General features: G+C 42.8%; 2 protein-coding genes and 1 long non-coding RNA gene across 7 annotated transcripts in view; 1 reads left to right on the forward strand and 2 right to left on the reverse strand.

The window, feature by feature from the left end:
• TLR5 (toll like receptor 5) overlaps nt 1-17368 on the reverse strand; it is a 20051-nt gene extending 2683 nt beyond the window's left edge. Inside the window, exons 1-2 of one of the 2 annotated variants that reach the window (XM_079969206.1) lie at nt 16344-17368; nt 1-2148 (exon numbers count right to left, since the gene is read on the reverse strand). The exon at nt 1-2148 is cut by the window's left edge and continues 2683 nt beyond it. In XM_079969206.1, coding sequence (XP_079825332.1) covers nt 1-2136 — 2136 coding nt within the window. In that variant the 5' untranslated portion in view covers nt 2137-2148; nt 16344-17368. Of the gene's footprint in view, nt 2149-9323; nt 9467-16343 lie in introns of those variants that run through there. The other variant, XM_079969207.1, reaches the window with a different exon arrangement.
• A 22696-nt stretch (nt 17369-40064) lies between these two features.
• On the reverse strand, nt 40065-121269 carry SUSD4 (sushi domain containing 4). 4 transcript variants are annotated; one of them, XM_079969275.1, is made up of 9 exons: nt 120839-121269; nt 119905-120132; nt 78739-78951; nt 63762-63941; nt 60507-60695; nt 44520-44711; nt 43507-43651; nt 42162-42544; nt 40065-40790 (listed from the first exon to the last, which is right to left on the reverse strand). In XM_079969275.1, exons 2-9 carry the CDS (start codon nt 120095-120097, stop codon nt 40762-40764), a joined length of 1524 nt encoding a protein of 507 aa, XP_079825401.1. In that variant the 5' UTR covers nt 120098-120132; nt 120839-121269; the 3' UTR covers nt 40065-40761. The 4 variants fall into 4 exon arrangements, with proteins under 4 accessions (XP_079825401.1, XP_079825402.1, XP_079825403.1 ...); XM_079969276.1 differs by lacking the exon at nt 120839-121269 and adding an exon at nt 120506-120770; XM_079969277.1 differs by lacking the exon at nt 60507-60695 and having other exon boundaries at nt 120839-121268.
• LOC307213114 lies at nt 57062-58239 on the forward strand. The gene is made up of 2 exons (XR_013837397.1): nt 57062-57424; nt 58121-58239. It is a non-coding gene; the product is annotated as an uncharacterized lncRNA (long non-coding RNA).
• Nucleotides 121270-122456: the final 1187 nt, after the last annotated feature.

The following is a 122456-nucleotide window of genomic DNA, read 5'->3' on the forward strand; positions in this document are numbered from 1 at the left end:
GACCCACTCAAAATCCTTGCTGCTGTAGCACATGTAGGCATCGTATCTATAGGTCTCTTCCTCCAACGCTGGCTGTTGCTCCTTCAAGAATACTCTTACCACGGTCTTATACCAAATGAAGCAGGTTCCTCTAAAGCGAGCAAAAACAATCACCACCGTTAGGAACATTGTCACAGCAACGGTGGTAAAAATGAAGAGCGACAACTGCAGAGGCTCCAATATCTTGTCTTCATTGCAATCATCAACATTAAACTCATGAAGGCTTTTGCCAGCAAGATCAGGGGGTCCAAAACAAAACCTTTCATCTGGTGACCCAGCTAAGGTGACATTGGTTTGGTTCAGCCACACAATTAGGTCACTTAAGAGGCAATTACAGTAAAATCTGTTATAGGTGATATCCAGATTGTCCAGAGTTGCAAAGAGCTGAGGATCTGGATAAAGCAGCTGGTTCGAGGATAAGTCAAGTTTCCTGAGGCTCACAGGAAAAGCACTGTGAGAAATGTAAGTTAAGAGGTTTGAAGCCAAGTTAAGCCTAACCAGTGATACCAGGCCATCAAAGATGCCCTCTGGAAGGAAACTAAGGTAGTTATTATTGAGATGCAGGACCTGAAGCTTGGACAACGCCTTGAACACATCCAAGCACAAACTTCTCTCCCACACAAGCTTCAACATATTGTCTCCAAGATCCAAGTAGAGCAACTGGTTGTCTTCTGCTATATTGTTGTACCTGTAGCAGTAGGAGAAGCGATTATTTCTTAACAAAATATACTGGATATCTGGATATTGGAGAAGTTCATAGAGGTCTCCCAGATTGTCCATCCTGTTTCCTCCCATGTCAACATATGTTGAATTTATAGCCACTATTTTGCTGTGGTCTCCAGACTGTATCCGGTTGCTACCTAAAAAAGCATAGCTGAGACTTGGGAGTGTTAAGATTACTTTTAGAGCATTGTCACTGAGGTCCACAGTGTGAAGGTTTGGCAAGCCTTTAAATGGAGCCCTATCAATCACCCCAATATGATTGTGTTGCAGAGCTATAACACGCACATTTAGAAGACCTTCAAAAGTGTAATCCAAGAGTTCTCCCAGCAGATTGTACGACAGGTCTAGGTGTTGTAGGTTCCAGAGACCAAAGAATACTTCTTTTTGAATTTTATTTATGTTATTTGAGTTGAGATCCAGCAATTCCAGATCACCAAGATATTGAAATACACGTGGGTTAAGAGAAAAGATAAAGCCATGTGAAATATTAAGCAGGCGAAGGCCACTCTGGGCCAGACCTGCAAATGTATTGTTGTTTGGGTCTGGCATGTTATTAAAGCCAAATGATGAGCCCATGGTGTGAGGCGATATCTTCAAACCCGTAAGTGGTGTTCCCTGAATAGCTGCACAAAATTGCTGGGTTGTTCTTATACCCCAGCCATTGCTACCAACATCCAGCGTATCGAAGACAATGTTTTTGAAAGGATTGCCACAAGTTGCCCAGTCTTGAGAATCTTCTTTAAACAAACCATTAGAATTAAGATTCAACAATGTGAAAGCTTTTCCTTGAAAGCTGTAGAGATCTCCCTCACATATGGTTTCAATGCGGTTTAATTTCAAGTTCAGAAGTGTTAACTTTTGCATGTTGCGCAATGAAGGGTGAGGGTGAAGCCTAGTGATCTTATTGAATGCAAGCTCCAGATATTCCAGAGAGACCAAATCTTTAAAGTAATCCTTTTCCAGAATGGATTCGTTAAGATCATTATAGTATAGCAGAAGGTTACTTAACTTCCCCAGCCCCCTGAAAGCCTGTGGATCCAGCACAATCATTTTATTGTAAGCTAAATCCAGTTGATGAAGATTTGGCAAATTCCTAAAAGCATTTTCTCCTACTGTGACAGGAGAGACCAGCTGGCTTCCAAGTGAGAGAACCGTCAATGTCTCCAGCAGTGGGAAGGATGTGGCATTCACTTGCTGGATGAAATTGAAATTTAGGGAGAGTAAAACAATGCCTTCAGGCAGAGGGGGAACCTGTGTGAAGTTGCACCACTCGTAGTTCACAAGCCTGCCTGTGACGGCACACCGAGGATCTGCATTTATTTCTCTGTATGCAAATGTCAGTCCAATGAGAAATAGTAGGTGACCATGAAGCATTGTGCTCTTGTCCTAGAGGAGAGAAAAACAGCATTGTAATTCACACAGGACTACAGAAGGCTGGGCTAAACAGCACACAGAGTTTGCTTTACCAGAACTAACCAAAGGCTCTTCTAGCTCAAAAGCCTATTTCCAACAGAGGCCACCCACATGCCCCTGAGCTCATTATTTAATTTAAAGGGATTTGTACAGTTCTTGCTCATCAAAGCCCCTGTGCAATTTAAACAGAATAATCAGGGTATAAAGTTTATAGAGCACTCTCTGCTGTTGATGATCGGAGGGATGAGATCTCAAGATGGGAGCTTCTATTTAGTCACTATAGCCAATAACTCAGGCGCTGGGGGAACCAATGGCTTTCAAGATATTGTTGGACTCCCAACTCCTAGCCAGCAAAGGCAGTGGTCTGAGATGATGGAGCTGGGGGTCCATCAACAGCTGGAGACCACCTGTCCAATATATCAGGGATGGGGAACCTCAGGCCAGGTTCCAAATGCAGATCTCCAGGCCTATCCAACTGGTTTCCCCCACCCCCCACATGCCCCAGCCCAGCCACGCCACCCTTTTGCCTGGCTGGAATGCATTTTTTAGCTTAGGACCTGCAAGGACTCTGTTCCTTGACCATGAGTAGCAAGTAACTTCTTTCTACCAGTTTCAGTTGTAGCAATACAGTGGTACCTCACGTTACAGATGCTTCAGGTTACAGACGCTTCAGGTTACAGATTCCGCTAACCCAGAAATAGTACCTTGGGTTAAGAACTTTGCTTCAAGATGAGAACAGAAATCGCATGGTGGTGGCATGGAGGCAGCGGGAGGCCCCATTAGCTAAAGTGGTACCTCAGGTTAAGAACGGTTTCAGGTTAAGAACAGACCTCCAGAACGAATTAAGTTCTTAACCCGAGTACCACCGTAGTTTGTTGCACAGTAGCTGGGCTGAGGGGAAGAACACAACAAAGAGGCTGAAGGACTCAATGTCTTCCTGATAAGGAAGGGTTGGTTGGGATCCTGGGCGTCCCACACCCATGATAGTTGTTATCTCTTTTCAGTTCATTATGAGTTGTTTGCACAAGCTTCTCACCTGCACAAGCTACATGTTTATGGCAGGGTATAAATCCAGCAACAGATAATATAGAGCTGAATAATTAAACGGGACTGAAAATAATTAGCACTGCTACCACACAATGTTACAGGCTCCTTTCCTTTGCTATTAAGGTTGCCCTTTTTACTGTGCAAAGATGGATTTAACAATGTACTACCCTAATCTGCTGGGAGAAATTATTCTTTTCATGTTTCCTATCCCTGTGATACTGCCTGGGCCAGAAGAAGCCCAATATATATTAAGTGGAATATTAATAAAAAAAATGAAGGATGAGTAAATGAATCATTGGCAGCTATGGCCACATTCACACCAAATACCCTTAAAGTATCATGGAAGCACTTTAAATTGCCACGGAGAAATGATCCTGCAACACTTCTGGAGTGCTTAAAGCAGCCTTGCCCAACCTTGTGCACTCCAGAGATCCTGGACCTTGTATGTTAGTACACTGGTACCTCGGGTTACATACACTTCAGGTTACAGACTCCGCTAACCCAGAAATAGTGCTTCAGGTTAAGAACTTTGCTTCAGGATGAGAACAGAAATCGTGCGGCTGCGGCGGCAGGAGGCCTCATTAGCTAAAGTGGTGCTTCAGGTTAAGAACAGTTTCAGGTTAAGAACGGACCTCCGGAACAAATTAAGTTCTTAACCCGAGGTACCACTGTACCAACACCTTGAACTTGTCCCAGTAGCAGTTTGGTAGCCAGTGCAAATCATGCAAGCGGGATGTTTATATGCTGGTGTTAGTTTGTCCCAACAAGCAACCTAGTCATGTTCTGCACCAGCTGCAAAACTCCTGACCAACCCTCAAGGGTAGCCCCACACTGAATGCATTGCAATAATCCAACCATGAGGTCACCAATGCATGAACAACTGTGCTCAAGCTATCTTGGACGACACTGCTTTCAGCATTCCAGCAGTGCTCAAGATGACCCTTTGGGCTAGTGGTTTGAAGGCTAAGAGGACCCTGCTACTGAAACAAGCTTCCCACCAAGGATGTGAATTGTGGAAGAAACACCACTGTGGTTGATCCCGTGTATATGGATGTGGGCCTTTCAACCAAGGATAGCAAACGTAGTGCCCTCCAGATGTTGCAGTCTACAAACTCCCACCAGCCTTCTCAATGGTGAGAACATAAGAGAAGCCATCCTGGTTCCTGTAGTCCAGCGCTATGTTCTCACAATAGCCAATCAGATGCCTATGCCCAAAGCAGGATCTGAGCATAGGTGGGTGATTGGGGTTGTCCTTCACAACATCAGGAGGACACCACGGCAACAACCTCTGCTTTAAACATTAAAGCCATCATCATGGGTTGAACCTACAGAAAGAGGCTCCTCATAACATGTAAATGGGCATGTTAAGTTTGTGCAGAACACTGTCGTTTGCCAGCACGGGAAGAGCCAGTTTTGTTTTTTAAGAGTTTACTGAGATTATAGCTGGAATAATTTTTTTGTCCCCTTCAGCATTATTGTGTTCAAAGTTAATAAGCATAAACTGCTGTGGAACCGAAATCCCTGCAAGCCATCCCATAAATGTATGCTTTTAGGGGGAGCAGGGAGGAGAACTGGGCCATGGGCCAGTAATTAACAAATAGGCCAGTGCCATGAATTATTGATACAGAATTAACTGAACTGCTGCATTCACAGAATGGGCTGCCAGCATCTTGCACAGACTGCATTTGTAACTGGATTTGTAACTGGCTGACTGACCGAACCCAAAGGGTGCTCATCAATGGTTCCTCTTCATCCTGGAGAAGGGTGACTAGTGGGGTGCCACAGGGTTCTGTCTTGGGCCCGGTCTTATTCAACATCTTTATCAACGACTTGGATGATGGACTCAAGGGCATCCTGATCAAATTTGCAGATGACACCAAACTGGGAGGGGTGGCTAACACCCCAGAGGACAGGATCACACTTCAAAACGACCTTGACAGATTAGAGAACTGGGCCAAAACAAACAAGATGAATTTTAACAGGGAGAAATGTAAAGTATTGCACTTGGGCAAAAAAAATGAGAGGCACAAATACAAGATGGGTGACACCTGGCTTGAAAGCAGTACATGTGAAAAGGATCTAGGAGTCTTGGTTGACCACAAACTTGACATGAGCCAACAGTGTGATGCGGCAGCTAAAAAAGCCAATGCAATTCTGGGCTGCATCAATAGGACTATAGCATCTAGATCAAGGGAAGTAATAGTGCCACTGTATTCTGCTCTGGTCAGACCTCACCTGGAGTACTGTGTCCAGTTCTGGGCACCACAGTTCAAGAAGAACACTGACAAACTGAAACGTGTCCAGAGGAGGGCAACCAAAATGGTCAAAGGCCTGGAAACGATGCCTTATGAGGAACGGCTAAGGGAGCTGGGAATGTTTAGCCTGGAGAAGAGGAGGTTAAGGGGTGATATGATAGCCATGTTCAAATATATAAAAGGATGTCACATAGAGGAGGGAGAAAGGTTGTTTTCTGCTTCTCCAGAGAAGCGGACATGGAGCAATGGTTCCAAACTACAAGAAAGAAGATTCCACCTAAACATTAGGAAGAACTTCCTGACAGTAAGAGCTGTTCGACAGTGGAATTTGCTGCCAAGGCGTGTGGTGGAGTCTCCTTCTTTGGAGGTCTTTCAGCAGAGGCTTGACAACCATATGTCAGGAGTGCTCTGATGGTGTATCCTGCTTGGCAGGGGGTTGGACTCGATGGCCCTTGTGGTCTCTTCCAACTCTATGATTCTATGATTCTATTCTATGCTTTTTGCAAAAGGTTTTCTGCTGGGCAAATGCTTGTGTTGTTGTAGTTTAATTACTAGAAATGTTTGCAGTCTTTAGAAGCGGTACAGATATCACTTAAGAGTTTATATTTGTGACAAAATAAAGAGCAACCTGCCTTTTTTACTGCTAATCTGGATGACATATTTGGAATGGCTCTAACCCCAGATCAGGTTTAATCTAAAGCCACCAGCAGCACAGAGAAGGGTTTTGGGGAATGTGTGGGCAAACCAATTGCACACCAGTCACTTCATTGTCCATTTTGGCTATTAAAAACCTGACAGCAGAACTTCCCTCTCCTTTTATTTATTTTTTACAGGGACTTCCATTTCTCCAATGCGCAAATTCCATTCATCCCCAGTCAACATGCCAATGCAGTGATGATGGAAAATGTAACCCAGATGGCACCTGAAAGGCTACATTTCCTCCTTATAAGCTGCAAAATAAAAGGAGGATATCCCAACAGCCTAAAAAGCATAAATTGTCAACCTCATCATATTAAAAAAACCCAAGAGTTTACTGCCCCAAGCTCATTTTAAAAAGAAACTATGGACAAGGTGATTCGCTGACAACTGCAATTTCTGGATGCATATCAGATGGGTTAATGGAGGTTGAACACATGAACTCAGTAAAGGCTGTTATTCTTCCACCCTGACTGGAAGATGATGGTGACTCAGGAACTATTAGTTAATAAGGAAGACAGACTACTGCAACACACTGAACAAGGGGCTGCTCACAATGACTGTTCAGAAGCCTCAGCCAGTGCAGAATGCAGTAGCAAACACAGTGGGGAAGGCTGTGACAAATATATTATATTGTCGCGTCAAATCTGCATTGGCTGCCAGTGTGCATCCAATTACAATTCAAGATGCTGGTTGTTAGCTAATATTATGCATAGCCCAATGATAGCACTACCTGTGTTTGGTTTTCTTTGGATGGAGGTCATTGGTGCTTTGCAATATTTGTGTTTATTTACAAATATACAAGTTACAAATATATATGGTGGTCTCACCCACATGGCTTCTTCTTGTGCAAGCAGGAGGCCTCCACCTACAGATTCAGCAGTCTCTGTGTGAAATGAGGCTGCCCATCAACACTCACTCACCTTTGATGTACATCCTTAATGTACATGCTGTTCTTGGCAAGGCTTCCATACCAGACTTGAAATACAAGATTCCTTGTCCCCCAGTGAAAATATTATTAATGGAAGTACAGCCTCAAAGAACAAAGAGAGCCAACAGTGCCCTCCAGATGTTGATGGATTACAATTCCCATCATCCCTGATGGTCAACAACATTGGTGGTGGTGGTGGGATTATCACCTTGGCTCAAAAGCATCAAGCTGAAGAGCTAGATGTGGTCGAAAGCATTTCTACAGTGCCATAAATTAGCGACACTGAACAAACCACAGATGCACACAAAGAGGAACTTGGGCATACTGCTGAGCTTGTAAAAACTGACCTGCACTGCTTGCACAACACACAACCAGAATCAAGCTGTTCTAAGCCAACAGTGACTTCAGCTTTACCCCCTCCCTGCCCCCACCGGAGAGCTGGGAAGCATGTGTAACTGGGTGTCTGCCCAGTTCCTTCCCTTTCACCAACTCTATCTTCCATGGCTTAAGCAACAGCAGGAATCAAACATGTCCTTTTTGCACGGGCATTTTGAATGGGGATGGGTAAAAAAAGAAAAGAAAAGCAGCCTCAGGAGGTTGGGTTTTGAACAAAGGAGTGGCAGCATAGTGTGGGGATGTGTGCATGTGCACCCACCAAGACTTATCCTGACAGCTCTTCTGCTCAAAATAGTTCCCTACCCAGCTGGTTCCCCTGCAGATCTGAGATGTGTAGAGGTGCCTCCCTATTTGTGCATGATCGATATGTGTATGATGTTTTCAGCACCGCAAGGGGACGGGGCAGGGGCAGAACGAGGTGGGGTGGGCTTACGCACATCCTGCTAATGCACCCTGTGCCTCGGAATGTAATCGCTGCGTAAATAGGAAGTTGCCTGTATTACACTTGTAAATGTGCATCTGGAAAAGAAGCTGCAGGGAATTTTGAGCAGAAAAGCAGCTAGTAGGGAAAGGGTTAAGCATTCCTCCTCTCCTTCTCCTTAACCCACTGTCATTACTCTCTTCAAAATCTTTGCATTCCAGCATGCTTTTCAGTTAAAAAAACAAAAACATCATCATCATCATCATTATTATTATTATTAGAATTTATATACCGCCCTGTACCCAGAGGTCTCAGGGTGGTTCAGACTAGTAATTACTTGTCCCTGATTCTTAAAACAGTCTCACCACAGACTATAGCAAATACAGAATACTGTTTGCAACCAAAAGACAATATTATAACCAAACCAATATATTGATGCCATCCTTTCCGATATCAAAGATGTAATGAGACTTAACATTATATATATTCTTGGTGCCTCGGACTGAGTTAGACTGTTTCCATTCCAAAAAGAAAATAAACATGGGGTGGGGAAGGGAATTTATTTTTCCCCACCCCGTAAGATTCAAAGTGGTTTACCAAAAAGAAAATACAAAAAAAATACCAGCAAGAAAAATTAACAACAATTTAAAACCATTTTGCCTAATTACTACTTGATCTTGTTACTAAAATTGGTCTGGGTTCTGGACATGCCCGTGATCTTGCTCAGTGACTTGCAAATGCAGAGACAGAAAAAGGGGAGGAGGGAGAGGTAGAGAAATTAAATGCCATATTCAAACACACCAGTTTGTGTTATTGTATCTGATTAACATTTAGTCCCCATCCTTCCTAATATAGCTTCATACAAATCATGAGCAAATTGAGCAATTAAATGAGCTATGTAACTTGTACTATTTTCTGAAACAGTAAAGCTGTCATATAGTATTTAAGAATTTATACAGTTATATAGCTCATATTCTTAAGTAGTGGAAAGGTTCCGTTTAGCTATATCACAGCATGTTTTATGGTGATAACTTTAACCTTAGGCAAGCACCCTTGCAATCCTGTTTTAGATGCCTGCTGAAACTTTTCCAGGCACATAATTTAGCTACATATACTTGTTTTTAATGGTTGCTGGTCTATGTAACTGATTTTTCTCCCTCCCTCTCTCTCTCTCTTTCTACGCCACTTAGCAGTTGTTTGATTCAGGTGTTTATAAATGAATCTCAAACAAAGAACAAGTAAATTAGCGCGCACTTTTGCTGAAGAGAAATAGCCAGTGTAGAAGTCAGAAACCTGATCTCAAAGATCCACTGAGAGCAACCTTTTAATTGTCCAGAAATATAGTCCAGCCTGATCTAAAGGCTTAAGGAGTGTGGTAAATATCAACCCCTACTAATCTTACCCATCTGTACAACAATCCTATGCTGTAGTTCAAAGTGGGGAATCCCAGGCTTGTGACATGATTGTGGCCCTCTGTGCCTCTCAATCTGGCCCTTCAGACTCTCTCCAGCCACACTACCTCCCCCAGTTGCACCCCTCAGCAGCTCTGCTTCACAATTTTGCCTGACTGGAGAAGAGAGGTGTATTTTTTTGCTCGCTTTTGCCTGTGGCCCTGCCCACTACTGATTTGTGGCCTATGGAAAAGTTGCCCAGAAGAGGAATGCAGTACTTAAACCAAGAAAGATTACTCACCCCGATGTTGATCCACTGCTGCTCCTGTTTCCATACAGGGAATCGGCTACTACTGCTTTGGGTGGGGCTAAGGTTCCCCCAGTTAATAGGTGACCTTTCAGCCAGTGGATTGTATCTGCCCCTAGCAAACAGGAGGACCATTTGCCCTGCTCCCACAAATACTGGCAAGAATACACAGCTCACATTGCAACAGTCAAGGTCCAGCCAGGCCCTACGTTCTCATTCCCCACTAAAGAGAAAAGTATTAAAGCAGGCATAGGCAAACTCCAGCCCTCCAGATGTTTGGGACTACAATTCCCATCAACCCTGACCACTGGTCCTGTTAGCTAGGGATGATGAGAATTGCAGTCCCAAACATCTGGAGGGCTGGAGTTTGCCTATGCCTGTATTAAAGGCACCTTATCATCCTTCTGAGATTAAAAAAAATAAAATCCAGTGTGACTCAGAGAACAGTTTCCTTTTTTTAACAGGAATGTGACATGTTTAAAAGGGATCTATCAATGGGGACACTTTATGCACACAATATGAGTCAAATGGGTTTCCTATCTAAAATATTCCAGAGATTTAGCAAACTTCAAGCTGATGATTTGATTTGGGAGTGAGGGTGGTTTGAATTGGAAAGGACTGGATCCTACACTATTAGTAAAGGCATGTCAAAATTGCATTAAAGGGAAATGCAATACATTGTAAGGGAAACTTCAGTTTCTACACTTGATTAATAAATTTGGTTTGAAGGACATAGGGTCAGAATGCATCCAGCACACCACAGTTTTACTCCCCCCCCCCCAGTACATACAAGTCATTCAAGGCTGGATAGTGTACGGCTCTGGAACTGATTTTGAGAGTTCACCAGAACATAGGGGGGCTGCAAGGGAGAAGAGAGGAGGAAAAAGTTCTGTTCTGCTAGTGCACATCTCTTGCATTGGATAACATCCCATATTTGGGGCTTTAAATACTTAAAGTCCAAACATGCCCCGTCTCTGTGTGCAGGTGTGATTTGAGCTCCAAGCCTTAAATTAAACATTTTAAAGAAATCAGATAGTTGCTATGCCTTCAAGAGCTAAGAATACAGCACGTTTTTGTCTAGCTTTGCAAAAGAAAATATTTATATTATGCAAGGAAGATGATCCAGGATTAGCGGCACCAAAGGTAATAGCTGACGAGATTAAAAACACTCACACAACAATGAACACTCATGGTACTCTAGCTATTCCAGATTACATGTATTTTATACTTAGGGGCTGTCACCCAATTACAGTAATTGTGGTCAACCAAACAACAAGATGGGATACAAAATATCCAGTTATTTTTTCATATGAGTAAAACACTAGTTTTCAAGTGAAAAACATTCAAATTGTTGCAAACCACCCTAAGTGGTGTATGAAAATAAGAAGGGCTGGGGGAAATGTTACAAATAGTAATAAAATTGTTCTATTTTAAAGGAGCAACATTGCAGTCATTAAGATTGAGAAAATATGCTTGAAAATGAGTCAGCAATGAACTTCCAAGTGCTAGGGTTGAGTAAAATTCCAAGGCTTCACCAAAATCCTTTCTCTTCCCTTGACTAACAAACACAGAAGTGATTTGAAAGCATGAGAAAATTCTGACCGATTGATAATGCAATAAAAATTGCCTGACACTGATACCTATCTGGAATGGTTTACTCAGACACTGAATTTGTATTGTTCCTTGTTCTCACTGACAAACCCATCTGAACACTTCCCCTTTAATAAACATGTTGAACAATACTAGGAAGTTGTCTTAAGGATGTAATATGGAACACCCAAAAGAAACAAGTTACTGTCTTTCTTTTTCATCAGCTGCAAAGGTGTTACCCGTATTATTGTAACTTGTTGAAATTCTGGTTAGTAAGTTCGTTCTGTACATTACTCAATTACAGTTTCCTCTGTAACGGAAGCAGAATGAACAACAGCTGCTCCTTGCCCAAGTGTTCCCCTTAAGCTAAATTCATTGGCAAAGCACATCAATACAAGGTAAGCTAAGGTATAACTTTAGGACACAAACCAAGGAAACATGAGATCAAGGGAAGGATTCACATAAGGACTCCTGTCAGCATAGGAAAAGACTTCTGCTACAGGGCTTTTCCACGCTCCTCCCCAGCACACACCTGGTGCACCCTAAAATAGGATTCAAGGAAGTTAGGTGAACCCCCAGAACAGCATGCAGAGGAGAGACGGTCATTCCACCTGGAAAGCTGCAAGGATGAGACATTCACCATAGCACAAAGTTAAATTTCACCCTGAGTGAATCTTACCATCTGTGATGGAAATATCCTATAACTGACTGTAGAGATGTCTACAGAGATGTCTGTAGACAATCCTATAATGGTACTCATTACTTGGACACTACTCATCTCTCCTGAGCTTTCTAAAGCCATGTATGCACACTGGGATTTAGAAAAAGAAAGCAGTAGTACCCACCCTAATCTAGCTAAAAGATACATACATGAATTGCACGCATTTGAAAATCATTCGTAACATCAAAAAGCTGGTGGGGCTGATACAGCATTACTGCTGATCATTAATTGATGAGATTAGGCATGCACAGCCTCAGCCACTGAACATCTGCACCACTGGATTGGGGGTCCTAGCTAAGACTGAAATCTGGATGCAAGGCTGGTACATTTATTTCTGTAGTGGGGAACTTCAGGCCCAGGGGTCTTAGCTATATCCTGGCTGGACTACTCTACATGGGACTGCCTGAACACTTTTAAATGTTCAGACGCTTCAGCTGGTCCAGACTGCTGCAGTTGGACTGATGACTCGGGCCACTTACAGGGAGCATATTTCTCCCTTGTTAACTTAACTGGCTACTGGTCTGTTTCTGGGCACAATTCAAAGTGCTGGTCATGACCTATGAAGGCCCATATGGCTTGGGCCCAGGCTGCCTGAAAGGCTATATCTCCCTGCCTGGGTGCTAAGATCCTCAGGTGAGCACCTTCTCTTGGATCCATAGGCATCAAAAGCACAGTTGGTGGTGAAACGAGAGAGAGCCTTTTCTGTGGCTGTTCCCATTTAGTGGAATTCCCACCCAAGAGAGGCTGGATTGGCTCTGTCTTTGCTGTCCTTCTGCCAGCAGGCTAGCAACTTCCTATTCAGACAAGACTTTGATAATTCAGGAGCAGATAATGCCACTCACTGGGCTGCTGTTAGGGCAAACTGCATTTTAACTGCTAGCATTTTAACGTGTTTTGGTGTGCTTTAATTATTGCTTTTCAGTAGTGTGTTTTTATTAACTTTGTATTTTACAACGTTGTTCTTAAATGTGGTGAGCTGCCTTGGATTCCCATGTGGGAGAAAGGTGGGATATAAATATATTAGATGAATAAATATAAATAATAAATAAATATCTGTCTGGTCCTCAGAACTCTTTGCAGGCCACACTCCTCACTGACCCACTTTGCACCCTGGTCTTTTTGTCTGGATGGAATGTGTCCTTGAACTCTGATCATGCCTAGTTTGGATGGCGGACAGAGAGGAGTCTGTAGAAACTAGTACACTGTACAAAGGTAGTGTTTTCATGCCCCCATCCACATTTGACTCTGGCCTCACCCACCTCTGTCAAGTGCCTCTCAGGTGGCTGTCCATAAGAGAAGGTGGCTCAGGAGTCTGAACCCTGCTTAACCTCTTGAACTTGTGCTAGTAACTTAGGTCCTCAGCATAAGAGAAGAGAAGGCTAATATTTTCCTATTTTAGGGGACATGAAGAACCACTGGTCAAAAGCTTGAATAATGGGTTTAAACAAAATCTACTGGATGTCAGAGTCTACAGTAGAGATGCTGGGGTTGCACATATTAACGCCCTGCTCCCAATCTCCAAAAAGGTTTGAAAGATGACCTTTCAGTATCAAGCTGCATCTACAGAAGAACATTCAGTTCTCTAGCCATTCGTATGCATTCTTCCACACTCCCAAAGGCTGCATAAATCATCCTTCTCTTAGAAGCCAGCAAGAAAGAACAATCCAGCAACTTTAACTTCTGCAATTCTCAGTTTACTGTGATGAGCCAGCAAGATAAGATTTGCTTCCCTTTCATGTTTTGATCAGAAACTTCCATATAGCAGAGGTAGGGAACCTGTGGCCTTCCAGTTGTTGTTGGACTTCAGATGTTGTCTCATCAAACCCAGCCAGCATGACCAAGGGCCAGGGATGGTGGGAATTAGGCTCCAACGACATATGGAGAGACATAGGTTTCTCAATCTTGAAAGCCAATATTACCACCCTCCCCTGTGTGGGAACAGATATTGCATGCAATGGAAAAAAAGATGAAAAAGTAAAACCAGACAAATAATTACAAAATGCTAAGACCTACAGAACTATGAAAAAACAAACAGCTTAAAGTAAACACAAGAATAGATTAAACGGTTTCCAATATTTACATGCACATGAATTATTGTCGACCAGTGTAATAGCCTCTACCAATAACATTATATAAACAAATGCAACAGACAACCACCAAAAAGACCAGACTCTGCCTTGTGCCTTGCTTACTCTAACACACCTTTCTTTCTTTCTTTCTTTCTTTCTTTCTTTCTTTCTTTCTTTCTCTTTTTGTCCCAAACAGCTGCAGGGTCTGCGATCTGCTTCAGTGGGAAACTGGCATCAGGTGAGCAGGGAGCAGCTTCTTGCATCTGACATTTTCTCTCACTAAACACCACCACCCTCCCCGCCTTTTCCCTCATGCAGAAAAAAGATAACAGGTCTTTGCATCACTTTCCTCATGGGGAAAGATTCAGGTAGGTAGCCACGTTGGTCTGACGCAGTCAATATATATATAAAAATAAAATTGTCCAGCAGCACCTTAGAGACCAACTGAATTTCTTCTTGGTATAAGCTTTCATGTGCATGCACACTTCTTCAGATACACTGAAACAGAAGTCATCAGACCCTTATATATAGTGGGAGGGTGGGGTGGGGTTTTTCTAAGGAGGGTAGTAGGAATCAATGGGTGATTGACTCAATGGGGAAAAAGAGCAGCTTGGGGTAGTGACAGTCGATTTTAAAGGGAAGTCTGTTAAGAAATCTCTCTACTTCAGCAGCTGTCCACACCTTTTGCAGCTGATGTAGGTAAAAAAATAAAAATAAATCACCAGTAACTTAAACAACTAGTGGTGTTTGGCCTGAAGTCCATCCAGCAACCCAGGTTGGTCGATATGTATGGTATTGTTTAAGATGGAGCAAAATTTGATATAAAAATAACAACTTTGAAGACACTGTTCCAACAGTCATGGAACACGAGGCAAGTCCTCTTGTGGATCAGGAATTGGTTAAGCAGCAGGAAAAACAAAGTAGGAATAAATGGACAGTTCTCTGAATGAAGAGACGTAGAAAGTGGAATCAACCAAGAATCAGTATTGGGACCTGTGCTTTTTAACTTATTGATAAACAAGTTAGGGGTGAGCAGTGAGGGTGGCCAAATTTGCTGATGATACTAAATTGCTCAGGGTTGTTAAAACAAAAAGAGATTGTGGAGAGCTCCAAAAGGACCTCTCCCAACTGAGTGAATGGATGGTAAAATGACAGGTTCAATTCAATGTAAACAAATGACCAGGAACAAGATATTGGGGTTGTAGTAGAGAGCTTGATGAAGAAGCTAACATGGCTGATGAGAAAATGACAAATACCATGCTACGAATCAGTAGCATAAAACTGTTGCTATCATAATGCTGCTATGCAAACCTATAGTGCAACCACATTTGGAATACTGTGTAGTGTGTGCATTTCTTTCCCCCTCACCTCAAAAAGGATATTGTAGAGTTAGAAAAGGTTCAGAAAAGGGCAATCCAAATGATCAAGAAGATGAAGTAACTTCCCCTGTGAGGAAAGGTTGCAGCGTTTGGGGCTTTTTAGAAAAGATCAGATAAAAGGTTAAGAGAAAAGAGCTTTCCAAATTATACATGGCATGGAGAAGGGGGATAGTAAAACTCTCTCTCGTATAACGCTAGAACTCGTGGCCATCCAATGAAGCTGAACGCTGGAAGATTCGAGTGTTACGAAATCCTTAAGTTTATATTTACCAATGGGCAACCAATTTTGCAATCTAAGGCAGAAGCGTTCTACTTAAATCATTGCGGCCATTTCCCTTCACAGTACGGTTACCAAATCTTGCTTAAAACAGCAGGCTGTTCTTAAACAGCATTTTACTACGCCCCCAACACCTCCATGTTCCTTCCCTAAACTAGGGGCACCAAAAGGTGAAGTATGGCTTAAGTGCTAAGGAAATATGCAGCATCTTGCTCCCATCCCAGATACGTAGCCCAGCACAGACAGATGGGGGGAGGGGATGAGCTCCAATTCAGGGGTGCTTTCTTCATTTCACTTCATGCATTCCTCTCAGAGTTAAGCTCTTTCGCTCTCCCGCCATGTGCTCTGAAGCACTTTTGGTGATGAAACTTCACATGGAAATACAGTGGTACCTCTGGTTAAGAACTTAATTTGTTCTGGTGGTCCGTTCTTAACCTGAAACTGTTCTTAACCTGAGTTACCACTTTAGCTACTGGGGCCTCCCGCTGCCGCCGCCGTGTGATTTCTGTTCTCATCCCGAAGCAAAGTTCTTAACCCGAGGTACTATTTCTGGGTCAGCGGAGTCTGTAACCTGAAGCGTCTGTAACCTGAGGTACCACTGTACACTTTAAACATGCTCAGAGGCCCTAGCTCATTTGGCCCTCCCGAGACTAAGGCTGTCTCTCAAGGAGGAGGAATAGCAGCTTACCTTGGGTTGCTTCCTATATTCCTTCCCGGGCTCTGCGTCCCATGACAGAAGGGAGAAAAGTGAAGAGGAGGTGACCACGGCCGCAAGCAGAGACTCTGTGGCAGAGGCGGGGAGAAGGCGTCCCTCCAAGCCAGACGTTTCCTAGCTTACGCCTCGCCCACCCACTGCCACCCGCACACCTTTCGAGGACCAGCGAGGAGTCCGACGGAACAGGTGCCTCGCGCTGCCCTACCTGGACGCACCTGGATGCAAAGCAGGCACCCGACGCGACCACTGAGCAAGGGGAGGGGCAGAAGCTGCCTAGGCAGAGACCCCTCCTCCCTAACGAACCATGCAGGGCTTCCTCCCACCCCCCACTGTCCCGTGGCCAACTAGTTCCGCCCAAGAGGGTGGCAAAAGCCGCGCGCCCCCTCAGAGAAGCGACCAAACGGTGCCTGTGCGCCTAACTCTCCAGGCATGGTCGCTCCTCCTCGACCCTCCTGAGGACTAGCTACGTGCGCTTGCTGCATTCAGCCCCCTCTTTCGTCACAGGGCCAGTGCAGGGCAGAGGCGCCGCCCTCTTCCTTGAATCTTCCCCTCGTTAATCCTTCCGCCGCTCAGCAAACTGGAAGTGTAGAAATAGGAAAGGCGCCTGTTTTTCGAGCCTGTAGGGGACTCTGTTTTTTTTTAGCAGAGAAGACGCTCTCTACGTGTCCGGGAGCCGCGTCGACTGCGCGGCCGCTTTCCGGGCCCATCCTCCCTGAGAGCTTATAGTTCGCGTCGCAGGAAAAGAAAGCCACCCTGGTGGGTTTGCACAAGGCAGGAAGGCTTAACACTGCCACAAAAGAACTGCCCCAACTTTTAAGGAAGGCGGTGGACCGGGTGAGCGGCCCACGCTTTCTCTGTATATCCACACTGCAGCGAGGATCCTCGCAATGGATCCTCTGCGCAGCCCTGACAGGAAATCGTGCGCTTCTCCAGGCAGTCAGGGAACAACAAATTCCAAAGGGCGAAATTCAGGTGCTGTTGGGGCTCCTGCAGAAAGTCGTCCTAAGGCCAGCTGAGGTGTCCTGGAGATCACTGAAATTGCCTATTCTCCCAGTATACCTTTGAAACACATTCCAAGCACATTCCTTTCCCCCCAAAGAATTCTGGGCACTGTAGTTTAAGGGTTGCTGGGAACTGTAATTGAGAGGTGTGAACTACTGTACATCGCTCAGAATTATTTGAGGAGAAAGATTGTGCTTCGAATATACAGTGATACCTCGGATTAAGTACTTAATTCGTTCTGGAGGTCCGTTCTTAACCTGAAACTGTTCTTAACCTGAAGCACCACTTTAGCTAATGGGGCCTCCAGCTGCCGCCGCACTGCCGAAGCACGATTTCTGTTCTCATCCTGAAGCAAAGTTCTTAACCCGAGGTACCGTTTCTGGGTTAGTGGAGTCTGTAACCTGAAGCGTATATAACCCGAGGTACCACTGTATTATTAGAAGTCCAGTGAGTATGCATCCAAAGGATTGCATGCTCTATAAAATCTCTAACATGTTCCCAGCATCTTCTTTCTTCTTTGGCGATCACTCATAGCCGAGAGATTGTCTTCCATAAACAAGGTTTTAACAATGAGTCCGTAGGTGACTGTGGAGGCCAATTCTGGACCTGATTATCATCTTCCAAAGCAACTACAGTACTCTAACTCCCAGCATAGGTTTCTACCAACAAGGGTGGATTATTTCACACACCTGCCAATATAAGGATTTGATTAGCTGTGATTCCTGCACTGGGGTGGGTTTTGATGGATTGGTTATTTAATTTTTATACTGCTTAATATATTTTTAAAAATCTGTAAGCATTGCACAGAAAAGTGAAGCAACAACAGACACCTTAAACAAAATAATACAAAAATGCACCGTTACTTATAAAAATGCACCCCATACATTTAAGAGCATGTTTAAAACTCTTTGTGTCCCCCAAAGAATCCTGACAGTTGTAGTCAGTTGGGAATTGTAGCCCTTTGAAGGGTAAACTACAGTTGCCAGGATTCTTGTGTGGAGTGCTTTACATTTATGGTATACACAACAGCATCAGCAAAGGCACAATATGGAAATTAAAAGACCCTAGACCTACTCAACAAGCTCAGCAGGAGGAAATGGGACTTTGACAACAATTCATGCATTAACCACCCAATTGGTTGTGATGTCCTTCTTCCTCCACAACTCTTTAAGAAAACATGGAGCAACATTGCTAGATTTAGACCCTAGATCTTATCTGCTGTCCTTTTAAAGCTGCACAATTAAAACAGCTACAATCCAGATTCATAAGAACAAGTAATGAAAAACAGCAGAATTTGTTTTAAGAGAGATGGCTTTTGTTGGGGATGTTCTGGGATATCAAGTTTTAAGGCAATACTCAACCTTATACTTTTTTTACTTATTAAATATGTCAAAATAAACTAAAATATGTATGATTCATTGTAAAGTAACTGAATGTTTAAAAAAGGATTCGTGTTTGACATCCGTAGAGAGGTTGGTGTATATGCATTTGCATCAAGCATGTTTAGGAACCTGTATAAAGGCTCCTACTAATGTGGATGAATTACCGGTTTTTCCTCAAAATCTAAGCATAAATATGGGGAAAGCAAACTACTTGGAAGAGGAGCTAATTCGTAGAAGGAGCTGGTTCTCCCTTTGAAATGCCAGCCTTTACAGTTGGCTTGGTCTTTACTCATCAGTCATCTTTATTATTATTTAATATGACATTAAGCAGTAAAATGCTCCTCTAAGTGGTATAGAAGAGCCAGTCCAATAATGCACACTCTACACATGAAAGGAAAAAAGGGGACAGAGTAGGGAAGACCAGGGCTGGCCTAAGCTATTTTGCTGCATGAGGCGAAGGTAAAGATGGCACCCCCATCCATTTCAAGATGGTGACCCCTACTTTTCCATATATGCCACACTTGAAGGCTGGGAAAGCTGAGTAGCACACACAGATATATCCTCCAACACCTTGCTGCCACTCACCTCTTACTCCAGCATCTGCTGCCTGAGCCAGTTGCCTCACTGTCTAACGGTAGGACTGGCCCTGAAGTAGTAGTAACCCACATTTCCGCCAACCAGCTTCCAGATAGAAACTAATTTAGTTCTTTAAAAGCTGGCTCTTGATAGGGGCTGACACGTATTGTCTTCTTCCAGGTCATATGCTGAGTGTCAGACTGATGTGGAAAGTCTGCAATCAGGCTTTCCTTCATTTTAAAGAAGGTACAGGGCTGGGGGGCCGGGCCTGGACCAGGGACTAGTGGTGTGGGAATCTACCCCATATTTTCCCTATACTGTTTTCCAGATTTAAAATTCCCACCCATCTCACAAAGCTGTTTGCCCTTTGAGAGGAAACATTCACTTACCATATAGGCCAGGGGTTCCCAAAGTGATGCCCTCGGTGATATTCAACTCCAACTCCCATGAGCCCTAGCAAGCACAGCCAGTGGTCATGGGTGTTGGGAGTTGTAGTGCAGCAATATCTGGAGGGCACCACATGGGTTACCGCTGATATAGGTAGAGAAGCTATATAAACCAGTGATTTTCAAAGAATGAGGCTGAGATTTTGGTGATTTGGTCAGAGTGGAGGGAACGCCTTTGGGAGGTTATGGACTCCTTCCTTGGAGGTTTTTAAGCAGAGTTTGGATAGCCATCTGTCATGCATGCTTTAGTTGAGATTCCCCCATTGCAGGGGCTTGGACTAGATGATCCCTGGGATCCCTTCCAACTCTTATGATTCTGTAATTATAAGCCTCACCTTCTGCAGTTAACAGTAGTGTAGTTTTTCTGAGACAGTATTCTAGCAGACCAAGAAAGGGGTGGCTGTAGCGTTTTCATAGATATTGAGCAATCTGATACAGAGTGTTATAAGAATTTTAAGGTCATATTTATACAGTGGTGCCTTGCAAGACGAAAAGAATCCGTTCCGCGAGTCTCTTCGTCTAGCGGTTTTTTCGTCTTGCGAAGCAACCGTATTAGCGGCTTAGCGCTATTAGCGGCTTAGCGGCTTAGAAATAAGGGGGGGGAGCGAAAAAAATCGCAAGACTCGCAAGACGTTTTCGTCTTGCGAAGCAAGCCCATAGGGAAATTCGTCTTGCGAAGCGCCTCAAAAACGGAAAACCCTTTCGTCTAGCGGGTTTTTCGTCTTGCGAGGCATTCGTCTTGCGGGGCACCACTGTATATAAAAAAATGTTCATAACTGTATATATAAACCACATGTCTGAAACCCCCCAGATTAGGTCCTGAACAAATTGACCTCAAATATTTCTCTGCAAGGTCAAAGTGGGAAACCTCCCCATTGTCTCTTTCCTCACAAATCCTGTCTTAAGGGCACATTCAAGATATGAACAGGGTGTGAGCCTATGACCTGTTACCTAGATTCAAGAATTAAGTAGTTATAATAAGAAAAGAGTGGCCAGAACCCAGATAATGCAATCAGGTAACTTGCCAAACAAGAGATAAACAGCGTACTCAGATGTCTGTTGTAGACCGCCTTTTCTGTGATGTAGGTATGATGTATCTGGGGGGTGGTCTTGGGCTACACCCCTTCTGTGATGTATGTATGATGTTTCTGGGGGTGGTCTTAGACTCCAGGGCGGGCAATTTAAAATGTCTATATAAGGGCAGGCACACCTTTGTTCTGGGTCCTCCTCCCTTCTCCTGTGTGTGGGGGAGCACCCTGTTGCAACAGTTAATAAAGATCTGCTTTGCTTCTCAATATTCTCTGGTTGGCCTCTGTTATTTCCTCCTACCGACAAAGAACCTAAAAAGAGGACTCTATACGGGCTCTTGGGTACCTCATAAGGGAAAAAGAGCAGTTTATTTTTCTTATAACAAGAGCTTTACTTCTGGAGGAATCCAAAAGAAGAAAAAGAGTTCTAAACTTGCCCTTTATCTCACTACTGAAGTTTATAAAAACACTGAAATTTGCATGCACTGTGGACTACGAAAGAAGAACTTGACACCTCTATATTCACCCTGACAACTCTATATTTACTTTATATCTAATTGCATTTACTTGTTGATAAGACATTTTGTTGGATGTTTTACAAAAAAGGATATTATTTCTTTGAGGGGTGTGCTTGGGTTAACCCTGTAAGAAAAAGCAAACACTGAATTATTTATCCAGCTTTGACTAAGCAGTACACCTTGCTCTAGGACTATTTCAAAGCAACACTTTTTGCAAATAATATTTTCAATCTCTCATTCCCAAAAAGCAGGTATAAAAACTGATCATTGATATTTTATTAACTGGATGTTAGTCCAATAAAGAGAAATCATTTGTAATAGATACTGAGTCTTTCTTTCTCCAGTACCAAAATAGCAACAACTCTAACCTCCAACGTAATTTTTGTCTACAAATAGCAAAGTCCACAAGGGCTTGAATGAATCTGGTCCGCAGTGATGTGTTTGTGCATAGTCATGCGTAACACACCCACCTTGTAATCCATTGGGCTGAACTATATGTTTTATTTGTGAGTGCATCTGCTCTCACACTTTGGGGTACCAGGCAAATGTAAATATCCTCAGTACGGTAATCTGAAGTCTGTGAGTGCGCGTTTTCCCCCCCAGAGGGTTCCCCAGTGTGTGTTTGTTTTTTGGCAACTGTCACATTAACAGGGAGGACCTCAGAGGGAGGTGATAGCCACAGCAAGTTGTTTGCACGCAGCAACTGATTTTCAGTCGCTGCCCTTTCAGCGCTCAGCCATTCCATTCCATTCCTCCTCCCCGATTTTCCGTTTTCACTGAAGAAGCATTCTATGGTCACGGAGGATTCTCCACATTGGGCTCTTTTGAGGTCCCTGCCTCTTGGTTATTTCTCTCCAAAGGGAAATAAGCTGATGCCTCTCTCATAGTAAATAGAAGGAACCCTGCCATCTCTGTCCATGGAGGTTCTGTTTCATAACCAAGGTTAAAGGTTATTCTCCACAAGCTTGTCTAGCCCTGTAAAACTATCAAAGCTAGCAAATCAATTTAAAATGTTAATGATGTATTTTGTAGGGAAGTACTTTTTGTTTGTCCTGCCTTAACTCAGATAGGTTTTATTGGGTGACACTCCCCAGAATCCTGGTATTATACGAGGGGGGAAATTCTGCCCATTCTGTTGTTAACTATTTCTACACCCTCATTTATTCCCCTAAGACAAACCCCCAGCCTCAGGTGCTCAACGTTTTGTGGAACTGGTTATCTTGTTACAAAATCCCCAAACTATTACTGAGGAAGTTATTTCCTCATATTTAGCTTGAAGCGTGCTGCTTTTCAGTTTGACCCTTGGTAAATTGTCATATAGTGGTACCTCGGGTTACAGACGCTTCAGGTTACAGACTCCGCTAACCCAGAAATAGTACCTCGCGTTAAGAACTTTGCTTCAGGATGAGAACAGAAATTGTGGCTGGCAGCAGCGGGAGGCCGCATTAGCTAAAGTGGTGCTTCAGGTTAAGAACAGTTTCAGGTTAAGAACGGACCTCCGGAACAAATTAAGTACTTAACCCAAGGGACCACTGTAATTTTCTTGGGCAAACTGTCACCTTTCTCTTTCCTCTAAACCAAGGTTTCCCAAACTTGGGTCTCTAGTTGCTGTTGGACTACAATTCCCATCATTCCTGACTACTGGTCCTGCTAGCTAGGGATGATGGGAGTTGTAGTCCAAAACCAGCTGGAGACCCAAGTTTGGGAAACCCTGCTCTAAACCAAGAGTGGGTTACCTCATGTCCTCCAGGCCTCCCTTTCTGCACCTTAGGACTCTTCCCCAGGCCACATCCTTCATGGGACTGCAAGCCCTCCAGGAGTGCATTGATCTGGCTGGAATGTGTCCTTAACTTGTGATAACATCTCTTGCTTGCCTGGATAGAGTGTGGTGTGTGTGTGTGTGTGTGTGTGTGTGTGTGTGTGTGTACAGGCGTGCAAAAGGCACCAGAGCTGGTGAACCAGCTGTAGCTGGAAAAGGTTGTTCTTAGCCATCCAGGCCACCTGAGCCCCCAGTGACAGTACTGAAATTGGGACTTGGGCATTTTCATCTCTTTTCCTTTCCTGACACCTTCAACATGAAACGGAAGATTCCTCAGGAAACACCATACATACAAACTCTAGCTCATTGTACTAGTTAAATATTAGCTAGGAAAAGGAGCCTTTCGACTTTTCACTTCAGATTACAAATACCTTTTTAAGGCCAGCACAGCAGGCCAGATCCACACAGCACAAGTCGTCTGAGGGACAGAAATTCCTTCAAGACTGAAGCAGACCACACTATCTTCCCCTGTTCCTGTTATACAGACAGTGACAGTAACACACACACACACACACATTTTTGTGTAACATTCTAACACAGCCAGCACAGTATTGGATCCCATTCCCATTACTGCTATCACATTAAGTGGCTCGAAACACAATGAGCTTGTTTCTCCCCACGCCATATCAAGTCAAATTGTTACATTGCTGTATATTCTGTGGGGTGCTGAGAATGTCTTCACCCAATGTGTTTTATCTGATTTGTTTACCTGCAACCCTCCCCCCCCCAGCTCCAATTCAATGGACAGCAGCTGTCTGAAGTGTACACAACTCAGGATAACCATGGCTTGCGTTGTCAAAGTAAATGGAAGCTGGCTTGAGGGAAAATACATGACATGGGAGTATATCTCAAGAAGCTACACAATACATATGGGTTTATGACTAGCATCATGTGTGTTGGGCTTCAAACACCAGTGGTGAGAGCACATTGGAGCCTGAGTAAATGGAAATGTGTGCACAGCCTCTCTCTCAAGCTGCTGCTTATTTTGTTCTCTCTCTCTCACCCCCATACCCATCAGTCAAGGAGGACTCACTTTCTCAAGCTGATGGATTTCACATTTCCAGCATGCCAGATCTCCACCTTGAAATAAACGCCTCTGGCCATATTAGCCCCCTGTAAAGAGTCCCTGTATCTCTGTAAAGGGATGTGGGTGGCGCTGTGGGTTAAACCACAGAGCCTAGGACTTGCCGATCAGAAGGTCAGCGGTTCGAATCCCCGCGACAGGGTGAGCTCCCGTTGCTCTGCCCACCTAGCAGTTTGAAAGCACGTCAAACTGCAAGTAGATAAATAGGTATAGCTATGGCGGGAAGGTAAACGGTGTTTCTGTGTGCTGCTCTGGTTCGCCAGAAGCGGCTTGGTCATGCTGGCCACATGACCCGGAAGCTGTACGCTGGCTCCCTTGGCCAATAAAGCAAGATGAGTGCTACAACCCCAGAGTCGGCCACGACTGGACCTAATGGTCAGGGGTCCCTTTACCCTTTACCTAAAGAGTCGTCACATTACCCGAACATCTAAGGTTGTTCCAAGCAATTTGCCAGGGAAGGGGAGGTATGGCTAGGTCAGCATTTAGAAGATCAGGCCAATAGCTGGATCAGGCCAATGGCCCATCTAGTCCTGCATCCTGTTCTCACAGTGGCTGACCAGATGCTTGTGGAAAGCCTGCAAACAGGACATGAGAACCACAGTTTTCTGCCCGCCTGCAATTTCCAGCAACTGGTATACTGAGATATGATGCATTCATAACAGGGGAGGGATAAACTAAAACACTCGAATACCACAGACATGCTTTAGGCATTGAGAGAGAGAGGGAGGGAGATAGGGGGAGAGAGAGAGAAATGATTTTACTCAGGATGCTAATGATACAAGGAGCTGCCTTATACTATGTCAGGGCAAAGTACTATCAGCAATAATTTGTAACAGCTTTCCTTGATCTCTGAAGCAAAGGTTTCCCCTGGTCCCAGGCTTTCATCCAACATATATCTGCTAACTAGATATGTGAGGGATTTTTACTTGAGGCTTCATGCATGCAAAATATGTTTCATGACTCAACCACAGCTCCCATCCTGCACTCTGTCCCCCATGACTTAAAATCTCCGACTGGTATTTTACTTCAGCTCTAGAACAGTGTTTACTCCTGTAAGTGCCCCATGTGACAGAAGAAAGGAAGGCAGATTTTCATAATTTATGGAATTAAATTATGTATTTAACCAGTGTAAAAATGTTTAATTAATGTCACAAACAATTAGGGGAAGTCTGACTCTCTGCCTCATATGAAGGATATATGGTGCTGTCATGCTGAAATCAGACCACCACTTCTAAATAATATTTATTTGCCTGGAAGGGGAAAAAAAAAACCTCACAGATCTTATCTCAGACTGAACAGACTGAAAGGATAGATGAATCACCAACTATGCTGTGCTGGCAGCAAATTAAAAATTTAGTGTTAGAACATAGTCCATAAGCGATAGACACAAGTGCTATAGTGGAACAAGCACTCAATATCTGCAAATCTATAGTTTTGAAGAATTTATAATGCTTCATTAAAAAAAAAAATAGAATGCAGCTGTTTAGATATTTAGGAGTTAGCCACCCAAAGTGGCTCCTTTCTTCTTCTTCTTGGCAGGGGGTTGGACTCGATGGCCCTTGTGGTCTCTTCCAGCTCTATGATTCTATGATTCTTCTTCTTCATCTTCTTCTTCTTCCTCATTTCATTTTTATACTGCTTTATATTTTTCAGAAAAAAATCAAAGCACTTCACAACCTACATTAAAATTAAAATATCCACTAAAACAATCCAGAATATAACCTTGCTAAAGAAAGTCAAATATAAAGTATACACCCAGAGCAACATAATTAACAGGAAACTGAAATATTAAAAGATTTCAAAACAGAACATTACAAAGGAGGTCAGCTACAGAATGCATGTTTAATGCAGCAAAATTAACAAACAAAATATTAATTAACTCATGGAGATGTTAGATGTAACAAGTGCAATCTAATATAATTCTGTTACCACCCTGGTATAACTGATGAGCTGCCTTGGTGATATTGTGAGTGATCCTGGTATTCTTGATGCAGAGTGGTACCGAAATGCTTTAAATAAAATTAACACAGGGACAGGAAATATTTGAGACTGCCAACACTCCTATATGGTGCTTTTGTGCAGTGTTCTGCTTAGTTGATAGATAAGCTGATGAACCTATCAGTCTGTTTGTCAAGACAATGCCACTGAGTTTACTGTTTTGGCAGTGAGACATGGAAGAAGGGCTGACATCCAAGAAGGGCTGCTTGCCACACACACCTTCCTACAAGCTGCTGTTAAACAGGCTAATGTTCATTTTTCCAGAGCACACCTTTGAATGGAGGAAGGAAACAGCTCTTTCTGAAGATTCTGAGGAAGGGAAGTGATCATGCTCAAACCAAGCAGGATTGGGTTGGCACTGGCAGGTGTTATGTGCAAAACATGCACCAGTGTAAGATATTAGTGCATACTGGTGCAAAATGCTACAGCCAGAGCCTATTGCTGCCAACGTTCTTCCCTAAAACATTCTCACCTACCTTCCATAGCATGAGCATACATGACGCCCCAGTTTGAACTGTATCCAATGGTCCAAGGTACGAGATTGGCTCCATTATTTTCAAATAATGGAGGCTTTCAAACAAGACAGGAAAATTGGTTTCCAGGTGGAGAAATCGAAATTAGAAACAGAATTGTTAGAACCCAATACTAAGAATTTATCAAGAATGTACAACTTGCTGTTGAAGTGGAATACATTAGATGAGACAGTGAAGTCTGCTATGGTTAAATGGGCACAGGACATAGGTCATGACATTATGTTTGCTGACTGGGAGCAGTTATGGACCACAGGTATTAAATTTACGGCATGTAATGCCTTACGAGAAAACATTATGAAAATGATTTACAGGTGGTACATGACCCCAGTCAAGCTTGCGAAGATTTATCATTTGCCCAATAACAAATGTTGGAAATGTAAAGAGACTGAAGGTACCTTTTTCCACCTTTGGTGGACCTGCCCAAAGATTAAGGCCTTCTGGGAAATGATTTATAATGAAATTAAGAAAGTGCTTAAGTGCACCTTTAACAAGAAACCAGAGGCATTTCTCTTGGGTATGGTCGGCCAGCTGGTGTCGAAGAAGGATAAGAATTTCTTTTTGTACGCTACTACGGCAGCAAGGATTCTTCTAGCAAAGTATTGGAAGACACAAGAGCTACCCACGCTGGAGGAATGGCAGGCGAAAGTGATTGACTTTATGGGACTGGCAGAAATGACCGGCAGAATCCGCGACCAAGAGAAAGAGACTGTGGAAGAAGATTGGAAGAAATTCAAGATGTATCTTAAGAATTATTATAAAATTGAGGAGTGTTAAAATGCTGAGGGAAAAGAAGATGTAGAATTGCAGCGGAAAATTGTGTTTAATTCTAGGGTGGAATAGAAAAAGAGAATGAACTTATATTTAATTGGTTAAGATGGGTTGCTGAATAATGGTACTAAATTAAGGATGCAAAAAGGGAAAGGTATGGGGAAGTCCGGGAAAAGAGGGTTATGAAAATAAGGTTAAGAAAATATGAGTTTTTGTGTTTGTTTTTATGTTGTTTTTTGTTTATGTTAAAAAATTGGAAATCAATAAAAATCTTTATAAAAAAAAAAAAAATGAACTGTATCCAATGGTTGTGTGAATGGGAGGCAGCCCACACAAGTGATCTTTCTAGTTTTCTCTTGCTCTTTACAGCCCAACAAAAAAAAGAAACAACCCCTTTTCAGAGAGATGGGGAGCCCTCCTGAACAGTATATACTGTATGGTAAGACTTACTCTCTCTCTGTGTGTGTGTGTGTGTGTGTGTGTGTTTTAGTGAGAGAGAGAGAGAGAGAGAGGAAAGAAAGAAAGAAAGAAAGAAAGAAAGAAAGAAAGAAAGAAAGAAATGCAGGCAGAGAAATCTTTTGCAAGCTACTTACTAGCAAATAGAGAAGCAGAAATATGTAATTTTATGTTATTCTTACTTTACTTGTTTTTTACCACTTTTAGGTTTGTGAGCCACTCACAAAATTGTTACTTGAAGGGCCTCAAAACAAAATATAACAATATAATAAATTCATAAATGATGCCTGTCTCTTAAGTTTTTGTTTGCTGATTTTAAATTCACAGGTTAAAGTTAAAAATGCAACAGGTCAAATGCCTACATGCAGCAATGGAAGGCTAAAAAGAGTGGGGTGTTTGGGTCAGCTAGACCTCTTTGGCCAGCGTGCTCTAGAGCGTTGATTGTGGCCACAGAAGGTCCTGGTTTAGCATCCCAGCCAAATCCAACTCAGATGATAGATGGTCTTTCCTGATCATTATCCCTTTCTGGGGAAATTCTCTCGAGGTCAAGTTGACCACAAAACAAACTGGTGTCATTACATTGCCAAGATTTCCCCACACCAGTCTAACGTGTGGGCATGTTTTGTTGATGACGCATGCAAGTCTGGTTGAGTAGGGTTTAAGCAGCTCAGTGCTCACTCTCACAAGTTCATGCTTTCAATAGCACCCGCAAGCAGCTGGGCGACACATAGGTGAAGCGGGCCCACTTTCCACAGTATGTTTCCAGTGCGGGAGTGATTTACAGGTGCCCTCCTCTAACTGGCATGCCTCATATAAGAAACAGCCTCCAGAGATAAGCAAATCCAAAGGATTCTCAGTTAGCTGCTGACAAAGGAATTGCTCCTGGCATCTGCTGCGAGGTTTCATCTATTCAGCACCAGGTGGAGACAAGTGCATCAAATCAGTCTACAGTTATCATTAATGCATTCCTAGCTGCTTTCCATGAAATGCAGATTATGAAGTGCAGGGTATAGTAGTGCTAAAGAAAGCTAATCACATTAACTGGCTTAGACTGCAGAAGATATCACACCAGCCATTTCTATTACAGTATTAAGCCAATGCAGAGGTCTCTCTCTCTCCCTCCCTCTCTCTCTCTCTCCAGAGTCTGACGCATTTGAGCCCCCAAGGGATCATATTTCCAAACCACTTTAATGTCCCATGTACAGACCTTGCAAACTGTTGAATGACAGCATGCCCATGTCAGCAGAGGGAAGATAAAAGCGTCACGGGGAACCTGTTTTTGCTTAACACCCCTGGTTGTCAGGCAGACAATGACAACACAGGCATAGAAAATGTAATTAGCAGGGGGAAATACAAGGCTTCAAATCACTGCAAGACAGTCACAATATTGTCATACTGGAGAGGACAAGAAATACATGAAAGCTGGAAGCATCCCAAAGACCATAATGAGAAAGAGAGAGAGAATGAGGATGAGAAACCACACAAAAATGTCAAACAGGGGCTTATGCACTTAGATAATTCAGAAGCAAGTGTGTGTGTGTGTGTGTGAGAGAGAGAGAGAGAGAGAGAGAGAGAGAGAGAGAGAGAGAGAGAGAGACTACGCAAAGGAACACACAAACATGGTATAGGGGGCCTTATATGCCTGGGTAGGTCAGAAACAGCAAAGCTTCAGCATAGAGGCAGCATCTTGCCCCCAATTCCAGGGCGGATGGCAGAGAGCACTCCAAAATGCATTTCGACAGATTTTGATGCATTAGCTTAATGTAGTTGGTTGTTGTTGAGCTGACAGTTCAGCAATAATTTTGCACACTGATAGACAAAATATTCATGCAGGTGCATCAAATAATGGAAAGTTACTTCTTTGAACAGGTCAGTAGTCGGTATAGCAAATGGAGTTTTCACATCAGAGAATGGTAAGCAAAGAAATGGAGCCAGTGTTATTCATAAAATGATCTGGACTCTTAATAATTTTTTTTAAAAAATGTTAGAGATGTTTAATTGCCTTGGCCATGCTGAAGAGGAGGAGGAGGAGGAGGAGGAGGAGGAGTTTGGACTTGATATGCCACCTTTCACGCCCCTTCAGGAGTCTCAAAGCGGCTAACAATCTCCTTTCCCTTCTCTTCCTCCCCCACAACAAACACTCTGTGAGGTGAGTGAGGCTGAGAGACTTCAGAGAATGTCACCCAGCAGCTCAAGGTCACCCAGCAGCTGCATGTGGAGGAGCGGGGAACCGAACCCGGTTCACCAGATTACGAGTCCACCGCTCTTAACCACTACACCATGCTGGCTGTACTCTGTAACCTGGGGATCTTTATTGTAGAGCCAGTCCATCAGTACAAGATCATAGAATTGTAGTCTTGGAAGGGATCCTGAGGATCATCTAGCCTACCCCCTTGCAATATAGGAATCTCAACTAGATCATACATGACAAATGGCCATTCAACCCTTGCTTAAAAACTTCTACCTCTCATGGAACAGCTCTTCCTGTCAGAAAGTTCTTCCTGACTCTCCTTTCCTGTAACTTGAAGACATTGGCTTGGGCCCTACCCCCTGGAGCAGGAGAAAACAAGCGTGCTCCATCTTCCATGTGACAGCCCTTTAGGTATTTGAAAGTGGCTATCGTATCTCCTCTCAGTCTCCTCTTTCCCAGGCCAAACAAACCCAGCTCCCTCAACCATTCATCATAAGGCTTGGTTTCCAGACCCTTTGATCATCTTGGTCACCCTCCTCTCCACACGTTCCAGCTTGTCAACATCCTTCTTAACTTGTGGTGCCCACAACTGGACACAGTTCTCCAGGTGTGCTCTGACCAAGGCAGAATAGAGTGGTACTATTACTTCCTTGGATTGGGACACTGTATGTCTGTTGATGCAGCCTATAATAGCGTTAACCTTTTTTGGGCTTTTATCACACTGTTGACTCATGTTAAACTTGTGGTCTACTAAGACCCCTAGGTATTTTTCACATATACTACTGGCAATCTGAGTGTCCCTCATCTTATATTTGTACAGCTGGTTCTTCCGGCCGAAGTGTAGAACCTAACATTTGTCCCTATTAAAATTTATTTTGTTGGTGTGAGCCCAGTTCTCCAAACTGTTAAGATCATCTTGAATCCCGAGTCTATGAGCACAATGTGAGTGTGGGGTTGCTAAGTAAAGCTTTTAAAAATATTTCCTAGAACCAGTTTTAGGAGTTCTCCATTACAAAATAGCTGTCTATAACATATATCATGCCCCAAAGCCTTTGTTCCCTTCCTGCAGTAGAGTTACATTTTTTAAAAGGTCAGTGTTTTAAGCATCAGAGGCGTCACTTGACTGTTTTATTGCAATACCTGAGGATCCAGTAACCACAAAATGAATCAGCAGGATAAGTTCAAAAGGGTAGCACATGTGGCCATTGAAGACTTTGATATCTACTTCTGTGCACTGCAGACTCTAGTTGCCTAAAATGGTGATGGTTTAATGGCTTAAGGAGATGTATTAAACAAAAAACAACTCTTACCTGATATTTTCCCACTTCACCTCAGGTGCTCTTCGCCAGCAGCCTGAGACAGATCTGATCCATTCAGTCATGAGACAGGTTCAGATGAACTATCTACAAACTGTTGTTGCTACATTTAAGAAACTATTTTATCTAAAATGTCCAATATCAGATTTGTAAACTCCCTTACTGGGAGTTAATTCTCATTAAACTCAGCAGGATTTACTCCTGATTAAACATGTATAGGATTGGACAATGAGTTGCGTAGAGACAATAACTTCCATGGACGAAATGCCGCCGCAAATACATTTACTTGAATTTATACCATATCTTTTGGATTTTTCTAGTTATAATTGGGAGGTGGGGCTTAAGTGCTGAACTTTCCTTAGCCTCAGGACCAGCAACAGAGGACCAAGTGGGGATGGATATAGCAAGAGTTCATGATGTAGCACAGGAGAGGGATGGCCCCATTAATTGGGAGCAATGCTTATGAATTATCCACCTGAAATGGGACTCTCATGAGGTTTTTATCTCCAACATTCCTCAAAATCAACAGACATGAAGGCAAAATAAATGGAAGATTTTTGATACATTACAGCAACACTTTTCTCTAAGTCCCACAATAAACTCTGGGAATATTTGGAAACCACTCAGCAGCCACAGAACATCGACAAAAATACATGCTGTTTGTTACATGACAGTTTCCCAAGGCTGTTTACACTGTTCAGTGCATGGTTCTTGAGCAGCCATTGCTTTCAGACAATTGCAATTGACTCAAATACCCCTGCTTGCAAATACATTTCCAGAATGCTTTGTCTTATTTCAAGCATTACTTATTTTCATTATCATGAGCCGTAAAATAAAAATATAAGGCACAATAGCTGCACTGCCAACCTACAGAATCCCTCCTTCCCATTTCCCTATAGTGTTCATCTTTTTTATCACTGCGTACCTACACAAGTGGACTCTTCAGAGCATTTTCATTGTGTATGTGGATGATTATACACTTAAGACTGAAAATAAGAAGTGGTTCAGGATCTTTAAGAGCATTTACAACGAGCTCTTTCTTCTACTATAGAAAAATGAACCATATATACCTGGACTGGTAGTAAAGGTGGTACTCCTCCTGGACTTTTTTTAAAGTCATGATTTAAAATCTAAAAGCAACCTAGCTGCATTTTCTCTGTGCTTTACTGTGAGGCTATATAATGGCAAGTTGTAGCTAGTATGTCAATAGCATTTGTAATCTGCAATGCTTGTACGGTTGGGAAAAGGTATTGTTTCCTAAACCAACCAGTATCAAGCTATCGAGAAAATTCTTCTCAGAAATTACATACACTAGAGAAGTAAAAAGTGCACACATTTGGGAAGCATCCAAAATTGACTTATTTAACTGTTTGTCTAGATATATACAAATTGTTATTGTCACAGGTCAAGATACAGGTGCACCATGCAAATATCTTCCTATCTGCACAAGCATTTTAGAAAGCAGAAAATCCAGAGCAAAAACCTATTTTTTTTGGGGGGGGGGTGCATTTTGTTCCATGTGGTTATTCATTTTAAGCTGTATTTATGTTGCAGTGCTGTGTGAATTAGTCACACTTTTGCATTCCATCGCAAGAATCTTTTGAAGAAGTGTGGTTAAGAGATATTTTAAATAAGTAAAATGAATGCCATTGTATTATGGAAGATAATTTTTGTACTTATCTTCAAATACTTGAGCATGTGGAGCTAGGAAACCTAAATGAGTTGGATTTAATAGTAGCTGAAGTAACAGCTTAGATGTATTGAGTGGGGAGGAGAAATCTGCCCTTTCCCTCCCTGAAATGATATCCATGCTTCCCTTTTGTGCCAAAAGAACAGCAACAACAATCAAGACCATGGAACAAAAGAAAAAGGTTAATCGACACAGTTGTGATCTGGATTGGGAGTGAGGAAGAAGTTGAAGAAAATTCCAGATACAGTGGTACCTCGGTTTACAAACTTGATTTGTTCCGGAAGTCCATTCTTAAACCGAGGCGCACTTTCCCTACCGAGGCCTCCCACCACTGGTGTCCTTCCACCGTTCTGATTCCGTTCGGCTTCCAGGGCAAAGTTCACTAACTGGAACACCTACTTCCGGTTTTGCAGAGTTTGTTCACCAAATAGTTCATTAACAGAGCTGTTCGTAGACCGAGGTACCACTGTATACAGTCTGGCATTTTGTGTTAATGAAAAAAAGGAAGAAAAATAGGAAGCTGTCTTATACCAAATCAGACAACTGATCCACCTAGCTCTAGAGTTTCACTTTCCCAACCCTTCTTTCTGCATGCAGAACATGTGCTCTGTCACTGAACTATAACCGTTCCTGATCATACCATGTGTAGTATAGATCTATAAAGTTCTTAGTACAAACCTCAGCTTAGGTGTGAAAGCACTAGTAACTAGTAATACTGATATCTCACAACAGAGCCAGCCTGGTCTTCCTCAAGGATGTTCCTCCTTGTAAGTAGCTCGAACAGGCCAATTAACCTCCCTTCCTCCCACCCACCTCACCAGTTTCCTCTTTTCCTTTTTCAGCAGAAATTCAACATCCCACGATAAGATGCCACTGAGCATGCTCATTCCTCACTGACCTATTTAAGCAGAGACTTCCTCTTTGAGTTGGGGTTCAACCAATACCATTGCCTTCCTCTTGTTTCTCAGTGGCCTCATTAAACATGGGTGCGAGACACTACTATTTCAACATTTGCCTAAGTGTGGTGTCAGGGAACTGACATCGGAGCCAGAAGTGGAGGCAGGGCTCCCAAGCGATGCCGGAGAAGGGCCAAGCAGGGAGAGAGGGAACTCATCGGCTGGGGAAGGAAATCAGCGTAACACCAGGGATAAAGGGGGGCGGTTGGGGGAATCGGAGAGGGGTCTCCAGGACTCTTCGCTGGAGACCAGCGGGGAGAGCACAGGTCCTCCTCTGCCCACACCCACCCTGCGCAGAAGACTTCTGCGCAGGGAAAGTAGGTGTAGACTTGGCGTCAAAGAGCTTTTGTGCTGGAAGAAGTTTAAGAAACGCCCACTGACGGATTCTGCTAGCGACTGAACAGCCACGAAGTGAAGGGCTGTCCAGTCAGGAAAGGTTTAACCAGGCTACCTAGCCAGGCATGGTGGCAACTTACGCATGAGCAACCCCATACATTCATTACAGCAATCCGTCAGTCTCTGACGTTGCTTGTGCACAGCGACAGGCAGGGCAGCACCATGAGTCAAACTGGAGGAGCCGGCGCCACGGAGCAAGCAGCTGGAGTGCAAAATCTGGTTGAGAGGAACCGGGGTTTGGAACAGCATGTGGCTCTGCTGACGGCACGGCTAGATGAAAGGCGGACTCAGGATGCACAGGTCAGACCCACCCCCGTCGCAAGGAAGGTACCGGGACTGGTACACAAGTTGGAGGGAAAGCCCCAGGACTATAACGCGTTCCGAACAGAAATAGAGTACGCTTTGGAACTGCAGCATAATGACTTTGCTGATGATGGGGAAAGGATAGCCTATATTATTGGGCATCTACAGGATGGGGCCCGGGAATGGGTCAGGCCCCTAATGGCGACGCAAAATGCTGCCTTGAAGGACCTTAGGAAATTTTTTAGCACAATGGACGCAATGTATTCCAGTCAAGTGGAGCAAGATGTGACTCGACGGCAATTGATGGGGTGCAAGCAGGGGAGCCAATCAGTTAGAGACTACTGGTCGCGCTTTGCCATGCTGATCCACCGGCTCGGGTGGGATCTGGATTCTGAGCCCATTAAAATGTTGTTTGAGGAGGGGTTGTCCCCAACGGTGAAGGACGAGCTTTCCCGCGCACCCCGCCCACAGTCGATGGATCAGCTGATCAAGGCTGTGCTTGCGATTGGAGTACAACAGGAAGCGCGGGCTCAGGAGAAGCGCGAAGGGAGAGGGGAACCTTGCCATGACTACCGCATTCCTGAAATGCCGAAGCAGCCTTCCCAGCCGGCTGAGCCAATGGAAATAGATGGTGCGCGCGCACGCACGCGCGCGCGAAGTTTCTAACTCCAGTGAAGGTCGCAAGACGGAGGGAAAGGATTGGAAAACGACCAAGAAGTGTTTCCTCTGCCAACGGCTAGGACATTTTGCCAGGGTCTGCCCTCAAAGAAAGGCATGGCAAGGGATGGTGGGAGCCGCTGGCTGTGAGGAGGAATCATAGAATCATAGAATCATAGAGTTGGAAGAGACCACAAGAGCCATCGAGTCCAACCCCCTGCCAAGCAGGAAACACCATCAGAGCACAGAGGAGGGGGAGAAGGGGGAGAAGGGGCAGGAGCAGGGAAACGCCAAAGCTTGGCTGCCATTCAGCGGGCACAGCAGCCAGGCCAGCAACCAATAGAAGTGCCCCAGCCAGGCCCCCCCAAGGCACCTATAGCCATAGAAGTGGTGCTAGAACTCCCGAATGGGCACCCAGTCAAGGTGAAGGGGCTACTGGATTCAGGCAGCTCCTGCAATTTCTTCAGCAAGGACTTCGCTCTGGAGCACCAACTCCACCTGCTGCCCCTAGATTTCCCCTTGCAAGTGACAACCATAGATGGCAGAGAACTTTTGGGAGGGGAAGTGACGTACCAGACCCCACCAATGAGAATGAGGGTTTCCAGGCATACGGAAACCATTGCCTTTCACGTAGCCTCACTGGCAGGACCCCCAATAATATTAGGGATGAGCTGGCTGGCACTAATTGATCCAGTAGTGGCATGGCATCAGCGGACAGTCACCTTTGGATCAGCTCACTGCTTGGAACACTGTCTGGGGGGGGGGAACCCAAGGATGACCGTGGCCAGGGTGGCTGGGATGGCGGTGGAGCCTAAAGGGGAGGTGCCACCACAATATGCTGACCTGCAGGAGGTCTTCAGTGAGAAGGAGGCGGATAGACTACCTCCCCATAGGCCCTTTGACTGCCAAATCAACTTACTCCCAGGGGCTCAGCTGCCGGTGGGTAAACTGTATGCCATGTCTGACCGGGAAATGCAGGAGTTGAGGGAATTTATTGACAAGAACCTGAAAAGAGGTTTCAGAAGAGAATCAAAGGCGGTGGGGGGCAGTCCGGTGTTCTTTGTGGACAAAAAGGACACTAATCAGCTCAGACTTGTAGTGGATTACAGGGCCGTCAACCTGGTGTCCAAACCCGTGACCTTCCCGATGCCCAGGATTGATGACATTTTAACATGGGTGAGGCAGGGGAAAATTTTCACCAAGCTGGACCTCAGGGGAGCGTACAATTTGATTAGAATGAGGGAGGGGGACGAATGGAAAACCACCATGTTCACCCCTCTGGGGGCCTTTGAGTACTTAGTTATGCCATTTGGATTATAGTCGGGCTCCGCCTGTTTTCAAGCTTTCATGCACCACGTGTTGGGGTCCCTGCTGTACAAGAATTGCGTAGCCTTTTTGGACGACGTCTTAATCTATTCGGACAATGAGAAGCAACATGTCAGAGACGTCAGGGAAGTGCTAAAGAGACTGCAGAAGCACCAGCTGTGGGTCAAGCTGGAAAAATGCCAATTTCACACCAGAGAAGTCGGGTTTCTGGGGTACAAGTTGTCAGACAAGGGCCTAGCTATGGACCCCAGCAAGGTGCAAGCGGTGCTGGAATGGAAGACCCCCAAAACCCGGAAGGACGTGCAGAGGTTCCTAGGGTTCAATAACTTCTACCGGAAGTTCATCAGGAACTTCGCCCACTTGACAGCGCCCATCACAGATTGTCTCAGTAGCAAAAAGAAGTTCGTCTGGACAGAAAGTGCCCAGCAATCCTTTGAAAGGCTGAAGAAGGCGTTCGCTTCGGAAGAGCAGCTCCTGCACGTGGATCTGCAGAAGCCAATGAGGCTGGAGACCGACGCGTCAGACCAGGCCATCGGGGTGGTACTGTTGCAGCCGGGGCCCCAGCAGAGCTGGAGGCCGTGCGCCTTTTTCTCGAGGAAGCTGAGCAAGTCGGAGCAAAACTACACGGTGTATGACCGCGAACTGCTTGCAATTTATGCAGCATTTCGACGATGGAGACATCTGCTAATAGGGGCACAGCACAAGATCCAGGTGTGTACGGTTCACAAGAACTTGGAATACTGGAGGACTGCGCAAGTACTCAACCAGAGACAGATTCGATGGGCACAGGAGTTCTCCAAGTTTTTCTTCGAGATCCAGTACGTGCCGGGAGAAGAGAACGTAAGAGCAGATGCTCTCTCCCGGAAGCCGGAGTACATGGAAGGAGAGGGCCCACCGGAAGTCAGACACGTGTTCTCCGAGGACCGATGGGTGTGTGGGGGAGTGTTGGTTGGTAGACGAGAACTAGCCAGGCTTACTAGAAACGATGAATTCGCTCAAACAAAAATCAGGGAACTCCGGGAGGGAAGGGAAAACCAGGGAGGGTTTGAGGAAAAGGAAGGGGTACTGTACTACAAGGGAGCGCTGTATGTACCGGGGGAGACCTTGAGGGGAAGGGTACTCAAACAACTCCACGACAACCCAACAGCGGGGCATTTTGGTCAACACAAAACCATGTTGCTGGTCACCAGGCAGTTCTGGTGGCCAAGGGTAAGGGAAGATGTACGGGAAGATGTACGGGGGTGCGACCGCTGCCAGAGGGCAAAGGGGGAGAGGGCTGCACCCGCAGGGTTACTGGAACCCTTACCCACACCGGGGAGACCCTGGGAGGTGGTATCCATAGATTTTATGACAATTTGCCCAAGTCAAGGGGGAAGACAGCAGTCATGGTAGTAGTCGATCTGCTAACAAAAATGTGCCATTTCATAGCTTGCTCACATGCGGTAACGGCGGAGGAAACTGCCAGGTTGTTTGTAGATCACATCTTCAGGCTGCATGGAGATCCCTCGAGGGTCATCTCGGATCGCGGGAAACAATTTACTTCCCGGTTCTGGAGGAAGCTAATGGGCTTGCTGCAGGTCGAGGTAGGCTTCTCGACGGCGAGACACCTGGAAACCAACGGGCAAGCAGAAAGAGCGAACAATATACTCCAGCAATACCTACGCTGCTACGTCAGCGAGAGACAGAACGATTGGGTAGAGAAACTAGCGCTGGCTGAATTTGCGTACAATAATGCTGAACATGTGTCCACGGAATGAGCCCGTTCATGGCCAATTATGGGTGTCACCCCAGGGCCTTCCCGGGGAAGGGGGAGGAAGGGTGGAGCGTACCTGCGGCAGAGCAGTTTGTGGAAGAAATGGAGGCCTTGCACCAGCAACTTAAGATGAACTTGGAAAGGGCCATGGAAATTTACAAGAGGCAGGCAGACAAGCACCGTTGGGAAGGGGAGACCATACGGGTGGGAGACCGGGTGTGGTTGTCAACCCAAGGGTTACCTTTTAAGGGAGGGTGCAAGAAGTTGCGGCCCAGGCGTTTGGGACCCTTTGAGGTAACACAGCAGGTGAACCCCGTGGCATTCAAGCTCAAGTGGCCTGACAGCATGAAAATACACCCGGTGTTCCATAGGTCCCTACTTTCACCGTACAGGGAGGGGCGGGAATTCCCTGGGCGAGGGGAAGAAGTCACCATGCACCCACAGGTAGAGGAGAGGGAACACCACAACCAAGCCACGGAAATACTCGATTCCAGGTCGCGAGGGCGCCAGGTGGAGTACTTGGTAGCCTGGGAGGGAGAACCCGAGTCAGAAAACACGTGGGTTCCAGCGGAGGCCATCAATGATGGGTATCTTGTGGAGGAGTTCCACCGCCTGTTCCCAGACAAACCTAAACCATTAGCGAGATTCTGGGAGGAGCAATTTGGAACCACGGAGGATGAAGAAGATTTTGTGGGTTTTCCTGTCTCCGAAGAGGAGGGAGGAGAGGTGTCAGAGGAAGAGGAATCGGACTGGGAGGGCCACCACACGGGAAGAAGTCGGAGCGGGTGGGAAGCGGAGTTTGAATCCTCAGGGGATGACGACAGCTCCTTCCGGGGATTCCCAGCATCCTCGGCTGAGGAAAGGGACGAAGTTGGGTCAAATGGGCGGGCCGGGGGTGGAGGGGGTCGTGGGGGGGAGGTGGATGTCAGGGAACTGACATCGGAGCCAGAAGTGGAGGCAGGGCTCCCAAGCGATGCCGGAGAAGGGCCAAGCAGGGGGAGAGGGAACTCATCGGCTGGGGAAGGAAATCAGCGTAACACCAGGGATAAAGGGGGGGGGTTGGGGGGAATCGGAGAGGGGTCTCCAGGACTCTTCGCTGGAGACCAGCGGGGAGAGCACAGGTCCTCCTCTGCCCACACCCACCCTGCGCAGAAGACTTCCGCGCAGGGAAAGTAGGCGTAGACTTGGCGTCAAAGAGCTTTTGTGCTGGAAGAAGTTTAAGAAACGCCCACTGACGGATTCTGCTAGTGACTGAACAGCCACGAAGTGAAGGGCTGTCCAGTCAGGAAAGGTTTAACCAGGCTACCTAGCCAGGCGTGGTGGCAACTTACGCACGAGCAACCCCATACATTCATTACATGTGGCTTTGCTACTTTTGTTTAGAACTTGGAACATTCATGAGAAAAAACAAGTCAAATGCAATGCAATTGTGATGATGTTTCATAAATACTTCTATTTTAGATCTTTCTTTTTAAACAAAAAACAAAACCTTTAGATCATGACTCAAGCCTCTTCTTTCCTTTTATTATACGTTTACCCAGAATAAGTTCTTTCTTGAACTCAGGTGTTTTGTTGCTGCAGCCGCCTCTTTAAATGACATCACCACAAGAGTTTCTCTCTACAAGCATGGTTAAAACAGACCATTCAGGAATGACCTTTTCCCAATTTTAATTTCAACACTGTTTATTTCTCCGCACCCCATAAATTAGGATTCCTTTGTAAATTGTGGTCCATCATAAATATTTAGCAGCTTCAATAAAGCAAAATTTACATCATCTGACATGCTTTCTTTAGGCAATTTGTACCTGTGCCACAAACCACTTTCACTGGTGTTTCTAAAGAGCAGTTAAGACTTCCTGCGATGCAGATACACTCATCACTATTCCATAAATCTATAGTTCTTTTGCAGTGACTAGTCTCATCAAATCCTCAGGATTCATTTTTGTAAAGCTGCCGTTGAATAGCTGATGCTCTCAACCCCCAAAGTTGATTAAGATATGTGCACAAAAAAATCTGGTGACATCATAATGTGGAAGATTTATAAAAACCGAAAATGCCCTCCCCCGATATTTAGTCAGTCTTTATATAGAGATTTATATAGATATATAGGTATGTTTGTATACATATGTGCATGATTCTTTTACGCCCCCCCCCCAAGAGGTGTGAGCAGGTAATGATCAAGATTTGTGCAGATTAAGGGTCTTCATCCATCAATGGAATTTCTAGAAAATAAAAGAAAGAGTTAATTGGGTTTTAATAGTGAACTCTGTGAAGGGAGGACCTGAAATGTTATTTTGCTATAACATGCCATTAACAGGGCCACTGTTGCTAAGAGGTTAAGGCACTTTATGCATGGAGTCAGACAACCCATTCTTTTCCTTTTACTTTACTACATAGCCACCTGGTGCAATCACAAAGTACGCTAAGTGGCTGCATACAAATCAGACTAATTGTTCAAAGCACTTTGCAGGTGGCTGTGCAGTAAAGTAGTCCTCTGATTATTCTTTCTTAGGCCAGGCTAGTTTTCAGAATGAGAATTAAATGAAGATTCAATTCCCCCCTACACCCTCCCCCGTTCAGCTTGTGTGCTTGAAGCCTGGCACACATTCATGACTAATTTGGAGTCATTTAATTAGTATGTTTCATGAAACAGTTCAACATGCAGAGGAATAAGAGGCCATGAAACCTTCAGCAAGCCAAATTTTAAAGATGGCCAAAAATCACATTGGCCGTGGAACCTATTCAATAATGTTGGATCCTAAGCATGATCTTACTAGCTGGGGAAACCCAGCCAGATGGGCAAGGTATAAATAATGAAATTATTATCATTACTATTATTATTTGCTCTCAGCATAAAAGATGACTTAGCGTATGTCTTCATTAGAGTAGGTGACCATGAAAATCTGCCGCTAACACCAGTTTGCCACTGACTCTGACTTTGAGCATTACACAAACCACAGTAAACTATACATAGCTCATTGAAATACACAGCTGGATGTTGAGAAAAATCAATATTACAACAAGGTAATTGGATTGGTCTTTCTGACAGAGTAACAAAAGACTAGGTAGATACCATGTTGAATTTTACTGTAATGTAGTGTGTGCGCTCATTACTAAAAAAAAAAAAAGAAACACCAAGAAAAAAATAACTAGGGCATAGGCTGATGAAACAGGGCATTTTTGGCTACTCTCATACTCCAGGCCCAGACTATAACTCCACATGTTTTTAAAGATGTGCCATGTACCCAAGAAAACTAGCTAAGCTGACCTCCATCAAATGTTCAGTCGTTTGCAGTGGGGGATGCGTTAACCCTCTCCTGCCAAAAAGGAATTTTTAGGCACAAATCCTTGGTAGAATCTGATGCAAGGTGGTGGTGAAACTTTGAGTTGTAAAGAATTTGCTGCTGCTGTTGTTGTGTTGTTGTTTTTTTTTTAAAAAGTCAGAAGCAAAAGAGACATAGGCTGGAACAGAAAGAAAGACCCAATATGCAGATAGGTTCCTTCTCCAAAGCACAATCTCATGGCTTCTTCATGGGGGGGGGGGACCTCTGACACTAAAACAAGCTCACATAATGTTCAAAAATCAAAATTACCATCTGCAATGTCAATGCTTGGGCTGGTTGATGCTACTTCCCCGGTGGTGCTATTGATAGCATCAGTTCTCTCTGAGATAGGATGTGCTCCCACTTGACACACAGAAGATGTGTACAAACTTTGAAGAAGTTCCGAAGAGCCTGAAATGCTGTCACAGGTATCAAATTCCGCTGGCAACCTGCCCAAGTCATCTGGCCCCGGATAAGCTGGAGGGTTCTGATCATCAGCCTGTAAAACATACCCCTGTCCAGCAGGGGACACACATCCAGGTGCCAAGGCATTCAATCCACTGCTCACAGCTTCATCGTAGGAAGGTAGCATCACAGGAACACCGTCCACCACCACGAAGTCAGGGCCACTGCTGCAATTCTCCTGAGCTCCTCTACATTGGAAGGAGAGAAAGAGTGTGCGTGAGTGTGTGTGAGAGAGAGTGTGAATGGCAGAATATCAGCTTCCAGCAACATATGAGGTTTGCCACTTAGAAAGTTTTTAATAACCTGAAATCGAGGCAATGCATCATTAATATTTACTTCAAATATGCCCAGGTATCTGTTCAGACCGATAGCCATGTGCAATTTGTCACAATAAGCTAAATAGCTCCAGCAAACCGGGGAAGAGGTGGGAGAAGGAAAGCAAGCAGCTGGGTGGCAAAGATAAGGAACTCTCTTATTCCTCATTCCGCACTGTGAACATCAGCCTACATTAAGATTCCCAGAATCACAAGTTAGGCTGGGAAATCCAAGGTTGGCAGTGAGAAAATCTCAGCTAACTTTCATGGCATACTGCATCTGTATTGTGCATTAAGGCGACGGACACATCAATTGCGAATAGCAACTTTATTTACTTTTATTAAATTTGTCAGTTGCTTTATTTTGCCCAGGGCAACCCAAAGCGACCTGCAACTAAACAAATAGACAACAAATCCCACATGAATACATTAAAACCAAGAGGAAAGAGAAATACTTTAAAAACATCCCACCCACTTCTAAAAGGTCACAGATAGTTAAAGGCCAAAGGCCTGGTTATAGATGAAGGTTTTTGCCTACAGATACATAATGATGGTGCCAGGAGAATTTCCCTGGGGAGAGCATTCCACAAACAGGGAGCCACCGCTGGCAGCCACCCTAGTTTAAGATAAGAGGGTTGAAAGGACATTATTGATTTGCTTGTTCATTCAGGGCTTTTGTTTACCACCCTTGATGATACATATAAGAGAGTGGTTCGCAATATTTATTTAAAAAGAATATAGTGCAGTAAAATCAAGTAAGGATTAAATACAGTACCACACTGCCAACTACTGGGAGAAGGGGAAGGAGGAGAACATAAGAGAAAAGCGTTACTAACCTTGGAAGAAAGCGTGCCTTAAATTTGGTCTGGAACATTCTGGCAAGGATAACTAACAGAAGCACCAGAAGAACACTGGTAGCAGTGAATGCCACAATCTTCCATGTTGTCAGGAGAGTTTCCTGTGTATTTGGCCAAGTTTGTTCTGTGGCACAAACGATAATGAAGAAGTGTCATGTTAGGTAATAATGGTTTAATACTTACTTTTCATTAGAGCCATAAAGGATCAGGGCCCAAATACTTTACAATCATGCAGATGACACAAAACTGGGAGGGGTAACTAATGCCTCAGAAAACAGAATCAGGATTGGAGAACTGGGCCCAAACTAACAAAATGAATTTCAATAGTGATAAATGTCAGGTTCTACATTCAGGCAGGAAGAACCAGCCCATATAAGATGGGGGACACTTGGATTGCCAGTGGAACATGTGAAAAGGGTCTAGGGGTCTTAGTTTATCACCAGCTTAACATGAGTCAACAGTGTGATGCAAGAGCAAAAAAATAAAATAAAAAAGGCAATGCTAATCTGGGTTGCATCAATAGAAGTATAGTGTGCCAATCAAGGGAAGTAATAGTTGTGTTCTATTCTGCCTTGGTCAGACCACACCTGGAGTACTGTGTATATATAATATGTCCTTTAAAAAAATTATCTGCATATAAACACATCAGCATAACAAGAACCAAAGCCAAAATAAATGTTACATTGGTAAGATTGTGCACTGTTAAATAGGGGACCCCACCTTTCCACTTCTATTTGCCTGAATGTTTACTGTCTAAACCAGGGGTTATCAACCTGGTCCCTACTGCCCACTAGTGGGTGTTTCAGGATTCTAGGTGGGCGGTAGGAGGTTCTGCGGCACAAGCTGAATCCTCCTTCCATCGAGCACTGGTGGGAGGTAAGGAAATTTTACCATCAAGAAAGATGCATTAGTGGGCGGTAGGTATAAAAAGGTTGACTACCCTGGTCTAAACTTTCATGTACAGGTCAGGTTCTCAAGTTGTTGTTTATTACCTGTTTTGACACAGTATACTTGATATGACGGAAACCATTCTCCATACTGGCAGGTGATATATTTGTAATCGTTGGTGAGAGTGTAGCCAGGATCACAATAGAACTCAACCACAGTCCCATGGTTGTAATGCTCGCAAGGCCGCGGGTGGCAAATGTAATCTCCATGAGTCACCATAGGAGGTAGTGGACAAACTTGGACACAAAAAGACCAAACATGAGTGAGGTACAACATTGCATGACCGACATCAATAAATATAAACTGAATGCAATGTTGGATGATAATCAGAATCAGAATTTATACCCCGCCCATCTGGCTGGGTTTCCCCAGCCACTCTGGACAGCTCCCAACCGAATATTAAAAACACAGTACAGCATTAAACATTAAAAACTTCCCTAAACAGGGCTGCCTTCAGATGTCTTTTAAAATTAAGATAGTTGCTTATTTCCTTGACATCTGATTGCATGCAATCTCAATACACAAACAAGCTTGTGCACATCCCTTTATTTATGCCATTTACAAACCAATATATTAGCAAACTACAAGCCTGAGCCCTGTGCATTGGCAATTATAATTTTCATACCAAGGCAATAAAACTAACAAGACACAACCCAGCAGACTACAGAGCAATTTCTACCTCTATTCTCCCAGTCATTATAGTGATTATTTTGAAATGGTTTTGTGGTATCTTGTGCTTTATTGCAGCTATGTATATGATTTGGCACAAGCTTGAAAATTTATATGAGTGGGCAGTCTATAAATATTTTCATAAATAAGTAAGTAAATAAAATGAGGGTGGTTTTTTTTTTTAATAGAAGAGGACTACCTAGGCATTCAAAATTCAGCCTTGACATCTCTAAAGTAGTTCAGGCAACAGAGGTTTATCACCTCCAGCTCTTAAAGACTACAGAAAGCTACAAGTACACAAATAATTACCGTATTTTTTGCTCTATAAGACTCACTTTTTCCCTCCTAAAAAGGAAGGAAAAATGTGTGTGCGTCTTGTGGGGCGAATGCAGGCTGCGCAGCTATCCCAGAAGCTAGAACAGCGAGAGGGATCGCTGCGCAGCGCTCCCTCTTGTTGTTCTAGCTTCTGGCTTAGCTGCACGAAGCCTCATCAGGGCAGGGGGAGCCTTCAACCCGCTGCCCTGAAGAGGCTTCTTGTGGCTATCCCAGAAGCCAGAACAGCGAGAGGGATCACTGTGCAGCGATCCCTCTTGCTGTTCTGGCTTCTGGGATTCAGAATATATTTTTTTCTTGTTTTCTTCCTCCAGTCTTATGGTCTGGTGCGTCTTATAGAACGAAAAATACGGTATTTCAGGTGGAGGAAGGGGAATAGTAGTTCAATTAGTTTATTGGTTTCGATAAATGTTTCTATCCCTACTGGAACTTGCTATTTGTCTGTGGTGCAGATATACATACACCAAACATTAAATGCTTCCTTGGAACCTCATAAAGAAAGAAAAGTTCAGAATACAGAAGCACTTCCTAATACCACCAGGAGGGGATGAATGCTGAGTACTATCCAGCACAAGGTAGGCATATGTAAAACTCATTGAAATTGATGAAATCAATGAAGTGCACAGCAAAATACTCATCCCACTGATTTCTGATTTGTTAAGGAAACCTAACTTTCAATGAATTGTACTATACACCTGCAACAGATGTTAAGGACTGACCAAAAAGGTACACATGAAAAGAAACATCAACAGTTTTATATTTCACCACAATTAAATGTGAAGGGATGGCCATCACCATTTACACATTGCTCCAATACATTAGCATTTCATTTATTTTATGAAGGTTGTTTTACAAAGAAAAGAAGCAAGCAACAGGTGTCTAAATTGGCATTTTGGTGTGCAGAGTATTATATAAACATTCACTAATACATCAAGTAAGGCAGGTAACTGGCATTCCTATTTTACAGATACAGTTATTTGAATTCATAGTATTTTTACTAAATATAGTTGTACATGCAACATTAGGAGCAGTTTTGCAGCTGTTTAGAAAGCACTGGATAATTTAGCTCCATACCATATCCACACAGACTCCAGAAACTCTCCATTTACTCATTGCTAAATAAAAGGTAACCACAACCACTCTCACTTAGATTAGGGCTTCCAGGCAAGAGGTTAAAACTAATGGGCTGAATTCAGCCCTGGCGCCTTTCCTTTTACAATTTAAGAATCACCTGTTGCCAATGTTATATGCTGCATTAACCATATAGGTAAAAGGTAAAGGTACCCCTGCCCGTACGGGCCAGTCTTGACAGACTCTAGGGTTGTGCACTCATCTCACTCTATAGGCCAGGAGCCAGCGCTGTCCGCAGACACTTCTGGGTCACGTGGCCAGCATGACAAGCTGCATCTGGCGAGCCAGCGCAGCACGCGGAACGCCGTTTACCTTCCCGCTGGTAAGCGGTCCCTATTTATCTACTTGCACTCGGGGGTGCTTTCGAACTGCTAGGTTGGCAGGCGCTGGGACCGAACAACGGGCCCGCCGCGGTGATTCGAACCGCCGACCATGCGATCAGCAAGTCCTAGGCGCTGAGGTTTTACCCACAGCGCCACCCGCGTCCCTCATTAACCATATACACAGACTCAAAAGAACTTTTTTTTTTTTGGTCTTAGCATCATTTGTGTAATGGATCTTTAGAGACTAGAAAGCAAATCCGCTACCTCAAGCCAAAATAGTTAACAGAACAACCCCCTTTGTGTCACAAGCTCTGCATGCTGAATTCCTGCTACCAGCATTTTCATTTCAATAGCTGAACTTGCAGAATATTAATTTATTATTAAACAGCAGCAGGTGCCTAGTGCACTGGAGATAGATTTGGGTTACCTAAAAATGGTCAGGCTCGGCTCCCTTCCAGGAAAGAGCAAATTTGTTCACTGTTTCCTTCCAACGGCTGCTGTGTTTGGATTTCATGCCTCTATTATGCAGTAAAGACCTACTGCATAGATATAAATAATGCACGCATCAATTCACAACAGTAGATTTCCCACAGAAATCACAATTCAGTAACTTCTCCCTATGCATCTACTTACATGAATAATGTATTTCAAAAGTAATTCCCTACCCCACCTACCCAAAAAAGCACAACAAGACATTAAACGAACCTTCAGAAGAGCCTGATTGTAATGTGCAACACTTTCTATTCTGCATGCCCTGGAGACATGGCTTTGTTTGCATTTTCACTAGGCAGAGCTTTATAAATTATAATATCTGGAAACCAGAGCACATAATTCACACAGAAAGCAATATTCTACATCTTTTCCAAGCTGGACTCAACCTAAGGGAATGCAAGATGATTCATTAGGAAGGTCTGAAACGCTTTCCTTGTTTGGCTTTAAACAAGGGCTCTAAATGGGAAGGAACCAAGGGAAAGAAACTGCTGATAAGCTCTCTCAACAAGCAAACCTCTCTGACAAGAATAATCTTAGCTGATTAGGGGACACTCTATTACCTGCTGTCCCTAGCCATTTCTCTGCTTCTCTATCTAAACATCTTTGCAATAGTGTTGATTTGCAAGGGTCTGGCATAGATAACAGGCTGTCAGAGATGTGTCAATACAGAGCAGTGATCCAATACCAAGCAACATGAAAAGATTTTCCACCAGAGAGATTAACTACTTTAAAGAAGCAAAATTTCAAGCCTGCAGCAATGCCACCTGCTGCCTCTTCTGACATTCAGAAAGGCCCAATGCATTACCCAAACTGCGAAAAAGACTCCATGAACTGAAAGTGAAGACACTAAACATACTTTTCCTTATTTTTTTGTTTTGTAACACAAGAAAATCTTTTTCAAAAAAAAAAAAACAAACTTAAAACAACCACAACAATATTAAGGAACCAAAAACAATAGAGTGGAAGTAAAACGAACAATGCCACACGGGCTCATTTGTCTATTAGGAATTACCATTTCCATATATTTGATTATAGAACAGCAGTGTGCAGGGATGAGCTCCCACAATCACCTCCCAATGAAGTCCTACTAGCACAGATCAACTGTCAAGCCAAATGTCTTCAGAAGACTACAAGAGGAGAGTCAAGGCACACACTAGAGTGGAAAGAACAATACTCTCTATCTGTGGTAATGAAAAGCAACAATTATGTTAGCTAGCGTGTTGTTATCTTTTGGAGAAAAGAGGATATGTGTGTATTTTGGACCTAGAATGCATTGGAAACAGACACAAATAACAATATATACATTTTAAACAGCTAAGGCAAATGCTATTTCTCTATTATTATTATTATTATTATTATTATTATTATTATTAAAAAAACAACAACAACCTCTTGCCTGCTGCTCCCCCCCCCCAAGTAAGGCCCACAGATGAAAGAATAATGGAGGAGGTTTGAAAATAACCAAGTTATCCTTGATTCAAATTGTACAGTGGTACCTCGCAAGACGAATGCCTCGAAAGACGAAAAACTCGCAAAACGAAAGAGTTTTTCGTTTTTTGAGTTGCTTCGCAAGACGGATTTCCCTTTGGGCTTGCTTCGCAAGATGAAAACGTCTTGCAAGTTTGTTTCCTTTGTCTTGCAAGTTTGTTTCCTTTTTCTTAAAACTGTGCATTCACTTCGAGGAGAAACTCATAGCACGCGGTATGGTAGCCTTTTTTGAGGTTTTTGAAGACTTTGGTGATTTTTGAAGCTTTTCCAAAGTCCGTGCTTCGCAAGACGAAAAAATCGCAAGACGAAGAAACTCGCGGAACGAATTAATTTCGTCTTGCGAGGCACCACTGTACTTCGTTCTTATTGTAGTTACACCCATGGGAATAAAGGCTTTCCATTCACTCAGTAATGAATTTTATGCTAATGCAGGCAAATTCAGTCTCTTGCTTTCCAAAAAATCTGTGTGTGCACTAAGAGACACATTGTTATATTTACGGTAAGCTCACAAACTGAGATACTGATATTTTAATTGATAACCTGCAGGCTCGCACAGGCCTTTTCAAAAGAAGTCATCATCTGTCAAAGCCACTAAAAACATTACTGCTTCATTCAACATTATTAGCGTTAAGACCAATCTTTTGCAGACTATTAATTCAGAATAGAAAGAGCCGGTTAGGCGATGCCTTTGAGATAGTCCTGTGCATTACAAAACTTCTAGCCTAACCAAATGAAGTGGGCCCTGCTGTGCAGAGTGCTTCTGCCCAGAGCTCTAGTCATCTATGCTTTCTTTCATAATACTTATTTCCACCCTCACTTGAGTCTTCTGATTCACCCTGACACTTTGTATTGTGTAACACTGAGCATGCTCAGTCACAAGAATGCAAGATGAGCCTACTGGATTGGGCCAATGGTCCTTCTAGACCAGCATCCTGTTGCCACAGCGGTAAGCCCTCCCATGATTCCCAGTGGAGATAGAATATAGCTATCTTCCATGAGTTGGTCTGAGCCTTCTAAGCCATCTAAGTTTGTGGCCATCACTGCTTCCTTGGGGAGTGAATCCTCCATTGGGCTGAGGTTTGTTGTTGTTGTTTTTTTGCAGCAGGGGGAGGGGGGCTGCCCCTTAGGCTGTATTCATAAGCATTTTTCAACTTCTACAAACCTAGCCCTGTTTTGGCTACATAACCTGCAAAAACCCTGAGCTCATTAGTAGCGTTTATTATTATACAGTGGTACCTCCGGTTTACCAACAAAGGTCCGTATAGTTAAAGCCATGGTTTTCCCAGTAGTGATGTATGGAAGTGAGAGCTGGACCATAAAGAAGGCTGACCGCCGAAGAATTGATGTTTTTGAATTATGGTGCTGGAGGAGACTCTTGAGAGTCCCATGGACTGCAAGAAGATCAAACCTCTCCATTCTGAAGGAAATCAGCCCTGAGTGCTCACTGGAAGGACAGATCGTGAAGCTGAGGCTCCAAGACTTTGGCCACCTCATGAGAAGAGAAGACTCCCTTGAAAAGACCCTGATGCTGGGAAACATGGAGGGCACAAGGAGAAGGGGACGACAGAGGACGAGATGGTTGGACAGTGTTCTCGAAGCTACCAGCATGAGTCTGACCAAACTGCAGGAGGCAGTGGAAGACAGGAGTGCCTGGTGTGCTCTAGTCCATGGGGTGACGAAGCGTCGGACATGACTAAACAACAACAACCACCTCGGGTTACATACGCTTCAGGTTACAGACTCCGCTAACCCAGAAATAGTACCTCAGGTTAAGAACTTTGCTTCAGGATGAGAACAGAAATCGTGTTCCGGCAGTGCGGCAGCAGCAGGAGGTCCCATTAGCTAAAGTGGTGCTTCAGGTTAAGAACAGTTTCAGGTTAAGAACGGACCTCCGGAACGAATTAAGTATTTAACCCGAGGTACCACTGTACATTGAAAGCTGCTGCCTGCTAGGGTTGGTGGGAGAAAGGACAGGACAGCTTACAGCAGGTGGCGCCAGCGGTAGGCAGAACACACTGGACAGAGTAGTTTAAGTGGTGGTGAGAAAGAGGTTGAGGAAGGGGAGGGAAAGAAGCAGCAGCTTTTAAGGGATGAGAGGGGGAAGGAAGTGCAAGACAAAGGGCTAGGAGGTGGCAGAAATTGGCTAAAAAGTGGTGCTGGGGACTTTTTTGTGCTGCATTGCAAGAAAGGAAGGTGCTGTCTTGCAGTGCAGCACTGAAACCAACATGATCTTGTCGTGGTTCCCCCCTGCTCCTGCTTTCAATGAATTCAACACCACCTGCCTCTCCGAAGTGGAGTGTTGGCTATCAGTTTCACAACTAAAATGCAGCAGTGATCGGTTGAGGCATCCTGCGTGAATTCTGATTTGGTCAGAGGCAGCAGTGCTTCTGAACACCAGTTGCTGGCAACCGCAGGAGAAAAGAGTGCTCTTGTGCTTGGGTCCTGCTTGTGGGGCTTCCTACAGGCATCTGGTTGGCCACAGTGAGAACAGGATGGTGGACTTATCAATGGGCCACTGGCCTGACCCAGCTGGCTCCTCTTAGGATTGGTCCAAGGCCACAATCAGAATAAGATAGGTGGACATATTTTTGAAGAGCTTCCTGTGGAACTGTTGTGGGAAGGAAATAACTGTGTCATCCTGACTGGCTCGGTGTTTCCAGCGTCAAGGAAAGAATCACAACGCTATTTTTTCTGAAATACAGTACATCCTTCCCTTTCCCTAGAGAGTAATGGGGCAGTGACAGGTCAAGCAACAGAGACTCCAAAGCAGAAAGACATGCAGAGAGTGATCATGACATGGAAGAAGGGGAGAGTTTAAGCTCTGGAGCAGGGGTAGGCAACCTAAGGCCTGTGGACCGGATATGGCCCAATTGCCTTCTCAATCTGGCCCACGGAGGGTCCGGGAATCAGCATGTTTTTAAATGAGTAGAATGTATGCTTTTATTTAAAATGCATCTCTGGGTCATTTGTGGGGCATAGGAATTTGTTCATTTCCCCCCAAAAAATATAGTCCGGCCCACCACATGGTCTGAGGGATGGTGGACCGGCCCATGGCTGAAAAAGGTTGCTGACCCCTCCTCTGGATGGAAGCGGGAGACTGATTGCTGCTGGTGAGCTAGTGCCCTTGTTGTTCTTATGAAAAAACCACCACTGATATTACTGTCTCACAGACTGTAGGGTACTTGCCTAATCTATTACCCATTAAAAAGGGATGCATATTTTTTATCTTCTTGAGAAGGTATCTAGGAGATAATGGGCCACTTTTGGTCTTCATTCTGAATTTACCAGGCATTGTGATCCAAAAGCATCTTTCCACTGTACAAAAGAAGCAGATGGCAGCAGAAAAGGCAATTCAAGTTCGGCAAGAGATCCGCCTGCATGGGTTTAGAACCAACCAGATAATCTGTTTTATTAACCGAAGAAATGCACAGGAGCCCTTGCTGCTTAAACCTTTGCTTCCTTTCGTGAGGTTTATCACCCTTCAAAAATGCTTTAGAGCCTTTGAATAAAAAGGCATTACAGTCCTCTCAAATCCAGATTAGCTGCTGTATTACAATGCACTGGAAAACTGCTGTTCAAAATACTCTGGAAATTATAGAATGCTTTTCAAAATAAGTCCTGCCTAACCTATTATCCCAAACAGAGGGAATCTTGCCTTCCTGACAGATGCATCCAGCAGTTAATACAGAATTTTATTCTTCATTCTGGTTTATCAAGTTTACAGTTCCATTCCTTTTGCCTCTAAGATTATAGTGCAAACACACTCACTATGACCAAACCTTGACAAATGCATTTTTCTCAATTGTTGTGATGCCATAGAATATTCATTACATATAATTGATAAAAACGAAGGTCGATTATGGGATATTACAGATTTAGAAAATGCAATGATAAAAAGACAGAGGTTAAGGTTATGGAGCAAAATGTATGGAATTATTAATTGCTGTGATATTTCCATTAATACATATCAAAACATGGGTTCAAAACATGAACCTTGTTATTTCAAATGATGTATGGAATTGGGGCTATGTACAAACTATATATTTAAAGCACATGACTTCCTCAAAGACTTTTGGGAACTGTAGTTTGTTAAGAGTGTTGGGAATTGTAGCTCTGTGGTGTGGTGGGTAAACTACAGGTTCCCATTATTCATGTGCTTTGTATATATGGTGTGTACACAGCCTGGGTGTGGCAAAATGTCCCACATCAAACACTAAGTTTTGTTGATGGTGGTACTTGACACCTGTCAGACTGAATCAAATATACTCAGGAGTGGATAACAAATGTAAAACATCAAATGATGTATTTTGATCATAATCTAAAATAATGGTTTTCTGGACAAAAAGCTTTACGCAGCAGAGCTTCATAATAAAATTAAATATATATTTGTCTCTAAAATAAAAAAGATTCATTTTTTAAAATGTAAGTACTGTATATAAAGTCAAAATGTGTTCTAATCAGTTTTTTCTATCCTTCTAAGCAGTGCAGAATGTTATTCATGCAAGCTGCTATTCATTAAGAAATAAAGCAGAACAATTAAAAAAAAAAATGTACATCTCTGTATTAAAAAGTGCTACCAGAGCCATGAAATGGGAATCTCAGTTTAAAATCTCAATTTATATTCCAAGCAACCTGGGTACAAGATTTGCATCTGAATGTGGGTTAAAGCCTCAGCGCCTAGGACTTGCCGATCGAAAGGTCGGCGGTTCGAATCCCTGCGGCGGGGTGCGCTCCCGCTGCTCGGTCCCAGCGCCTGCCAACCTAGCAGTTCGAAAGCACCTCCGAGTGCAAGTAGATAAATAGGGACCGCTTACCGGCGGGAAGGTAAACGGCGTTTCCGTGTGCGGCTCTGGCTCGCCAGAGCAGCGATGTCACGCTGGCCACGTGACCCGGAAGTGTCTCCGGACAGCGCTGGCCCCTGGCCTCTTAAGTGAGATGGGCGCACAACCCCAAAGTCTGTCAAGACTGGCCCGTACGGGCAGGGGTACCTTTACCTTTACCTTTACTCATTCAGGTGAGCCAAGGCAAGCTGGAATATCCTTGCATGTGAGACTGATGCTCTGAGTGGGAGAGAGATATTATTCCACAGACTGTCCTAAGAAATACAACATCCCTAATTAAAGAATTGATATGACTGCATTGCCATATTTAGTTGCCTCTAGCACAAACATAATAACAGTAGCAAAATCTAAACTACTGCCATGGTCTTTTCTGTTATTTGACGAAGTACTAACCAACTGTATAGAGGTATAAGAGTCTGTACTGGCTGTGTGTGAGCTGAATAAATAAGATGAATAAGACAGATTCAGTAATCTCTACCAAGTCTAAATGTGATGTCAGTACTCCCTACACACACACACACACACAGAGAGAGAGAGAGAGAGAGAGAGAGAGAGAGAGAGACTCGTTGCTATACTTGTATACTGTTGTGAATTTGTGGGTGACAGACCTTTTACCCTCTGGACCCAGAAATTTCCAAAGGACATCATTTATAACTCTGAGGAAGCCCCTGGACCCCCTGGAATCTCACCCTGCTATGGAGACTGGGGTGGCATGTAACAATAATTTTCCGTGCCATATAACTTTGTTTAATTAGGTATCTATGTTTCTCTAGGTCCATGGGCTTTGTAAGCAGCAGAGTGTTGAGGCTTTGGGAGTTAGAAGAAATGCAGATTCCTGTGTAGGCATTGAAACAACAATAATGTAATTTATCCAGTAATACCAAATAAAGTGGAACTTAATCCAATCTTCTAAAAATAAGCAAACATCCTGCAGCAAAAGATACAGTACTAAACTATTCTTTTACAGCAATGTTGTCAACATTTATGTGAGAAAAATCATAGCCCTGTTGAAATATAGACTAGATGGGGCTCACTATTTCTCTCAAAGAATGGGCACGAAGGGGAAAGGAAATAGAAAGGAAAGATATCGCCTCAAAGTTGATTAGGGGATCCATTGCTAATGTTGACAGACAAGTTATATAAGGACAGTAGACATTTCCCCTTCAGCTTTCCATAGAGATTTCAAAGTACCAAGATTAGTCTCTCAAACCTCTGACTGGGAGAAGGCTAATCTGACTAGATTTTGTGCCTTATTTACTGCTAGCATTTGCAACATTTAATATAATTAAGAACCAAACCACACACCTAAAACTACAGAGAAAGCTGTAAAATGGGGTTGGTGCAGGGAAGCTTGAGAACAATTATTTATCCAAGTGGGTGATTATGACAGGCACGCTCACCATCATAACCTCCAAACTGAGTGAATTCAGGCAACCACCACCTACTGTTAATTTTTATGTTCCATGGCTTGATGGCTCTTTTAATAGCTGTTTTTTTAAAAATGCTAATTATACAAATATCTGTAATGGCAGTTGGAGGTTTAAAAATGCTTTGGATTTATATATGATCACTTTTAGTTTGTTGCTTTATTTAACTGAACCAATTCTTATGTTTTCTGTTCTATGATATAAATTGCCTTCAGATCCCATAGTATAAGGCAATAAATAAAGTACAGTGGTATCTTGGGTTACATACACTTCAGGTTACAGACTCTGCTAATCCAGAAATAGTGCTTCTGTAGCACCCTGCTTGTGGTTAACGCTTAGCTGGAATGAAATATTCAACGCAGCAATAGAGAAATTAAAATAATAATTTATTTGTCAGACAAATAAATATGAGGCACAGTGGTATATGGTTACCAAGCTCTGGCCTGGCCTCCTGCCATTCTGGCCAGCACTTATATTTCCTTAATCCAGCCCCCTTGCTCCTCCTGTGGCTGCCTCTGTCCAATCAGCCTGGTTGAAATTCCTATTGGCTGTTTGCTAGAACCAATCACAAAAGATACACCCATTTCCTTCTGCCCTTTTATGGGAAACAAAAAGCTATATATTCTTCTATCTATAAATGACAAATAAGTAGTAATATATCTTACATGTGTCTCAACAAGGAACCTTAATTACCAGCTCACCTCGCCCTATTGCCCTCCAAAACAGATGGTTAATCTTAAATTTTTATCTTAAACAGATGTCAAGGATCATCATTGAAAGATCTCCTTCCTTTGGAGGTCTCTAAACAAAAGCTTGATAAATGCTCTAATGATGTTTCCTGCTTGGCAAGGGGGGCTGGGCTGGTGGCTGATGGCCCCTGTGATCTCTTCCAACTATATGAAATAAGAATCTAGCATAAGGATTTAACATTTCTTAGCTTCTAATTCCTTTGCATAATTACATTTAAGCCAATATATTTAATACATAACATAAATAACCTTTTAAAAGGAAAAGAAATCTTAAAAGGATCTCAGTTTAAGAAAGAAACAACTTTAGAAAAAGACTTCCTAAAATACTCTCTTCCTTTCTGCCAGCTAGATGCTTTTCCATTGCTCTTGACCTTTCAACCTTAGGAAAATATGGCTCAAGTTTAATGGGAGGCACATGGTTTTATTTTACTATTTACCCACTCTTAATTATGTTTATCTCTTTTTTTATCTTCTGTAATATGTAGGGTCAGTGTAACCTTGGCTGTCAGCCTGTAATTCCCTTTTTACGACTTTGAGAATTGTTTTCTGCTATAAATCAGGGGGCCCCCTTGTCTAGGAGGAAAAACATTTTGCCAAGGTTCTTAGGCAGCTGCTCTTCTGCCTGGCATGAAACATTTGAAGATCTTTAAGCTCATTTTAAGATACAGGCCCTGATCAAAATATAAGCTTGATAAAAATGCAGGCTTATGATTAGATGCCTCACTTCAGGTTAAGAACTTTGCTTCAGGATGAGAACAAAAATCATGTTCTAGCGGTGCAGCGGCAGCAGGAGGCCCCATTAGCTAAAGTGGTGCTTCAGGTTAAGAACAGTTTCAGGTTAAGAACGGACCTCTGGAATGAATTAAGTACTTAACCCGAGGTACCACTGTAGTAACAACAGCAGCAGCAGCAGTCTGGAAAATGAAATAATCTGAGTATCATTCAAAAGTAACTATAAACGGCATAATATTGACTTTTAAATCTCTGTGTTAGCTGAGTTTGAAGCTTTGACTGACAGTATAGCTTCTAATACAGGGGTCAGCAAACTTTTTCAAGAAGGGTCAGTCCACTGTCCCTCAGACCTTATGGACTATATTTTGAAAAAAGAATGAACGAATTCCTATGCCCCACAAATAACCCAGAGATACATTTTAAATAAAAGTACAAATTCTACTCATGTAAAAACACCAGGCAGGCCCCACAAATAACCCAGAGATGCATTTTAAATAAAAGGACACATTTTATTCATGTAAAAACACGTTGATTCCTAGACCGCCCGCGAGCTGGATTTAGAAGGCAATTGGACTGGATCCGGGCCCTGGGTCTTAGTTTGCCTACCCATGTTCTAATACGTACAAAACCTTTAGTGGGAATAAAGCAAAGAAGATTTATCCACTGACCTCGTGCTCAATCAATCAATATGGTCCAAGATACAAAACGGTAATACAGCTCTCCCTCCATGACAAAAAGCAAGCATGCTTATCCTTACATAAAATGTAAGTTCAATATTAAAAGGCAGGCCTCAGGGAGTAACCAGCTCTTCTCTCTTATTGCCTAACCCTTTAGCACAATTTGATAGTCCAGGGAGGAGGGGAAATGGATTTTTCAAAAGATATATGTTGCAACACTTTGGGGAAGAAAATGCAGCTTTAAAAAAAAAATAAAAGATGCTTAGAGATTTGATTAACTAGAAACTGTACCAAGGGGTTTCTACACAGAACACACAGGTGACAGTAGGAATAAAGTAGTGATTTAGTTTGACAACCCTATTATCAAACTGGAATAGAAGCCATAAAAAGGAGACGCAGATAACAAGCCAATATTTTGTTCTCTTAGCACTGTATTGTGTGCATGGCTTCAAGATTATAAACATTCAGCAATGGAGAGGTGGGGAGGGGGAGAAGGATATGCAACAGGAATGAGTCACTTTGCAGCCTCCGCCCCCTGCCTATACAAGCCTACAATGTCCACAGATGGGGGAAAAAATGTGTTTGCAAACTTACTACAGTATGGCATATTTCAAAACACTTCTATTATTTCAGCAGTAATATGCTTTCCAGGATGCCGTAATGGAGTGGAGGGGGGGGGCAACCAAATCGGGTGTTTATATGCACAGATATGACAGCCTTCAAAAATTGATAATATAATTTCATTTTATTCATGCGACACTAACACAGTATTATTTTATTTAGGTTTATTACCAGTTGAAATGCGAAAAACTGTCTCCGAAAGAAGAAAAACGCAAACCTTGCAAACGTGTTATTATAGAGTAAGAAAGAATTCTACATAAACTAGGCAGATTTTGAAAATTCTTCTTATCTCTAGTGTTTTTATTCCACATACAAAATACTTTGCACTTATCTGTTAATACTGAACATTTGTGTATGTATATACAAGCTACAAGCAACAATACAATACAGGTGTAATTCCATAAATATTTGCACCAGTGTTAATGCACAGATCAAGATAAAAATTGACACGGTAAAGGCCAACTAAACCAATTTTCCTGACCTTCAGCAATACCAATTATATCCAAATCATTCCTGACAGATCATCTAATTATCCTTTTTTAAAAGCCTCCAGTGTTGAAAATCTACATGTTCACATGAATATTTGTTACTCTGCCAAACCATTCTTTATAGACAATTCTTCCTGGTTATTAAAACCTTAATTGATCCATCTTCCAATTTAAACCTGCTGCCTGTATCCTCCCTTCTCACCACTAACCACAGGAAGCAACTTTCCCCCATCTGCCCATATTTAGGAACATAACAATGAAATAACAAATGTGATTTCTGGAGCCAGGGGCTCCAGGGGCCCCACCCCTCTATCACAGACGCACAATTCGTTTTTAGAAGCCAAGCAGGGCCACTGAACAAATTTCACAGGTGTGTTGTTTGTACAGCACACTAAACTGTAACTTAGTATTATGTGCACAAACAAGAATAAACTGCATGGGTATTAAGTTAGAAAGAAGTATCAATAGAGTTTTAATTTCCACACCCTGCTTGCTCAAATCTTTTGGCGAAGCTTGACAACTGGGACACAGAAAATCAGTCACAGGTACTCATTTTTCTATTCGACAATGCATAAGTTTAAGACAAGTTTTTTTTACTACTTGTATTATCATTATCTGTAGAACTCCAGAGTTGTTTATACTGTTTGCTTTTTGTAAACTCTCTGAAAACCAATAAAATACAGTTATGAAAGAAGAGGAAGGAAAGATGTGGAAGAATCAGTGGGGGCTTTGGACAACTGAAGGACAACAAACCAAGGAAAAGCAACACTGAAGACATATTGCCAAAATATTGCATTGTAAGACTGTCGTGCTCATTCTATAGGACTGAAGGTGATACAGTTCTACACAGTGCTAATGAACATGATCCCTCCATCTTCACACAAAAGTGAGCACCTACATAGGGCAATTCTTTTCAGTTGGTTAGTTGTGCTGAACACTATCACTAATAGAAGTTCCTGCAGAAAAAGGTTTCAGAGCAAATCAATAGGTCCAACAGCAATGATTCACCAGGATCAGATACTGTTTCATCCAGGGTTTTGAAGAAACTTAGATGTATGAAATTGTTGAATGATTGGAAGTGATATGCAATCTCTACACCCCCCCTCCCATTGGCCTATGTGCTGGAAGGTTAGGAAGTAGATAATGCACTACAAATTCTTGGAATAGGCTTGAGAAATGATCCTGGAAACCAGGAGTACTATTTCAGATGCCATGACTGAGGAGGACATATTCTCAGCAAAGTTTAAATGGAAGCATTCTTTTTTATACATTCACATTTAAATTTCAAAAAAAGCAGTGTATTTTAAGGGCATTTGTTTGTACCTCAGAATAAACTACATTAATGTTATTACTATTCAGACAAGGACTCATATTTGCTGGACTTGTCAAGAAATGCCAATTGGTGGAAAGACTGAAGGACAGAGGAAAAGCAGAAGCAGTCTGTTCTCATGGGCATGTTTTCAATGAGGCACTGCAAAGAATGTGAGAGGGCACACATTTTGATAAAAAAACAGGTGAGAACAAATGCGGGCAGGGTGGGGGGAATAGAGACAATAAATACATTCAGGATAGTTAACCCGGGGCGGGAGTCATATTCAGAAGAATCAATTGGTGTCTAGTCCCCTTGGAATTGTACCACTTCAGAATGAAAATACAGTGGTACCTTGGGTTAAGTACTTAATTCGTTCCGGAGGTCCGTTCTTAATCTGAAACTGTACTTAACCTGAAGCACCACTTTAGCTAATGGGGCCTCCTCCTGCTGCAAATAGAAGGCATGGGGGGCGGTGACCTGAATTGGCACTGCAGCAGCAGGGAGAGAGTTAAGGGGATTTTTTCCTCCCATGCCATGTCAGACTGGGCCCACTTTTGGATACCCCACCCCAACACCTGCAATTTATTTTTTTAAAAAACCTTCCACATAATAGTTAATTGTGTGAATAGAACATCTAAGTTTGGGTCTAGAGAAAGGTGAAGTGGAAAGTCATTAAATGAAGTAAAAAATATACCAGATATTATCTGACAAGTAATAAATATTTTAAAAAAGATATAAGATGTTTTACCTTCCACATCAAGGCACCTAGGTGGGCTATCTGACCAGATAAGGTTATACATGCACTCAAGGAACTCTGTCCCCTCTAGTTTATATCCAGGAAAGCACTGAAAATATATCATAGTTCCTACTGGGAAGGAGGACTCGAACTCAGATATGTTAATGTAACTATGAGGAAGAACCAATGGCCTCAGGCAACCTGCAAATTAAGAAGAAGGAGGTATCTTATTATGAGACGCTTATTTTTAAAACATCCCAATTACAGCTATCAGGCTAAAATATATATTCCCTTCTCTCCCCACAGCGAATGTTACTCCTGCTCATCTGATTCGACTCTCAGATTCACCCCGCAATGTGCCAGATCACTACTCCTAATTGTTTAGTGTACAGCTGTAGCAAATTATAATATACTGTCTGCAAAATCAGCATAGGATTAATTAAAAATGGCAGTATTTTCTATTTTTCTACATTCTGCCCCTCCCCTTCAGTTTATAGTTCAATAATTATTATTTTTCACATGGAATCCTTCATTTTTAGACCGCTACTTATCCAAACAATTGCTTGTTCACTTCAAAGGTGTGATACTCAGCATCTTATATATATTGTAATCGGTGCATGCAGTTAAGAAAGTAATATTGGCTAGTTCCAACTAGTTGCAATGGGTCTGAACATCCACACTAAGAAGCTTCCACAGTTACCCACTAGCTGCAAAAATATTTAGGCAAGCAAATGGATGCTGCTTGAAAGGAGAGCTTTGTAGTGGGCACCAAACTTTATTCTTACTTTCTCCATCAATCAAAACAGGCTCAAAGATTCGTAAAACGATCTCAGTGAGCACCACGTGCATTTTGTGGGCCTCCTATTCTGAGCTGCATTTAATATAATAAATTTAATGGACTCTTACAGCTATACACCAACATATTTTTAGCTGGCAACAAAGGATCCCTAATGAGGATATTTCAAATAGGAATGCACCCAGTGTTAGCCATCATAGTCAAAGTATTTCCATTGAAGTTAATAGACAAAACTAACTTCAGTCAATTCATTTCAGTGGATCTACTATGAGTAGAAATTAATCCAATACAACCCTATGTGAACATACCAAATAGGTACTTAATTCTGTGACTTTTGTGACTTTGCCATTAAACACACATAACACTATATTATCTGTTTTGAGAAGTACACTTGGTTTAAGTTTGCTTACAGTGTCAAAAGGCACTATGGCCTTGTCTATTATTTTGCATCTAGTCATAGTGCAATTTGTGCCCCCGCAGCCAAGCGTAGCCCATTTATTGTAATTTGCCCTGCTTGGAAACTTTAGCTAACAGGGCATGGCAGATCCCCACCTGACATGGACGGGAATGTCAGACATCTATCTGCACTGGCATCCAATTCCACAGAATGATACAAGCTCCAGATTTACCTCAGAAACCGCCTCTCCTCCTTATGCTACAAAATTTTCCTAGACACCAAGAATACATTCTTACCACCACCCTGAATGTGCAGATGCTTATAACTGACACTAAGGCATTCTTGCAGGCCGCTTCAGAAATATGCAACTTTCTTTTTCTGGACATTTAAAGTATACAGAAACTTAACTGCAAAGGAATGCTGCTACCTTGATGTTGGTGATCGGAGTATGTAAAACCTGTTCCTCACCAGCTTTGTGTTTCCAGGACCCACTGAAAGTGAAGGTTTTGACCTAAAGTACAATTGGGGACCAAGTTATTTGAAGGACTTACACCCAAATGGGTCTTTCCCAAGCATGAATATTTGCTCATCTTGCTTCCTTGGTCAGTGCCATGGGAGAGAAGGCCTTACTTGTGGTTGCCCCAGTTTATGGAGCACTCTTCCCGTGGAAATGGAGATTGCCTCAACTTCTCAAATTTATAGGAGGATTTATTTCAGGCAGCTTTCCCCCCTCTTTTAAGTCTTTATTTTATAAGCTTAAAATAGAAAGCTACTTTAAGAAGTATAGCTCTTTAGCAGCGAGAATCTGCACAGCTATTTATTTTTAGTCGACCTGTGTTTAAAAAAGTTTGTACAGTTGCCATTTTAATTATATAGTTGTGTTTTAAAACTGTATTGTGTTTTTATGATACATAGGGTGCCTTGAGTGGGCTATGCCTAAAAAGGCAGTCTATAAATAGATTTTATAAACAAAAATACAAACACCTCTCCCTTCTAGGAAAAGAACAAGAGGTTGCTTCCCTCACATTGAAGGAGAGAATGGGAGCATGCCTTAGGGCTCACTTTTTCCTTACCTGCTCCCCAAGACTTTAAAAATAAAATATATCTGCTCATTTTCACTTATGGCAGGAAGGCATAATAGGCACTGCATAACTCCACTAAGTAAAAACTGAAACCTTTTTAAAAAAGTTTAAAAACCTAAAATAAAGCAGTCCACACCTGAAAATAAAGTTTTCCCTGTCTAGCAACAGGGGCAACTAAAATGTAGCTAAAACTATTCTCTAAATATATATGCAGAAAAGTTATTCAGTATAAAGTAGGCATATGCAAACTTTATACAAATCTAACATCTTCCATCCACTCTTCAGGTGGGCATTTTATCTTCTGTGGTGATGTGCAAGTGGTCATCCTAAAATCTTTTCCCCATCTGTGGTTGGTGCCAGACATGAAAGAATAGCTGTCAACGTTTCCCCTTTTTTAAGGGAAATTCCTTTATTCTGAGTAGGATTCCTCGCAAGAAAAGGGAAAAGTTGACAGCTATGCATAAAAGTGGATGTGGCCAGAGACATAAATGGACAAAGTAATGGATGTTACTTTTCCTTTGTATAGTAAAGCTACATTTCAGCCACTCAAAAGCCAGAGGTTTCTATCCACACACTGCCCTGCTCCCTACATCCTCCATCCAGGCAAGCAGACACTGCTGCAGTTCAAGGACACTTTGCAGCCGGGCAAGAGTATTTGAGGAATGCCCAGTACAGTGTGTAGGGAGAGAGGTAGGGCCTTGGGACTGAGCATGGCCTGGGCAGAGTTCTGAAGACTGGGCAGAGTGGCCAGAGTGCTGGGCTGAGGTTCCCTACCTTTGTACTAAACCAAGTGGTATGCAAATATGTTTTTTGCCCATGTTCATTGAAAAAAAGTCATTTGGCAAAAGGTACTGTATTACTGTACTAAGAACTATAGGTAACCATTATCTCTTTCAGCAGTAAAAGAAAGTAGAAATAAGAAAGATAAATAGGCAAGTTACACCGAGACAAGGCGTAAGGTCTATAAAAGAGGATGTTCTGGTGTACTAAACCTTGACAAATGGGCAGATTATCCCATGTTCCATCGTCTTGACACACTGAAACCATGTTGTCTAAATCAGGGTAACGGATCTGGAATCCTTCATGACAGCTGATTATTAATTTATCTCCAGTCCCGTATGTCTTGTTATGAACCTCTGCATCTTCAACAACAGGTGCAAGGCAATCTGTGGCTTCATAAAGAAATTATATATTATTAACTTAAACGTCAAAAGTTGACCAGCTATGTGAAAACACTCTTACACAAAGTCAACCCACAATAGCAGTTATTCTTAGAAGAATCTGCAAACTTTTGTGCCTAAGCTGATTTAACACCACACTTCCATTAGCATCAAGACTGTTATAGGATATTATATCCTGTGCATTATAGACAAGTTCTCAACAATCTTTAAAATTGTATGTATAGTTGAACTACCTTTACAGCAAAATAAAAATACAACCACTCCATCAACAATATTACTATAAAGAGTAGAAAAACAACAACTGGAGGTATAATATGAAGAAGAGTTTGAAATCATATTATTAATTATTATTATTATTATTATTATTATTATTATTTACCGGGGGGAGCACTGGCAGCAATGGTGCCTACCTGAGAGGTGCTGGAACTGCACTCCGGCTGAAAAAAAGCACTGCTCACATACCAAACTTATCTGCTACAGTATTAGACTAACTGAAAGCTAGTAATATGTCTTCCCTTTTATGAAATGTGTTTTTAAATGATGTATAAATTTATAATGCGTCAGTCACATCCATCCCCATCCTCAGTCATCTTCAAACCTCAGAGCGCCTCCACAGCATCAGATTATTTACTTCTTTGCATCACAAGTGGCATTAAAAGGAGTGTTTGCATATTTATACTTTAGTTTCCTTCTGCTCCACATTACTATGGATTAGTTTACTCATTCCCTTTTCCCCCCTTCGTGATTTGCACAAGAGTCTATTACAAGCTGCAGCACAAAAGGACTTTTAAGGTCAGGAGCTCAACCCCCACCTCAGCTCTATATCTATCCTATAGATTAGTCATAAAGAGTGTATGTATCAGTTGATTAATAGCAGCAGAGGCTCCTGCATTCTTAGCTGGAAAAGGGGCGGAGGAGGGCAATTTTCACAGATTCCCATCTCAGCAGCAGCCCCCAGCACTGCATCCAACAGCACTCTGGTTAACCTCCTAATTCCCTTTTTAGGAAACCAAGGAAAATCTGTGATGTGCTGATGTTTGGTTTGTGCTGGGTGACGTGAGTGGTCTGCTGAAATAATCAGTTACAAATTTTATGGATTTATTAATTTATTTTGGTATTGTACTGAGTGCTGTTTGTACTGATTTGCATTTTATAGTTTCATTGATTTATTGCGAACTGCCTTGCAATCATAGTACAGAGCTGTCTATAAACGGAACAAATCAATACTAAATTGTGGGTGTGGGAATCCTGTTCCACTGTGCAGGTCAATGCTGAGGCTGAGTTTGGTTGGGATTCCCAGTTTAGAATCCCCCATACTTTTCAGGTGGCAAAAAAGTCAATTTATTTAAACTGCTCCCCCTCAGACTTCTTCCTAGGCCAAATCAAGCACACATAAGCCTCAGGTCCATTAACTTGCACGAGGGCTGGTCCTTTGAAATGTTCCATAACTCTTAAAAACAAATCAATTTTTTTTTCTTCAGAAAGAAAACCAAGGTAGAGCAAAGATATTTTCTGCTAACTTTTTTTCAACCTCCCTAGGCTCAGGTGACACATACACACCAGGAGTACACAGCAACATTTTGTTGCAGAGCCACACTTGCTTGTACTCTAATATTTTTAAATATTTTTAAATACAGTAGATAATAACACAACCACTTAAGAAGGGCTTGCAGCATGTCAAGTGTTATAAAGGATACTGGGTGTTCTATGTCGGCTCTTACTGAACTGTGCCTGTTTTTTTTATCAATTTCTTTTTATACGTTACATTTCTATTGCATTCCTTTCTCCAAATCAGCCTTTGAGAACTACAATAGTCAAGTAAGGTTATTTAGACTGAGAGGTAACACAATTTGCCCAAGGCCACTCAGCGGTCTTCTTAGGCAAGTGGAAACTGTGAAGCACAATTTCCTCACGCACAATGCCAGCACTCTACCCCACTGCATTAGGCAGCGTGGGGAGGATATAGGGCATGGACTCTATCCACAGCAAGCAGTGGGGAGGGGGCACAAGACCAAAGAAGCAAAACTAAGAGCGGAAGAAAGCACAGCATCTTTGATCTCAAGAGTGACATATACAGACCAACTGTGAGCAAAAACATCAATGAATACATCATTGACTTGTGGCTTGCTGTTGTCTTGGAGTCTTGCTGTTCCACAAATAGACACGGAACATAACTGAGGTGAAATATGAGATTTTCATTTTCAAAAGCAAGAAACATTGATCCTGTTATACAATGACTTCACTCTCATTTATTTCAGATGATGGCTTGTAGATTGCACCATTCTAATTGTGTGGATGCTGGCCAGAAACACTGCTTCTTTCACTGAGCTGTTAGTGGACTGCCATCCCTGCAAATAGCTTCTGCTATTAAACCAACTTCAAAGCTTCAGCCAGAGGAGACTTGTTCAAGGAGGAAAGTCTGCTGAACACTTATGTACAAAGGATGAAACTGTACAGTTTGTTTTTTACCCAAGACTCTAAAATATTTGGGGGGGAAACCCTGTAACTACTAGCTCCCACTTTAGCAACTGGGGTAAGTAAATACATATTCTATATGGAACAGCTCAAAGTTAAAACAGAAAATTTAAAACTCCTCATTTGCTGAAAAGATGCTTAGCCCCTCTATTTTCTCAGTAAACACACTGTTGAAAGCCCAAAACACAATCTCTAAGCGGCAATGGAAATGAATATTAACATGCTTTTCTCTAGACTATTTCTTTTAACTATGATATCTGTGCCTTAAGATATGCAAGAAGCAAAACAAAACAAACCCAGCTTTAGCAGATCAATGTGGTGCTTACCTTTTAACAAAGATAAACAGAAAAATGCAAGCTCTGAAATCCCCAAGTGTAATATTCTGTTATGACAGAAATATAACACTAAGACATCCAACATTAACGAGCCTGAGAGGTACTTTGCACATTACATTTTGCACATGACCTAGTCCACTGTGGCCATGGTGGCCATGCACAGAGCCCTGTTTGTCCCCCCCTTCTCCCACTTATGGACGTAAGTAACACAAGGGTTGTTAGGGAATAATAGGTCTGTGTGCATCATTCATATGCCCACTCAGCCATCCTCTGCTGCCTCATGCAAGTTACTTGTGTTCCATAACATGCATACACACAAAAAACAGAGAAGGGGGAGGAAGCAACAGCAAAGAGAGCATCACAATGTATAGGGCTAGTGAAGAGGAGAGGCATAAGCAAAGCCAAACATTCAAATTCTGCTCCCTCTAAATAATAAGTTGAGTCAGGACATGAGTGCTGCGAGAGTAGTAAGTGCAAATATATTGTGTGATCACACTTGAACTATTTACACAACACAGATGCTTGTACCTCCTATCCCCTCTACATTTGAAACTGCTCAGAAAGGTGTGCTTTTCTGTCAGTGAACAGAAGCAGTATAAACCCCCAGCTTCTTTTAGTCTAAACAGGAGCATAGCCAAGTTTGTGTCCTGAAAAGCAGTAGCATATGTTAGTTTGCTATGTTGTCAAATCACCTATTTGCCTGGTTTAGGCTCCAGTTTGTAATATGAAACAGCATAACAAACTGAGTTCCTTTTCTGGGAGTATTTTTCTCTGGCTAAGAACGTTAAAAAAACACAATGATTCTGAGCTTGTGCAGTGCAATTGTCTTCTAGAATGGGTTCCTTGTATACTGAAAGGATTGTAGCAGAGCTAATGTTGTCCCACCCAGTCTTGACATATCAAGTACCAGAACTGTTTCCACAATAGACATTTAGTGCACAGTTTCCACACTTTGTTCACTCACTTTTTACAGGGCATCTATATGACGTACTGATGTTTCCCCTATGCTCATTCCATACTCTGCCCCCACTCCCCGACAGAAGAAAATCCAACTTTTAAAAGAATAATGGAACAGTCACACAATCATCCCAAGGGTAGATTGACATGGGTTGGTCCAATACATTTTGGAGGCTGCATTTTCACATGCAGGGGAAAGTCCCTAACTCACCGAGGGTTTGAGACCCATAGGCTACCCTCACCTGGTTTAGCTGGCCAGTCAAAGCAATTTGCCAAAGTGTGGCTGGCTGCTGCATGCTGACAGCTTCTAAGAGCCACAGATGAGAACTGAGTGCAGGATGGGGACCAAAGGTGTACAAACTACCCCAGAAGAAGCACAATGTGACCCCCGCCAAAAGTAATGCCCCTCCCCTAACACCCAGACACCCTGAAAATGTACTGCAGGATTATTCCTAAAAGGAGGAGTTAAGCTCAGAAGTGTTTATTCCTGATATAACTGGTATAGATACCTTGGTTGATAGTTAGCGTTAAAATCTATTAGCAATCTATCAATGCAACTCAACTTGTTTTTTAGGTATTCTTCTACCAACAAACCCAGGATATGGTTTGATCAAAAATTTACAAACCAATATTAAGACCTTGTGACCTGTATGTGTTATCTAATCCAGACAACTACAACTAATCCAGAATGCAGCAGCTAGACTGGTGATTGGGAGTGTCCACTGAGACGACATAACACCAGTCTTGAAAGACCTACACTGGCTCCCAGTACGTTTCCGAGCACAATTCAAAGTGTTGGTGCTGACGTTTAAAGCCCTAAACGGCCTTGGTCCAGTATACCTGAAGGAGCGTCTCCACCCTCATCGTTCTGCCCAGACACTGAGGTCCAGTGCCAACGGCCTTCTGACGGTTCCCTCGCTGTGAGAAGCCAAGTTACAGGGAACCAGGCAGAGGGCCTTCCCAGTAGTGGCACCCGCCCTATGGAATGCCCTCCCACCAGATGTCAAAGAGAAAAACAACTACCAGACTTTTAGAAGACGTCTGAAGGCAGCCCTATTTAGGGAAGCTTTTAATGTTTAATAGACTATTGTATTTTAATATTCTGTTGAAAGCCACCCAGAGTGGCTGGGGAAACCCAGACAGATGGGTGGGGTATAAATATTATTATTATTATTATTATTATTATTATTATTATTATTATATCAGATTGTTTTAAAATGCTGCTGTGGGTTTTGCCACCAATATGATATACAAATCTGTCTTATCAGTCGGGGCAGAGGATGTGGTTCAGTCTTTTTGGCGCTGCAAATTAGCAAATGTTTACGTTTCCTCATTGACAGCGATTCCAGATCACATCAGAGCATTGGTGGGAGGCCAGGAGGGGGCAGCACATGCTCACACTGAGAGTAAGTGGGGCCACATCTAGGTGCCTAGAAGGCTGGAAGCAGGTTTTTTTTACTTGTTAAAAATAACGGGTAGATAATTACAAGGCTGTAATATGCACTCTCTGGGACGCAGGTGGCGCTGTGGGTTAAAGCCTCAGCGCCTAGGGCTTGCCGATCGAAAGGTCGGCGGTTCGAATCCCTGCGGCGGGGTGCGCTCCCGCTGCTCGGTCCCAGCGCCTGCCAACCTAGCAGTTCGAAAGCACCTCCGGGTGCAAGTAGATAAATAGGGACCGCTTACCAGCGGGAAGGTAAACGGCGTTTCCGTGTGTGGCTCTGGCTTGCCAGAGCAGCGATGTCACGCTGGCCACGTGACCCGGAAGTGTCTCCGGACAGCGCTGGCCCCTGGCCTCTTAAGTGAGATGGGCGCACAACCCCAGAGTCTGTCAATACTGGCCCGTACGGGCAAGGGTTACCTTTACCTTTACCTTTAATATGCACTCTTACATTGTGAATATGCGGATACATCATTTGCCGCCCCCGCCCCCAGCCATTTAGGGTTCTGCATGTACTGTATGTCGCTTCATCCTTCACCTTGATACTATATGACTTCCAGTGCCATTGTCTACAAAGGTGTGTGGGCATGGACGAAGAACAGTGCACAAGAGCAAAGCAAAACATAAATAAATACCTTTCATGAGATTACTACCACAGCATAAAATGCACAACCATCATCCTAAAGAAAAATTGTATTCTAGGCCTAAGAAAATTTGATTCTGTTGTCCCAGAGGCTTCAAATTTATACCTTTTTGTTTTGCCTTCAAGATGTAATAATGTGGAAAACAAACTTAGTATGCACACAAAGCTTGCTAACCTGAAGCAAGAAAGATAAAGTGTAAAGTGTGGCAAAGAATCTCAAATATAGTGTCACTGCCATGCAGCTAATGATCATGGCCCAAAGAAAATAGAACAACCTGCAATCCCAAAATCATTGGGTTCTACACATTATTCAGCTGATAGAAACTAGGAAGGCTTCTGATTCTGACTGACTTCTTTGAAGAGCTAGTGCTCCTCATGATTTCACTATTCTCATAATACACTATTGTTTGGGACTCCATGCTACTGATGACAGGACCTTGTCATTCCCCTCTTTTGAACCATCACAAATGTCCAAAATATCTATGCCAATTTTGCTTTATCCAATGGCAACTTATGAAATAAACATTTCACACCTCCAGTTGGGCCAATACCACCTTGTTGGCAGCTGCAACACAAGGAGGAGACTTAAAACATGACAATACTTGAAGTTTCACAGAGGAGGAAAAACAGGTTCCCCACCTCTTTGCCCCACGCCCACCCCCAATGTTCAGTTGATCTAATTTGCTGCAAATGCATGTACGGTGATGCCCCGCAAGACGAATGCCTCGCAAGACGAAAAACTCGCTAGACAAAAGAGTTTTCCGTTTTTTGAGGTGCTTCGCAAGACGAATTTCCCTATGGGCTTGCTTCGCAAGACGAAAACGTCTTGCAAGTTTGTTTCCTTTTTCTTAAAACCGTTAATACCCAGGGTGCATTGCTTGAAGAGGTGCAGTTGCGACTTGACTTCGAGGGGCAACTCATAGCACGCGGTTTGGTAGCCTTTTTTCAGGTTTTTGAGGACTTTGGTTATTTTTGAAGCTTTTCCAAAACTTCTTTTGCATCCATTTGGTAAGTTAAACTTTTAAAACTTTTTTGGGGGGTTTTGGATTTTGGGTTGGGGTGTTTGGAATTCAAGGACTTGGTGTTGGGGGGGGGTTGCAAGAATCTGGGAGCTTGTGTGATTTTTTTTTGAATTTTTATGATTTTCTGTGACCATTGGGCCATGTTGTTTGTTTTTTTTAAAAAAAAATCTGGGTTTGAATTTCTGTGTGGTGGGTGGCTGGGGGAACAGTTGGGGAGGGGTTTGCAACAGTTGGGGAGGGGTTTGCAATTTCTGTGTGGTGGGTGGGTGGCTGGGGGAACAGTTGAGGTTTTTGAAGACTTTGGTGATTTTTGAAGCTTTTCCAAAACTTCTTTTGCAGCCATTTGGTAAGTTAAACTTTTAAAACTTTTTTGGGGGGTTTTGGATTTTGGGTTGGGGTGTTTGGAATTCAAGGACTTGGTTCTGGGTTTGAATTTCTGTGTGGTGGGTGGCTGGGTGCTTTTGAATTTTTTGGATGTGAAGCACTGATTTATTTTTTTTTTGTGAGTTTACAAAGGTAGGAGCTGTGCTGCCATGGGACCCAAGAAGATTGCTGCTGCAGAGGCCGGCGAGAGGAAGAAGGAGAAGGTGACGCTGGAAATGAAGAAGGAGATCATCCGGAAGCACGATGGTGGAATGCGTGTGACAGACCTCGCCAGGGAGTACAGGAGGAATCCATCGACCATCGGGACCATCCTGAAGATGAGGGAGAAGATCCTTGCGACTGATGCAGCCAAGGGAGTCACCAGGATCGTGAAGAACTGCCCAGCTGTTCTGGAGGAGGTGGAGACGTTGCTGCTCATCTGGTTAGAAGAGAAGCAGCGTGCAGGGGACACAGTGACTGAGGCCGTCATTTGTGAGAAGGCCAAGGCCTTGCACGCAGACCTCGTCCGGGAACAGCCAGGAACCTCAGGCGAGCCAGAAGTCTTCAAGGCAAGCAGAGGTTGGTTTGACCAGTTCAAGGCAAGATCTGGAATCCACAGCGTGGTCAGGCATGGAGAGGCTGCCAGTTCTGATGTTCCTGCGGCTGAAGACTTTGCAGCGGAGTTCCTGGAGGTTGTGAAGATGGAGGGCTACGTTCCACAGCAGGTCTTCAACTGCGACGAGACTGGGCTGTTTTGGAAGAGGATGCTCAAAAGGACTTTCATCACACAGGAGGAGGCCAAGTTGCCTGGCCACAAGCCCATGAAGGACCGTCTGACCCTGCTCTTCTGTGCCAACGCAAGCGGCGACCTGAAGATCAAGCCCCTGCTGGTGTACCACTCGGAGAACCCACGGGCCTTCAAGAAACACAAGGTCGACAAGGAGCAGCTGAGTGTCATGTGGCGATCCAACAGTAAGGCTTGGGTCACACGTGTGCTGTTTGTGGACTGGGTCAATCTTGCTTTTGGCCCTGCTGTCAAACAGTACCTGCTGGACAACAACCTGCCACTGTGAGGAGATTTCACCCCTCCCATATCCAAGAATCTCCTGAGGAGCTGCTGACTCTCCAGAGAGGAGGAGGCGTGTCCTGCTATCTACTTATTCTGCCCAGCACCACATGTGTGAGTGAGTGAGTCAATTAGTCAGTCAGTGTGTCGGAGAGAGAGTGAGTGCTAGAGATCGTGTTTAGAGATAAGGTTGCTGCTAAGAGCAGCTGCAGGCACTCAGAGTAGCATTGATTTATGCTTAGAATATTTAGCTCTGTATATAGTTTTGTATCATAGTTGTAGTTATAGAATAAAAGGAAGATACTCCACAGAGCTGCTCTCTGAGTGGTTTATACTCTGCAAGACTCTGCAAAACGCTGCTGCGCAACGACTGTACTATTGTGCAAGTGAATCCGGTGCTCTCAGCTCTAAGCTGTGAGTCCACAGCACTGTGACCTGTTCCTGTGAGAAAGGTGGTCTCTGGCAGTGCTACCCAGCTTGCCTGGCCCAGTCGGGGTTGAAGTGCATGAGTCCAGTTGGTGCACTGGCTCAAGGGCGATGCTGACATCGGTTATGGGCCCAGTCGTCTGACCAGTCGTTGTTCCAGTCATCCCAGTCGCCCCAGTCGCCAGAGGTTTCTGTTGCTGATTGCTGGACGGCGGAACGGAGGCTGCATGCTGGACTGATTTGTGGTGCCTAGAAGCAGAGCTGTGTTGGAGCAGAGTGCTCAAGCTGCCGCTGTTGCTGTTGCTGCTGCTTGATTTATGGAGGTATGTTGCTGACTGCCAAAGAAAGAAGATAGTATCCCTGTTTGTCTGTTAATTGCGCTCTGAGTGGGAGAGAGAGTGGCTGAAGAAGTCCAAGGCTTTATCTGTGTTTGCACGAGGGAAGTGTCTTGCTCTAAGTAATAGCAGACATGGCCTGTGCACATTCTGGCCAGATGGCTCTGTCCTTTCCTCTCCTCACGCCTGAAAACTATGCAGTTTGGCAAGTTAAGATGAAAGCGCTTTTACAGAGGGAAAAGCTATTTCACACGATAGAAGATGACCCTCCAGATAAAGATGATGATGATTGGGCTGAGTGGCATGCTGCAGATATGAAAGCCCGAGGGACAATTGTTTTGAGTGTTTCAGACCACTTGCTGGTGAACTTAGAGGGTCAAGAGACTGCACAAGCTGTTTGGCATAAGTTGAGAGATATGCATCTGAGACAAAATGCTGGTTCCAGTGTGATTTTCTTCAAGAAGCTGTGCAGGTTACAGTTGGAGAAAGGTGGTGATTTGCCTAGCCATCTATCTCAGTTAAAGCGTCTCAGACAGGACCTTGTTCAGTGAGACCTGGCTATTTCAGAGGCTGTGTTTGCAATGCTGATGATAAATAGCCTAGATGATTCTTACGATGGAGTAGCTGCCCAGATTTCTACACTGCCTGCTGACCGGCTAACAGAAGATTATGTGTCTAGCGTGCCCTTGAATGAGTGGGATCGCAGACAGGCTGTTAGAGAAAGCTGGGACTGTGCTGTTAAAAATGTGCTTGAAAATGTGCCTGAGTCTTCAGCAGGGGAAATTGAAAGTGAAACTGCTGCTGTTAAAGCACTAAAGTTGAAGCGGTGCTTTTCGTGTGGAGCACAAGGCCATTTGAGTTTTCAGTGCTGCAAGAAATCTTCAAAGAAGAAGGGAAACTTCAGAGGCAGAGGGGGAGGAGGACGAAATCCCCAAGCACCTGCTACTTCAAAGGCTTTGATCTCTCGCTGCTCCAATCAACGTGGGTGGAGTTTCTTCGTGATTGACTCTGGCTGTTCCAACCACGTAGCCAAAGATAAGGATCTCTTTGTTCAGCTTGAGAAGCAAGAGAAAGAAATTCATCAAGCAGATGGGACAGTTCTCACCAGTTTGGCTAAGGGAACTGTGTTCTTAAAGAGCCTGAATGCAACTATTAAGAATGTCCTGTATGCGCCTGATATTCAGGACAATTTGTTGAGTGTTTCCCAGCTTGATCATCAGGGTTTTAAGGTGGTGTTTGCTAAATCTCACTGTGAAATTCATCAAGATGGCAAGCTCATTCTATATGCAAAATGTGTAAATGGTCTGTATCAATTGCCTTTTGTTTCAGGTACAGGTACTGCTGAAGCAACTGAGAAAGAGTGTTGCAATTTGTATGTTGATAAGAATGAAAAGTTGCATGAACAATGTATTCATTATTACCACCGTGTTTATGGTCATTTGAATTTCCAGGCTATGGCAAAAATGCCTGATATGGTTCAGGGTATGAAGCTGAAAGAATGTCCCTACCACATGAAATGTGTTTCTTGTGCTGAGAGTAAGGCAAAGCAAGCTCCCAAAGGTACAGAGTCTGGGAGAGAGGCCAAGAAACCATATGAAGTCATTCATGCAGACTTAGTGGGGCCTCTAGCGCCTTCTAGAGGCAATTCAAGGTTTTTCATGGTTCTGATAGACTCCTATTCGAAATATGTTTGGGTCTATATGCTGCAGAAAAAGTCTGAAGCCTTTATCAAGTTTCGTCAGTTTTGTAAATGGCTCAGGAATGTACATAATGAGAATGTACGTTGTATTTTCACTGACAGGGGTGGAGAGTTTTGTTCAGAGGAGTTTGAGGCTTTTCTTTCTGAACAGGGCATTGAGCATAGGACGGCCACGCCCAGATCGCCCTGGCAGAATGGTTTATGTGAGAGAATAAACCAGACCCTGCAGCAAGGAATCAGAACGCTGTTACATGATTCGGGGCTGCCCAATCCCTTTTGGGCCGAAGCTCTTTCGTTTTTCTGTTACGCGTATAACAGGAGGTACCAGTCTAGTGTAAATTGCACCCCATATGAGATGCTTCACGGAAGGAAGCCATGTGTGAAGCACTTTAAAATTTTTGGGTCGGAGGTTTGGGTGCACACCTCGCAGGGTGACAAACTGAGTAAGCGTGGAGAACATGGTGTTTTCCTAGGATATGAGAAAGGGTCTTATCGTGTCCTGATCACAGACACGAAAACCATAAGGCTGACCAGGAGTATTGACGACAACCCACAATGGGACAGAGTTGGCATTTTTCAGTGCCATCCCATTTGTGATGATGGTGCAAAAGGGGCAAAGAAAGTTAAGAGGGAGGCAAGTTCTGATGTGATTGATAATTCTGATGCCAATGTAGTTCCGGATGGTGGCACAGATTATCAGAGCCCAAAAGCCTCAGATGAGTCTGACGCTGATTCAGACTTAGCAGCTTCATATACTTTAGCTCCCCATTCTCCCGAAGAGGAGGAAGCACCAGAACAAGAGGATCAGAGAGTTTTGCGCATATCTGAGAGAACAACCAAGGGTGTACCACCGAAAAGGTTTTCTGAAGAGTTCGCTAAGGCTGCGGTCACATGCAACTCTGGTGGGGTTTTTAAAACTAGCATGAAGTGTGCTGAGAGCAGTAGCACAAAACGCTTCATTTATTTCCTTACCTGACATTTGAAGGATCAGGATTGAAGGAGCAAGCATGTGTTTAAAGTGGTTTGTTCAAATCTGCCTAATTAGAAATGTCAATTTGTATCTGAGAGGAAGAAATGTGTGTGAAGATTTTTCCAGAAGCTGCTTATTCATTTGTGTACTCACAATGTGTATTTTGTGTAAACTACAGGTTGAGATTTATGTTTTAACTCTTTCCCAATAGACACAGAGTGATTGCAGTAACTGTTTAATGATGTGATAAAGTGTCTTAGATAAGGGGGGAGAGAGATACCTGCAAATATGTTAACCAAGGTTGTAAGCAGAGAACAACTTTTGGAGTGTGTGTGCAAATTGCAGTTATGTTAAAGATTCTTCAAATGGTCGGATGAAATGGGGGAGGATGAGGAGATTTCACCCCTCCCATATCCAAGAATCTCCTGAGGAGCTGCTGACTCTCCAGAGAGGAGGAGGCGTGTCCTGCTATCTACTTATTCTGCCCAGCACCACATGTGTGAGTGAGTGAGTCAATTAGTCAGTGTGTCAGAGAGAGAGTGAGTGCTAGAGATCGTGTTTAGAGATAAGGTTGCTGCTAAGAGCAGCTGCAGGCACTCAGAGTAGCATTGATTTATGCTTAGAATATTTAGCTCTGTATATAGTTTTGTATCATAGTTGTAGTTATAGAATAAAAGGAAGATACTCCACAGAGCTGCTCTCTGAGTGGTTTATACTCTGCAAGACTCTGCAAAACGCTGCTGCGCAACGACTGTACTATTGTGCAAGTGAATCCGGTGCTCTCAGCTCTAAGCTGTGAGTCCACAGCACTGTGACCTGTTCCTGTGAGAAAGGTGGTCTCTGGCAGTGCTACCCAGCTCGCCTGGCCCAGTCGGGGTTGAAGTGCATGAGTCCAGTTGGTGCACTGGCTCAAGGGCGATGCTGACACACTGAAGGCTTTGCTTCTGATGGACAATGCTCCTGCTCATCCTAAAGGCCTTGAGTTGGACTTGTTGGAGGAGTTCAGCTTCATCAACATCATGTTCCTGCCACCTAACACCACGCCACTGCTCCAGCTGATGGATCAGCAGCTCATCGCCAATTTCAAAAAACTCTACACCAAGGAGCTTTTCAGGCGATGCTTCAACGTGACTGATTGCACCAACATCACCCTGCGGGAATTCTGGAAGGACCACTTCAACATCGTCACCTGCTTGAAGATGATCACCACGGCCTGGAACGGGATCAGCCAGAGAAATTTGAATTGCGCTTGGCGCAGCCTGTGGCCGGACTGTGTGGCACCAAGTGACTCTGATGCACCAGAGTCAACAGTGGTGCAGGACATTGTTGCCTTGGGGAGGACCATGGGCCTGGAGGTCACAGAGGAGGACGTCAGCGAGCTGGTGGAGGAGCACGACCACGAGCTGACCACCCAGGAGCTGGTCGAACTGTAGGCAGAGGCTGCGCAGGAGCAGGCCTCGCTGGAAGAGGAGGAAGTAACTGAGGAACGGCTGTCCTCCAAAGAACTGAGGGACATTTGCATGAAGTGGAAGGATGTGCAGGCTTTTGCACAGCGGCACCACCCTGACAAGCATGTGGCACATGACCTTGCGAACACTTTTGATACGAGGGTCATGTCGCCTTTCAGGGAGGTGCTGAAAAGGCAGATGAAGCAGCAGACCATGGACAGGTTCTTCAGCAAGAAGCAAAGAGTGGAAGAGGAACCTTCTTCGAGTGGTCCCCCAGAGTCTTAGAAAATGTACTGTACACTTGGTTGATTTTTAAATGTTTTTCTGTCATGTTTAGAAACTTAATTTATTGTTCCTTCAGTTTTTGAAATGCTCTTTACAGTATGTGTGACTTTAAAGAGCAGTTAATAAACTCTTTTTGTACCAAATTTGGCTTTGTTTGGACTTTTTTTGACCATAGGAACGCATTAATTGATTTTCAATGCATTCCTATGGGATTTCGTGCTTCGCAAGACGAAAAATTCGCTAGACGAAAAAACTCGCAGAACGAATTAATTTTGTCTTGCGAGGCACCACTGTATTGCTCATGACAAGTGCTTGATCAACACTATTAAAATACATAGCAAGCTGATTCTTCCAGCAAAATGGTATCTGAACATTTTTAGTGGTGTTTATCCATGTTTGCACATTCATGCACAAACACACTAAAGACAGCCCATATTTTATAATTTCTTGATCACAACATTATCACTGACAAGCACCCAATAAATCAAAGAGCTGGAGTTTTAGTGCATGTTGTTTAATAAATGGTGAAGCTTTTCCACGGAAAAGATTTTTTTCCAAAACTGCTGCTGGCAAGAGCCAGAGTTAGACCAGCAAAAATTGTCAAATATGTCTGAAACAGAAAATGAGCGTAAGAAAATTGAACTAATTACATACAAAAGAAAACAAGTTCTTTTATTCCCACAGATGTGTTCCTAAATATAGAAGCAAAATTGCATTATTACTGCATTTTATAATCTGGCTGCCATTCTTTTCTGAACCCAAATGAATAATTTACAACATCCCCCGCAATACATAACTGATTTAATACTCCATTTAACACATACCCTTATCATCATTATAAATTTAACCATAATGCCCAGTAAAGCATAACATTAAAATTTTACAAAGAGCATTCATTTGTCAGAATAGTAATTAAATACAACTAATAACATCAGATGAACTTTTCATCTGTTCATTAAGATGTATCAAGAGACTCCTGAATCTTCTGCCCCAATTCAGAGTCTACCAAACACACAGGGATAAGAATGTACCAAATTTGTCAGCACACAACATTCTTTATAAATATTTTAACTCTAATGATTGTTTGCTCAAGAGGAATTGAAGGTTTTGCCTGGGGAACCCAGGATAACCTGGAATACTACTGGTCAGAATGAAAATGATACTGCATTTAGTGCCTGGATTCAGCTAGGTCTCCAGTTTCCATTTGTTGTAAAAAGCCTTCTCAGAAAGAAAGAAAAAATGAGCATGATCCTGTGAGCTGGAAGCACAGATATGATAGAAATATGGAGTTTTCACAAGCGAAGTTTGTCGGCAGTATAGACTTACCTTCTTGGAGGCACACGGGTTTCTCGCTTGGCTTCCAGCTTAGGGAGCCGTTGAAATGTCTCTCACAAAGCTTTTTGGATGGGCCCTTAAGCCTATATCCTTCTTGGCAATGGAACCGGACTACTGAACTTTCAAAGAAAACACCTGCTCCAGGCATCTTATATCCATATTCAGGGAATCCAGGATCAGCACAGGCATGGAGCTCATCAAAACCTACGTCAACAAAGAGGCAAAATATTTGATGTTTGGTCAGAAATGTAGACAGTGTTCTTCCCATCTCCAACATCTGCCAAAGTGAGATTCCAAGGCAATATTACAGTCATATTAGTTTCATAAAGTGACAAGTGGGGTCTGCAATAAAATACCGCTGCTAATTCCCAGGTTACTCTATGTGTTAACTTTGTTTTGCCAATATACAATCCTCTCCACTGCCAGGCCATTTTAATCCCATTCCCAGCTTCCAGCCTTTGTTTGCTAAAATTACATCTTTTCAAAAATGGTATTCAAGGCAATCAACAGCAGTAAAATACAGATTAACAGGTGGGTTTTTTAAAGCAAATAAAATGCATCAATGAAACTAATGGAGACAACAGCCAGTTTAACAAATTGCAACACATTTACACTGGCTGTAACAAACTCAATCAAAGCCCTGTCTGACTAAGACTATCTCTCCCTGTTGGTGGAAGCTCATTAGAGAAGAGGTTAGGTGGGTCTTCTGTGGTAAGTTGCCTGTAGATGCAGCTACCAAAAAGGTATTTCTCTTGAGTTTCCAACAAATGAACCTCAGCTTTTGGTGGGAGAGAAAAAGGAGTGTCCCTCAATGATCTTAAAACACGAGCAGGCTGAGGCTCTTATGGAAAAATATGCTCTTTCACTGCAACAACTTTCCCTCTGATCCCTCTCTTTGCTGACTGCCTTTCAACGGCTTTTTCTCATCCACAGACATTGACCCCCTGACCTCAATAACCCCTCCCTTGAACTCTTTTCCAGGTTTTCAACTCCATGTTTCTACTGCCCTCACCCCCATTCTGACCTAATTTTTGTCTTCTGCCACATCACTTTTAACACCAAAGTTACATTTTAGGTCTCCCCACCTTTGCACACATGTACACCCCCCCCACACACACAGCAGAGGTAGCAATGTGCAATGCTTGTGGACTTCCCATGTACATCTGAGAGTAGCAGCAATTATCATCATATAGGATCCTGCAGACACTGTTACCTACATACTTATCTTGGTACCCTGATTTCAACCAAGTGTTTTGTTCTACAGTACAGTTTTGGTTTCCTGTCAACAGCAGATTTTTGCCTGACTTCTACCAAGCTGCAATGGAAGCTGGTCCATTAGGGCAAATGTGGCACCATCCTCAGCTCACCAGAGATCTCTCTGCTAAGCTGTCTCAGAGCCTAGTTTCTACAGCTACCTGAGCTTTATTTAAAACCTGGGCTGGAAATACTCCAGACTCTGGCAGGCTGAGTTTTTGAGGAAAGAAAAAGCAAACAACAAAAAATTGTATTTGTGAAACCTAATGTAATATTAGGAAAGTGAGAAAAACAACCATAAAAACAGTATGTTGACATGTTAAACTCTGGAGGTAAGGAACAACTATATCAAGGCAAGACAGCTGGAGTTACAGCAGCTTCTTAGAAGGCTTACAACCAACTGCATTTTTACTCTCAACCAGAGAAAAGAAGAGCCCTTCTCAAACTGATCTTTCTTACTGCTGCCCAGAAAAAGGAAAAGAAATCTCCTTTGTAGGAGGAAAAATCAGTTAAAGGCGCAGATAGGGCCAATTGACACAGCTACCAACATGTCTATTGTTAAACTGGCAATTCAATTGTTTAACTAAAAAGGTCAGAAGACCTGCATGTGGGCCCGTACTTCATGCACAAAATATAATGTTGTGACGGAGACGAAATCCCTGTGATTCTTGCACTTCAAAAAGGAGCTGATTGCAGCGCATTGTGTGATGCATGTGTTTTGCCTCTAAGATTGACCCATCAATGCCTGAAACTACATACCTCTGCAGTAGCCTCTCTGACCACTGCCTTTAAAGTTGACAATTCTATGATTCTATTATGATCTAGTTGAGATTCTTGCATTGCAGGGGGTTGGGCTAGATGACCCTCAGAGTCCCTTTCAACTCTATAATTCTAGATTCCATTAATATTCTGTGTGTGTGTGAAAATCCCAATGTGTCTATGCCCATATCAGATAGGAAATTCCCCGATTTAAGCTGGGAGAATGATCATGCTGCTCAGGTTTACATGCTGGATTTCATGCACATTCATATAACCTCTTTCCAAGTGTTACTCCTCTGCATGGGCATCAAGTGGCCTCAGAGATGAGGCAGCTGCACTACGTGTGAGAAGGAAAGGGAAGCAAGATACTGGTATGTGGCAGACCAATCAGGGGAGTAATATCTGTAGTGTGGTAGGGTCAGCAACATGATTCAGTGCCAGGATTTGTTTTCCACTTACATGTTAAGATGAATTTCCAAGGGACGACCTTTTGTAAAGTATAAGGTGACAACTGCTTTATGAAGCTTATATCAACATACACAGTGGAGGTTTACAAAGAAGTTTTACAGGAAATGAATAAACCCCCAGAAAATGAGACAGACAGACAGACTAAGCAGGTGCTGAATGTTAAACAGCTTCACAACTGGCACAGCAGGAGGGCAATTAATGCCAGCGGGGTAGAGACCTGGAAAGTTTGAAAGCTACCAACTTCTGACTTTTAATGCTTTGATTTTGAATGAGATGTATCTTAGGGGCTCACTATTTTCTGAACATTAAGCATCAAGAGACACCAAGGGAGAAAAATATCATAGTGGCTCAACACAGAGAACAATTTTCTCCCAGACACCCCCCCCCCAAAAAAAAGTCTGTATTGCATGGTACAAGTATCAGCAACAAAAGAAAATCCCACCACCACACCAGCTTAGAGAGGAACATCGGTTCCCCAATGTCCCCAAGTGCAAATGATGCTGAAACAATTAACTTTAACCAGGATGAGGATATAATGTTTCCTAGCCCTAGGCACATAAATTCTATGGTGTATAAAACTGGAATCCAACATCATTTGAAGAGCCACAGGTTCCCCACCCCTGGGATAGAGCCTATTTGTGAATTCATGGATGAAATGGTGAGGTCCCTCCCATTGCTCTCCTAACCTGTTGCTGTATTTTCTTTCCTGAATGGTGGGGTTTTTTGGGTAGTTTCCTTTGCTGGGACAGCATGGCATGAATTTTAGCTTATTTTTATAATTTTATTGTTTATCTTTTTAAATAATGTTTTATGGTATTTTGTGTAAAGGCATGGACCTCACAAATTTAATAAACTTGACTTGACATAATCCAAGGTCACAGTTTATTAATGCAGATAGTGTCACATTTATATAAAGGTCAGCCTTAGGAAGAAGTGTCCAATAACATATAGCTGTGTATGTATATGTTGTAATGTTTTTCATATGTAGACTCCTCTGAACAAAATGTGAAATATGACCATGCTGGACTTCATAGAACTTGAATAAAGGCACAGATATTTTTACAGTTTACAAAGTAGTTAAAACTCAAAGAACCTCAGCTTGCCAAGAAACAGTATTAGCAAGGCCAGTTACTATTCAGAAGAGAAAGATGCCTGCAGCAATCTTGAAATACATTTTTAAATGGAAAGAAAAGGGGAGGTATCATTAAGACTGCCTGGATAGGTTATCCACTCGTGGGTGTTTCTTCCTCCTCTTTCTCCCTCTGAAACATAAAGCCTCCCTGTTTTGTTAGGCAATTCACCAAAAAAAGATAGATAAAATGTAAATATAAATGCTTTTAAAGCTGCTAAGTAGTCCCAACGTTAAAGTCAGTTATCATAACAAACCCTTAAAGGCCACTAAACATGCACTACATTAAAGAAATGTAACATAAAAAGGGCTGCTGCAATTCTTAAAAGTCTGCTCAGGAAAGAGATAGTGTGCTTCTAGCAGAATACAACATTGTGAGTAGTCACTTTGGTTTAACCCCCCCCCCTCAATATTTTAAGTTTTAATATAATTATCAGTATCTGTACTTTTTGCTTCTAACATGACTGCTTACAATTTGCCTATCACTCTACAACCATGCGGCTCTACCTGCCAACTCAAAATAACCCTATGTGTATCTGATGAAGCAGACTCTAGTCACTGAAAGCTTATGCCATAATAAATGTATTAGTACTTGTGGTGCATAAGTAGCATGACTACACTCCTGGAAATTCTTAAACAATCTAACTTGGTGCATATTTAATTTTCAAATGAGGCACCCAAAGGATTTGTGCATTTTGCTCCAACTTAATCCAGAGAAAAACACAAACAGATGCCTCTTTAAAGCATCTTTGTAAATAATCTCAGAAAAGTTACTAACCTGGAGGGGGGGACCCAAACCCTAGCCCACTCAGAGGCTAGTAGCCTGTATTTTTATGCTGGCCTCAAAGAAGAAGAAGCTCTCTCCCCTATAATAGCATCTTACCAAGATAGATATAGAAAAAGACCCTCTACCAAATAGGCTGGTGGAAAAGGGAAGAGCTGGGGGATGTTTCCTTCATTCACAGCCAGAACAGAAACCATATGATTCTATCATTCCCCCACCAGTCCACCCACTCACCAAATGGAATTCCTAGCTACTTTGCTAGCTTTTACATGAAAGAGTTCACTGGCAGAGGGTCTGAAGGTCTTGTATTCTTTTCAAAATTCCACCCTAGATACGCCTCCCACAGTGAAAGCATAAGCACCTGATCCAGTGTACACCGAGGGCCATTTTGCAAGAATGACACACCCACATACTTGCTATGAAAGCAGGCCAGCCCAAGATGTTATGCCGCCTCAAGTAGACAAGCAAATGGTCCCCTCTCACCTGCAAATCAAGGTGCATAGTACCCACAGCTGACCAAATTATTCTGGCATCTGGGGCAGAATAACTTTTCCCTGGGGGTGAAAACAAAAAAATAATAAATGGTCGCAAATGGACTGCCCTTTCATAAGACCCAAAATCAGATACCTCCCTCTGCCTAAGGGTAGGACCGGCACTGGTGAAAATAACACTAATGATGCACCAGAATATATGAGATACTCTTATCTGTACGCAGAGATTACCACTACATAGGAAAAATATAATGTGAAGCATTGGGTGTGAAATAGAGGATTAGAAACTAGCTCCCCACCCATACTGCTTACTGCATTTATCTGGTGCAGCTAGTTATCATGTGTGATGAAAGATAGAATTTTTCAACATATCAGGCATCCTATTACTAAAGATATCCTGGAATGATGATAGTATCAAGATATCAGGCTTCCATTTTATTTAATAGCACATTTTTACCATCTCAATAACCTTCTTTCTATCCAATCATAACAGAAAAAATGTGTTCCCAGTAATCAGTTTATATAATGTTATGACATTTAGCGCTTTTCACTGACTATTCAAAAGCCTCCTGCTATTGCTCATCAGCAAATTCAGAAGAGTTAAAGTTTGAGCAGCTCTTTCACATTAAACATATTAAATTAACTCCAGTGTTAGTGTAAAGGCCTTGACATCTGTTGCCCTGGTCACTATAGAACATTTTTAAACCAGCCAAGAGAATTTTCAGAGATAAGCCTTTGAAAAGAACCATGGAAATGTTGTAAGCATGAAAACTAATTGAGCTGGTTCCAGCTGAAAAGCCTTATCTTGAAGGGAAGGTTATATCCAGCTAGGCAAGAATTGCTTTAGAACCAGGTCTGAATCCATTTCTCTGTAAACTGATAGAGAAATAATACAAGTTTTTATTCTATTTTCCGGAACCCTTCTTGTTGCTGTACAGAACAGCCCATGACCTACCAACAGAATAAAAACCCACAATGTCAACTGTAAAAGCCCTCACAATATTATAAACTTAGAACTGGGTTGCTGTTTGTTTATCTACTGCTACAATGCTTGTAATCTAAAGAGGTTAAAAGTAATGTCAAAAACCCTTAAGGATAATAAATATAAAATCAGCAAAATTAAATAAGAGCAGTAGTTTTCTTCCCTAAAAGGTAAAGGTAAAGGACCCTTGACAGTTAAATCCAGTCGTGAACGACTAGGGGGTTGCGGCGCTCATCTCGCTTTACTGGCTGAGGGAGCCAACGTTTGTCTGCAGACAGTTTTTCCAGGTCATATGGCCAGCATGACTAAGTCGCTTCTGGCGAAACCAAAGCAGCACACAGAAACACCATTTACCTTCCTGCTGGAGTGGTACCTATTTATCTACTTGTACTCTGACATGCTTTCAAACTGCTAGGTTGGCAGGAGCTGGGACAGAGCAATGGGAGCTCACCCCATCACATGGATTTGAACCACTGACCTTCCGATTGGCAAGCCCTAGGCTCAGTAGTTTAGAACACAGCGCCACCCCTATGTAACCACAAAAAGCGACAGTTGAACAATGTCCAAAGACTATATCAGATCCAGCAGCCACACAGCAGCATCTTGACAGCATTTCCCTCCCAGCAAAGGATGGAAAATAATGGCTTAAAGTTAGACAAGGTGGGGGAGTACAGTCCACACCAGTAACTTGCTCATGAATGTCTGTGTTTGTCATTTTCACATTCATTCATTCATTAATCCGTTCCATCCCACTCTGTGAATGTTTTTAAAAATCTGTATGAAAATGCAGATCTAAATATGTATTTTATCCAAATACATATAAAAATAATATTTATCTCAATGTATGAGATATAGCCACAAGGTGACTACATTTAAGTGTGTTTGTGGTAAAAAATATTTGTGAAGGCTTTATCAAGAGTGAAACTCACTTTTTTTGACAGCCCAAACAGAGAAGAGAAGCTTGAGGGTTGAGTAACATTAGCTTTAAGTCTCTAGAGACTGACTACAGAGGAATTGCGAGACTGCTATGATGTCATAGTCAGAGCCCCAAGAGACAATCCTCATTTTCAAAAAAAGATGGGAAGCAAAGACATGTATCCAAGGCAATTCTGTCATCCTTGAGAACAAAATTGTGTAGATCTGAGCACTGCCCATCTTTCTACTTGCCAAGGGTTCGCCTTAGTTGAACCTACTTTTCACAAGCAGGTTTTCTCTGAAACCAATTCAATTTTATTTCTTGGGCTTCCAAATTCACCTGGCCTTTTTTCTCTGTTGCTCTGCTGTGTCGGGAAGCATAGGCTTTGCTGCTGACAGCAGGACATGATCTTCTGCTCATGCTTCTCATATTCACTCAGTGTACACTGCAGCTGCAGGGTTACCTCAGATCAACTTGGAACAAAATGCTGCAGAGGGACTACAGCAGAAGGGGCACAAATGTGCCGTGTGTCACACTAAAAGAGAAAGATGCCATTAGAGCCTCCTGAACAATCACAAGCACTAAGAGCCCCTTCTTTTAAGCATGCAGATGCAGAGCTCTCTGCCTCTGGGTGGTTTTCTCCCTCATTAGGGACATTAGCTGAAGTGCCCACTTACAGCTATGACAAGAAAAAGGACAGACGTGCACAGATTAGCAAGCTTTTCCTTAGGTACTGAATGCCACACTTACCATTTAATCAGAGAAGCAACTTCTGCAATTGCACATGTGTGTGTGTGTCTTCCACACCTATTCCTTAGGGGCTTCAGTTACCTACTGTTTCCTGTTTAAGATGCAGGCATACAATAACCCTGTTTAAGATGCAGCTTGCTTACCTCTTTTGTCAGATGACTTTCTGGGATGGGTCTGGCATTAGCAAGCACAAGGGGGATAGCCTTGGCTATATTACGGTTAGGAAAACCAAGTCTGAGGTGGGATGAGCCATCCAGCAAGATTGGCACAACTACAGGGTTGTTTATAGGGTAGTGTGAATAACAGGGAATAAACAAAGAGAAACAAAGGAATAAGAATAAGGCTGCAAAGCTTGGTGTCGGCTATTATTAGAGAAATGTAGGCAAGAGCCATTGAATAGAATGCCAGTGGCTTCTTTTAATCCTGCCACCACTCCAGCAAGAAAGGAAGAAAGGCTCAGGAGGTTTAAGGAAGGAGCTGGCATCTCCCTTAGCTAGGGAGTCAGAAGCTGTGAGCCCCCAGAGCCATGCATCAGAACGAGTGTCAAATAGGACCTGGGCTTAGATTCCTGCCTCAGCTGAGAAGCTTACAGGGTGACCTTGAGCCAATCACTCTGCATCAGCCCAAGCTGAGGCAATCAACAAACGGCATCATTTGCCACACAATCACAGGAGAGCAGAATGCGATGTCATCCACAGCCTCAGAAACAGTCCTGACATCTTAATGAAAGAGTCTGGAAAAGGAGAAGCTGTTGTCATCATGAAAAAGTTGGAATACATTACAAAAGACTGAGAGGCAATTATCCAGCACCATATTTGTCGTGACATGTAAGATAACAGACCCAGTTCAGGGCTCTCAACCAGCTGCTGCAGATCAGATCACTGTGCCTGAGACTGTTCGAGAGGAGCCCCCAGAATAACCTCCTTTACCATCAGGTTCTTTGGGGCCAGATCACGATCCTCACAGGTGCCTTCTGCTGAGCTTGAGGAAGCAAATGCCTCTCTCAGTACCACACTAGTCCAGCAGAGCAGGACACACACCAGGAGGGAGAGCTAGGGAACAGAGGAGTGCTCAATTTCAGGCCCAGAGAGTTGGCCCTTTAAGAAACAGAAGTTCTCAGCCAGGCGGAGGTTGTCTGGAGGCTGAGGTTTAAGAGCCCTCAGACGGCTCTCAACCTCTGCAGGAGCAAATTGCTCACTCAGAGCTATCCATGGTCCTGCAACTCCTGACCTGCCTTGCTGCCTTCTCCATGGGATCCAGCAGCAGACTAGAACACAGCCATATTTTACAGGCTTCTAGTGAAGAAGACCAGAAAGAATCACATATCCTGATGAAGAAACTTGCTACAGATATGCCGAAGCAATCCTATACTGACACATCCAGAGAGCCTTGGCCAGGGGATCTACTACCCAAAATAAAGAAGCCAGCAACTATTGGTGTGTATTCATGTTATCACCGTCTGGTTATATTAACTCCATTTTTGGACCACATGCCACCAATACTCCGAGTTACTTGTGGAACACTACTGATTTCCTGATGAAACTACAGCACATTGACAGTCTGCCAGAATATACCACCATAGTGACCATGGATGTTGCGGCTCTTTAATCAACACCCCCCTATAAGCCATCAGGCATATCATCCCTGATACAACATATCTAGCTTCCAAAACTGACCACTTTATATTTACCCACAACTGAAGACACCTTGTACATATGCCGTCCTTTATATAATATGTTGCAAAGGCAATACTTGGGTCATATTGTAGGGAGAGATTGGGAGGTGAGGTCTGACCATGACTCAGTAATTAATCTTCTGGTGGGCAAGATAAATATACAACTGTTGAAACTGCACATTTTTTGTACAACTGTAGTAACTGATGGGAGGAGAAAAGTCTTAATAAAGAATGCTGTGTCTTGACTGGGAGATTCAGAATTCAAAGTTTGCTTCATGCCCTTATTCACTTAGGTTTTATATAACTTTATTCAGATTTGTGATGTTTTATTTTATTTTATTCAATTATATTTTAATATTTGTTACAAGAGGACCATTTCTTTTTTAAAGGGGTATGTTGTGAACTGCCAGAGATAGTCAGCATTTTAAGTTTATACTGTAATTTAATTGGCTCTGAGTTAACTTCTGTTGATGTTACCTTATGTTACTTTCATATTGTTAAACTTCTGTTTGGTGATGGCTTAATAACTAGATACATCAGAAGTAACCAACATTACACCATCCATGTAGCTGTGGAACTAAAACTCCCATCCTCCTTGACCATTGGCAATGTCAGCTGGGGAGTAATGGAAGTTGTAGTCCAACAGTATCTGGAGGGCATCATAATTTCTTTTCTTTTTTATGAAATAGGGCTGCCATATGCCTGGGATTTTCCAGACATTACTGGGATTTCAAAGGTGGAAGTGATGTCCATGACAGCTTTTCCTGGATTTTCAGCAAGTAAACTGAAAAATTGTGTTTTCTTGGACTTTTTTTTTTTTTTGGTAACTTTGGGATTTGTCTTAAAAAAGCTCAACTTTTGGGCTTTCCTATAAAAGCTCCCCCTTCATGGATCACTGCCTTGTTGTGGCAAAGGGGCTTGAATAACCCCAAGAAGCTATGAGCTATGCCATGCAGGGCCACCCAAGACGGACAGGTCATAGCTGAGAGTTTAGACTAAATGTGATCCACGTAGAGAAGGAACTGGCAAACCACTCCAGTATTTTGCCAAGAAAACTGCATGGACATAAAAAAAGGAGAAGCTTTGAGAAGAAAGTGAGAGTTTCCAAGGCATGCTCTGGTTCATGGGGTCACGGAGAGTCAAACACGACTAAGACAACTAAACAACAACAAATAAAAGCTCAACAATTTTTGGGGTGTCCTGGTTTTTACTTTTTGAAATATGGCAACCCTAAAATAGTTTTATGAGTAGCAACATTTTTATAATTGGTTTCACACTACTTATTTTTCTATTGGCTTGTATTTGTTTGTGAACCACCTTGGTGTATTTCTAGAAATCAAAAGTTGTATATAAACAACAACATTTAGTTTGAATAAAAAGATGGAAAATGACTCCAGGCAGCAGCAGTACTCAAAACTGAGATTTGGATTGAGCTATTCATATACACAAGGCAGATTTTAATGCTTCCAGCCATTTAAAGGAAAACAACATGACAAGGCCAACTGCATAATTTATGATTGCTTGTTAAATAGGTGTTATGTACTATTCAGCAATTCCCTGGATTTAGTTCTTAAACAAAAGGCAAAAAAATTACAAAGCAAATCTGCCAAAACTTCTTTCAGAGCATTTAGCTCTTACTAGCATAACTTTTGTTTCCCTATGAAAAGATTGCTATAACTGTCAAAAATGGTTTACTGTATGTGTATACTACTTCCTCCCCTCAAGGGAATTTTTAAAATTTCAGACAGGAGGGAACAGGCCTGCAAGTCTCAAAATGAGTTTTATTGGTTATGCCACCAATAAAAATAAATGTAACTTAAAAATTAATGAAGAAAGGAACAGAATTATAACATCAACAGCATTGTTACTTCTGGGTGTTGATTTTAGAAAATGCATTTAGCGTTCATTTGAAGTACTATAGTGCTGAAGCACTTGTAGTTTATCTGTCACATTTTGGAGCAGTCTGGAGGGGGTAAAATTAATTACTATTGCCATTCATTAGTCTGAATAATTTTATACTGCACATGTATCCCTTAGGAAATGTAGCAAAGCAGCATCAGAAATGAAGTGTGTGTTTGTGGTTTTGTGTGTGTGTGTGTGTGTGTGTGTGTTGGAATTCAACATCACACTATTCTAATCATTTATTCTGTGTAAGCATTCCTGCTAGCCAGACGAAAGGTTCCCCCCTTCTCCTCCCCCCAGCATGCTCTGGTCTCAGGGCTCTCAACCCCCAAATCCAATTTGCAGGCAGTGTGGGAGGAGAGGGAGAGGGAGAGGGAGAGGGAGAGGGAGAGGGAGAGGAAGAGGAAGTCCCATTGCAATAGTCTTTGTGTATGGCTTCAGCTGATGGGGCTGGTTAGGTGGACCCCACTCATATGTTTTTATTTCTACGCCAATAGCACAAGTATACATTAAAGAAAACACAGAGTAATTAAATGGCACTTACTCCATTCAATAGAGGGCCTGGTTTCTTCAAGGCTCTAGAATCAAACACAGGTGTCACTTGAAGTTACAGCATTAAAGTGTAACTATTATAAAGCTCCGTTGTACATAATTCACTGTTCTCTTTTTGTTTTGGGCATAATAGCAATTTTGCATATCTACGAGAACTTCCAGAAATTCTGCATCATCCCACATTAAGAATATCTTTCCACAATCAAATTATGGTTTGGGTCAGATTCAACATACTCAGGTCTTCTTGCTGTTTCTGAATAATCAGAAAGCACTGACAACTTAACAAGGACAGGACCTCCTGTAGTACCTTTTTGCAGCTAACATCCTGCGAGGCAGCTACCTGACCTTTTCAAGATTTTGGATTACCTTCACTGCAAACCCTGTTTTATAATTCATTATACAGGAAGTCCATGTAGTCATGTTTCCTACATGAAAGCAGTCCCAAATCATTGTCATAACTCCCCCATACAGGCATATGTTAGTGTGAACTAAGCTACACATGCAAGGCCAGTCCTTACATTAGGCAGAATGAGATGGCTGTCTCAGGTACACAAGTGCAGGGGTGAGGACTGATGGGGAGCTGTTGATGCCCACAGCTGTTGTGGGCACCATGTGGCCTGCACTATACCCTCTAAACTACCCACCTGCTCTCAGCTGCAGTGGAGACAGCCACCAGTGTTCAAGTAAGATTAAGCTACCAGTCCAAGAAAACTGGAGGGTGAGTGTTGCTGTCTTGTTCTTTGCCTCAGGCAGCAACATGTCTTGAATGGCAATATGAAAAGGTGATTTATTTATTCATTTATTTATTTATTTTTAAAGGAGCAATCAGGTAGTTCAAGGGTGCGAGGGGGACTTCGCATTGCTTGAAAATGCTGATGCTCAAATTCTGGGAGACTTCCAGGAAGTAGTATACCAGTTTTAGAGCAGCTAACAAGAATTCCACTTTTTCTCTATCCCTAGTTACATTTGCAGGTAACTGAAAATATAGTCTTGGCAGATACTGGATTCAGTTTGTGAGATTTCTGGGCATGCAACAGAGGATGCTACCACTCTGGGCTCATTCAGGGAAAGCCACACAGGTTCCCCGGTGCTCAGCAAAGAGACCATTACTATTTGGCTTCAGTTGCTAGCAAGGTGTCAAACAAATCCACAAGGTCAGCATTGTGACTATGCCTCACTTCAAGGTTTACTGAGAGTACTAAGAGGCCCCAAACCAGGTATTCTGCCTTCATTCCTTGCCATCTAAGCATGATATTATTTACTTTTTTGCTTCAGTAATATTTCTTATAACACTACAATTTTGATTTGTGAAGAGTTCCTAGTTTCCATCAAATTTATCTTTGCTGTCATTTAAATTTCTAAAGGTTTTCATCTGGTTTTATATTACAATAACATCCATTTGATTTATGCTGCTCCTTGTTTTCTATACTTCTGGCAAGCCACCTTTCATTAGTCACATGAGAAATCTTGCCCCAACCTTTATATTTGCTCTTTGGAGATGTGCTAGAGCTTTTCTTTTCAGCTAAACACTCCTCTGAGATGGAATGACCAAAATGAAACCAAGCATCTGAACTGAGAGCAGGAACAACCTGTGCCCAAGAAACGTCTCTCAGTTTTGTTTATTTCTCCCAACTCCAAAGCCTTTCTTTATCACCCTTTAGTAAAAACCCATCAGGTGCTCAGTAAATATATATCTAATACTGTAGGAATAAAACCAACATTTAAAAGAAAGCCATATATTTCAGTGGAACTGGTGAAACCACAATCAAGGAATCAAGGAAAGTTAACAGCACATGCTGTGCAAATTAAAAGGGTCTTTTTCTGGCACCAAAATGACAAAGCTGATATCAAGAGAACCTCTTGGGGAAGCTTCAGCTCTTTCTCTTCCCTCCATATGCCAACCTTCTCTATGGAAAAAGACGGGCTGCAGGGTTCTGGGACTCTGTGTGTGTGTGTGTGTGTGTGTGTGTGTTTATTTTAAAAACCCAACAGACATAATATTGTACTCTTCATAATACTGCACACTATAATTATTCTGGTTCATTAAGAAATGCACAAAATAAATGTGCTATCATAGATATAAGACATATCCTACTGCAGTCTTCTTTCCTTGGCAAAATTTTTAAGAAGAGGTACTAGAGAAACCTCCTGCTTGCTTCCGTGATTGACAAAACAGAAAGAGAGGAAACAGAAAAGAATCCAGGATCTCTCTTGAGATAATGAACTATTCTTGCCACAACGAAATGACCACATTACTGAAATTCTACATTATCAATTCTCTGCTACACAATGAATCACCCTGTCTGTGGTTTGCAGGCTGAAAAATTCTCAGAATTAGGACAGAATGGATGTGCACTTTTTGAATCCCAGTTAAAAGCATGCATCCCTCCATCCAAAGTGGAAGGAAGAGGACACATAATTAGAGCTCATCACAATGAATTGTAGTCATGTCTGGCCAAGGATTGGGGCAGCAGGGTCTGGTTATGACTTAATTAATCTAGTCTGCAAAGGACTGAATGCTAAAGGAGGAGCTTCAGTGCCTAGTTCTGGAAGGACAAAGGTGCCAGTGGGACTGATATTAAGAGTCCTCTCTCCCAGAGACCTAGAACAAGATGAAATGTTATGCATTTCCTATGCAGACATTTTTGAGGAAAAATAAAAAAAATGCATGGAAATGTGTCACATCTATCAATCACAGGCACACACATTCCCCCTTTGGCTGTGCTTACTCACATTTATTTACCGTATTTTTTGCACCATAACACTCACTTTTTTCCTCCTAGAAAGTAAGGGGAAATGTTTGTGCGTGTTATGGAGGAAATGCCTACGGGTGGCATGCCTACGGATTTTCCTCCTCTAAAAACTACGTGCGTGTTATGGTCGGGTGCGTGTTATAGAGCGAAAAATACGGTATTTAGTATACTTACAAAAGTATTAATATGCTGCCATTTATACTGCAGAATCAGGGTGGTGTACAGCAGTAAAATGTAAAACATCAATAAAAACAGTATAATGCAATCATTAAATGACTGATCAGTAAAAGAAAAGCTACTAGGAAGCCGCAGTTAATCATTGCTACCTATTGCAGCTTTGTGCAACAAAATGCACACATTTCATTATTCTTTTCTATATGGAAATGCTTTCCATAAAGGAGAATTCATTACATTTGAAGCAGATCTTAGCTTTAAATGCAGAATCTGAGCAGATCTCACAATGAGCTTCGCAGGCAAGTCAGAATTCTGTCATAGCTGTTCCAGCACATCCCCTTTTTCTAAGACTCTGGATCTTGTGTTTAAAGGGACCATTATTACAAATTGATTGTGTCAGTTAAGATGAAGAAGGAACTTCAGGGCAGCCAGTTTTTGCTGGCCAGGGGAAATGTATTTTCTTTGCTTGTTTACTCCAGGCAAATTCAAATCTCTTGCTACTCTCAATGCCTTGTCCAAATGCTGGGAAAACATTACAGTTCATTTATAATGCAAAGGGGAGATAAAGCTGGCTTACCAACCTATTGTCTATGTAGAAAAGTGCACAGATCCCCATCAGTTTGGCTCAAAGAATCCCCTACCCATCAATAAAAAGTAGAAGAAATTGGGGGAAGTACAGAGCGTGGCACCAACTAATAGGCTCCAGAATGAAATCTAATTGATAGTGTTATCCATGAATGCTTCAAAATCATCCCAAAATGGTCCCAACAAACCAGCCTGATTCATTCATATATGTTTCATCTATATGGGCAGGGAGGACAGTTATTGGTTTGTGGGGTTTTTTGCTCTTGCTTTTATCATGTATTTTGTGCTTTTATGTTGTAATTTGATGTTGTGAATCATCATCATCATCATCATCATCATCATAGTTTCATTAGCCATTTCAGGCACAATTTCTGGTGATACTAAACCCTGAGCAACTTGGGACCCAAATACCTGAAGGAGCATCTGTATGAATTTGCCTGTTCTTTAAGACCTTATCCCAAGAGCCTTCTCTATGTACTTCCTTCATATGAAGCATGAAGATCACCTACACAGGAGACAGCTTTCTCAGCAGCTACGTTCTGATTATGGAATGTCTCACCCTGCTAACATTCAGCCTCCAGGCAAAGATGCTTTTGTTAACCCAGGCATTTTAAACTATTTTATTGATTTAATCAAGCAGGTTTGGGGCTGCTATCATTTAACTGTCAGGCAAATGCATTTTTGTTTACCCAAACACTGTAAAGTACTGTATTGATTTACTATAACAAGTTTTAGGCTGCAGTCCTATAAACACTTATGATTTGTCCACATTTCTGTTTGTGCTATGTTTATTTCTGTGTGTCCCATGTTTTCTATGCATGTGTCCAACAGGGTTTTTTTTTGTCTCACCACTTTCCCCAGAAAATCACCCACTGTTTACTGCTGAATCAGAACAAACGTTAATCCCCAGAAAACTTGATTGATTCAGTGGTAAACAGCGGGTTTTCCTGGGGAAAGTGGTGAGACAAAAGAAAAGCCTCTCCAACCTACAACTCACAGTAGAAAAGGAGGTTGATGAACCCATAAAAGGTAAAGGGACCCCTGACCATTAAGTCCAGTCGTGACCAACTCTGGGGTTGTGGCGCTCATCTCCTTTTATTTTATAAGGAGCCGGCGTACATAACGCAGTAAAGATGGAAATGAAATTAACAACAGCTGGTTCCTTCAGATGGAGAATGAATGACACCCTGTTTAGAGATCTTGAGATTTACAAAAAGGCCCAAAAAACTTTGAAGGACTACTTGAGATAAATCTGAGGACAGATGTTGAGAAAAGAGTGATTTGGGATGCAAGCAAGGCCGTGATGCGAGGTTTCTTAATACAACAGAATTCTTTAAAGAGGAAGAAACAAAATGAGAAGAAAGATAAGATTTTGGAAAAAATAAAAGAAGGAGAAAAGAAATTGAGGTCTAAACCAAAGTCTCATGAGATTTTGAGAGAAATCAAGTTTTACCAGATGCAGTACATGGAACTGATGAACCAGAAGATAGAATGGAAAATTAAGCAAATGAGACAGAGGACATTTGAATCAGCGGACAAATGTGGGAAACTTTTAGCATGGCAATTGAAGAAGAGACAGAAATTGAACACAGTCACAAGCTTGGAGGTGGATGGAAAGAACATTTTTAAACCAAATGAGATCAGCAACTGTTTTCAGAGCTATTTCAGAAGATTATATGCTCAAGGGCCGGAAAACGAAGGAGATATAGAAGACTTTCTTAAGAAACATGGATTACAAAAAAATTCGCAACAAAGTATGTTGGTTCTAAATGAGAAAATAACAGATCAAGAAATAGAGGGTGCCATTCAAAGTATGCAACTAGTGAAATCTCCAGGACCAGACGGACTAACCTCCAGATACTATAAAACATTGAAGGAATGGTTAATACAGCCGCTTAAGGAGGTTTGTAATGAAATATTAGAGGGGAAAAAGGCACCTGAATCGTGGAAAGAAGCTTTTATTACACTTATACCAAAGACTGAAACTGAAAAAAATCAGATCAAGAACTATCGCCCTATATCGTTACTTAATGTGGATTACAAAATATTTGCTGACATTTTAGCAAAAAGACTGAAGAAGGTGTTGGTGGAGGAGATTCATAAGGATCAGGCAGGCTTTCTCCCAGGAAGACATTTATCAGACAATGTAAGGAACATAATTGACATTATGGAACTGCTGACTGTAAATATTAACACAAAGGCAGTTTTAATTTTTGTGGACGCAGAGAAAGCCTTTGATAATATTTCTTGGAACTTTATGAAGAAGAATCTCCATGGGATGGGGGTAGGCCAAAGGTTTGAAAATGGTATAGGTGCAATATATTCTGAACAAAAGGCAAAGTTAATTATAAATAATGTGGTTACTGATGAACTTTCTATAGAAAAAGGGACACGGCAGGGGTGCCCAATATCCCCATTACTTTTTATATCAGTCCTGGAGGTTTTGTTGAATATGATCAGGGGGGACCAGCTGGTAAAAGGAGTTCAGGTCGGAGCCAAACATTATAAACTGAAGGCATTTGCAGATGATTTAGTATTGACTTTACAAGAGCCAGACACTAGTACAAAAAGAGTCTTAGAGTTAATCCAAGTATTTGGTCAGGTGGCAGGATTTAAGCTGAACAAACAAAAAACTAAAGTTTTGGAAAAAAATCTAACAAATGTTGAAAGAGAGAGTTTTCAAAATGAAACTGGGTTAATGGTGGCAAAGAAAGTAAAATATTTGGGGATTAACATGACATCTAAGAATGTGAACTTATTTAAAGACAATTATGACAAATGTTGGACAGAGGTAAAGAAAGATCTAGAAATATGGTCGAACTTGAAGCTTTCCTTGTTAGGCCGAATCGCAGTGATTAAAATGAATGTATTGCCTAGAATGTTATTTTTGTTTCAGACATTACAAATTGTGGATAAACTAGATTGTTTCAAGAAGTGGCAGAAAGATATATCTAAATTTGTCTGGCAGGGCAAAAAGCCCAGAATAAAATTTAAGCTACTTACTGATGCAAAAGAAAGAGGGGGGTTTGCCCTGCCGGACTTAAGACTGTACTATGAATCGGCAGCTTTCTGCTGGTTGAAAGATTGGCTACTTCTTGAGAATGCAGACATTCTGGACTTGGAAGGATTCGACAATAGGTTTGGTTGGCATGCATATATATGGTATGACAAGGTCAAAGTTCACAAGGGTTTCAAAAACCATATTGTTAGGAAAGCATTATACAATGTGTGGATTCGATATAAGGACTTGCTGGAAAATAAAACTCCTAGGTGGTTATCACCAATGGAGGCTAAGGAGGTGAAGAAACTAAATATGGAATCCAAATGGCCAAAATATTTTGAAATTTTAGAACAAGAAAGTGGCAAATTTAAATTACAGAGTTTTGAGAAAATAAAGTCCAAGGTACGAGACTGGCTCCATTATTATCAAATAATAGAGACCTTTAAACAAGACAGGAAAATTGGCTTCCAGGTGGAGAAATCGAAATTAGAAACAGAATTGTTAGAACCCAATACTAAGAATTTATCAAGAATGTATAATCTGCTGCTGAGGTGGAATACAATAGATGAGACAGTTAAGTCAGCTATGATTAAATGGGCACAGGACATAGGTCATGACATTATGTTTGCTGACTGGGAACAGTTATGGACCACCGGTATTAAATTTACGGCATGTAATGCCCTAAGAGAAAATATTATGAAAATGATTTACAGGTGGTACATGACCCCAGTCAAGCTTGCGAAGATTTATCATCTGCCCAATAATAAATGTTGGAAATGTAATGAGACTGAAGGCACCTTCTTTCACCTTTGGTGGACCTGCCCAAAGATTAAAGCCTTTTGGGAAATGATTTATAATGAAATTAAGAAGGTACTTAAATGTACTTTTCATAAGAAACCGGAGGCATTTCTCTTGGGCATGGTCGGCCAATTGGTGTCAAGGAAGGATAAGACTTTTTTTATGTACGCTACTACAGCAGCAAGGATTCTTCTAGCAAAGTATTGGAAGACACTGGAAGAATGGCAGACGAAAGTGATTGACTTTATGGGACTGGCAGAAATGACTGGCAGAATCCGTGACCAAGAGAAAGAGACGGTGGAGGAAGATTGGAAGAAGTTTAAAGTATATCTTAAGAACTGTTATGAAATTGAGGAGTGCTAAAATGTCAAGGGGAAGGAAGATGCAGAATTACAGCTGAAACTGTTTGATGATTTAAGGGGAAATTGAGAAAGATAATAAATTTAAATTTAATTGGTAAAAAGGGTTGCTGAAAAACTGTAAAATAAGAATGCAAAAAGGGTGAGGTATGGGGAAGTCCGAGAAAGGAGGTTCATGAAAATGAGGTTAAGAAAGTATATTTGTGTGTTTGTATTTGTTGATGTTCTTATGTTGTTGTTGTTTTGTTTTAAAATTGGAAAATTAATAAAAATTATTATTAAAAAATAATAATAAAAAAAGGAGCCGGCGTACAGCTTCCGGGTCATGTGGCCAGCAGCGCATGGAAACGCCGTTTACCTTTCCGCCGGAGCGGTACCTATTTATCTACTTGCACTTTGACGTGCTTTCGAACTGCTAGGTTGGCAGGAGCAGGGACTGAGCAACGGGAGCTCACCCCGTCGCAGGGATTCGAACCGCCGACCTTCTGATCAGCAAGTCCTGGCTCTGTGGTTTAACCCACAGCGCCACCCACGTCCCCTTGATGAGCCCATACCTGTCTTCTTTTCATATAGGCATGCATATAATTGTACAGTGGTGCCCCGCAAGACGAATGCCTCGCAAGACGAAAAACTCGCTAGACAAAAGGGTTTTCCGTTTTTCGAGGTGCTTCGCAAGACGAATTTCCCTATGGGCTTGCTTCGCAAGACGAAAACGTCTTGCGGGTTTGCTTCCTTTTTCTTAAAGCCGTTAATACCCGGGGAATCCGTGCTCCGCAAGACGAAAAAATCGCAAGACGAAGCAACTCGCGGAACGAATTAATTTCGTCTTGCGAGGCACCACTGTACTTTTAGTCTTTTGTAAGGTTTTGTCTGCTGGTTTTATCTTCTGTTGTCTTGTGTTTTGTTGCGGGGTGTGTATTACACTTTCCATCATTCTGAAATCTGGTATTATGAAAGGCGGCATAGTTTTTAACAAATAACATATCCAGGGCACAAGTTAAGGGAACCTTTCACAAAGGAGAGGCATAAGAATACGGCAGACCGTACGTGTTTTAGAAGTAACAGTTTTTTGTTGCTAATTAATGTAGCTCAAGTTTCCAATTCCTAGGCAACAACAACAAACTTTTGTAAGCCAAAATCAAATGATTTTCTGACAGCCCTACACAAACAATACTGTGAAAACAGAGCGAAACAAATTATTAGGTAATAGCAAAGAAGCTATAAGACCTGGGCAACCAGTCACAGGCAATTTTTCAGCTCTAGAGATAATGACTTTCATATGCCAAGTTTAAAAAAAAAAGGCAAGAGAGTAGCAGGATTTTGAAATGACAGTTTGCCACAAATTAAGGGGATTCAAATGACCACATTTCTCTTATTGTGAATTAATTTATGCAACCCAACCACCACAGCACAGTCACAATGGAACTGTACAAACTGAAAGCGGCAAATGCATGAACACAGCCAGATACTATGTTTTCAGCAAACTATTTTTAGCAGGTTGCAAAAAGATTGGCAATATCAGAAGGAACTATGTACTGCATCCCTTTTGGCGACTCCCTTCCATACAACTTCCAGGGACTGAAAAAGTTAAAATCTATGGGTTGGATAGAGATCTGTTGTTCCATGATTAGACAGACCCCTTCAGTTTGCAGGAGTGTGCCAGATGCAGCAGAGGCTCTTGTTATGAGAACTGGATGCTCACATAGGTGGGAAAACAGACTCCTGCTATCCTTGGTGCCACCTCCCACACTGTTCTGGAGGTTCAGGGCCTCAGAGGGTTGAAGGTGGGAGAAGGAAACCAGAAAAAACACCTCTCATGCAATCTTATCTTGCCTGAACTCCTCCATTTGTAAGATCCATAACTCATGATGCAAAGAAAGCAAAATCCACTGAAAATCCATGGAAAGGTAGATACCTTTTGTGCATTCTACAGATTCCTGGGTGCCATCACTTTTTCTGCCATGTGACATTCTTCTACCCCTAACCCAGATATTTTATTCTGATTCTGAACTTTCGGCCATCACAGATTCCCTCCATTATCTATATATCTAATCTATCTATCTGCATTAGGCACTAAGGAGTCTGATAGAAAGATCAATCATTTAAGTGACAGGGAGAAAATAAGGATTGCAGCCAAACATGAAAGCACTTGCTAATTCAGAATACATTTGACTTTAACAGAGGTTTTTGGTAAAAGGAAACTTACTATGCTATTTGCTCAAGTCAGTGATTAAAGCAAAAATAAAGACACATTAAAATGTTTCTTCTTCAACAGCTTAAATTTCTCATAATTAGGATCAACACACTTGACCACTTTAAACTGATCAGCAAGCCACTGAGTTTGTCTCTGCAGCAACTATATTAAATTTAGATCACTTTTTAAGAATGTATGCTTTTCTAAAGGAAAATGGCTGCTAAGTATGTGTAGATACAATTTATTTGTTGTTGCAATGTAAATATATATTTATTATGTTTGTGCCTGTTCCCATGCCCTACTGCAGCCTTTGTTGGCTGTGGCTTATGGGAGTTGTTGTCCAAAACACCAGGCCTAAGTACATGTAACTGAAATAGCAGCATATTCCTTCCCTGTAAACCCCACCTACACTTCCCATTGGTGGTACTATACTATTTTATAGATACAGCGATGTCTGCCCATGATCCAGAGGAACTAGGAACTCACATGTCTTGAGGGAAAAGTGTAGTTCTAGTAGAGAAGGAGTTCATGAAAGACAAAATGCTATCAAATCCAGATACTGAAATCAGTAATGCCGTCCACTGGATTAGAGTTAGACAAATCTCTCAATTTCATTTCCTCTCGTTTTTCCAATACTTCTCCCCATTTCCTTATCTGTTCTAGATTGGAGAATTTTAAGAAGTGTGGATTTCAAAATGATACCTTTGTTTTGGTTAATCCATTGGTTCAGGAAGTGCAAATTAGGTAGGTTAACAAACCAAACGAATTTCTTCTCCATTCCTTTCCTTGAGTGAACAGCTCAAGCCTTCCAGGAGATCTACTCATCAATTATCCAAACCCCACACTCCCCTGTGTATTCTTGCATTATGCATTGAGCTGAGCTGAGAAGCAAGGCTTCGGGGGGTGCAGGACCTTTCAGCCCAGGACAGAACATCAATATAGGGCTCAGTAAAGTTCTGCGGCTTTCAATGGTGATATGTCAATCTTAGAACTGGTCCATCATCCAGCTGATCTCCCTTTGATATAGACTAGGACTCAGTTCTCAAAGAAGCAGAAGAGGCAGAAAATCTGTTTCTGGTTTATTGTATCAGTTTTGACTGCTAGGTACCAGAACCCACATTAGCTGCAAAATCAGTGAGCCTATACACAAGCTGACGTATCCACCTGGTTGGTTCCTGAGTGCAAGCTGCACTTGAAGTTTGAGAGGTTGCATTGCCCTGAACCAATTTCCCTTGAATACTTGCATTTCTCTGGAACAAACAGTCTCACTTGTGTCCAGTCTTAAATGGCTGGTTGCTGGCCTGTGCATTACCTTCAGCCTCCTAGTCATGCTAAGTTAGTTTGTCTATGAAGCTTAGATAGTATAGACCCCTAAATACAAACAAGCCAAAGGTGATGCCAGCATGGTTAAATATCAGGATTAAGGATAATCCACATAGCTGCCTGCTATGTATTTAAATGCCAATCAACTATGGTCTGGAGTTTCAAATTTCTGTAGGAATATTTCCATTACTAAATCCAGATGTAGATTTTATCTCATGGAGTGGGTCAACCTTCCATAATTCTTTCTGCCCTACACTATATTTAGCATAAGATCGGTTTCTTAAATTCCCATTTTGGTATTGCAGTGTTGCAAATAATTCCAACAGGCATCTATAATTCAGGCATGCATTTTGCCCCTTGTCCGGTCATCTAGGGTAGGGGCGACCATAAAGTATACATTTGTTGACCCTGGGCAAACAGTTGAATGGTAAAGAATGCCCCTTTCTGCCGTTAGCTTGTTCACTGCATCACTCCTGGCGCAAGGCAGACACAAAACAAAAGACGACACGTAAAAAATGAACACAAAGTAGTAAGCACTGAAGTTGGCACAGATAAGATGGCAAAGTAATTACATCTGAATTCCTCCAGAGTAATTACACCAGAATTGGATGTAATTACTCTGAGACAAGTTGAAAGGGATTATGGGCAAACATGACATTATAAAACATTTAACCTGATTTCTTGGTTTGCTTATAATTTAAAGTCGCCAGCCTTTTACAAAAGTATGCTTTTCTGCTGAATGCTCTTTATGTAGCAATAAGCCAATATCTCCCCTATCTGAACTCATTGCATGCAAACTTAAAACATCCAGCACTGGAACATCAAAACATAAAGAGATAAGCTTTTAAGTCTCCTTAGTGTTGCTTTTCAATTGCTAGCTTGTGTGATCAGTTGGCTGCTTGAACCACTCCCTGAAGGAGGAGGTCATTCTTATTTTCAGTATGTTTTAACACTACCGTTGAATACATGCCATGAGCTGAAACCTGTCACTCAAGGTCATACCCCAGGTGCAAAGACTGGAGAGTCCAATTATTTATTTAGGGAAATTGGACCCCATATTTTGCATTGAAACATGACAGTTTCCTTATATATGGCAGGGGTCCTCAAACTTTTTAAACAGGGGGCCAGTTCGCTGTCCCTCAGACACTGTTGCGGGCCGGACTATAGTTTGAAAAAAATATGAACAAATTCCTATGCACACTGCACATATTTTATTTGTGGTGCACAAAAAACAGGAAAAAGTTTTAAAATGAAGAACCATTTTAATCAACATAAACTTATAAGCATTTCAATGGGAAGTATGGGCCTGCTTTTGACTAATGAGATGGTCATTAGATGGATATCTAAATAGGAAACAATTTTTTATTTTTTGGGGAGAATCATTTTTCAAATCACAGAAGCATTGGAAGGGGGCGCCATAATCATAGTCCAACTCCCTGCCATGCAGGAATATTTCACCCAACGTGGGGCTCATGACCCTGAGACTGAGCTTACCAACAAGAAATACTGGGGAGAATCTGCAGCCACAAACAATACGTTCTTAGCACACACTTCCTATTTATTGTGTGTGTGTGTGTGTCATAAGGATTCATTACTTGCCCTTTGCATCTTGTTGCTTGAATAATTTGCATGGTTAATTTACCATCAACCTTGCACTGTATCAAAACAGACCATGAGCACTACATGCACCACCACCATGGAGCATCACTTACAATAGTAGCAAAGTATTGCATGGATGTGGTTGCAGATGAGCAAACATTACGGTCATACGCTGATGTATGTATATGCACTCTCGGTGTCCTTTAACATTCTCTTCTGGTGAAGAAAATAGACTGGCAGTCACCACAGACCCTTGTTGTAAATACAAAGAGCAGTTTAGCTCTCTCCTTGCTGCACAGAGTGCAAGCACATCAAGGCTGGCTTCTTAAGCTATTTCCTCTGCAAGCACTTTCTTTAATACAGTTGCTCTCTACCTGTGCTCAGTCTGTGGGGCCTGCTATACAGATGGCCTTGCTGCATAGCAGAACTTAGCAATGCTTAGACTTCGTTAACTCTGTTATTTCCAAGTACTATTTGTCCATTAAACTTAAATCTTTTGAGAATTAAGGATTTCCTCTTAATCTTAATGACAGAACTTTTGAATGATTACAATCATGACAAAATATCCATGAACCCCCCTGACCTAAGTATGATAAAACATGACCCACTTTAAAAGGAATCAGGGCTAAAAAAAAAACTCTGTTAAGATATGAGGATCCAGGATTCTTGAGGCTCTTGTTGGGGACAAAGGATTGCACTGGGCAGGGCAGGTAAGAGCCTTGCTGTGTAGTCCTCCTGGGACAACTCCAATTAACACGGGGAAAGAGCAAATAGCAAAACTTATTCATCTAATTCAAAAATAGATTTCTTGTGTCTGTGTGTGCACCCATGCCATTAGATTATTCACTGTTCCAGTAGACACTGTGAGAAGGTTAATAGTTCAATAATCCATTCTTTTTCACTGTTAAGATATCTCTAGAGATTTCCCAAGGGTACAGAGTAACTTGTCTCTTCTCAGTCAATATAAAGGACTTGCCCAATATGAATATAGCATATAGCATACAGACATCTCCATGAGATATCCCTGGATATATTATTTTGGAATAAGCTAAGAACCAACATAATAAATAAGCAGTATATTGAGCAGTACAACATAAGCATCCATTTGCTTCATCTGCCTCCCCAATACCAACTCTTTGATTATAATCTATCAGACATGGCAGAAAGTTGTATGTGCCATGAGATTTTTGTGTAATTCAGCTGCCTTGTAATCGTTTTAAAAGGCTATTGAAAGCCAGGCCAAGAATTACAAGGGTATCCTGTTCTGAATGTGAGCAGGAGCCCATAGACAATGGATGCCTAAGTGTACCTTAGAACGGGCAGGTAGGACCTGGTAGTAGTTGCAGGACCTTGGACAGCTCCAAGCAGACAATTGGTTTCAACTGGATCTTCACAGATGAGAGACTCTCAAGCTCCACTTCCTTCTTGAACAGAGGGGAGTCTTAAAGGAATAGTCTTCTAGCCTAGAGAATAGAACTCTGTCACTTCTCAATCTGCTCCTGCCTTGTTAAGTTGTCTGAGCTAGTCACTGGGCAGCAATAAATAGGCACTAATGAGTAACAAGGGGGACCATTTCCTCAGAGGAATATGGCTCAGGGTACTTTCTCTAGGGGTTCCAGTTCAATAAGCTCTTAGCTGACAAGCTCCAGATCAGTGCTAGGACCTGAAATGAGCACCACTTATCTTCCTAAACCAGCCAATTCAGGGTCCTGGCTGCTGCTCAGGGTCAGAGTCATAACAGAGGAAGACCTGAACCTAAGAGGGAGGGCACATATGTCACATTTACAAGGTCCCAAGTTCAATCTCCAATTAAAAGGTTAATGGGAAAATATCTCTGTTTGAGACCTTGGTGAACTGCTGCCAGCATGAGTAGAAAATATTGGGCTAAATGGACAACTAGTCTGATTTAGTTTTCAGCAGCTTCCTGTGTCCCTAGCCATTTGGCATGGGTGTGCCCTTCTGTACAATGAGGAGTTTTAAATTTGAACCATCTCTTTAATAGATCCAAAACGAACACTTCACTTTTCCTTTTCCTGCCAACATTACAGTTTATTTATAAGATAAGTTTTACTCAAGAACTTTAAAATTACAGCTCTTTGAATGGACTTCACACACAAACACAGTGTCCCCCACATACAATCACTGAAGCACTTTCATAATGTCAATGTTTCACTACAGCTGAGAAAATAAGGTACTAAAACAGAAGAGATTATGAGTAAATGCCATGCTAGTTTTGCCCTGTGGGGATGAAAGAACAGATGGACAAATTGGCATGCATGCATGCCAAAGCTATATCTAATGCAACATCCTACAAATCCTATAGATTAGATACATAGCAGAGGAATTAAATATTAATACTATTGATAGCCTAAAGAAACCTACCACCACTCCACAAATTCTAAAATTATTTTATCCAGTAAATAATCCATAATTTACATTATTGTGGGATGTATTCGATGTGAAATATGATCTCAAATATCACTTCTGAGCTCCTCTGCAATTAGATGATATTGTGGTCCTTCTGCAGAGAGTTTATGCAAGTTCAACTCCCACAATGTTGCTTTTCCTTGAGGCTAAACTACAAACAACAACAAAGCAGACCTACTACACTGAGGCAGCAAGGAGGCAACAAAGTACACCCACAGACCCTGGAATATTTAGCTGCTGAATCACTGTAACACTCACTATTAGGCAGGGTTCCTCCATGCCGAGGAGGCTTCAAAATAGCACTGTTGTTGTTGGATTGCTTCAGCTTTGCCTCCCAGTGCTGATGCAATTGAAGCTGCCACTTCCAATCTTTGAAAAGCTCATGTATGTAAAAGATGTGTGCCCACAATCAGGACTTGTCACACTTCTGCTTGTACCATGCCTAGAAAGCATTGGTCTGAGTGGGTTTCCCCTTGCCCCACTTCTTTCTCAGGGAAAACCTGCTCTTTAGTGCTGAATTGGAACAACCATCAATCTGGAGGAAATCCGAATTGTTATTTGCGCCAATTGAGTGCTAAAGACTGGCTTTCCCTGGGGGAAAGCAGTGGGACAAGAAGAAGTGTGGATGTACAAGTTTAAAAACAATAAACAGGTGTGCATCAACAGAGATTTATGCTGCAGGACAAGGAGCAAATATATGCACAGCCACAAGACAGAATACCATGTGAATACAGAGCAAAATGTTATATCATTAGCTTTATTTTTAAAAATATGAAAGATGAGGTGCCCTAATGCACAGTACCCTAGGGTTTTAAGCAGCAGAGCTGAAGAACAAACACTATACCCAGCTATTGTTTACAGACACTGTCTTTGCTTGAAAATAAGATTGCCACAGTCAATGTTGAAAGAATGCCAAACAGTTTCTGCAGGAGAAACTTTCAAGAATAGGTTGCTGTCGTCTTCTTCAAATGCCAAGGTCAGCACTGATTTAGGTCCTAATACCAGCACTTGCTCTCTTAAAAGTGAAGTTTCTAATTCACACATTGCACTTTCCCCAGTCCTCATCCTCTACAAGATCTCTTATTTATTGTTTTGCCCACTACTTTCTAAAACAGAGGTCTCTAGCCCGACGCCCAATGGTATTGGCCTTTTCCAGATGCCTTTTGTATGTATATAGACTTCTATGATCACAACACAGACCCAATTAAAAAACCACAACAACCAGCTATGGTGACAATTCTGTCTCCATCAGAAGTGGCTTGTTTGGTGCCTACCAGGAGGGAGAGAGGTGAGGGAGTGGGGCGGTTGGCATGACGCAGTGGCTGAGTCAATCTGGTACTCTTGCTGCTGTACTCACACTATGCCAACCTTCCCACCACATTGTTCCTTCCCATCCTGGTAAGCACAGTGGCATTCCTGAAAGGATGCTTTCTTTGTGGCTCTGCTTCACTGGGAAAACCACACCTGTCCCCCATATCTACTGGGACAACACCTTCAGAAGCTTCACACACATTTTCTAGAGTGATATAAGCCACAATCTGCCAGCAATGCCATAACACCATTTCTGTGGGTCAAATAGGCTGCCTTACATAATGATGATTCTGGGGTGGTTCCCAATATGTCAGGATAGACTAGTCTGTACACAAGTGGATAAATGGACACACAGACAACATAAAAAATGGTTAACAGAAAGAAACATTGGCCTGGTTCACATATAGCACTAAATCATAAGTGCGGCTTGCTTGTCTGTTCAAACCCAGCCCTGAAGACTAATCATGGTTTGTTTTCCAATAACTAACTATGATGTGAAGCCATGTTTGTTGTTGGCCTATGACCCATGGCTTGTTTGGGCGCCATGTCTGCACCCAGCAGCCATATTTAACTGTGATTTGTTTGGCTACTCCACTCCTGATGAAAGAGCAGCTGGATAACAAGCCAAGCTTTGGAGGAAATAAGACACGACTCTGCCCTTTAAAAGTGTGTGCAATTTATTAGCCTTCTTGTGTTCCAAATCTCTTCTGCTGTTTTCAATTTTTAGGGGGTGGGGAGAGCATGCATATAAAACCTTTATAAGCAAACACACAAAAAAATGCTATTTCTTTTTACTATTATTTTGTCATGGTTCTATCATTAAGTATCTACGTCCATTAAGTATCTGGCTCGGCATGAAATGACCAGGAGCATTTCAAGCCCAGATTAAAGGTATCAAAACTTTTGCTCAGAAAACATGTTAGAATTTAGACACGGGGCATGGCCGCCGCCACTGCCCTGTGAACTATAAACAATCAGTAAGAACAGGAACCAGATGACTGGAATGCATCATTTAATCTGTCCTACTTTTTTAAAAAAAGCATTATATATTTAGATGCAGTAAAACCCAAAAGCTTGGCTGCGTTAGTATTATAATTTTAGTCATGTCTGAAATACAAATAAATCCTTTAGAAAATGATGACCCTGAAAAATCTCTCTCATTGCCAAAAGGAAAAGAAAACTCTGTACATTTAGAACACCTTTAAGCAGACGTCTCTCCCCTCCTTTGCTTATTCTGTCTTGGCATATTACTTTAAATTCACATCCAAAAGGCAGACTTGTTGATCTTGCTACTGCTTTTTCAGCTTGGAGGTACAACTAAGTTAGTTGTTTATTTTGCATGTTGTTTGGGGAATAGCCCTCAATTTTTGTTATGTTTATGAAGGAATGAAAATATTCCTCATGCCAAGATTTATTCTTATATTAACTTGGCTGCCAAGAGTGGGTAGAATTTAACAGGTGTATTAAGAATAGATTTTAACAATATATGGTCACAGTTCCTGGGGCTACTTGACATGCAGATTCCTGTATATTCATGTCTGTAGCACTTCTCACCTCTCTTTTTATCTCCTGCTATATAAGTTGATTGACAGTTTAGTTGAAAGCTTGTGATGGTAGTAGACAGGATAACAACAAGTGGGGGGACCTACTTATCTATTGGTATTTGAATGGTCATAAAAAATTAAATAAAAATCTAGTTAAATTTGCTGGGCCTCCCTTAAGACAACCACTTTATATGCAATGTTTTCTCCAAAAGGCTGTATATACAAGTATATGCGGAAGATTCTATACACTAGAGTCTGCTGCCATACATAACTGCTATTGAAAGCATCAATGAAATTATTTAAAGTGTCTCTTGTAATGTGATAATAAATTAGAATATAATTTTATTCATATGCACTCCCACAGCAGGGGGTGAGGAGAACCCAACTGGGCTGCCAATAATAATAAATTCTGAGCTTCTCGGTCTTGCATATGATTCAAAGTGTTGGGATGACACAAACGTCTGGCAGCAGAGCAGCCATGATGCTTCAGTAATTCACAGGTGAGTCCTGGCCTACTACAAAGGAACTGCAGGAATTTCAACAAGACTGAAGTGGGGAGGGAGAGGTTTGCTTTTCAAATCCATTCAAACTCAAGCTAAAATGCCAACTCTGACCCCATTCACAAGACTAGCTGTCCTTGAAAAATTGGCCAATTCATTAAGCGCATAACTACAGCCCTGCTGGATCATCCAGCCCTGCATCCAATTTTTTCCTGTAGCTAACCAGATGCCTCTGTGAAACACAAGAGCAGAATAAGATAGCAATAGCCATCCCAACTCTCATTTCTCATCAACTGCTATTCAGCCGCATGCTGCTTCTGAACCTGGGGAGCTCATACAGTCGCTATGACTAGCAGCTGTTGAAATACACCATCCATTACAGTCTCCAACATGTTCATAGGTGGATTAATTAACCTCTTCAGTCAGTGGCTGAACCAAATCAAGGAAGAAGAAAACCACCCCAATGTATACACAACTGGATTATCCCATACCGTGTAACACAGGGAAAGCTGCCGTGGCGCCCTCCAGATGTTGTTGGACTTCCAACTCCAACTGGTCATGCTCAATGGCTAATGGATGGGAGTTGTAGCCCAGCAACATCCGAAGGACACCATATTGCCCACCCCAATGTAGCACAAGCCCAAATATCAGGTCACCACAGCAAACATGCTTGAAAACAAGGTCAACTCCCTATGATGTTCATCAGTCGTGAGCTAGAAGGCATGACTATGCTCTCCTGGGGCAAGGAATCTACCCATAGCTCTTGGAAATCACATTGCAAGACTCATTAGCCTGCTCACCTGTTCCTCTACTGCCACCTACCTGCTTGTGACATTAGTGATCCTCCTTTAAGAGAGAGTGCACACAGATACCAGCAACAGCTATGGATGATCCTTCACACCCTAGACCAAAAACACAGTGAACCCCTGCTCATGCACTCCTCCTTGTTTTTTCCTTTTGCAGCCAGAAGACGAGAGAGAATCCACACTGGAGTTCTAATGCAAGCCAAAATAGAGCAGTGGAGGGTAATAGGTAGCTATTTTGCATCCACTTGCTCTCCTGTGTTGCCAGTTTCCCTATTGCTTACTGTACTTCCAGTTCCAGCTCACATCTATCTTACCCCAAGTCTTTCTGTACCATCAGTATTCACCTCCTTCTCCTTTCAGTGACCTTTTTTTTTGTCCCACATACATAGTGTGCATCCACGGTCCCCAGTGTTTTGGGGCCTAGGGGCACATTTTGAAACTGAAGAAACTGTTGTGGGCACCACAAAACACACATTTCACAGAATAATTTAAAAAGTATGATGTCCAGAACCCTCCAGCAAACAGGCAAAATACATATAGACACTGCAAATAAAACACACAGAAGCAGAAACACTCTCCCCACAAAAATAGGACATTTCCTCCAAATAATCACCCCTTGCAAACAAAAACAACAACCAACCCTCAGTTTAAACAATGGTAAAATTTTGGGAAGGGTGTCCAAAGGGTGTCCACTTGAGATGCCACCAGGAGACCATAATGGACTTCAGGCTCAAACATTTCTGCAAGTTGCTTCAAGCCTAGCATAGAGAGGGGTGTCTCTCAACAGATTGCTTCCATTTCTCCTTTTGGTGTTTCTCTTTAGCCAGACCTTTCCCTACAATTAAGTGCCATTTGGCATACCTTTCCCTGTCCCCACATGCCCCATAAGCGGGTGTTTTTAGTCATCTGCAAAGAAGTTTCTTCCGCTGAATTACCTTATATAGTGCAACACTGCCCACAGAACAAGAAGAGCGGAAGTGACTTTGTAGACTTCACCCACATGCACATTTCACCTACAATGATAAGCCATTCTTTTGCCTCCCTTGTCATTTGGTTCCCAGGTTGTTGTGGTTAAGGTTAATAAGCAAATTAGTCCCAATTATGCTGTTCGTAAAGGGCACTTAGAATTTCAAGCTATGCTAGCAAAAAAACCCAAACGAAAACACCTCTAATTACTACATTATTTATTTGTCTTTTGGAGGGGCTGAGTCTTTTCAGTTTTACATTGTGCACACAGGGTCTTAAAATATTGCAGCATTGTTTGTCTGATGTGATGCAGAGAAAAATGTCTGTCTCTTTCATAAGTACTTATGCTGCTTGAATACTAATTATTAGTGTTACGAGAATGTTTTATATTGGCATCTAACACATTGCTTCATACGCTGAATGCCAATAAGTAGACAAAATAGTGTGATCCTACTTCTTTATTCTGAGTTAATGCCTCATTTCATTAACTGGTGGATTTAGCTCCACTACAAACCCCAATCATCAAACTGTCAACATCACCCAGGCCAAACCCAATGGTGCCAATTGCTGTCCTCGCATTTTGTCATCCACTGGTTCCTAGCAATTTATGGGCAGTAGCCCCTGGCCAGCACACTGGACAGGAGCCATGCCACCTCCAAGTGCAGTTGTGTACTGACATGCAAAATAGTACAACGATGAGTGTGTCAGCACCAGCTGGGCAATAAGACTTGAAATCAACACATGAACAAAGCTTTTTGTCTGCACTGGCCAACTGTGCATCAATGATTGCCATTCCGGACAATAATTTTAGTGGGGGGGGGGGGTGAGGAGAGAGAAAATGCATAGCCCTTTGTTGCTAAGGAAGCACCTTTCCCTGCCATTGTTAGAGCCACCTTTCCTCAAAAAGCTTCCATTTTGTCTGGAAGGGTAAGCTACCACAGGACTAGTCACAATGGGTAGGGGAGCACAAGTACACATTGAAAAGTCATGATGAATATAAAAGTGCAGCCCATGTAACCCTGGTCTCTCCAGTGCAAAGGAAACCTCCTGGTTCCCAGCAGAAACCTGGGGGAGTGTCTCCCTCTACCCCATTCATTTTCAGAAAGCTATTCCAACTCTGAACTTCCCTCCCTCCCTGTTTCCTTTTTTGTCTCTCCCAACTTTCCAAGTAGTTATCCATGACAATTTAAGCATGCTGATGCTTTCGTTTTGTTCTCCTTTACCCTGCTTTAGATTCCTGTGTGCCTATCACCTTCTTATGTCCTATTTGACATTATATTTCCCTTTCTTAGCTTTCTTATGCTGCTGTTAGGGTGCCTGTGACACAGTGGTAGACCATCAGCTCCGCACATCTCCACGTTGGGCTGGGAGAGACCCTTGTCTGAAATCCCAAAGAGCCACTGCCAGTCAGTGCAGACAATACTGAACTAGATAGGCCAGTATAAGGCAATTTCCTACGTTCTTATGTTCCCAGTATATTAACTCCTCTGTAGATTTAACCAATTTCTTCCCAGTTCTTTCTAGGTTCTTATTTTTTGAACAAACCACATATAGGAGTACTCTAAACTCTGCCTTGTTGTCTCATTGTTCATGGCCCTTTGCAGAAGCACCAGTCCTCTGTCACAACACACTATGGCTCTGTATTGAAGATCCTTACACATATTGTTTTGACCTACTGTATTAGCCAGTGTGGTGCAGTGGTTATTGTAGGGCCTGGAAGACCAGGGTTCAAATCCTCACTTAGTTAGGCCTGAAGCTCACTGGGTGACCTTGGGCCAGTCACTGCCTCTCAGCCTAACCTACACTTGTTGTGGGGAATAAATGAGGACGAAAACATTGTATGCCACTGTAATTGGATAAGGGGTTGCTTGTGCGTAAGCTCCCAAAACGCTCCAAGTTGAGCCGTTGGTTAAAACTCTCCCTAGACGGACAGCCCTCAGTTTGTGGCTGTCTTAATCACTGGCAGAATCCGTCAGTGGGCGTTTCCTGAACTTCTTCCAACATAAAAGTTCTTTGACAGAAAGTCTCTGCCTTGATTCCCTGCGCGAAAGCTTTCTGCGCAGAGTGGGCGTTCCAAGGGGAGGTCCTGAGCTCTCTCCACTGGTCTCGCTGGAAGCGTCTCTGAGCCTTACCTCCGACGCCTCTTTCCCCCCTCCTTCTTCAGCGGAAGCTCTCCCTCTTTCCTGGCTGGTTCCCTCCCCAGCATCCGAGGGTCTCCCATCATCTGAGAGCCTCTCCACCACCCTGCGCTCCGATGGCAGTTCCCTGACAGCCACCTTTAGTTCCCTGAAGAAAAAGATGGGATATAAATGCAGTTTAGATGAGGACCTAAATTGTGCTCTCTCTTCTGAAGCCAGTGCACTTGCTGCAGGAGATGCAGGTGCTTTTTCCTCAAACTGGCACTTTTGTTGCAGGAAAGTCGCATGATGCCAGCACCCAAACCACAATAGTCTGGTGGCAGAAACACGCTCACTGCTTTCTTTGCAATTGTTAAATTTTAAGTGGACTGCAATTTTTCCACAAGTTAATTGGGTACCTTGGACAGTGCCCACGAGAAGTAGCACAATCTCTCTTCCCCACACCACCTTTCCATCTCACATTATTTGGTATACCTTTTTAAGGGCTTTAAAATATAAATTAGCTTGAGTGCACAAACATTTGCCATGAGACTCATTAAACTGAAATAGCAAGCGTCAGCAGAATTATCTCCTTTGCAGCAACTCCAGGGATATTTCAGGCCTTCTGGTTTATTTATTAAATTTATATTATTATTATTATTATTATTATTATTATTATTATTATTATTGAAACTCCACACCCCCTTCTGCAATGCAGGACACATCTCCCACGAGCACAAGAACATCTTGTCAATTTCATTTCTCAGCTTTCCATACATAGCACAGGTCAACTTGGCAAAGCTCCGTAAACACAGGACTGCATTGCTGTGCATTGCCGCTGTGTTGTTAACTTTGCCATTGGTTACTTTCGTGATTTATTATTATTATTAGTAGTAGTAGTAGTATGCAAAATTCACTTGCTTTAATTGTGAGAATTTTTGCAATCCACCTTGGGACCATTTGGTGTACAATTAATAAAACATTTTTAAGAAATAGAGGCTTACTGAAGATTGCAAAAAAAAAAAAAAAAAGAGCAACCTACTCAGAGTAGACATTGAAATTAATGGATATGACAAGCCTATGTACATTACTTTCAATGGGTCCACTCCTACCTTAGAAACAACCCTGTTTGAGGCTGGGGTGCACTTTGAAGAGCCATCTCACACAACTAGTCCTGTACAAGTGCAACCCATTTCATACAAACCATTTCCCATAAAGAAAAATTAATCTATTGGTTCAATTAAGTAGTATTCATTCAGAACTCCAGAGATCAGAACTTGATTCAATTAGTTGTTCGAGTTGGAGTTTGCAGGGGGTGGGAGAAACCTAACATTAATATGTCTGAATTTTCTCTCTGGTGTGCAAGCTTAAATCGGTTTTCCTAATTATACATTTAAGTCACAGGAGCAAACCTGCATGTCTTTGCTGTGCTTAGGTGGGAAAGATTTATATACATGCCTATTTCTGGGGGGAAATATCCATGTAATGTGCCAAGTCATTCCATATAAAATAAGACAATATGACATGGGTTTCAGCAGGTGCACATCCTGGGGGCGTGGCGCGCCGCCCGCAGGGTTATGGCGTGCGTCCTGGGGGCGTGGCACACTGCCTGCGGGGGCGTGGCACCCATTACTTCTAAGGAATAGCTAACTCATGAGTCCCAAGGGATCCTTCTTCCTCTGGCAAGCTTTCTGACTGACGGAGTGCTCCTTAGGACTTAGTGGCCACTCTGTTTCCACCTCATATTCTGTGTCTTGAGGTAGTTAGGTTACTGTGACCCTGATGGCCCTGAATCCTTCTGCTCTGCCTCACGGTCCTTTGATGAGGGATGCTGCATTGTGATGTTTGCTTTGGGAAGCTCTAGGTCAAGCATAGGCCCTCCAGATGTTTTGGGACTACAACTCCCATCTTCCCTGACCACTGGTCCTGTTAGCTAGGGATGATGGGAGTTGTAGTCCCAAAACATCTGGAGGGCCGAGTTTGCCTATGCCTGCTCTAGGTCATCCTCTGAAAAGAATTCCTCCAGTGGAGGCATGACAGGGAGAAAATGCTCAACTTGGACTATATTATGCCTTAAGAAACTGTTGCTACTAAGTTTTGCAATGTTCTTAACTGAGCATAGGTGGCAAAGTCCAATAAGGAACTTAAACGTGAAAATCCAGAGTTTTATAAGTTCTATACTTTTCTTTTAGAAGTCCAAGTTTATATGTAACTTATTAACATATCCACCACCATCAAACTTCCCCAATAAAATGTGCTGTTTTATTATGAGTGTAGGTGTAGCTGTGAATCATTTATGGACAAATTAGGCAACAGGCTCTCTAAACACATTGAAAAGTAACATAGATAATTTCAGATTGGCATGATTATTAGAAGAAATGGTCTGTGTGGTTTCTTCAGCGTTAAACTTTCCCACGTCAGTTGGCAAGTTCCATCGCTCCAGTGTTTCATAGACAGAACAAAATACATTAACAGTTGCACCGAACAAAGTATGTTATTCACTACAAACACAAATTAAGATTCTCTTAATCGTTTTCTTATCAGAGATAGGTAACAAATGGGACACGACTAAACAACAATTACATCCTTCACCAGTAGACCCTGGTTTACATAAAAAAAAATATACAATAGCCTACAACGAAATATAATAAAAACAATTATATTAAGTCCCAACACAGGGAAGAAAGACAGCAGCATTCAATTACTCTGAATCTATAAATTTTTCACCCCACCCCTCCTCCAAAAGGAAAATACGGAAAGAGGTATATCTTGACTCGTTTTCTACAACAGTGTAATGAAGAGGCCAGGAACATGTCAGCAGAGAGTGAATTACAAAACACAGTCACCTTCAAAAAGGCCCTTCCCTGAGTCCCTAGTACGCTATGTACTTCTCCAAGATCTCAAGGCGCAGGCAGGTCTGTGTGGTTGAAGGCATTCTCTCAGATACTTAGGAACCTGGTTATTCAGAGCTTTAAACGCAAGGGTAAGCACTTTGCATCTGGTCTGGTATGTAGGCTTATATACTGCACAATAAACAAAGTATATCAGCGGTGAACATAACACATCCATAAAATAGGATAAAAATGCTTAGTCAACATCTAGACAGGGATACACAATAGCTGATTGCTGAGCAATGCATCAGAAAAGATCTGTGTAAACAGAAGAGTCTTAAGCAGGTGTTTGAAACAAACTACTGTACTGATGGTGCATGCTTGATATTAAAGGACAAAGAGTTCCACAAGCAAGGCACAGACACACCAACTGCCTCATTTATTGCTGAAGCAAGGCAAACATCATGTGTTACCCTTAATAGTGTATCACTGGCTGAACATAAAGATCTGGAAAGAATGTACTGTATAACTTTCCTAGGTGCTTTTCATTTAGATTTACTTATGGAAATAATTTTATTCTGCATCCTTTTCAGGTTTGTGTTTTTGGGAGCAAAAATAATATGGAAGCAGAATTATTCTTTACAAAGTTACTGACAAGAAAAAGAAAACGTTTGCATGTTATATTGATTTGGGGTAAAACAGCAGAGCCTTGCTGTCAACAGAGCCTTCAGAGCAGAAAGATATAAAATAAAAGGAGTTTAGAAGTTAAATTCTGTCCTCAGGCAACCATTAATTGAATCCAGTACAGAACAAAACATTAAAACAGCCAGGCACTTCATTATTACATGGAACAGTTTGCCATTGCTTACTTTATTCTCAGCATTTTAGAGTAGAGAGAGAGGTCAGCTTTCAACACAATTCTTTCATTTTAAAAAATGAATCTGTTTCTGTTCTCTGCAGGAATAATATCTTGTGCAGATTGTATTTGTTTTATTGATATTTTATTTTGCTCTTTGGCAGAATTTATATATGTGTGTGTGTGTGTGTGTGTGTCTTGCTGTTAAATGTCTGCTACAATTGTTTTTAAGGTTTGCATCGTATTGACTTCATATTGAGTTAATTATGTACTTTTCTCCATCTATTCTATGGTGGCTTGTGGCTGACAGCAATAAAACTGAATTGAACTAGGCTTATTTCTATAAAAGCTCAGTTATTCACATTTAGCTTTATTATGTACACTTTAATACCATTAGGCCTACACTTTAATACCATTAGACCTAGAGAACACTTATATTAGTACAGATGTTGAGGGGGTGCAATGACCACAAGATTCAGTTCAGATCCCAATTTGGCACTTGAGAAAACAACCAACCTCAAGCTTTGCAGGCTGCCCGATTCTGCTCAGGGACTACCCAAATTTACTCCATTTATCTCTGTTTGTTACATATTCACCATTGGAATTTTTTTAAAAAAGATTTTTAACTTTTATTCCTTCTGAAATAACTTGATGAAATTGCACACTAGCCCCTCCAGAGTAGATAAAGCCTGCCAATTTACAAACATATAGGTCCAGGGACTTTTATTTTGGGTAACGTCAACCTTGCATGTTCTTTTTTATAAGGAAGTATTTATAACTATTTCATTTGGTGGCAGAATTAGATTAAAATTAGCAGGGAAATTCACTCATTCTCAGGGCATGAATCCTGACAAAGCTGCCATGTTTCACCTGCAAAGGCAGTCATTACAACCTGGGGGTAAGTTTTTTAAAAAAATGAACTCCATTTTCTGGTTTGAATATTGCAAGCACAGGAGAGATGCCCTGGGTAAGAAAGACTGCAGCCTCAACAAAACCAAAAGAAACAATGCAATCTGGCAGCAGTAATGATGCTTTCTTGTAATAAAGCAATGCCCACAGTGGGATGAAAATATGTAAAAACATCAGTGGTTACAAAGCTGTTTCAAATCTTGGCCATCTGGCACAGCACTTAACATCATGCCATAGTGCCTAGGTCAGGTAGTAGCCCCACCTACTGAAATCTGAGAAATGGGGAAAATATGGGAATTGCATGCACAAACCTGCACTGCCAGGTTTTGTGGAAAGCCTTATCTGCAGAAAGAGCTGCCTCGTTTGTCTGCCATTGGCTGGCCCACAGAAAACTGAGTGACACTATCACACATTTCACAGCACTTCAAAACATTAGTTATATCCCTCTAGTTTTTATTTTCTATATGAGACACCCTCATTTATTTATTTTTTAAACATCAGCTTGTTTGTGTCCTTGGATCTCCTGCCAAAGTACCCATACAGCTTCCTGAAAACTCTCAGGCAGAGAGAGTTAAACAGAGTTAGCAGAGTTAAATGTGTATAAACCCATTGGTTTCAATGAGCTTAAATCCTATGTTGAATTGTGCCTGGATCATTCCCATGGGATCTCCTCTATTAAGCAGCTCCAACCTAGTAAACACACACAGAAGCATAGCACAAAACATCTGACCACAGATACAAACTTAAGCTGAGTGCATACCAATGATGACCGTCTTCATGGCCACCAAAAACCTTCAGACTCCAGTTAAAACCAAGAGGCATTACATACTATTTGATTCCCAGCTTGGCACCTAACCTTGAAAGGCATCTCATTTTTAACCACTTCTACATGAGAAATCCAAGCAGTTATTTCACATACAGACTTCCCTTCAGTAAATGTGAGGGATTTGATGGCCACATCTGGACACAGCACTTTTACATAAACCAAGGATGTAGGCTCCCCAGATGTTGTTGGACACCAACTCCCATCAGCCCCAGCCAGCATAGCCAACAGTCAGGGACAGCTGAAGCTGCAGTCCAGCATTAACTGGAGAGCCTATTTGAACTGGTGGTAATAAGTTTGCCTTGCTCCAAACACATCACAATCATAGAATATTAGGGAGAAACAAACAAACTAAGTGCTGGTTTGGAAATAATAACCAAAACCTTAAATCCTAACTAAAGAGTTTTCAAAGTTGATGGAATAAACAAAGATCTGAAAGTTTCCAGTATTATCCCCAAATGGAACAGTACTCATCTGAAAGCACTGCAAGGACTTTCTTCTGGTGCTGGCCCCAAAAGTTGAAAAGAAGACAAATTTCTCTTTAGAAGAGCGGGGGTGGGGAGGGGATTTGCAAAAATGACACATGCAAATTTGCTCTAACAGCAGCATTTAGCTCAGTTAGTACTCTGGACAGCTCATAGTTTCATAGAAGGGTCACCGTGAAAAGCCAGTTGGGGTTGATAGACTAAGATCTTCGCCTCATCTCACTGGCCCTTTCTGGCTACATAAGAAGTCTCACTGCTATACCAATCCCTCACTGCCAGTCTTGACTCGGGGTTAGCCACTGGGCGAGGGGGTTTCTGCCTGTATCGGATCAGCCTCCAAATGCTGATCCCAAATAGCTATTGTTTTTCCTCAGCCTGTTACTCTGAAGAGGGGGGTGCAAGACTCCCCAATATTTAAGGACTGATTTGTTCAGATCATATATGCCTGGTGTATCCCAGGGGGATTTCTAACCATGTGAGTGGATGCCTCATATCACTGTAGGAGGATATTTTTTTTTATCAGGGCGGAGAGGAAGTCTTTTCCCCACTGAGCATCTGTGTGAAGCCTTTCCTCGTCTACATTTGGGAGTGCAAGGGTGCTTGGACTTCCTCTGATTAATATCTCTTTTTCTTGGAAGGCGGAACACAGTGGTTCTCCCTTTAGCATGAAGTAGAGCATGAACAGATTGATGACTATGTGCTTTCCTGAAGAAGAACCTTCTGTGTTTGAGCGGGGTGGGAGAAGGTCCTTCCATGTATCTAGGGTGACAGAAGCATCTTTAGAGGAAGAATCGGATTCTTCTACTCTTTACAAGCAATCCTCAATTTCAGTAGGAAGCAGTCATTTAAGAGGTCATTCCCCTGAGCATTTGCAATGAGGGGAGGGGGTGGCCACTTTGCCTTCAAGCTGGGATGGCTGGGTTTTCCCCTTTTTTTGAATTGGCTGGTTTGAGAAGCAGCCGGGCAAGACCGTGGAATGATAATTTCCCCCCCTTTTTAGCATTTGTGCATAGGAGATCAATAGCCGGAGGCTGTCTCCTCCTACGTGAAGGGGGAACCTGCCCGTCAGCAGCTTGCCAGCCTCCCTCCCTCCCTCCCGGTTCTGCCTGTCACATGAGTTCGCCGCTCACTCACCGCCTGTGATCTGCGCGGGGCCAAAGCACAGAGCCAGCTGGAACCCCAGGACCACCAGGGAGAGTCTGGACTGCGAGCGCTGAAGCAGCGGGGGCGGTGGAGCTGGTGGGGGTGGCGGCGGCCGTGGCTGCTCCTGCCGCCGCCGCTTCTCTAGGAACGGATCCCCGCTGCTCGGGTTCATTCCATGATACATCTTTCATCCGCAAAGGGCATCGGGATTGCAACGGTCTGCAACGACAGGAACAGGCAGCTTTGCTTCAGCAGCACACGGGCAGTTCCCTCCGCACACCTTCCCGCCCCCTCCCGGAGGAGGCGCCCCTCACTCAGGCACTTCCTGGCCCTCCGCCTGCAAAAAAGGAAAACCTATCCCACGCCGGGTCGCCCCCCCCCACCCCACCCCACCCCCGCGCGCTGCCCGTCCGTCGCGCGCTCCCTGGCGGCAGGATGGCAGTGGTGCTTTTGCATGCAAGAACCGGCCTGCCCTCCCCAGCTTTGGCGCCGGGGGGCCACCACCCCCTCCTACCAACGTCACCTTAGCCGAACCCAGAAAAAAGCCCCGCTCCGCCGGCGGGAACTCCCGTCCCCTCCCTTCTCCCCTCACCCCGGTCCCTCGCCGGCGACGAATACGCCGTTCCTCGGCTCCGCGGCTCCATTCCCTTCTAAAGTCCCGCCGCTGGGGGTCTTCCTCTGAGCGACCCGCCCGCCCCTTCTCGGGAGCTCCCGGTCACTTTGGGAGGCGCGCGCCGGAGTCCCCCGCGCGGTTTTTTGGCCAGATGCCGAAAGGGAGAGAGCGAGCTGCGAAGTTCTCTCACCTCCTCGGGCCTCTCACCTTCTCCCACCGCCGCAACCCTCCCTCGGTGGCCACCAGCCCCTCTCGGCTTTCCCACCTCCTCCTCCTCCTCCCCGTCCGCGGCGCAGTGCGCCCTTTCCTTACCTGAGAGCTGCCCGCCTGCATGAGGGAGCCTCTTTGCTGCCTTCCCCCCTAGCCAAGCTCTACCGCTGCAGGGCACGCGACCCTTCGCCGCCGCCGCCGCCGCTGCTGCCTCCGAGTCCGCACTCCCCTCAGTTGCTAGCGGAGAAGGAGGAGGAGGAGGAGGACGGAGAGAGACTCACGGCGCGCGCCGCTGCTCGCGCTCATCCTACCTGTCTGCAGGGGGGGGGGAGGAGGAGGGGGGAGCGAGGGAGAAGGAGGCAAGAGCAGAGAAACACCCGCGAGGCGCCGGCTGCCGCAGCTGCTGCCAATGAGGAGGCTGAGCGTGCACCTGCTTTAGTGCACGAGCCGCCTGCCACGCTGCTGCTGCTGCTGCTCCCGGGAGGGGGGCCCTCCGGCTGGCGCTCGGAGCCGGCGGCCCTCGCTGCATTTTCCCGGGGACGAACGGCGAGCGGAGGAGGGCGAGGAGGGCGAGAAGGAGGCAGCGGTGGCAGCAACTGTGGAAGCCATCCTCGGTACTACGGTGGCCCCCGAGGCTGTCACCAATCCTGCTCTGGGACTGCTGCAAGAGCGGCGAGCATTTCGGAGAAGGAGGCGCCTGGGCTGCCGGGCTCCCCTCCCGCCCTTCAGGAAGGGGAAACGCGCCTTTGGAGCCGAAGCGCGAGGGGGGTGCTTGGGGGCGAGGGGCACGTTGGTCGCGATCCCTTATGGATCGCCACCGACACTAAAGGGGCATGCAGCTAACTCCTATGTGGCAGCTCTCTCTTTTGAAGTGGCGGCCATTTTCCAAAACTGACACCCGGAGAGGTGGAGAAGGAAGCCGAAGGAGGCGGTTGGCATTTAATAACTTGCTTTAACATTGTAAACTGGATGCGATTTCGCCTCCATTTTCAATTTGCAGGAGGGGGCCGCTGGGGGCGCTGTTTGCAACCTTTGCTTCGGCATAGTATATCTAGGCTCGCGCGCCCGCGGTTGGAAGTTCAGAGATTTTGGCCTGTGGTCGGCTGCTACGTCTAAGAAAAACCCCACCGCCCATAAATATAGTTGAACATAATAAAAACGCTGGTTTGGCTCCGTGGAAACAAAGTGCAATTTCATAAAGGAAACCAGCTCCATTTGCAAACCTACAAGCCCCATCCCCTGACCCCCAAAAGTGTTCGCCAAGCCACGGGCCTTGTATAGTTAATTAACACAAGGACTGATTTAGGGACTGAATCTCCCAGATGTGGCAGGTGGCAGATTAATTTGTCACTAGGAGGGTTTGCGGAAATTTGGCTCGACCATAGTGTTTTGGCTCCTGAGAACACATTGACATCAGGCCGGTCCTCCTTGTGAGCAGCTTTAGTAATAAGATTTATTGCATGTTAATCATACCCTATTCATTCTGAAGTGCTTGGTTTCCAAGCTATGTTTATTAAGTTTGTTAATTGCTTTACAATTTTAGGTTTGTAATTAAAATGTGTGGTTTCAACGAGTAGGCAAATGTCATTCACAAATCAACATGGCATCCACAGCAAAGGAAATCAAGCACGTTGCTCATGTAACTGTAAGAGATTAGCCATGCAGTGATAATAGCATTGCAGTTATGTGGCCTGCATGGGCAATTTGTTAAAAGAAGCAA

Source organism: Podarcis cretensis (assembly GCF_951804945.1).
Source record: "Podarcis cretensis genome assembly, chromosome: 3".
NCBI classification, from domain to species: Eukaryota; Metazoa; Chordata; class Lepidosauria; order Squamata; family Lacertidae; genus Podarcis; species Podarcis cretensis.

Coding starts and splice junctions, on each gene's coding strand:
- SUSD4 (XM_079969275.1), bottom strand. CDS start 120,097: ATGTATCATGGAATGAACCCGAGCAGCGGGGATCCGTTCCTAGAGAAG. Junction 43,652..44,519: donor AGTATACTGTGTCAAAACAG/GTAATAAACAAC, acceptor TTTGTGCCACAG/AACAAACTTGGCCAAATACA. Junction 42,545..43,506: donor AAGGCACGCTTTCTTCCAAG/GTTAGTAACGCT, acceptor CTTCCAATGTAG/AGGAGCTCAGGAGAATTGCA.